This window comes from Chiloscyllium plagiosum, unplaced genomic scaffold (assembly GCF_037043375.1).
Source record: "Chiloscyllium plagiosum isolate Xiang-an unplaced genomic scaffold, Cpla_swu_hap1 HiC_scaffold_1, whole genome shotgun sequence".
Lineage (NCBI taxonomy): Eukaryota > Metazoa > Chordata > Chondrichthyes > Orectolobiformes > Hemiscylliidae > Chiloscyllium > Chiloscyllium plagiosum.
In genome coordinates this window covers 142,127,964-142,235,622 of record NW_028270139.1, presented here as the reverse complement: position 1 = coordinate 142,235,622, position 107,659 = coordinate 142,127,964, and the positions used below count along the sequence as shown (strand labels likewise).

At 42.7% G+C, this 107,659-nt stretch overlaps 1 protein-coding gene across 1 annotated transcript; it reads right to left on the bottom strand.

Moving 5' to 3' along the window:
* Positions 1-1,876: 1,876 nt before the first annotated feature.
* Positions 1,877-88,695, bottom strand: LOC122557137 (lysine-specific demethylase 3A-like). The gene is made up of 25 exons (XM_043704524.2): positions 88,382-88,695; positions 84,940-85,086; positions 81,859-81,972; positions 78,147-78,249; positions 71,890-72,014; positions 70,765-70,855; positions 61,775-62,307; positions 58,259-58,416; positions 54,965-55,680; positions 53,223-53,424; positions 51,345-51,559; positions 49,305-49,457; positions 48,089-48,184; positions 41,582-41,709; positions 38,940-39,123; positions 36,968-37,149; positions 35,795-36,061; positions 24,980-25,151; positions 20,392-20,482; positions 19,639-19,769; positions 19,418-19,537; positions 18,218-18,357; positions 10,928-11,104; positions 10,294-10,428; positions 1,877-3,688 (listed from the first exon to the last, which is right to left on the bottom strand). Exons 1-25 carry the CDS (start codon positions 88,577-88,579, stop codon positions 3,602-3,604), a joined length of 4,665 nt encoding a protein of 1,554 aa, XP_043560459.2. The 5' UTR covers positions 88,580-88,695; the 3' UTR covers positions 1,877-3,601.
* Positions 88,696-107,659: the final 18,964 nt, after the last annotated feature.

Sequence of the window (107,659 nt, the reverse complement as noted above, 5' to 3'; positions counted from 1 at the left end):
CAGAAAAGTGGTAAGGAAAAGCCAGGGAACGATAGACCAGTGAGCCTGACATTGGTGGTGGGCAGTTTGTTGGAGGGAATCCTGAGGGACAGGATTTACATGTATTAGGAAAGACACAGACTTATCAGATAGTCAACATGGCTTTGTGTGTTGGAAATTGTCTCTCACTTCTTCAAAAAACTTCATTCTGCTGGATACTCATCAATACAGGCCCATACCTTCCTCATAAGCTAACCTCCATTCAAGGAATCAAATAGAGTGAACCTTCTTTGTATTTCTAAAGATATTATATCCCTTCAAGTAAAAAGATCGAACTATATAGAGTATTCCAGATGTGGCTTCAATACTATACCATATGCAATTGTAGTAACATCCCTATTCTAATATTCCATTCCACTTGCAATAAACAACATTTCAATCAATCACTTTTTCCCTAATCATGTGTTGTAGTGAATCAGATGTACAGTATGGAAACAGACTCTTAAATAAAACCAGTCCCATTTGCCAGCATTTGTCTTAGACACCTGGAGGGGTATATAAGTGTTGTAATTGTACCAGCTTCCACCACTTCCTCTGGCAGCTCATTCCATATACACACACACACCACCCTCTGTGAAGCAAGATGTAAGCAGCATACAAGATCCTAAAGAACGGGATAGGATGGATGCTAAATAGATGTCTCTTCTGCAAGTGACTAGACCTACAGAATTTACAAATGACTTTCTATTTGAGGTGAAAATGATCATTCTTTCCTCTCCTCCCTCAACACTAAAACAGGGTCACTGCTGCGGTATGGAAAGTGCAATAAATAGAAAAAAAGTAACAGCCATGGCAAAGGGGAGGGATTAATGGGTTGGAAGAACTAGAAATGTCACAGCACAATTACTAGCTTCTGCTTTTCTAAAAAAAACAGTACTTATGATCACAAATAATTGAACTCTATTATAGGGTCCAAAAGGCTTTAAAGCACAAGATCCAGAAACAAGGTCCTGCTATCTTTGACAGCCTCTGATTGGATTGCAGACGTTCCCTGCCACTGCCAGAACTGATAGAATTCCAGAGGATAGAAGTTCCGCTTTGCACTAAATCAGTCTTGTCAGCAGCATTTGGCTCACCATAGGCTTTTTCTTTGTGATGTCATTCACCCTCTGTCTCAGGATGTTAGACTAGTGAAGGTTACAGATTTGGACGGTGGGGATGCTATAGGGAACATGAAGACAAAGGATAACATTAGATCGAAGGCTTTGTATAAGCAGGCAAGCGAGGCGTCAAATCATGTGGGAAAGGATAATGACAGAATTTAGGATTTTTTTAAACTGGAATACAGACCTCAGATGGGTTTGACTGAGACTCCATAAAGCTGAAACAACTTCCAACCTATTGAAATAAGGCCCACGATTGCTAACCTCTTGGATTACTAATAGCTAGCTCGCAGGTACAAGTAGTCGCCTGTGCGCATGGACACCCAAAGCCCTTTGCTTTACCATAGTTTCCAGTCTCATTATTAAGGAAATAATATAATTGTATTGGTTTCCAAGTGGATAGCTGCACATTATACTGAAATCCATTTGTCAGAGTTTAATTTACTAAGCTGGCTGAGCTTTATAATACTGGTGTTTCCAGATCAGCCTCTCAAAAGAAACCAAAAATCACTCACATAGCAGTAGTTTTACACTGCATCAAACACACGACTCGGTCAAGCCCTACCACTACACTGCTAATATGTAGTTACCAGGTAAAATTCAAACCCAACTGGGTCCTTATTAATCAGTGTTTCATGGATGTAAACTGATAGCCAGAAGTGACATTAAGAAGTTGGATCTTAATACAAACATTGAAACCAACTCAGTCATCAAAATAAAGCAAGCTTGCACTGAATTTCAAGAACATTTCCATATATTGCGTAAAAATCACATTATCAGGGTGTACAAGTACCACTGCAGACAATCTGTAAACAATTATACTGATCAACTCGTCACCTTCCAGATCTCAAACTTCAGTCACACGGTATTTAAACTACAAGAGAAGAATGTACAAAACAAACAAATCAACATGATACATTAAACATTCAAGTGTGGGTCCTGAGTAATCCAAAATTCATAATACAGAACAAAGGAAATGTCAAGCATTCTAAAAATTTTTAAAAAGCAGCTCAAAGAATCCCCTCAACTTTCCAGCCACAATTCCATGCTCAAGATAAACTGAAAGCTTTTGCTTGTTGGTACATCGGTTGTATATAAAACTAAGAAAAATCGCTTTCCAGTTAGTATTTTTAATAATCAATTAAGTCAAGATGAAAACCACAACTCAGTACTACCAGCTTCAAACTGAAGAATAGAACCCTTGATTTACTATGAGGTAAATTGAGAAAATAGACATAACTCTTTCATACAGTGCTGATTTCCCCAACAATGCAATTTGCTTATATATAGTGTAATGCACAATATTATTTTGGGAGAACTATTAGAACCTATTCATTACAAATACAGGGCAACATGTGCTGCCTCCATTTAGAATACTCATCTAGGAGATGAGCTTATTTCACGATAAACTTTGAATAGTTTGGCAAAAAAAAAATTAGTAGTCACATCAAAATGAGCGAATCCTATGCTTTGTACGTGTGAAATGGCATCCCCACAAATCAAAAGGTAAGCTGATCTGCTTTATTGATGTATATTTAATTAGCACTGTGTGGAATATCCCTCATGTACTGCACAAGTAAACAATCCCAATACTGTATATCTTTAACTCTTGGCTGACTAGACCCATCCGATTTTTCAAATGGTTTAGCAACATTTAATCAGAAAAGGGCTTCCACCTAAAGTACCTCAAAAAGAATTGATAAATATTTACACAAAGTGGAAGCAGAAGACATGGTAAAGCAATAATTAAAAAAGGCATATTCAGATCTGGGGTGTTGGTGTCAGAACACAGAAACTAAGTACTTGTGGTGAAATTTGTGCATCATAGATTAACCGGATATGAAAGGAGCAGCATCCAGCTGTGACTGAAGCAGCAAAAGAGGATATATTTACAAAGGATTTGGTTAGTTTTTAGCAGTGTCCAATGGTTGAAAATGGAAATTTGACTTCCAAAACAGGATACATACAGGAATAAGATGCAGCTGATTGCTGGGATCACTGGCCATGGCATCCTCAACTAATTTATAAAGCTACGTTGTGTGTGGGTTCGCTTCATTATTTGCTGTTTCTGCAGATGTTGCAGCAACTCAGATTTTAATTCAAAACATTTCTTGAGACAGCTGGATCTCATTAATCTCTCTTTGGGAAAGAGGAGAATAAATTGAATAGTGGGAGGTAGAATACAATTGATTTTGTATTAACCACGAAAAGAGATAAAGGAGGAACTAAAATTTACTGGCTATAAACATACACAGAATTGTACAGACTATTGTAATTTCTTACTGGTACAAAATTAAAACAAGATGAAGTAGAGATCTGTGTTATGTTCCTTTCCCCATTTACTGTCAAAGTTCATTGAAAAAAATATCAGTTTTCCCTCCATGGACAGGGCTTATTCGTTCCTTTAAGATGATGCCACTAACGTTACAGTGCAGATTTTCCAGGAAAACAACTGGGATTCAGATTGAATTCTTGAGAAGGCTGGACTCGTGAGCTTTCAACATTGAAACAGCATCCTTCACTGCATGGTAGATGATATTCTTCACCTAATCAAAATAAAATCATAAAATGTATTATAGAACTCTTAGTACGGTTATTAATTTCAGTACCCAAAGACAGATTGTTAGCTTGTGACCCAACTAATCAGATTTGATTCAAATGCTAAATTTTGATCCCAGTGACTCAGAGGATGGAATCACGGGCTCAACACTTGTTTGGCGAGAAACAGCACATATTGAGGTGATGACAAAATTCCCTTGTTCAGCATCTCAACAAAGTTTACGCTATATCCCCAAATGTTTTATATTGATAAGACGAAACTTGCATTATATACAGCAACATTCATGATCTTAGGATGGCACTTTGGAGTTAATTAATTATTTAAAAATAGTATTAAGACAAAAGACCAGATAATTATGATGTTGGTCACAGAATAGATAATGACAAAGAAGTTGAGGAAAACTTGCCTACTTTTTGTTTTTCACATACAACCCCAGGGAGCAGGGGCCTCTTGTTCTTATATTCCTTACTGGAATGCAGACATAGTTGTGTGGGCCAGCAACTACTATTATCAATCCATCATTGTCCTCGAGGTGGTGATGGTTAGCTGCCTTCTTGAACTACTGTAGTCCACATAATGTAGGCAGACCTTTAATGCTGCGGGGGAAGGAGTTCCAGGAGTTTGATTCCAGTCCAGCAAAGGGATTGTGATATAGTTCCAAGTCAGAACAGTGAGTGACTTGAATGGAAATATACACTTAGTGGCGCTCCCTAGTATCTCCAGCCCTTGACCTTTTAGCTAATAAGAACACAAGACGTAGCAGAAGTAGGCCTTTCAGTTCACGGAGTCTGCTCCACCATTTAATGAGATTATGGCTAAATTTACAACTATTTTCCTACCTGTTCCTCATAATCTGAATTTCCTTACTGATTAAAAAATCTGTCCATCTTTAATAACCGAGCCTCAGCAGCCCTCTGCAGTAAAGAAGTTCACAGACTTATTACTCTCAAAAGCATTTCTCATCTCTGACCTAACTGGGTGAGCATTCATTTTCAGACTCTCCCACAAGGGGAAACAACTGCTCACTATCTACCTGTCAGGCCCCTTAAGAACCTTGTATGTTTCAATAAGTTCACCTCTCATTCTTCTCAACTCCAACCTCTCCTTGTAAGGAAATCTCTCCATACCCAGAATGAACCTTCTCTGGTGCGTTTGAATGCCAGAGTATCTTTCCTTGGATAAAAAAAAACAAAATTGTTTGGTCTTAACTAGTGCACTGCGTAGTTTCAGCAGCACCTAATTTCATTGGTCCCATTGCTTTTGGTGTATCCAGGAGAGATTCTTGAGACAATATGCAGATAGTCCATCTAGGGAAGGAGCCATACTCTACTTCACAGTGGGGAATGAGCCTGGGCAGGTGATCAAAGTTTCAGTGGGGACCATTTTGGGAACAGTGATCATAATTCTGTAAGTTTAAAATTACTTAAGATTGGTCTTCAGGTGGAAGTGCTAAATTGAAAGAAGGCTTGGAGTCAGAGATGTACAGCATGGAAACAGACCCTTTGGTCCAACGCATCCATGCCGACCAGATATCCCAACCCAATCTAGTCCCATCTGCCAGCATCTGGCCCATATCCCTCCAAACCCTTCCTATTCATATATCCATCCAAATGCCTCAAAATATTGCACTTGTACCAGCCTCCACCACATCCTCTGGCAGCTCATTCCATACACGTACCACCTTCTGCGTGAAACAGTTGCCCCTCAAGTCTCTTTTTATATCTTTCCCCTCTCACCCTAAACCTATTTCTCTAGTTCTGGATTCCCCAATCCCAGGGAAAAGACTTTGTCTATTTATCCTATCCATGCCCCTCAATTTTGTAAACCTCTATAAGGTCACCCCCTTATTCCAATAGTATTAAGCAGGAACTGGAGAAATTAGAATGGTGGCCGTTTGAGGGTTAATCCACAGCTGGAAATCTTTTAAAGGCTAGTTGATCGAAGTTCAAGACCAACCTGTTCCTGTGAGGATGACAGAGAAGGAAGGCAACATTCGGGAACCCTTGATGTTGAAAGTTTGGTCAAAAAAGGAGGGAAGCATATGTAGGTTTAGGAAACTGAACTTAAAGAAATCCCACGAGGAATTAAAAAGCAAGGCCATGAGATGTCCTTGGCAAGTTGGATTATTGGATACAGAACTGGCTCAAAGGTAGAAGACAGAGGGTGGTGGTGGAGGGTTGTTTTTCAGACTGGAGGCCTGTGACCAGTGGAGTGCCACAAGGATTGGTGCTGGGCCCTCTACTTTTTGTCATTTACATAAATGATTCGGATGCGAGCATAAGAGGTACAGTTAGTAAGTTTGCAGATGACACCAAAATTGGAGGTGTAGTGGACAGCGAAGAGGGTTACCTCAGATTACAACAGGATCTGGACCACATGGGCCAATGGGCTGAGAAGTGGCAGATGGAGTTTAATTCAGATAAATTCAAGGTGCTGCATTTTGGGAAAACAAATCTTAGCAGGACTTATACACTTAATGGTAAGGCCCTAGGGAGTGCTGCTGAGCAAAGAGACCTTGGAGTGCAGGTTCATAGTTCCTTGAAAGTGGAGTTGCAGGTAGATAGGATAGTGAAGGAGGAGTTTGGTATGCTTTCCTTTATTGGTCAGAGTATTGAATACAGGAGTTGGGAGGTCATGTTGCGGCTGTACAGGACATTGGTTAGGCCACTGTTGGAATATTGCGTGCAATTCTGGTCTCCTTCCTATCGGAAAGATGTTGTGAAACTTGAAAGGGTTCAGAAAAGATTTACAAGGATGTTGCCAGGTTTGCAGGATCTGAGCTACAGGGAGAGGCTGAACAGGCTGGGGCTGTTTTCCCTGGAGGGTCGGAGACTGAGGGGTGACCTTATAGAGATTTACAAAATTGAGGGGCGCAGATAGAATAAATAGACAAAGTCTTTTCCCTGGGGTCAGGGAGTCCAGAACTAGAGGGCATAGGTTTAGGGTGAGAGGGGAAAGATATAAAAGAGACCTAAGGGGCAACATTTTCACAGAGGGTGGTACGTGTATGGAATGAGCTGCCAGAGGATGTGGTGGAGGCTGGTACAATTGCAACATTTAAGACGCATTTGGATGGGTAGATGAATAGGAAGGGTTTGGAGGGATATGGGCCGGATGCTGGCAAATGGGACTAGGTTGGGTTGGGATATCAGGTCGGCATGGACGGGTTGGACCGAAGGGTCTGTTTCCATGCTGTACATCTCTATGACTCCAATTTTGGTATACATATACATATTCGGTGTAATAGGGTAACTAGGAAAAGGGTACATTCATCAGAAAGGAGGGAATTTGTGTGTGGAGCCAGAGGAAGTGGGTGAGGTCTTTAAGGAGTACTTCACAGAGAAGAACATAGATGATGGTAGACTAGGGAGGGTAAGGTGAAACTCTAGGATGTGTCAATATTAAGAAGGTGGTGATATCAGATGTCTTGAAATACCTTCAAAGTGGCTAAGTCCCCAGGATCTGATGGGATCTATCACAGGATAGTGAGGGACACAAGGGAGGAGATTGCTGGAGACTTGACAGAGATCTCCGTATTCCATTTAGCCACAGGTAAGGTACCAGAAGACTGGCGAATAACTAATGTTATTCTTTTGTTTACGAGGGGCAAGAGGCAATTATAGGCCAGTGAGCTTTGTATCAGTGGTTGAGAAATTATTGGAGAAGATTGTTAGGGACAGAATTTACTTGCATTTGGAAAATAATAGATTTATTAGGGATAGTCACCATGGCTTTTTGTGGGGAGGTCTCATCTCAAACTATTGAGTGTTTTTTAAAGCAAGTGACAAAGAAGGTTGATAAGAATAGGCAATGGGTGTTGTCTACATGGATATTACTAAAACATTTGAAAAAGTTTCTCATGATAGGCTGGTCCAGAAAAATCAAACCACATGGGATCCATGCTGAGTTGACAAATTGGGTACAAACTGACTTGGCCATAGGAAAGGGGTGTTATCGAGCAGTAGTTTTCTCACTGGAGGTGTGTGACCTGTGGTGTTCCACAGGGATCAGCGCTCGGACCGGTTATTTGTAATATGTATGGAGATGCAGCTGATCGGATTAGTAATTTTGCAGTTAACACAAAAATTGATCAAGTTGTGGATAGCAATGAAGAATATGAAAGAATGCAGGAGGATATAGATCAGCAGGAAAGCTGGGTGGAGAAATAGCAGATGAGAGTTTAATCTGGACAAGTGTGAGGTGATGCATTTTGGAAGGTCAAATGCAAGATGGAAATATATAACTAATGGCAAGACCTAAATGGAAGTACTAAAACAGCAAGTCTGGCAGCATCTGTGAAGTGAAATCAAAGATAACATTTTGGCTCTAGTGAACCTTCCTCAGGGTCACTGGACCGGAAATGTTAACTCTGATTTCTCCTCAGATGCTGCTAGACCCTTAGGAGTATTGGTGTACAGAGAGAGCTTGGGGTTCGAGTCCATAAAAGTGGCAACACAAGTGGATATTGTGTATTTGCCTTCATTCTTTGGGTTACTGAGTACAAAGGCTGGCAAGCCATGTTGCAACTGTATAAAACTTTAGTTAGGCCACATTTGGTGCACCATGTGCAGTTCTGGTCCCCACACTACAGGAAGGATGTGCAGGCTTTGGAGACGGTGCAGAAGAGGTTTACCTGGATGTTGCTTGGTTGGTGAGTATTAGCTATAAAGGAGACACACTTGGATTGTTTTCACTAGAGTATTAGAGGCTGAGGGGTGATCTAAAGAAGTATTTAAAATTATGAGAGGAATGGAAAGGGTGGATAATCAGTCTTTTTTTTCCAGGATGAAAATGTCAAACAGGGTACTGGTTTAAGATGAGGGGGGAAAGGATTAAAGTGAAAGGGGAAAAGTATAAGGGAGATAGTAGTGTGTCTGATAGTGTGGCCGAACGGTCCAAGGTGCTGGATTAAGATTCCAGTCTCTAAGGAGGCGTGAGTTCGAATCCCACCGCTACCATTTCGAGAGAGTCGCAGGTTGTACTTGTGTGTTAAGCGTTGCTGCATTTAGGGGCAGCACAGTGGCTCAGTGGTTAGCACTGCTGCCTCACAGCACCAGGGTCCCAGGTTTGATTCCAGCCTCAGGTGACTGTGCGTGGAGTTTGCATGTTCTCCCTGTGTCTGCGTGGGTTTCCTCCCACAACCCAAAGATGTGCAGGTCAGGTGAACTGGCCATGCTAAATTGCCCGTAGTGTTAGGTGCATTAGTTAGGGGAAAATAGGTCTGGGTGGGTTACTCTTCGAATGGTCGGTATGGACTTGTTGGGCCGAAGGGCCTGTTTCCACACTGTTGGGAATCTAATCTAATCTTATCTAAATGTGCAAGGGAAGTTTTGTTTTGAAATGACAGAGGGTGGTAGATGCCTGGAACATGCTGCCAGGAAAGGTGGTAGAAGCAGATACGTTAGCAAACTTTAACAGGCATTTAGACAGTCACATGAACAGGCAGAGGACAGAGGGATCTAGACCACGTGCAGACAAATGGGATTAGATTAGAATGGCATCATGCTCAGCATAGACACGGAGGGCTGAACAGCCTGTTTTTGTGCTGTGCTGTTCTATGTTCAATAAAGGCCAACATTCCATTTGCCTTCCTTATTAACTGAACTTGTAGCTTAGCTTTTTGTGATTTGTGCACAAGGACTCCCAAACTGCTCCGTGCTGCACCTTTATCCAAATAATTAATATTCTCCATGGGTATTCTTCTAACACTCCAGGATGTTAACAGTGGAGGATTCAGCAATGGTAATGCTGTTGGATGTCAAGGGACAATGGTTAGATTTTCATGTTGGATTCAGTCATTGCCTGGCACTTGAAAGGCATGCATGTTACTGGTCATGTGTCAGCCCAATCATCTCATTTAAAAGAAACACACCTCCAATAGTGCAGCGCTCAGTCCACATAGTACTGCATTGTCACTGGAGATGTTTGGCCTCAGGTCTCTGGAGCTGGACATGAACTGAAACCCTTTGATTCAGAGGTTTGATTCAAAACCTTCTGTCACTCTATCTGTAGCAATTTTCACTTTAACATTGCTCTCCTCTCCATGTCATGCTGAAGCAGTTTTGGCTCTCCCCTTTTGTACATGCAATGCCTTACATTTTAATTTTGAATGACCTTTACTTGTATTCTAGAGAAGAGAGACTTGCATTTATGTACTGTCTGTTTTTTTTAAACCAGACATCTGAAGCTGCCTTTTGAAGTATGGCCACTGATGTAGGAAACACAGCAGCTAATTTGGACTCATTAAACTTTCACAGAGAGCAATCAGACAATCGGCTTTTTTGTGGATAAATATTGACCGAGATACCAGGGCTAACTTTGTGTCACTGAAATGAAGTACAATGGGATCTTTTACATCTCCATACGCAGGCACTACCTCCGACAGTGCTGTGTTCCCTCAGGTACTGCACTGGGGAAGGGGGGGGGGGGGGGGGGGTGTTTAGCTCAGATTTTTGTGCTCATGCCGAACCTAAATCCTTGTAATTAAAAGTGGAGTGCCACCGCTGAGAAGCTAAGGAATGTGGTTCCCATCAAGGTACTGGCCTGTAAGCGAAACACAACTTATCATACGCAGAGGTTGATTCCAGGTACCTGTAGTTTATCCTCATGGTTTGTATGTGTGTTAGACAGGTGTCGAAATTCTTGTGTAAGCCGGAAGCAGTGTTTGACATGCTCGGTGGAAACAAAATCCTCTGCCACTTTGATGCAACTGTACAAGTTGTGCACCTGTAGCAAATGACAGGATAATACTTCAAGTTAGTTGCAAATTCCACCTCCAGAAATGCAGCAGAACACGAGTCCAGCTTGTCAGTCAAATAAATGCAGAAGACACTTACAAAAGTGCGGTTAGGGATGAGAAGCTTCAGTTATGGGTCTAGATAGAAACTGGGACTGTTCCCCATGAAGGGAATAGATTCTCAACATCACGAGATCTGGATAGAGATAGGGAGGAATCCTCTCTGCCACTGCAAGTGTAGTCGGACAGGACATTTAGGTCCTGTTCTGTTTAGACGCTCAAACAAACTCCAGGCAGATCATAGTTTACATTAAGGGTGCAAATACACCCAGAATGACTGTCCTGCGAGATAGAGACCACTTCAGCGAAACAGTATATTCCCTCCTTTTCATCAGCCCCTTCAACGCAGGCATTCCAGAGTGGTGGACACTTAGCAAATCAAGTAACAAAATGCATTTAAACAGAAGGCAAAGTGAATCCAGTACTGACCTGGTGTGGAGCTCCAGCAGGGATAAAAACCACATCACCGAGGTACTGCACAATGGCCCAACCCTGGACACCATATTCATGGTAAAGTCTCTTGCGTAGTGTACTGTCCAGGTACCAACTCTGGTCATGAATGGGATCGTGGTCTGGCGGGTTTTCTTGATCTTGCTCTTCTGCCACCTGAAACATTGGGCAGCCTTGTTTGCATTGGGTCACATTCTTTGGTGATTTACATCTCCATTTATTTGAGTGATGCAAATAAAATTCTCCTAATTGTTCCAAATAATTACCAGGTAAGACAAGAATAGCAAGCTTACCCTTTCAAATGTTTTAAATCCAACTATTTTATTCTGTTTATTACAAAACAGCAACTTCATCACCAGTGTAGTTGAGTCTCAAGTTCCCTCTGAACTTCTCAGTAGAGCAGTCAGAATGGACCTGAAGTTTGTCAGGAATACCCATGCCTACGAGAAGGATTTTAGGCACATACAAGGGAGTAATCAGGGATTTGGAGTGAAAACCCAAGCGGTATACAGAATACTGCCAAAACTAATCTTGTGATCTTTTGAAAACAAGCTCATCAGAAGGAAACTGGTCAACAATCCAAACACAAACTAGTTACAGAACACCAAGCACCTCAGCTCCAAACACAAAACAGCAAGTGACCAGATTAGAACTTCCAGAAGGTGCAGGGTGACGGGGGAGCTGGGGGGGTGAAGAATAGGGAAAGACAGAAACCATGCAGAATGACCAAGAGAAAAGATAATTAATCTTTTCAATGTGGGAGGTCAGGGAGCTCAGGGATGTGGTTGAAGTCCCTGACTCCTTCATATGCAGGAACTGTGTCCAGCTGCAGCTCTTGTTTGACCACATGATGGCTCTGAAGCTGCAGATGGACTCATTTTGGAGCATCCGTGATGCTGAGGAGGTCGTGGATAGCACGTTCAGTGAATTGGTCACACCACAGTTTAGGATTGCTGAGGGAGAAAGGGAATGGGTGACCAAAAGGCAAAGAAAGAGCAGAAAGGCTGTGCAGGTGTCCCCTGCGGTCATCTCCTTCCAAAACAGCTATTCTGTTTTGGATACAGCTGGGGGAGATGGCTCAGCAGGGGAAGGCAGCAGTAGCCAGGATTATGGCACCATGGCTGACTCTGCTGCACAGAAGGGCAGGAAAAAGAGTGCACGGAATATAGGCATAGGGGATTCAATTGTGAGGGGAATAGATAGGCATTTCTGTTGTTGAAAATGAGACTCCCGGATATTATGTTGCCTTCCAGGTGTTCGGGTCAGGGATGTCTCAGATCAGCTGCAGAATATTCCGAACAGGGAGGGTGAACAGCCAGTTGTCACGGTGCACAGAGACATTAATGATATAGGCTAAAAAAAAAAAAAACAGGATGAGGTCCTATAAGCTGAATTTAGGGAGTTAAGAGCCAAATTAAAAAGTAGGGCCTCAGATGTGGTACCCTCAGGGTTGACTCGCATGTGGCACTGGCAAAGAAGAAATGAAAGAACATACAGGATGAACGCGTGGCTTAAGAGATGGTGCAGGAGAGAAGGGTCGGATTTTTGGGACGTTGGGACCAGTTCTGGGAGAGGTTGGACTATTACAAATTGGACGGTCTACTGGGCCGGACTGGAACCAACGTCCCAGTGGGTGCTTTTGCTAACGCTGTTGGGGAAGGTTTAAACTAATATGGCAGGGGATGGGAACCAAATGAGGAGGCTAGTGGACAGAAAGGAGGTAGTAACTAAAGCCTGTAAGGAACTAGATAATGAAGTCAGTGTGACTAAGGGGAAGAGCAGGCAGGAAGTGGCTGATGAACGCATAGGGACTGGTGGTCTAAGGTGCATTTGTTTTTATGTGAGAAGTGTAGCAGGTAAGGCTGGTGATCTTACGGCTTGGATTAGTACCTGGGAGTATAATGTTATTGCTATTACTCAGACATGGTTGAGGGAAGGGCAGGATTGGCAACTAAATATCCCAGGATATAGATGCTTCAGGGGCGATAGAGGAGGTGGTAAAGTGGGGGGGAAAAGAGTTGCATTACTGTGCTGAAGGACAGCATTGTGGAGGACTCGAGCAGTGAGGCAATATGGGCAGAGCTCAGCAATAGGAAGGGTGTGCTAACAATGTTGGGGTGTACTATAGGCTTCCCAACAGCAAGCAAGAGATAGAGGTAGAAATATGTAAACACATAGATGTAGGAGCAAAAGGATGGTGGTAATACAGATTTTAATTTGCCCAACATTGACTGAGATTCATTTAGTGTTACAGTGTTAGAGGTTCAGATGGAGCAGAATTTGTAGAGTATCCAGGACGGTTTTATACAGCAGTATGTAAATAGTCCAATTCAGGAAGGAGCCATACTGGACCTGGTGTTGGGGAATGAGGCTGACGTTTCAGTAGGGGGTTACTTTGGGAATAGTGATCACAATTCTGTAAGTTTTAGAATATTCATGGACAAAGAAGAGAGTGGTCCTCAAGGAAGTGCTAAATTGGGAGAAGGCCAATTGTAGCAAAATTTGGCAGGAGCTAGGGAATGTGGATTGGGAACTGCTCTTTGAAGTTAAATCCACATTTGATATGTGGGAAGCTTTTAAAGAAAAGTTGATTAGAGTTCAGGACAGATATGTCCCTGTGAAAACGAGGAATAGAAATGGCAAGATTAGATGATGGTGAAATTGTGAGACTAGCTAAGAGGAAAAAGAGAGTATACGTAAGGTCTAGGTGACTGAAAACAGACGAAGCTTTGGAAGAATATTGAGAAAGTAGGACCGATCTGAAACGAGGAATTAAGAGGGCTAAAGGGGGTCATGAAATATCTTTAGCAAACAGGAGGAAAGTTACGCATAAAGTCAGAAAATGGGCGAGATTCTTAATGAGTACTTTGCATCGATATTCATCGAGGAGAGGGACATGACAATGTTGAGATTAGGGATAGATCTTTAATTACTCTAGGTCAAGTCGGCATAAGGAGGCAGGAAGTGTTGGATATTCTAAAAGGTGTCAAGGTGGACAAGTCCCCAGGTCCAGATGGGATCGATCCCAAGTTACTGAGGGAAGCAAGAGGGGAAATCTTTGCAGCATCCTTTGAACACAGGTGGGGTCTTGGAGGACTGGAGAATTGCTAATGCTGTCCCCTTGTTTAAGGAGGATAGCGGGGTGATCCAGGTAAGCCTACCATCAGTGGTAGGGAAGATGCTGGACAAGATATTGAGGAATAGGATCTATTTACATTTGGAAGAAAATGGGCTTATCAGTGATAGGCAACATGGTTTTGTGCAGGCAAGGTCATGTCTTACCAACTTAATAGAATTCTTTGAGGAACTGACAATGTTGATTGATGAGGAAAGGGCTGTATGTGTCATATACGTGAACATCAGTAAGGCTTTTGATAAAGTTCCTCATGGTCGGCTGATGGAACAAGTGAAGTCACATGGGGTCCATGGTGTACTAGCTAGATGGATAGAAAACTGCTGGGCAACAGGAGAGAGGAGTATTGGAAGGGAGTTTCTCAAAATGGAGAACTGTGACCAGTGGTGTTCCACAGGGATCCTTGCTGGGATCACTGTTGTTTGTCATATACATAAAAGATTTGGAGGAAGGTATACTTGGTCTGATTAGCAAGTTTCCAGATGACACTAAGATTGGTGGAGTAACAGTGAAGGGGACTGTCCGAGAATGGAGCCGAATATAGATAGATTGGATAGATGAGCAGAGAAATGGCAGATGGAGTTGAATCCAGGCAAATGCGAGATGATGCATTTTGAAAGATCCAATTCAAGATCAAACTATATGGTAAATGGAAAAACCTTAAGGAAAACTCCGAGGTACAGAGAGATCTGGGTGTTCAGGTCTATTGTACCCTGAAGGTGGCAACGCAAATCGACAGAGTGGTCAAGAAGACATCCTTTCCTTCAATGGACGGGGTACTGAGTACAAGAGTTGTCATGTTACAGTTGTTTAGGACTGTGGTTCGGCCACATTTGGAATAATGCATACAGAAAGACAGAGGTTGAGGGGGGACCTGATTGAAATCTACAAAATCATGAGAGGATTAGACAGGGTGGATAGCAAGAAGCCTTTTCCCCCCCAGAGTAGGGGACTCAATTACCAGGGGGCAGGAGTTCAAGGAGAGAGGTGAAACGTTTGAGGGAGATATGCATGTAAAGTTCTCTACGCAGAGGGTGGTGGATACCTGGAACGCATGCCAGTGGAGGTGGTAGAGGCAGGCACAATAGTGTCATTTAAGATGGATCTGGACAGATACATGATGGGCAGGGAGCAGAGAGATACAGATCCTTAGAAATTAGGCGACAGGTTTAGATGAGGAACTGGATTGGCGCAGTCTTGGAGGGCCAAAGGGCCTGTCCCTGTGCTCTAATTGTTCTTTTCAAACTTCCCCTCACTTGATATCACAACAGATTTTAGATTATCCCTGTTTTGCTTTTTCAATTAAAACAGAGGAAAGCGATTCAATTTGCCAAATCCCTGTAATATTTAACACAGCCACGCTCTTTCCTGGAACACTTCTAGACAATATTGTGTACCATTTCTCCACACCTCCTCACCCATCATGCCTTAATCAGATTATATAAACATATCTGTAATGGGACATTATTTACAATGATGCTATTGCATCGTGTCCTGGTATCATTCAGAGCCATGCAAGGCAATTTCTCTCTTCTGTGTTCAAGCTTGGAGCAGAATTATACAACAAACAGTTCATAACTGGATTTTGGAGAAATGTGACTAAGCAGCCCTCACTATCATCAGTGGTACTGATCAAGTGAAGATCATCGATGACACTTTAGAAAAGAACTGGACACTGACCAGGAACTTGGGTGGAACTGACAGAAGATACAATTGACACAAGTTTAAAAGGAGGGTTTTGTAAGCAAGGACAAATGGAGGGCATTAGGAAAGGCTTCAGCATGTTGTGATGGAGTGACTGTCAGCGTGGCTACCGAAACCTGAAGAAAAACTGAAAGAATGAATAAGGCTGAGAATCAGAGGAGGAGAACAGGGAACGTCAAAGGGCTTCAAACAGAGGAGACAAGACCATAAAGAGAGCAGTTGAACGTTGGAGTGTTGGGGTCAGTTAAGAATAAAGAAAATAGTTGATTGGGATTTAGTGCATGCCAAGACCTAAGTGAAGGAACTTTGGACTCGAAATGGAGTGTGCATAAGGTAGATGAAGAATAGTTGCCAAGGACACAAGGATCGGTGCTGGGCCCTCCACTTTTTGTCATTTACATAAATGATTTGGATGCGAGCATAAGAGGTACAGTTAGTAAGTTTGCAGATGACACCAAAATTGGAGGTGTAGTGGACAGCGAAGAGGGTTACTCAGATTACAGCAGGATCTGGACCAGATGGCCCAATGGGCTGAGAAGTGGTAGATGGAGTTTAATTCAGATAAATGCGAGGTGCTGCATTTTGGGAAAGCAAATCTTAGCAGGACTTATACACTTAATGGTAAGGTCCTAGGGAGTGCTGCTGAACAAAGAGACCTTGGAGTGCATGTTCATATCTCCTTGAAAGTGGAGTCGCAGGTAGATAGGATAGTGAAGAAGGAGTTTGGTATGCTTTCCTTTATTGGTCAGAGTATTGAGTACAGGAGTTGGGAGGTCATGTTGCGGCTGTACAGAGCATTGGTTAGGCCACTGTTGGAATATTGCGTGCAATTCTGGTCTCCTTCCTATCGGAAAGATGTTGTGAAACTTGAAAGGGTTCAGAAAAGATTTACAAAGATGTTGCCAGGGTTGGAGGATCTGAGCTACAGGGAGAGGCTGAACAGGCTGGGGCTGTTTTCCCTGGAGCATCGGAGGATTATAGAGGTTTACAAAATTATGAGGGGCATGGACAGGCTAAATAGACAAAGTCTTTTCTTTGAGGTTGCGGAGTCCAAAACTAGAGGGCATAGGTTTAGGGTGAGAGGGGAAAGATATAAAAGAGACCTAGGGGCAACCTTTTCATACAGAGGGTGGTATGTGTATGGAATGAGCTGCCAGAGGATGTGGTGGAGACTGGTACAATTGCAACATTTAAGAGGCATTTGGATGGGTATATGAATAGGAAGGGTTTGGAGGGATATGGACCGGGTGCTGGCAGGTGGGACTAGATTGGGTTGGGATACCTGGTCGACATGGATGGGTTGGATCGAAGGGTCTGTTTCCATGCTGTACATCTCTATGACTATGACAGAAGTCAAACATAGCAAAGTGCATAGTACCACAATGTAGACCAGATGTGTCAATTCCAGTTTAGACAATTAATGCTTTCATTGTTGGGGTCTATCTAAGCAAGCACTTGGAATCAAGGATTAAGAGTACAAAGTTTCTGCAACAAGATCTATGCATGTGCCAACACTGAGCTGGGCAAAGTATGATTTATCTGAGTTGCCGAGAGATAGGCACTTCAGGCAACAGTTTGAGATGATATGGTAGAGGTGCACATCAACATACACTAAAGTACAGTTGTGGCAATTGTAGACAGGCTGGAAGCCTGGAGAGAGCCTAAATGGAGAGAGAGATGAAAGAAGGCTGTGGTACAAAGGGATCTAGGTGCTTGTGTACATAAATCATAACATTAACATGGAAAAATAATTAGGAAGCAAAGAGAATGATGGCCTTGAATATAAAGTCTACAACAACTGTACAGGGCAGTACTGAGAATGCACCTGTAACACAGTATACAGCGCTCCTTAGTCAGGTGTGGGGAGGATCAAGGGACCAGGAGGAGGACTGAGGTCAAAGGTTTTAGTTGGAAAGGAATTTTGAGCTCTCCTTGAGTAGAAGTGTAGCCATGAGGGAACAGCAGTGCAATCAAGTGACACTGAGGATTGGGGCTGTCAGACTGGGGTTATTGAGGTTGGTTTGGTGATAAAAGGGAAAAAAAAAAACAGCTGGCAAAGAGAAGACAGCTACAATGTAAGCAAGACATTGTTGAAGACAGAAGGATGGATGCCATTTCGCAAACTGAGACAGGTGACAATGTTACTCACATACAGAACCCAGTTAGGGGTTAGGAAGAGTGCTGCTGAAGCAGTTTGCATTAGCTGAAACAGGAAAATGAGGGCCAAAGGAGGCGTGGTAGTTAGGTGATGTAAAAATGATGGTGAAAGAGATGGCCACCTGAAACAGCATCATCTTCCCTATCTCAGCTGACACCACCTCTCTCTTGGAAGATAAGGAAGACGTACAAAAATTCCCCTTCTATGCTAGTGATAGTGATCTCAAAATTCAGACGCATGTTTTCTGCCAAACCCTGAATCTCCCCAGTGTTACCTTTCTCAGCAAGTCTCGGATCTTCTCTGCATCTTTGGCTGAGTAAATATGCCACAAGGCACCGGGCCTTTCACTGGACTCTGTGAAGCGTTTAATTGTTAACTCGTCTGCATCACCATCCTCCATGGTCTTCAGGATTTCTGGTCAACATAAAATTAAATAAATAACCAGTGAATGATTAAATCTTTCTGCAACAACCACTATAGCCAACAACAGTTGTTGGATACATCTTTTAGAAACTACTGTCCCTTCTCGTCCCAAAGGTCTGACCCTGTGCTCAAAAACATCTACACACCCGCACTTGCTGTAACACTCTGAATACCAAATCAGGAACAGAATGCCCTGGTTACTTGATCATCCTCCCCGCTTAGTCATAGACACTTCAAACGTAACCAGTGACCTCAGCAATGGGTCAGTCAAGACCCGTATTTCAACACAAACCATATTCAGATAGTACCAATCTCTGGTTCATTGTCAAACCATCTGGTATCATGATCCACTGGCTCTGTAGGAATGGTTACAATTACAAATAATATGAATCATCTAAAAATATGAATTGCTGGTCTCCATTCCAGATTGGTGCGTCTCACAGCACAGAAACAGACCCTTTAGTTCAACCATAAATTTGCAGTAGAAATTGATGTTTCAATTCTGGTTAAAATTGGCTTTTAAATAAACATTGCTGCTTGGTGCAACAGCAAAGGTTAGAGATGTTCTCATAAAAGGAACTAGGTTTCTAACACAGAAACCAACATTTCACATGAGGGAGTTTAAACAGCAGATATTCCTCAGCATATCTTGACATACTGAAGCCTCAAAAGTGCGCACTGCAGGCTCCTACTCTTGAAAGTCCAGCATCGACTACATGAGGGGTCCCGGCTTTTTAAACAGGCCTCAAACTACAGAATCTTTCGGATTTATAAAGCAAAAAAAAAAGGAGAGGTGCACCTCCCACAACACAGCATTCACCCGGTACTGCACTGGAGCATCAGTTTAGGTATTTGGTGTTTCAAGAATCTGGAGTAGGAGTTAAACCCAAAACCTGTGACTGAGAGGCGTGAGTGCTGTTGCTGAGCTGCGGATGACAACCCACCCCAAAGAATATGCAATCCCACTGAAGTAACAAGACTTGCTGTTTACTGACTTGTTAAAAAGTGATTGACATTTTAGTTTAGAGGGTCAGGGCCATTAAACACTCACCCTCTTCATGGTTGGGCTGGCCACTGGGGATTCCTACATACACCATAACGTTAGCAGCATCTGATACATCTAAGTGAAGGTTTGTTGTTCCAAATTTTCTATCCTCTGCTGATAATAATCCTAAGAAATAAGAGAGAGAGAGAAAAAAGTTAATAATCTACAATAAGAACCACTTTTAAAATCCCTCCAAATATGAGCAGAGGTCAACACTGCTCACTTACCGTAAGCATTATACATTTTTGGACCTAAATCAGGTCTAACAAAAAAATCTGGCAATCTGGAGGCCAGGTTCAGTTTGCCATCTCTCTTGGTATACTCAGGCAGGGGTAGATTATTCATCAGGTCATCGAATCTGTAAGGAAAAGACACAGGACACTAAGGAACTACGTGATCACATGGACCGAAATGACCAATGTTTCATCAGTGCTACAACAAAGAATGGAACTCCTGATCCTGAAGCTCCTGACTTAACAGTGCTATAGGACTACGTTCACTGATTATCAACCCTCAGAGGCAGAAAAAATATGGCAGTATGTCAAGGAGGGAAACCACTCAATACCACCTTCAAGGATAATTGTTCGGAACACCTGTAGCCCCAGGAAGCAAAGGGGTCAATACTAGGGGGCATAGGTTAAAGGTAAACAATAAACATGCTAAATGTTGCGCTCAGGAGAATTCAGAGGGTGGTGGGTGTCTGGAACTCTCTGCCTGAAACGGAGAGTGAGTCAGAAACTATCAAAACATTAAAACAGTATGTAGATATTCACTTGCATTACTGCAGCCTCCAGGGCTATGGGGCAAAAGCTGGAAAGTGGGATTTGTGTAGTCAGTTATTTACCGATCAGTGCAGACATGATGGTCTAAACATCCTCCTCCTGTGCTGTAAAAGGTCTGTAATCTTAAAACATAATTTCCTGCAGTACAGCATAACCTGCTCTTTGACAGTCACACCTTTAGAAAAGTAGATCACCTACCTAGAGAGCATCATGTCTCTGAAATCCTCTCCTGGAGGCCAATCCTTCAGCTTCAAAGCCATAGGCTCCCTCTCTTTTGTGGCAAGGCGTCCTTTAAAAGGAAGAAATTAACGTTGAACCTCAGAAAACAACTACACTATCTTGACTGTGGAAAAGAGTTACCTTTCCTTTCAAAATACTGTTACGGACCAGACCAGATCCCCTCAAAATATTTTAAGAAGGTAGCTGAGACCCTAACATTTCCTTATTTTAAAGGTATATGTAAAGTGCTGTGTTCCAGATGCAATGTGACTGGTTAAACTACTCGACATTTTGTGCAAAACACAATTTTAAATACTATTGTTAAATTACAACAAAAGAAAGAATAGTTTAGAATAACTCAACTCCATTGGAAAACTTAGAATAATAGATATGGTAACTATTACTAATTAACTATTCTACTCTAACAACATCCCATAAACACACCCCTCAGCAACAAGTGCAAATTCAGAAATCAGACTTTCTCACATGCAACACCCACAGAAGCCCCAGCTTCTAGGTGTTAACAGCGAGAGGGGGGATAATACCTCTACTTCTTCAAAACTCCATTAGCTTCTGCCAAATCTAAAACAAAAAAATCAGAAATCCTGGCCTGGGAGAGCTGCCACACCCATCCAGGCGGCTTCTATTGTCCCAACTTTTGAAAAAAAAACCCATGGCCTCACAATCTGATTAAGAATTCTACTTTCCTGTCTACCCACTAGTATAGCTTTGGCACACTTATCACTTAATGTCTCCTATAGCCTTACAGATATTCCATAATCCAGCCTCCACTGTTCTCTGTTGAAGAGAATGATCCTCAGGGGGAAGACAAACATCTCTTGAACACCGTCATTGTGAAACTCTAGTCATTAAAAAAAAACCTTACCACCTCTTGTTCAACCTCTCTCAAATGAAACCAGAACAAGTACCCTCCAATGTTTCCACTTTATTATTTCATAAAATAGAATAGAATCCTGATCCACCCAGTCTACACATTCCTGAACACTATGGGCAAGTTTAACATGGCCAATCCACCTAGACTGCACATCTTTGGACTGTGGGAGGAAACCGGAGCACCTGGAGAAAACCCAAGTGGACACAGAGTACGTGCAAACTCCACACAGACTGCCGTCCAAGGATGGAATCGAACCCAAGTTCCTGGTGCTGTGAGGCAGCAGTGCTAACCACTTAGCCACCATGCCGCTCCATTGGATATGGACACTGCTAAATACGAGTATTTATTCTCCAAAGGACATTTAAGAGTCAACCACATTATGGTGGGTCTAGATTCACACACAGGCCAGATCAGGTAAGGACAATAAGTTTAGAATATAGAACATTGAACATAGAGCAGTACAGCACAGGAACATGTTGCCAAGTTAAATTCATCCTTTCTGACTGCCCTTGTTCCATATTCCTCCATTCCTTGCACTCTCACCTTAAATGCATGTTCCCTCGTTCTAGGCACTTCAACTCTGGCAGAAAGATTCTGACCATCAACCCAATCTATACATTTCATAAGTTTAATAGATTTCTGTCAAGACCCCCCTCAGCCTCCAAAGCTCCAGAGAAAACAACCAGAGTTTTGCTAGCCTCTCCTTATAGCGCATACCCTCTAATCCAGGCAACATCCTGGTAAAGCTCTTCTGCCCTTTCCAAAGACTCCACATTCTTCCTGTAATGTGGTGACCACAGTTGAAAGCAATACAAAGCCTAACCAAAGTCTTATAAAGCTGCAACATGACATCCTGACTCTTGTACTCAATTCCCTTACCAATAAAGGCAAACATGCCATAAGCTTTATTTAACCATCCTATCGACTTGTGTGACCACTTCCAGGGAGCTATGGACTTGAACCCCAAGATCCCTCTGTACCTTAATGCTGCTCAGAGTCCTGCCATTAACTGCACACTTTTCCTTAACATTTGATCTCCCAAAGTGCAGCACCTCACTTCCCCGAATCAAACTCCATCTGCTATTTCACCGTCCATATCTGCAACTGATCTATATATACCCTGCTGTATCCTTTGACAATCTTACACACTACCCACAACTCCACCAATCTTTGTATCACCTGCAAACTTAATAACCCACCTTTCTCCATTTTCACCCAAAACATTTCTATGTATCACAAGCAGAGGTCCCAATAGGGGTCCCTGCAAAACACCATTAGTCACGGAACTCCAGCCTGCAAAACACCCTTTTGCTTTCCTGTGTCTATGGACAAGCCAATTTTGAATCCATGCGGCCAGGTTCCTGTATGTCCCATGCATCTTATTGTTCTGGATGAGCCTATCACAAGGGACTGAAAAAGGGACCTGGGCGACCATGGTTGATTGCTGTAAAACTCAACCGGTTCACAATTAGCAAAGCTTTTAATTCTGGATTCTACAGAATTCAAATTCCGCCACCTGACAGAGTGCAAATCAAACCAAGGTGCCACGGAACTTGGGGTTTTGGAATATTAGTCAATTGACTTACCATTATGCTGCCACACCTCCTTATTATGCAGCTAACATTCTGAAATCTGGCATTTTGTAATGTTTTGAGGAGTAAATTCTTCCCCCTCTTCTGTATTCAAGTACAAAGCGTTACAATTAGAACTACATGACTCAACTAAAGCAAGCACCACCTCTTACAAGACACCAGGTTCCAATTGAGGGTGCAAAAAAATCATTCACCCACTGTTAACATGGACTACATTTCTGAAACAAATAGCAAGACAGAGTTAATCTTGGTGCTGATTTGCTTTGAACCCTGACGGAGTCTCCTTGCTGCATTAGGCTTTATATCACTTTGAAGAGTATCGCCAACTGTGGTTAAGAGACATGCTCTTGCCTCAAAGTGAGAAGGTTTTAGGTTCCAAAATCAAGAGATAAACTCAGAACTGAAATTTGACAATCCAATGCATTGCTTGCGTGCTGCACTGCCATCTTTCAGACAAACCACATCTGCCCAGGCAGACGAACAGAGAAAACCAATATTTATCCCTCAATCAACATAAGAAAACATCACATGAACAGATTAGCCAGTCATGTTGTTGCTGAGTTTGGGAGCTTCTTGTTCATTTCCTACATCATAACAATGCCTGCACTTCAAAAGTATTTCACTGACTGTTAACACTTATGCATATCCTGAGGTGATGCCAGATGCTACATACAAACAGGTGAAGTGAGAGCAGAAATAAACCATTTGGCCTTTCGAGCCTGTTGTGTCATTCAGGAAGGTATTGGTTGAGCTGTTTCTTTCGAATTCCACAATCCCATCTCCTTTGTCCAGTAAGAAATCTGAAATACATTCAATGATCCCATGTCCACTTGATACAGGCACAACCTCAAATAACCTCTCCTCAGCCCCACCCTAAATTTTAAAAACACTGGCCCCATGTTCTTGACTTATTCACAAGAGAAAACACATCCACCTTGACAAGATCATTCAGGATCCAATGCATTTCAATCAAATAACCCCCTCACTCTTCCAAACTCCAGTGAAAACAAGCCCAGACTGTTCAACGTATCCTCATAAATCCATCTGACACAGGAGCAGAGATTAGGCCATTCAGCCCATTGAGTCTGCTCCGCCATTCAATCATGGATGATAAGTTTCTCAACTTCATTCTCCCACTTTTTCCCCACAACCCTTGATCCTCTTGACAATCAAGAACCCATCTATTTCTGACTTAAAACACACTCAATGACCTGGCCTCCAAACCTTCTGTGGCAACAAATTCCATAGATTCACCACTCTCTGGCTGGAGAGGTTTCAACTTATCTCCATTCTAAAAGGTTTTCCCTTTACTCATGGCTGTGCCCTCAGGTTCTAGTCTCTCCTCCCAACAGAAATATCTTCCCAACATCTACTCTGTCCAGGCCATCCAGTAATCTGCATGTTTCAATTGGATCCCATGTCCTTGGAAACTCCATCAAGTATAAACCCAGCGTCCTCAAATATTCCTCATATGGTAAGCTTTTCATTCCTGGGACCATTCTTGTGAACCTCCTCGGAGCACACTCCAGGGCTGGTACATCCTTCCTGAGATATGAGGCCCAAAACTACACATAATACTCCAAATGTGGTCTCACCAGAGCCTTATAGAGCCCCAGAAGTACATCCCTGCTTTTATTTTCAAGTCCTCTCAAAATAAATGCCATCATTGCATTCGCCTTCCTAAGCACTGACTCAACCTGCAAGTTTACTTGGTCAGAATCCTAACCCATTCCAGTTATCAACCTCCTATGAACTTCTTCCAACACATTTACATTCTTCCTTAAATAAGGAGACCAAAACTGCACAGCGTATTTGAGATGTGATCTCAACTGTATAACTAAAGAATAACAGCCCTACTTTCATGTTCAATTCCTCTACTAATAATGGATAACATTCCATTGGTGTTCTCAATCCTTAATTTCCTACGATACCTGATACTAAATTTTGGTGACACGTGAACGAGAACACCCAAATTCCTCTGTACCTTGCATTTCCAGCCATCGTCCATTTAAGTTACACCCTGCTTTTCAATCTTCCTGACAAAGGAAACAACCTCATCAAAGGCAAGTGCACCACTTACGTGAAAGGTCTTCGAATCCATCCCAGAAGTCTCGGATTTTCGCACCAGCAATAATGGTGTTTGTTCTGCAATCAATCAGGTCAGCATCCTGCTCTCCAAACTCTTCCCCAAATGCTTCTGGCTTCCAGAGTTCTTCACGTAACTTTGTGTGAACTCCAGATACAATGACAGGCTAAACAAAATTTGTACAAATTAAACTGTTGTTAAAGGAAGCTGAAGTCAGCAGTAAAGAACAAAGCAGTTAGAGGGAGGAAGCAATGGCAGGCAAGTCTACCGTGATATCTTGTATTTATAGGATAGGAGACAAAATGTTAAAACCTAGCCACATGAGATATTAGAAGGGCCTAACATTTAGTCAAAGGAGGACAACTCAGGAGAAAATGGATTGCACAGTTCACGTCCTCAAACTGTTGAGATCTATGGCAGTAATGTGACGTAATTCGCTGGGGACAAATCAGACTAATAAACTGAAAAAAAAAAATCAGGCAGTGAAAGTTAAAAAGTGATTTTGGGGTTGACAGAGATTACCATTAAATGAAGTATTTGGAGACAAAGAGAAAGCTAATACAACATTTAATGTTATAGTTGAGAGATTAAAAAGGAAAGAAAACTCCATTTTCCTGCCTCTTCCAGCAACCCTAGAACCTATCTTGGTCCTAAATACACTCAATGACTTGGCCTCCTCAGCATCCTGCAGCAATGAGTTCCACAGAGTCACCACCCTCTGGCAAAAGAGATGCCTCATCTCAGTCCCTTCACTCTGATGCTGTGCCCTCAGGTCCTAATCTCTCCGAAAGGAAACATCATCTATCTAACCTCAGTATTCTGTAAGTTTCAATAATCTTGTAATATTCTTTTATATTAGTAGCTAGCTTATTCTCATATTTAATCTTCTCCCTCAGAATTTTTTCTTTAGTTACCCTCTGCTGATTTTTAAAGGGTGTCTAGTTCTCTAGTTTCCCGCTAAGCTTTACCACATTGTCTGATCTCCATAATCATGGTGAGAGTGATGGGAAAAAATACCAGGGCTGAATAATCTACTCCTATTATTGTGTACAACACTAGAAATGCTGATGTGTTAAAGTAAAACGTAGCTGTCTACTTACACTGACTGGTTTCTCAGTGTATTTAATAGGAATATTACCTGTCATAAGACAGTCTTTGCAAAATAAATTGCCAGTTAACAGCTGCATCTCCAAAGGGTATTTGACTTGTGTGACAAGGCCCATGGGGAATCACTAATTAATCTCCTCAAAGAGCTCATGAGTATGAGTTCCCTTGGTAACAAGCAATGGCTTGCCCAGGTGGAACTCGTCACCTGAGCCTTATGGTGCCGTTGTAGTGTCCCTATCTCTGAGCCAGGAGACTGATGTTCAAGTCCCACGTGCTCCAAAAGAGGAGTAATTACATCGCTGAACAGGTCGATTAGATAGTATAAAGCAGACCCAGCCAAAAAGCATGGGTTCAAATCCCACCTGCTCCAGGGGTGTGCAATAACAATCGTTTGAGCGCACTTCCAGATAAAATAAAGCAGACCCAGGGTGGGTCTACTGAAGTATCTGTCCCAGGCTAAGGCTAGCTTATGCATACCAAGAATAGTGGCTCTATTTTAATATTCAACAATAACCGATGTTCCTTCCCAGGCATGTTTTTTTTAAGTTATCACAGCATGTATCAGGTGAAAGGGTCAAGTCCTACAGAATTTGCAACAAGTAGGACCAAGTTTCCACCTAATTGTGGGTAGAAGAGAGGGAGAGGCATGGAAGAAATTCCTGAATTGTTGGAAGGAAGTTCTGGCTGCAGGAGGATGAGCAAACTGAACACAAGTGGCCATTCCTGGAATGTAGTGAAAGAGTGAGTGAGTGAGTGTGTGTGTGTGCGTGTACACGTATGAGTGCGCGTGTACAGTCATCGGCCAATAACACAGCTCTCTGTAGCTGAAAGCAGAAGCCAGGTGGCTGTGTTTGTCCAATGCAAGAGTTTAGAACATCTTTGCTGTGTCGTGAGACAGCATGCAGTGGGGAGGGTCACATGACAACAGTCCACATTGTACCAATGACATACTCAGAATTAGAAAGGATGAACTAGCTATAAGGGAGTATAAGCTGCTGAAGCAAACTTAAAAAGCAAATCTTTAAAAAAGGTAGCAATCTCTTGGGATTATACCCCAGGTGAGCAAATTGACACTGGAAATAAATAAGATTTAAAAATTAAATACATAGATCAACAAATATTGTTCGCAAATGGCTTTTTAGTCCTTAGACATTGACACCAGTGCTGGGGAAATTGAGAACTATTCCACTGGGATGGTCTTTAGCTGAACTATGCTGGAACCATTAAATGGAGGGAGTCAATGATTTCACATCTCCTTTCTTCCAAAATTTAAGAGAAAGGAAAAAACAAGAAAGCAAGGTAAAGGGAAGATGTTGATTACAGCGTGGCAGGAAGGGACAGGGTGAGCAAATCTAAGAATACACCTGATAAGGGTTGAGGTTACAAAAATAGTCAAAAGACAGAATTGAAGGTTTTGTATCTGAATGCATGTAACATTTGTAGCAGATGAATTGACAGCATTAACAGAAAATATGCATGATTCGATCACCACTACAAAGATATGGCTGCAAGATAACAAAAGTTAGAACTTAAATACTCAAGGGTTCATGATATTTCAGAGAGGAAACAAGGGAATAGATGTACGGGTAGCTCATTCAGTTTGAGGGACATAAGTGTGAATCAAAAGCTAGCATTTTAAACTTCTCGGTAGCATGGCCGAGTGGTGTAAGGCACTGGTTTAAGGCTTCAGTCCCTTTGGGGGAGTGGGTTCGCATCCCACCCGCTTTGTACTATTTGAGAGCTCTTGTGGTGTCAGAAAGCCCAGGTTCAAGTCTCACCAGCACCAGAGATGTATCACAACATCTCAGAACTGGCTGATTACAAAATACCTATAATTCTGCAAAGATATTTGGTCGCTCAGAAGAATTAACAGAATATAAAGAATGGCAAAGAGTGGCTAAAATATGAACAAGGAAGAAGCGAGAAAGCTAGCAAAACAGATAGGCAAGGGATTTCTATCAATGAATACTGGCGTCCCTGAAAAACTGAATTTTCCTTGTATTTACTGTGCATGTGATATTTCACTTAATAGCGATTACAACAGAACTCAACTCTCCAAGACTCTCTCATATGGAAATAGAGGGAAGGATTACAAGAAACACAGAAGTCCATGCCCTATTATAGAGTAATAGAGACGTACAACATGGAAACAGACCCTTCGGTCCAACCCATCCATGCCAACCAGATTTCCCAACCCAATCTAGTCCCACCTGCCAGCACCCGGTCCATATCCCTCCAAACACTTCCTATTCATATACCCATCCAAATGTCTTTTAAATGTTGCAATTGTACCAGCCTCCACTACTTCCTCTGGCAACTCATTCCATACACGTACCACCCTCTGCGTGAAATAGTTGCCCCTTGGGTCTCATATCTTTCCCCTCTCACCCTAAACCCATGCCCTCTAGTTCTGGACTCCCCAACCCCAGGAAAAGACTTTGTCTATTTATCCTATCCGTGCCCCTCATAATTTTGTAAACCTCTAAGGTCACCCCTCAGCCTCCAACGCTCCAGGGAAAACAGCCCCAGCCTGTTCAGCCTCTCCCTGTAGCTCAGATCCTCCAACCCGATAGGAAGGAGACCAGAATTGCACACAATATTCCAACAGTGCCCTAACCAATGTCCTGTACAGCCGCAACATGACCTCCCAACTCCTGTACTCAATACTCTGACCAATAAAGGAAAGCATACCAAACTCCTCCTTCACCATCCTGTCTACCTGCAACTCCACTTTCAAGGAGCTATGAACCTGCACTCCAAGGTCTCTTTGTTCAGCAACACTCCCTAGGACCTTACCATTAAGTGTATAAGTCCTGCTGAGATTTGCTTTCCCAAAATGCAGCACCTTGCATTTATCGGAATTAAACTCCATCTGCCACTTCTCAGCCCATTGGCCCAGCTGGTCCAGATCCTGTTATAATCTGAGGTAACCCTCTTCGCTGTCCACTACACCTCCAATTTTGGTGTCATCTGCAAACTTACTAACTGTACCTCTTATGCTCGCTTCCAAATCATTTATGTAAATGACAAAAAGTAGAGGGCCCAGCAACGATCCTTGTGGCACTGCACTGGACACAGGCCTCCAGTCTGAAAAACAACCCTCCACCACCACCCTCTGTCTTCTACCTTTGAGCCAGTTCTGTATCCAAATGGTTAGTTCTCCCTGTATTCCATGAGATCTAACCTTGCTTATCAGTCTCCCATGGGGAACCTTGTCAAACGCCTTACTGAAGTCCATATAGATCACGTCTACTGCTCTGCCCTCATCAATCTTCTTTGTTACTTCTTCAAAAAACTCAATCAAGTTTGTGAGACATGATTTTTGAAAATAAGGTTTTGTTCTAAAAAGGAATAAAAACTAACCTTCAAACAGAAGTGGGCAAAGGGACAACAGTCATCTGACATGAGTAGTGGTTGCATGGCTACTGGTCAAAAGGGTTCAGACATTTGATCAATGCAGAAAATAACAAGCCCCTAGAATTATAACAATAAGCCCCTAGGCCAGAGGAGGATCCTCAGACAGCAGTTCTCAAGCAGACCCTGTAGGCTACAGTTCTCATTGAGCGGGACCTCAGAACAGTCTTCATTGAGCAGATAGCTGACAGAACGGAAGGGGAGGAAGACCCAGGTGCACAGCCTGTGTCTTCTGTTATCAGTCAACTGTCACAGTTCTACACTTTATCTAATTAAAGAATGCATCAAAGCTAAACTGTTGCTTACTTACAAACTCAAACTGTCAGAAAATTGCTATAAAAATCAACAACTTCTTATGTATTAACATGATCACAACAGGAGTGTCTCCACCTCTGCGTTAGGAACCCAGCTTCAGGTCCCACCAGTTCCAGAGGGTGCTTCATAATATCTGAACACATTCGATTTTAAAAAAAAAAATCGACAATTTTATAAAGAATTGTGGTATACCGAATGTATTGACAGAATACAAAGAATGTCAAAGAACCATTAAAATATTAGTGAGAGAGAAATTAGAATACGAGGAAGCCAGCCAACACAGAAAACAAGAGGTTTCTACAGGAACATCTTTTGCGTTACAATAAGTGTTGTGGCCGTACAAGCATTTTTTTCAAAATTCACTATTTTGGGTGTGGCAACGTATACTTCACAACTTTTAAAACTATTCATGGTTTGAAAGAGTCAGCAATAACTCTTTCTGGAATAAACTGTTTCTCAAGATGGAAAGGACAAAGATAAGCTGTTACACAGAGACTGAAAACAAATCAGGCACGCCTTGGTGAGATGACAGGAACAAAATAGCTTCGACACCTGCTTGATAAATTGGATGCTTTACTGCCACAAGGATAACTGATTGCCCTGTAGAAGAATTTAAGGAGTTAAACTGAAGTAAAAACTGTGTTTTAAACAGCGAACCCTGATTGTAATAAGAAACAGGGGAGCTACTTCTGATAAGAAGGCAAGCTGCAGACTTGATGTCTCCAGAAATGTAACCAATGCTAGGGATGAAAGAACATATTAAATTATCAATAATGTCTCACCACAAGCTTGAAAGAGAGAAAATCGTATAAAAATCCAACAATTGGAACAAGTCAGAAGCTGAACTGAACATCGACACTGCACAAGGATTGAACCCTGGACATTTCTACAGACAGACACTGTTGGTGAAATCCTGCTCAGATTCCACCATTAATCTGGTAACTGCCAAGTTGGGTTATAAGATTTAACTTGCTTACTGAGGGGTCTTGTTTTGGTTTCTACATGCAATAAAGTTTAAATCATGGTTTCTGTATTTGATTGTCCGTGAGGTTTCTTAATAAATAGCCAAATTAAAGGTAACTTGTGGTGATTCATCCATAACTGGGAATGTTTCGATCCGATCGGGAAAATCACAAATTCAAAAATGGAGAGACAGAAAGCCACTGGTCAGTAAGCATAACATCAGCCACAAGGGAAATGCTGGAATATATTAAGGAGCTTACAGTGGGGCAGTTATAAAATTTTCAATGTAGCCAAGCACAATCAACATGAAAGAGAAATCCAATTCACTTATTGGTGTTCTTTGAAGTTAACAAGGAATGTAGATGAAGAGGAACCTGTAGGAGGTGCTGTTTTTAAATTTCCAGAATACATGTGACAAGGTGCCACATCAAAAAGCTACTACATATGGTACAGGGTAGGGACAGTTAAGATGAAGAGAACAGGGCTAAAATGTTGGCTGGACAAGAGAAGACAGGCTGATTATGATTGGCAGCTATATTTCTCTTCATAAATGATCTGTAAAACAGGATAAACCTTGGAAATGTCTTTCATATTCATCCGCTATGAAGAACTGGAAAACATACGGGACAGTATACAGGCTTGGGCTGACAAGTGGCAAGTAACATGCATGCTACACAGATGTCAGGCAATGACCATCTCCAATAAGAGACAATCTAATCATTGCCACTAGTCATTCAATTTTGTTACCATCACTATCAACATCCTGGGGGTTACTATCAACCAGAAACTCAACTGGAGTTTTGATATAAATAGAATGGAAACAAGAGCAGGTCATGGGTTAGGAATACCGCAGTGAGTAACTCACCAAAGCCTGCCCACCACCAACAAGACAAGAGTCAGGAGTGTCATGGACTTGCCCTGATGGGTGCAACTACAAAAAAAAAACCACTCAAGGAGCTTGACACCATCCAGGTCAAAGCAGCCACATGATTGACACCACATCCTCAAACATCCATCCCCTCCACCAACAATGCTCAATCGCAGCAGTGTACATCATCTATAAGATGCCAACCATTCTACGTTTCTTGATTTTGTAAGAATGCAGAGCTAAAATTTAACTGAAGCATTCAAATTCATTCTAAAAAGATGGCTTTACAAAATGAAACAAACCTATCTATGATCACTTGAAAAGTAATAACATAATGGCTCCCCACCATGGGTTCTAATAAGATGATTGCTAAATGCTTCAAAGTCACTCAGTATTGATACATCAAGGGAGGTAGTTGAAAAAATTCTACATCAAGTCGTTCAAAATATTGTTGATCCTTAACAAAGCAACTTTATGATTTTTGGTGATGTTTCTGCAGAAGATCAGTGAGTGTGGTAGAGAAAGAGGGGTTGTTTATAATGATCCCATTTTGGAAACAATATGGAATGATATACCATACAGCATTTTTTGTTCATTTTTAAAGTGGAATATATCAAAACTAAATTGTGCTATCCTGTCTTCTGGACAAGATAGAATATAGAAGGCAATGCTACCAAGTAACTGCATCATCATACGATGGATAGAGAACGGATTAGCTAAAACAAATTTGGATCAGATTTCGCTAAAAATGACACAAAGTATCCTTCTGGAAATGCTGGGGACAGAGAGTCAAGCATGAAAAAGAAACTGAAGGAAATCCTTATTATCCAGGAAATGGTATTGGGGAAATTGATAGGATTAAAACCAGACAGGTTCCCAGGGCCTGATGCTCTGCATCCCAGATTACTTAAGGAAGTGGCAGATGCATTGGTGATCATTTTACAACATTCTATAGACTCTGGAAGAGTTCCAATGGACTGGAGAGTAGCTAATGTAACCCCATCTTTTAATAAAAAAGGTGGGAGAGAAAATTGAGAATTATAGTCCAGTTAGCCTGAAATCAGTGGTGGGGGGGCGGGGGGAGAAGATGGAGTCAATTATTAATGATGTAATAACTTAGCATTTGGAAAATGGTGACAGGATTGATTCAGGTCAGCATGGATTCACTGAAGGGAAATCAGGCTTGACAAATCTCCTGGAATTCTTTGAGGATGTGACCAGTAGTGGTCGTGGGTCAAATAGTGGATGTTCTGCATCTGGACTTCCAAAAGGCTTTTGACAAGGTCCCACACAAGAGATTAGTAAATGAAAATTAAAGCTCAAGGTAGGGGAGGTAATGTATTGACATGGGGAGAGAACTAAGTGGAGACAGGAAGTAGAGAGTTGAAATAGTCAGGTGCTTTTCAGAGCGGCAGGCAGTGATGAGTAGGGTACTGCAGGGTTCAGTGCTGGGACCTCAGCTATTCACAACATACGTTTACAATTTGGACGACGAAATTTGCAGACGACGCTAAACTAGGTGGCAGTGTGTACTGTGAGGAGGATGCTAAGAGGCTGTAGGGTGACTTGGATAGGCTGGCGAATTGGGCAAATACTTGTCAAATGCAAATTATGTAGATAAATGGAAGGTTATCTGCTTTGGTAAAAATGGGAAGGCAGCTGATCTGAATGGTGGCAGTTTGGGAAAAAGTGAGGTGCAACAAGACCTGGGTGTCATGGTGAAACAGTCGCTGAAGGCTGGCATGCAGGTGCAGCAGGCAGTGAGGAAAGCTAGGTTCAGTATAAGAGTTGGGATGTTTTGCTGCAGTTATGCCACACCTCGAGTATTGTGTGCAGTTTTGGTCTCCTACTCTGAGGAAGGACATTCTTGTTATTGAGGGAGTCCAACAAAGGTTCACCAGTCTGATTCCTGGGGTGGCAGGGCTGACATGAGGAACAACTGGATCGAAATGGGCTAGATCTCACAGGAATTTAGAAGAATGAGGCGGGGGATATCATAGAAACGTACAAAATCCTGAGGGGACTGAACAGACTAGATGTGGGAAGAAGAATATTTCCAATGTTGGGGGGGGGGGGGGGAGAAAGAGTTCAGAATAAGGGGTAAGCCATTCAGGACTGAGATGAGGAATTATTTCTTCACTCAGAGTTGTGAACCTGTGGAATTTTCTCCGACAGAAAGCTGTTGGAGCCAGTTTTTTTTAAGATTTCTTAAGAGAGAGCAGGTAAAGAGATCAAGGGTGTGGAGAGAAGGCAGGAGAGGGATACTGAAATTGCATGATCAGCCATGAATGGTGGTGGAAGCTCAAAAAAGGGCCAAATGGCCTACTCCTGCACCTATTCTCTACGATTCTATGAAACGAGCAAGTCTGAATAGGTAATTTTCAGCTTGGCAAGTTGTGATAAATTGACTCCCACATGGATCACCATTGAGGTCTCAATTATTCACAATTTCTTTCAATGATTTGCAAGAAGGAATGGAATGAATGGTTGCTAAATTTGTTATGAAACAAATATACGTGGAAAAGCAAGATGTGAAGAGGACAAGAGGATGCTGCAAAGTCTTCCTGCTTGGCAGGAAGAATAGAAAAGCAGTACATTATTTAGATGGAGTGTGTGTGTGCAGGTCTGAGGTGCAGAAGGATGAGAGTGCACAGGTACATGAATCACAAAATGTTAGTCTGCAGATACAGCAAGTCATTAGGAACGCAAACGCAATGCTGGCATTTATTGCAAGGGGAATAATTCATATGCAAGAATGAGTGAGTAAGTGGTTAAGTATAAATAAACTAACTGACCAAAACAATGGAAAAAGTAAAAAATATACAGACACCTAGTCAGGAAACAGGGCAGATGGCAGCAATAGCCTTTTAGAATGTATTTAAGCTGGATCCAACACAGGGTTAATGAGCTTCAGGCAGCAAAAGCTAGATTTTTTTAAAAAAATGAACCAACCAGTTCAGATATATTATCTGAACACAGATGGGACTTGTCTTCTGGCTCAGGTATAGGGAGATGACCACTGCACCACAAAAGTTAGAACTGCCTCACTAAATACTATCTGGTCTGATTAATGACACTGGAACATTCGGAATTAGGAGTGGGAGTAAGCAATTCAGCCCTCTGAGCCTGCTCCACTATTTAACATGATCACCGGTGATTTTGTCCTGGTCTCAACTCCACAACAGTTCCGTAGTCATCAATCTCTTAATTCCAGATTTTTAAAATCGAATTCAAATTCTACCATCAGCAGTGGTAGGAGTGGAACTCCAGTCCCCAGGATATTACCTGGGTCTCTGAATTAACAGCCTTGGGATAATATCAGTAGGCCATCACCTCCCCTAAAATGAAGATGCCCAGTGTGAAACATGGACTCTATTTGGTTGAATTGTGTGGCCTACTGACTCAAGAAGGAACAACAGGTGGTGCGACTAAGGCATTCGGCAGTCCTCAGGAGTCTGAATGATGATAATTAAGTGAATCTGGGTACTATTGAGTAAATGATTTGATATTTGTGACAATATAAGGAGTAGGTTCTGCACCCAAGCCACTGGCTGGGCACACAAGATAAAGAAGAAAGCAGTTAGTGCTAGAGAATCAAAGAAAACAAAATAACAGAAAGGAAGAAAGAAAATTGTAATTCTACCCAAAGGGACAGGAGTTTCTTATTTTCTTACTGCTCTCAACATCAGATTAAAAAGTAATTTTTAGTCACCCTATTGGGATTGGTTATGATACACTAACTTAGAGAGTGGTTCGTGTGTGGAATGAACTTCCAGATAATGTGGTGGATGGGAGTACGGTTACAACATTTAAAATACATTTGGGTAAGTACGTGAATAAGAAAGGTGGAGGGATATGATAGGCAGGTAGGACTTTAGTTTGGGATTATAATCAGCATGGACAGATTAGACCAAAGGGTCTGCTTCCATGTGTACGACTCTGCGACTACCTAGCAGGTCAGACTTGAACCAAGATCTTCTGACCCTGAAGGAGGAATACTACCATTGTACCACAAGACCCTCGAGCATTACTAAAGTAAGGCTATGTTGACTTGATTTCTGCAAGGTCAATAACAATCAATACTGCGTCTCGTGTGAATGATTCCACAACCCTGGTCTTTGCTTTCCAGGTGCCACACTTACATGTCCTTGCTTCCAGCACTCTCGGAAGATATTCCAATTGTTCTTGTTGCTCGGATCCTGTAAGCACAGCAAACGGCCACCGCAGTACCAGGTATGCGGGGTATCAGAGCCAAAAATCAGCACTTTTCCAGGCGCAGCCTTGTGGAACTCTCGGGTATCACCAGTTTTGCTTGCTGCAGTTGATCCATTTCTGGAGGGTTTGTTTTGCACCAGTGAGGCAAAGATGTCATCGAGGAGGTTGGAGGTGGTACTGGATCCTATATCAGGCTAACACAAACATTTAAAGAAAAGAAAACATCAAAATATAAACACTCATCTCCTTTTACAGGAACAGCATTGGTTCAACCAAACTTCTACAAACAACGAGAGACCAACTCAACAAAATTTCTCCATTAACTTCAGACTAATCATTTCAACAGATGCTTCAAAGATGACTGATGCGGAAGCAGCTTCACGTTGGCTTGGCAGATTCTCAATCATGTTTAATGCATTTAATGTCAGGATTTGGCAAGACTACATTTACTGCTGATCCCAAGTTGCCTTGAAAATATCATAATGAGCCACTTTCTTGAAGCAACTGCATTTTAACTCAAATGTTAATATATCAGGTTAGTTGAGGTTAAAAAGGGAACCATGCAATGGGAGTTAATTGATTCCTTGCTTGGATCTATGAAAAAAGGAAACCCACTTAACAATGGTGGAAGTGAGGTGTGGGACTCCTCCATAATCTGTGTCCTTGTTTTTCTTCCTTTCTAATCCATTCACAGGCTCAGATGTAGTGAACTCAACTCACAGGCTTGTGTGACCCTGAGAATATTGAGACTCCAACGTGCAACATAGGTTTGGAGCAACAGGTAAGTAGCAATAATTTGTCAGTCTCCCTATAGAATATTAGTGAACTAGTTTGTGATAGAAGTTAGTGTATTATTTTTCTTTTGGTAATCATGTAATTAAATTCAATTTCAAAATTTACTATGCCAGAGTGTTAAATGGACTGTCGTTAGATTATGAATCCAAAACCATAATTGCCATATCCGAGAAAAAGACATGGTGATGGTTTAGTGTACTTCCATCACACAATTTAAAAGAAAACATGCAACTCTAAAACAAATAGGAAAAGCAGCGGTCAGCCAAACAGACAACAGATACCCAATGCGGAGAAATGAAGCTTACCTTCCCTGAGCTGGTGGAGAGGAGATTTCTCAATGAGCTGGTTGTGTTGCAGCTACTGGGAGAGAGAGTTAACAAGCTGTTGAACGTTTGCAGCGATGCCAAAGGCTTCGACAAAGTGCTGAAGGAGTCAAACAGGCCAACAGGTTTCATCTCTTTATTCTCCGAAGGCTGCTGTAGGTTTCCTGCAGGAAGGGTGCAGAGTTAATGTAACTAACCATGCAAATGTCAGAATTTTAGTTACATGGCCAAACTCTGAATTGATTTAGTTTCTGAAGTTAAGTTTTAAACATTTAATTCCAGCAAACCTAAAATAACTGAGCAAAAGCAAGTTGATTTTTTGGTGTTTGGATATCCAGAATGTTAAAAAAGAATCAAATAGATATTTTGGGAAGCACAGAAAATATACTCTTCTATTTGTTCACGGGACATGGGCATCACTGGTTAGGACAGCATTTATCACCCACCCTCAACTGCCCAGGTGATGCAACTGCATCTGCACCTGTTCTGCTCTACCAACTCCTCAAATTCACCTCCTTAAATGAGAGGTTTAAAGTCCTGGGAAAGAGAATCAGGGTGTCTCCTAGCACTGAACATTAAGTTCTAAAGAAAAGTCCTTGAACTGAAGCATTAGCTTTCTTTGTCTCTCCACAGACTCAGCCAGACCTGCTGAGGATTTGCCATCAATTCCACTTTTTTAACCATTGTAAAAATTTGAAGTCTTTTCAAGAATTACTGCTGCAATATCCCACTCCTACCAGTAGAGGATGCAGGTGAGCAATGAGAATTCCCAATCATCAACGTGCCTGATTTTCCACCTTTCCAAAAATGATCCAAGTCAATATTTGCATACAAACCTCAAACCACTGCAGCAATTGGGAGGCAAGTTTCTAAGTCAAACCATTTACTCAACAGACCATCATTTCCAAAATCAAAGTCAGGTGCAAAGCTCAGGCAATTTATGTAATGAGTGATTACTCTCTCGTAATTCATTCCAGGACTTTAGAAGGTGCTGTAAATTTTATGAGCCGATTGTGTGTTGCTTTTTTTATGTCAGCATTGGTTCTTACTGCTTTCATTGGCTAGATTATTGAACTGGGACAATACTCATACTAAAATATTGTGTTGGGACATTAGTGTAAGCTTATCAAAAATAACTGCAATGATTACAGGAAGTGCATATACTTTTCGCATTCTAATTCCCGTCTTCAACTGACCTCAAACTTTAGTACATGTCTCATATAACCTATGATGTGGGTAGAAAATTCCAGCAATCATTTTGCTACTTCACAGTCATATTCATAGAGTTATACAGCATGGAAACAGACGTTCCGATCCAACATGTTTTTGTCAACCAGACATCCCAATCCAAACTAGTATTATTTGCCAGCATTTGGCCCATGTCCCCCTAAACCCTTCCTATTAATGTACCCATTCAGGTGCCTTTGAAGTGTTATAATTGTACCAGCCTCCACCACTTCCTCTGGCAGCTCATTCCATACATGCACCATCGCAGCATGAAAATCATTACCCCTCAAGTCTCTTTTATATCTTTCCCCATCTCCCTTAAAACCCTATGCCCCCCCAGTTTTAGACTGCCCTACCCTGGAAAAAAGACCTTGGCTATTCACCCTATCCATACTCCACATGATTTTTATAATCATGTTTTGTAAAGAATGAGACAGAGCCTAAGGGAGCACGAGAGGGAGGGAGCACAGCTCTGGTAACCACGTGGTGGGGTGCAAGTGGTTGCACAGGAAAGGAGGCAGAAGTCTGTGGAGAGCATGCTACAGTTCTTGGTAGTGAATTGGATTGACTGGATTTGTAGATCAGAGGGAAGGTGGTGAGGGCTGACGCAACTGAGGCACGTGGAATAGCTATGTGGACAGGAAGGGGAATTTGGGGTGGGAATTAGAGGAGTTAGAGAGAATTGATGCATATTAGAAGGAAAGATTCTATTTATTCTCTTCCTTGCCTTTAACATCACCAATGCCCATCATCCAGTTGAAGGGAGAGTTCTCTTCCTTTCTCAGCAATGGAGAAGAGACAGGAGCTGCACTGCTGCTGCTGTTCGTCGCACTCAGCATGGACTTGCATTCAGAGGCTGGTGGTTTATTACAGGTTGGAGTGTCATTGGAAACCACACTGTTATTTACTTTCTGAAACAAAAAAAAATGACATTTGGAATGATTTTTACTGTATATTCCAAAAGACCACAAAATACAAAAGCAGGCCATTCAGCCCATTAAGTCTGTTCTGCCATTCAATGAGATTGCAGCTGATCTGATCTTCAACTCCACTCACTGACCAAAACCCTGTCTGTCTATTTGAACTTGAATGTATGTGGCCTCACCAGCCTTCTGTGACAAAGAACTCCACACTCACTATCCTCATAAGGAATTCCTCCTCCTCCTCAGTCTTCCATGGTAACACCTTACTACGAGGTTATGACCTCTGGTCCAAGACTCTCCCATGGAAGGAAAACCACCTTTAAATACAGTTTCAAACCATCTAAGAATATTGTATAGTTCAATAAAATCACCTTTCATTCTTCTAAACATGAGTCCACATCCAAATTACTCAACCTCCCCTTATAAGACAGCCCCAAGGGATCAAACCAGTGAACCTTCTCTGAACTGCCTCCAGTGCCAGTAGATCATTCCTTCACCATATTCTAATTGTAGTCTTATTGGTGCAGTGTACAGTTTTAGCAAAACTTCCCAATTTTAATTCAAAGGAAATGGTGTACAAAGGTAAATTTAATTTACCTTCCTGATTACCTGCTGAACTTGGACACCAGTTTTATGTAAAAAGACTTTTAAATCCCTGTGCACCCCCTCTCCATTTAAATAATATTGGTTTCTTCAAGTCTCACAAAACGTGGCTTATCCTCACCACTTGCATTCCGACCGAGTTTTGTATCATCCACAAACTTGGCTACAGTAAATGCACTTTCTTCATCTTATCATTGATATACATTCCAAATAATTGTGGCCCCAGCACTGACCCCTGGGGCATTCCACTAGCTCAGGTCATCACCCTGAAAATACCCCTCTTACCCAATCTGCCTTCTATTAGCTCATCCTCTATTCACAGTGGTATACCACCCTCAACACCATGGGTTTGAATCCTAATTAGTAGCGTTTCATGTGTTACATTATAAATGCCTTCTGGAAGAGGAGGCAATGGCCTAGTGGTATCATCATTGGACTGTTAATCCAGAGACCCAAATAATGTTCGTGGGACCCAGGTTCGAATCCTCCCACAGCAGATGGTGGAATTTGAATTCAATTAAAAATCTGAAATTAAAGAGTCTGATGATGACCATAAATCCATTGTCAGAAAAAACCCATCTGGTTTCACTAATGTCCTTACCTTGTCTGGGTTACATATGACTCCAGGCCCATAATGTGGTTGACTCTTAACTGCCCTCTGGGTAAATACAGACTATCATGCCCTCATCCATGTATGAATAAAAAAAAATTCCAAATGTATTATATCGACTGGTACCCTTTCATCTATCATACTAGATATCTCTTCAGAAGGATTATAATCAAATTTGTCTATTCACAGCTTAACATACATCTAGAAAACCCCTTTAAAGGGACATTAATTGAGGGAATGGGGGGGGTGGGCAGGTTAGGGACTTCAAAACAACAAGGGGAACAGAGGAAAATTCACATTAACAATGAAAAAACTTCAGATTATTTTCATTAGCTGTTTGTCAAACTGGTTTTTAGTACCTCACTCAAAAGCAGCATTTTGTCTTCACTGAGATAGGGACAACTATTGGAAGACAGAGCCCAAGTGAAAGAAGCAGCAAATGAACAATATGCACAATAGGTTCAAACACAGCAGAGTCACTATCCTGTCCCATGCTGCAACAGGTGACTACCTAGTCATCATACCAGGCTGAAGCATGGCTCTATTTTGGCAAACTTCATAAAGCCATTCAACAATACAGAAGAGCAGGCCACACAAAGCTGTCCCCTTCAATCTCAACCGCACAAGTCAATATTAAAGAACTACAGGTTCAAGCATACAGGCCCATGCACAAATTAACAAGAATTCAGACAGTAATCAATTAAGAATAAAAATCGTTGAGGCTGAATTATTGCTCCATCATGAGGTCGGTGTGAATCTCAGTCATGGCGGAAAAAAAAACGATTGTGACTTTTACAATAATAGTTAATTGTATTGTCGTTTCTGAGATCTGATTCGGGAGATTATGGATGCATCCCAGAGTCAAGAGCACACAATGTAGGCTGACATCGCTGTGCAATTCGGAAGGAGTAATGCATACCTGACAGCATCAAGGTTCAGAAAGTATTGTGTATTTTTCTGCTGCAGTCACTGCTGCAACATGGGAAAGATAGCAACCAAGTTAGCACACAGCAAACTCCAACAACTTGCAGCAAGACAACGTGCACAGATGTGAGGGTCATGGTGGACTCCTATCTGTGAAGGCACAGCTGGAGGGTAGATCAAATGAAATGTGGGAAACAGATCTGTCGCCATCTAACATAACAGCCTTAAAGGAAACCCGCACACTGAATTTGCAGAATACTTGCACCTACTGAAATCATAAAACTTCCAATGATTTGTTACATTCTATACCTGATTTTCCTCACTGGTCACAGGAGGCTTAAACAATGGCTTGTTCTTTCTCACAGTACAAGGACAGTTGGCTTTTATGCCCCATCTCCCCCTCGTCGAATGTACAATGTTTCCAATCTGATACAGGGCTGAAACAAAATGGAAAAGACACAAGGATTAAGTAAAGGTCATCTGAATGGATCAACAATATCATCACGAGAACAACCTTAGTTAATCCCTGCATTTAATGCATTCACATAAATTCAGATTGTTGCTAAGCTGCGTCAGGTGTGCATACAATTATTTCTGGAAGTCAGCAAGCAAAGCCAAGTTACATAAACAGGGCTGTGCCCAGCTGGAATCCAAAAAGCAGCACGATGGCTCAGTTCAATCATTGACAGGCAAGGTAAAGCTTTATTCACTGGACATGAGCGAGAGACTTACTCAGAAGATTATCTAAAATCTACTGCCAGTTTGTGCGAATATCAAGGCAACTAAAAATGCTGCATTCAACTGGAACTATGTATGGCATTAGAAATACATACACAGGCTGTATTCTTAAGATCATTTAATATTTCCATTAATTACAGTTTTATATTAGAGCAGAGCTTCTGTCCCTCACAAACTAGAGGCTAAACGTACACTCCAGGAAAGATTAGATTAGATTCCCTACAATGTGGAAACAGTACACACCGACCCTCCGAAGAGCAACCCACCCAGACCCACCTTCCTCCAATCAATGTACCTAGCACTATGGACAATTCACCTGACCTGCACATCTTTGGACTGTGGGAGGAATCCGGAGCACCCGGAGACACTGGGAGAATGTGCAAACTCCACACAGTCAGACAGTCACCCGAGGCTGGAATCGAACCTAGGACCTGGCACTGAGGCAGCAGTGCTAACCACTGAGCCATCGTGCTGCCCCTGACAGCAAAATGATTCTCATAGAAACATAGGACACAGGAGCAGGAGTGACCAAACAGTCTATTGAATCTGTTCCATCATTTAATGGCTGGTCTGGCTGTGGTCACAACCCCCACCTTCCTATCTGACCCCAAAGCCCTCAACTCCCTTGTCTATCAAAAAATACAGTAAACTCTGTCTTAAATAAAGTCAGTCACCCTACCTCCACTATTTTCTCGGCAAGAGCCCAACATCTCAGATGGAGGAAAATAATCACCTCATCTGTCTACCAAGGGAAACAAACTACGTCAGTTCTGGTCTCTCTGGCACCTAACTTATCAAGTTCTCTTGAGATGTTCACATGTACAGCTCTGATTCTTCTAAACTCCGAAGTGTAACCGCTCAAATTTTCTGCATAAGATAAGCCCTTTGCCTCAGGATTGAGTTCCTAGAATCAGGTCAGTGTAGGAAGCAGGCCATTTGGCCCATCCAGAAAGCAACTCAACCAGACCCATACCCTATCCCTGTAACTCCGCATTTCCCATGGCCAATCCACCAAACCTGCACATGCCTGGACTGTGGAAGGAAACTCACACAGACATGGGGAGAACATGCAAACTCCAAACAGACAGTGGCCAGAGGGTGTTATCAAACCCGGGTCCCTGGCACTGAGGCAGCAGTGCTAATCACTGAGTCACCGTGCTGACCCGAATGAACCTTCTCTGAGCGGTTTCTAATGCAATTAAACATCTTTTTTTTTCCCCAAAAAGAACCAAAACTATGCACAACAATCCAGATCTGGACAAATTTAGCATCTGTGGCAGGAAGGAGTGAGGTACAGGGCAAGGACAGAACACTAGTTTCATGCTTTATTCTTTATTATTAAAAACTTCAGACACGTGTTGGATCCCCAAGGTAGATCTTTAAGCCAGCCCCATCCCTACACCCTGCCACTCAATCCCGAAGAACAATCTCTTTCCCAGTTCTACCCTTCCCAGTGGATCACGACCACTGAACCTTCCCACCCAACTGCAGACTGCTGCCCAGACCACAGCATATGTCCAGAACTGTGGCACCAGGCAGGTAATGGCATCTTCTGGACTCACACACTCAGCTCCATACTTGAGAATCCTGGTCAAAATCCAAACAAATGCATCACTTTATGCTGATGGGATTTGGGGGTGAAACAGTAATGAGGTTCAACAAAGATTCTTATAAATTCCACTCTCAATGCGTAGCTAAACATACTGACGTCTGGAATCATAGACGGCCCCTCATTAAGCTGAAGAAGCTACAGCTTTCACAGGCAAGGGGAGGAATGGATTTCCCAGATTTTAGGAAATATCAGTTAAGTTCCCTATTAAGCTACATAGCCGATTGGGTCTTGTCTGACCCGCAATCAATCTGGCTGGACATCGAAGCTTCTCAAGTAAAATGCCCACTTATTAACCTCTTGTTTTCAGACAGGAGGAAAATCAATGTAAAAACCCTATAATATTAAATACAATTAAAGCTTGGAATATAATGCGGCAAAATGAGGGCAACTCACACAAAACATCCCCCTGTACTCCAATAGTGGGAGCATGGGGGTTTCAACCAGGGCTTACAGATGCCACTTTTAAACTCTGGAGATCCAGAGGTATCTCCTGTTTAGGGGATCTGTTTAAAGACGGGGTCCTGATGTCTTTTGAACAGCTGCATCAGAAATTTAGATTACCTAATGGTGATCTCTTTCGATACTTCCAAATTCGAGATTACATACAGAAGGCGACTACGCTATTAGATAGTCTTTATAAATTAGATAGAGAACGTAGAGTGTTATGGCCAATGGGGGTATCTTCGGACAGCACTATTTATCATTTATTACATGATGAAGTAGCGGGAGATATGGACAATCTGCTTAAAACATGGGATCAGGATCGGGACTGGAAATCTCTACAGAAATGTGGAATGACATTTGGGAAAATGCCAGAAAAATCACCATCTGCAACAGAACTCAGGCCATTCAGTTGAAGATACTTCACAGGGCCCATATAGCACCGGACCGATTGGCAAAATTTAAGGCAGGAGCATCTCCAATGTGTCCCAAATGTAAAATAGAGGTGGGCACTCTTGTACATTGCTTATGGACCTGTTAGAAGATCTGTAGATATTGGATTAAAGTAGCAAGTGCTCTGACAGAAATCTTAGGAATGTAAATGAGAGTGGATCCAGTATCTCTCCTTTTGGGCTTTTCGAACTTACCCTCCCTGGATATGCATGGGAAGAGATTATTTTCTATTCTCTTTCTGTGCAAGGAAAAATATTTTGGTGAACTGGGTGGCTGAGGGCCCCCCGGGACTTTTGAATTGGCACAGATTAATTATGGAATGTATTCCCCTTGACTTCCTTACAAATATGGTTTACCGAAAGACAGAATTATTCCATAAAATATGGCAGCCCTTCTTGAATTACACAAATACCGATATTTCGGCCATCCTAACAAGGGCTTTTATTTAATTGAGATGGTGAACCTGGCCGGTCCAGGGCCCCTTGGGAGAGGAATCCCGCACGAATACGGGTTTTGTTATGATTTAATGTTAACACATTCTGAGCATTTATCTCACTACTCAATTCCTGTTTTATCCGTCGTTTTTTTTCCCCCTGAATAATGTAAGAGACTTAATTATACACTCTGGTTAGTTGTAGGTTAGATTAGTAGTTAGTCAAGTTTTGTTTTTTTCTCTCTGTATCTCTTTTTTCTGTTATTATTTATTTAAGATATAATTGTATATTAATGTTTATACTTGTGTTTTTTTTAATTTGTAAGCTTGTAAAAATTTTAAAATTTTCAATAAAAATATCTTTAAAAAAAAAACTTACTGACGGCCTAAGTTATGTTCTGTTGCTGCACACACGAAAACTTAAAAGGGACTAATTTGTGTGAAGCCTGCATGGGCCTTCTGTTTTGTTGCAAATCAAAGGTGTTGGATCCTACCTGACCTTTCATAAGATCATTAGAATCAACTCAACCAAACATTAGAAGGGGCGATGATCAAACCTTCACAATCTACAGTCCAAAGGAGTTGGTTAGCTCAGCTGGTTGGATTGTTGGTTTGTGATGCAGAGTGATACCAACAGCACAGATTCAATTCCTGCACCAGCTGAAGTTACTATGAAGAACCCACCTTTCCAAACACACCATTTACCTGAGGAGTGGTGACCTTCATCTGGTTAAACTCATCTCTAATGGTCAGTGAGGACTATGGTGGATTACCTCTGACTGGGTAACAAGCAGCAAGTGCCTTTCTTCTCCTGATTAGTTTTAGCACTAAAATTCCCAGGACAGCAAACTCATGTGAGGCAGAGGACAATACTTTAAGACCCTGTTGTCTATCACTGATAAATGTCAGATACTAATGTCATTCAAAAGCCCAAAACTCAAATTAACTGAAATATCCCCTTGGTCAGTAAGGAGTGCCCTCTTAAGATTATTGCCCACATAGGTGGCGATGGCGACTGGAAGCCTGTGACCAGTAGTTGGTGCTAGGATCTTTCGACTCCGCCGCATCTGCTCCCAGGAGGACCAGTTCCAAAAACGCACATCCCAGATGGCCTCCTTCTTCAAGGACCGCAATTTCCCCCCCGACGTGATCGACGATGCCCTCCACCGTATCTCTTCCACTTCCCGATCCTCCGCCCTTGAACCCCGCCCTTCCAACCGCCACCAGGACAGAACCCCACTGGTCCTCACCTACCACCCCACTAACCTCCATGTACAGCGCATCATCCGCCGTCATTTCCGCCACCTCCAAACAGACCCCACCACCAAGGATATATTTCCGTCCCCTCCCCTATCAGCATTCCGTAAAGACCACTCCCTCCGTGACTCCCTCGTCAGATCCACACCCCCCACCAACCCAAACTCCACTCCCGGCACCTTCCCCTGCAACCGCAGGAGGTGCAAGACTTGCGCCCACACCTCCCCTCTCACCTCCCTCCAAGGCCCCAAAGGAAACTTCCATATCCGCCACAGATTCACCTGTACCTCCACACATATCATCTATTGCATCCTCTGTACCCGATGTGGCCTCCTCTATATTGGGGAGACAGGCCGCCTACTTGCGGAGCGTTTCAGAGAACACCTCTGGGACACCCGGACCAACCAACCCAACCACCCTGTAGCTCAACATTTCAATTCCCCCTCCCACTCCACCAAGGATATGCAGGTCTTTGGACTCCTCCATCGTCAGACCACAGCGAAACGACGGTTGGAGGAAGAACGCCTCATCTTCCGGCTAGGAACCCTCCAACCACAAGGGATGAACTCGGATTTCACCAGTTTCCTCATTTCCCCTCCCCCCAGCCTGTCTCAGTCAAATCCATCAAATTCAGCACCGCCTCCCTAACCTGCAATCTTCTTCCCGACCTCTCCGCCCCCACCCCAATCTGTCCTATCACCCTCACCTTGACCTTTTTCCACCTATCACATTTCCGACGCCCCTCCCCCAAGTCCCTCCTCCCTATCTTTTATCTGCCTGCTGGACAAACTTTCCTCATTCCTGAAGAAGGGCTAATGCCCGAAACGTCGATTCTCCTGTTCCCTAGATGCTGCCTGACCTGCTGCGCTTCTCCAGCAACACATTTCCATCTCTGATCTCCAGCATCTGCAGACCTCATTTTCTCTCCTTGTTGTTTATGTACATTGATCGATTTGGATGTGATTGTAGACGGTATAATTAGTAAGTTTGCATGAACATTGGCAGTGTTGTTGATAGTGAGGAGGATGGTCCCATGCTTGTCCGATATTGATCAGCTGGCAAACTGGGGAGATGGAACTTAATCCTAATAAGTGCAAGGTGATGCATGATGGGAAGTTTAGTAAGGGAAGGGCATGCTCAATGTATGGTTAGTCCCAGTAGCGCACTGAAAAAGAAAGGGACCTTGGTGTATAAGTCCATAGATCCTTGAAAGTGACAGCACTGATGAACAGGGCGGTGAAGACGGCTTACCAGATGTTTACCTTCATTCGCCCACAGCATAGAGTACAAAGAGGAAGGAAGTCTTGTTACAGCTTTATAAAGCTGTGTTTAGGCCATAAATGGAGTGTATGCAGTTCCATTTGCCATTTTATCAGCAGGACGGGAATGCATGAATAGGGGGCAGAGGAAATTCACCAGGCAGAGATGGAAAGTCTCAATTATAAGGAAAGACTGAATAGTCTAGGTATACAAAATTAAGAGGCATAGATGGAGATAGATCATGAGAGTCTTTTCCCCATGGTAGAGGCAGATGTGTCTGCCATGGGGAAAGACAGAGGACATAATTTTAAAGTGAAGAGTAAGCCTCTTAGATGGGAAGAGAGGAAAAATGTTTTCACCCAGAGGATTTGAGAAATGTGGAGAGTGCCTGTCTGACAGGGTGGAGGAAGTAGGTACTCTAACAACATTCAAGAAGCATCTGGATGAACACAGGTTGTAGTGGGCTTTGGATCAAGTTCAGTTGGTGTTTGGTACAGATATTATGGGCCATAGGGCCTGTTTCTATACTGTATGACAGTCCTGTAAACCCCTCAAAGCTTATACGGACCGAGTGAGTATCCAACAAAACAACCTTCACAATTGTGATTAAACACCCATTTACCTGAACCGGGAATAATCTGCGTTGGCATCAGCTTCTCTGGTTCATGGACGTGGCCATTAGCACATCTCAACCAAGCAAACATCTCCTCTTTGTAATCTGTGCATAGGGAGGGTGGTGAGGGAGCAGGAGGAGGATGGAAAAATGTTTATTTTAAAATAAAGTGTTCTTTTCTCAACCTCTGTAATAAAGACATTATTTTTCCAATACTATTAGATTCAATGCATTCACCTGGTTTATTATTTACCAAATACACATAATGACGTACGTTAAAACAAAAGCTAACGAAAGGCAAGCAGTACGGGCTGTACAAGTGCTTGGACATATTCAGAGGTCTGTAGCACAACAAAAGGCCCTTCAGCCCATCAAGTCTGCCATGGTAAAAAACATGGCTCTAGAGCAGTGACACTCCTAACACAGCCCATTACATCAGCATCAACACTGACTCCAATGATCAAGGAGCATTTTACAACATCTGGGGTCTGCTGCTCCAAGTATCTCCATGATATCCACCCAGTCCACCTGCAAAGAGTGAACAAAGCTGGATTACCTGAGGAAATCCTCGGAGCCATCTCACTGCCAAAACGCTCGGATCATCAGGGAACTGGACTGAACATTCCAGACATTCAATAAATCACTGCAGCTTGGCCATTGACACAATTAAGAATTTGCGCCAATGCAGATATATGTGTACCAGAAGCCTTATCTGATATCACTGAAGATTTTGGTCCAGTTCATTTCTAGTATCATAGTAAAAGCAGGAGGCGGCCATTTGGCCCATTGAACCTGCTTTGCCATTCATTAAGATCATGGCTGATCTATCCATCATCTCAGTTCCTCCTACCTGCATTATCCCCGTAACCTTTAATTCCCCTACCATGCAAAAACCCATCCAACTGTGTCTTGAATATATTGAATGAAGCTGCCTGCACTGCTTCCTTGGGCAGAGAATTTCATAGATTCACGACTGTCTGGGAAAAGCAGTTCCTGCTCATCTGTCCTAAATCTACTCCCTAATCTTGAGGCCACATCCCCTCGTCCAAGTCTCACCCACCTGCGGAAACAACTTGCCTGCTTTTATCTTATCTATCCCTTTCATAATTTTATGCTTTTATAAGATCCCCTCTCATTCTTTTAAATCCTAGCGCATACAATTCCAAGCGGCTCAGCCTCTCCTCAGAGGGTAACTCCCCTCATCATCCTTATTTCCTCAGATTACCTTGCTGTGGATTGGTGGTCTTCATCTTGTAGCAGTCAAGACACACCCCAAAACCACATTTGGGACATACCCAGTGGATGTTGAAGAGGGTGGTCTCGCAGGCATCACACATCTCCCGAATTCCTCGGACCGCACGCTTCCACGCAATTCTTTCTAAAGGAGCAAGGCGGCAGAAGTGAACAAGACCCTTCCCCCTGCCCGAACTTTACACTTTAGTGCAGAGAAATTGGAAAATATTTTTTAAATCTGGAAAACAGGAGGATCATCCAACTCAGTATACTGTATCCACTTTCTCCCTTCGATCCCTTTAGCACCGAGGACTGTATCTAACTCCTCCTTGAAAATATTCAATGCTTTGGCCGCAACCACATCCTATGGCAGAGAATTCCACATGCTCACCACTCCCTGGGTGAAGAAATTTCTCATCTCAGTCCTAAATAACCTACCCCATATCCTTACATTGACCGGTAGTCCAAGCTAGGGGTAACATTAGGGAACATCCTTCCTACATATACCCTGTCTAGCCCTGTCAGAATTTTACAGATTTCTATAAGACTCTCACCACATCCCAAACTCTAGCGAATCAGAGTTGTACAGCACAGAAACACATCCTTTGGTCCAATCAATCCAGGTTGATCATAATCCTAAACTAAACTAGCCCCACCTGTCTGCGCTCGGCCCATATCCCTCCAAACATTTACTGTTCATGTACTTATCTAAAATGTCTTTTAAACGTTGTACTGTACCCACATCTAACACTTCCTCAGGAGCTTCATTTCACACATGAAGCACTGTGTTTAAAACAAAAAAATTGCTCAAGATTTTTAAAAAATCTTTCTCCGCCTGCCTCAAAAATATGTCCCATAGTGTTGAAATTCCCTCATCCTAGAGAGAAGACACCTGCAATTCACCTTATCTATACCCCTCAAGATTTTATAAACCTCTGTAACAGTCACTTCTCAACCACCTATACTCCAGTAAAAAGTCCCAGACTATTTTTATAACTCAAACTCTCCAATCCTGGCAACATTCTGTTAAAGCTCTTCTGAACCCTCTCCAGCTATAATAATATCCTTCCTACAACAGGGCAACATTCTGGTTTAGCAGCATCTTGGTAAAGGTACCAGTATCTAAAATTTTTGCAATCACTAAGAATGTATGGAATCATGCGGAGGACTGAATTAAAAAAGATTTTAAACAAGGGTCACGACTAACTCAATGGAAACTAAGACAGATTTTACAGAGAGGTTGAAAGAGGATGTCATCATCCCACAATGGAATGGAACTTAAACATGTCAATGATTTGGATAATTGGTTAGAGAGTGTAAAAGTTTGTAGTTAAAAGAAAAACTTAATATTTAGGAAACTACAAAAAGGGAAGGAATGATGGAAGTGACAAGCTTAAAAAAAAACTGGCAGATAGAATCAAATGTCAGCACGCATGAGATGATGCTTTTTATAAAAATGTAGAATGTGAGAACAAGTAACAAAGAGTCTATTTAAGTCTTTATGAAATCTCTCAGCATTATATGCAGCAATGAGACTCCACATCATCGACACATCTTGGACATTTAGAGGATGTGCAACCCGCACTGCATACCAGACAGCACCTCAGTCAATACATAGAACAAGAGAAAATTCACACATTCAACTGAGAAGTTGTGGACGGTGACTTGGCTACTGCTTGGTGCAGAAACATTTTAAACATGCAAGATTAGATTGGCTGGGCAGATAAGGAAACAAAGAGGGAGGGTGAAATGAAGGAGTATGGATATAAAAGTATAAGGAGTGCTTGTTTGTGAGAAAGGCAAGCAAGTTTCAATCTTGTAATTCCCACGTAGTTCCACCAGACAAAGTTTCATTCATTAATAACTTTGTCGCATGTAGAAAGTTTGGTGTTTGACCTTCTAAACAGATTTGCAATTGTTACAGGCCAAATGATACAAATTTTAAAAAAAACTTAAAATTTAAAAACAAAACTCCTGGCAGAAAGTTTACAAAATTTAAAAATTATAAAAAGAAAATGTCAGAAATGCTTACTGCAAGGCTCCACCAACTTGAGCGCCTCTTTTTCAGACATGACCAACTGGCAGAAGTGGTCTCCAATATTAGCCAGAATATACTTAGAGGTATCCAGGTCCAAACCGTCAATATTAGCATCAGAGGGCATCCACAAGCGTAATGATTCTGGATCACACTGGTTTGGAGTGAGGAATCCTCCTGCGCGAAGCACTCCATGTTTGTTAAAATGCAACCTAAAATGACAATGTTGTTGAAAAACTTAGAGCTGCCACGTTTCAATGATAGGAAATGGTTTACAATTTGAGCCTGCAAACACAGTCTCTTTGTGGAAAGAATATTATCTTTGAATATTGGTGAAAAGACAGACATGTTGCTGTAGGTTATCCTGTACTGAACAAGACAAATACAAGAAATGCCAAATTTCAAACAATCACATCATTTTATTCCCCAGAGAAAAACAAAAAATGCTGATTCAGATGGCAAGTCAACTTGGAGGACCGGTGCAGAAACTTAAACTAATGTTCAAAAGGGCTCATATGGTACTTTGATGCAATACCCGTGACCAGAAGATCTGTGTTCATACCCTACCTGCTCTAAAGCGGTGTCATAACATGTCTGAACAAGCTGATTAAAAATCTGTGTCTTATTATGAAATTGATCATCTTCAACAGGACTGTTTAGGTCATACTTCCCCATCACAGAGTCACATTCATCACACCTTGGTTAGGTTTTGACTGGTCAAGAACAGTCGGCGCTCTGCCCACTCGGAACAGCTAAAGGAACATGCTCCTTGGATTAGTCAAAGGCTGGGACATATAGTTGATCAGGAGCCTGGGATGAATACAAATCTCTCAAGATTACACCAAGGCAATACCTCATACACAGTCAGTCAATCTTATAACTGAACCAGCACCCTTTCGACCTATAGTATGAATGGTTGTGATCAACATTCTTACAGACAACCTGGTAAATGCAAGCTTTGGCAACACGTCTCATTTCAGCAACAGTTGGATTCAGTATTACCAAGTGACTGTTTGTAATGTCCAAGCATATTTGGAGGAGTCCTCATTGCCCCTTGTGCCATTGTCAGTTCTCTGCAAAGAGCTACTAATTACCTCATCCTCCTACTTTTCCCTCAAATAGATCGCCAACTTCCTTGAAAGTTACCACTTATAACAGCCTTTCTGGCAGTGCATTCCACGCTATAATCAGATCAGCGCACAATTTTAAGGAATGACATAGCAGGCTCAAGGGACTGAATGGCCTCCTCCTGCTCTTAATTCATAGGTTTGTACTTCTGAGTAAAACACTTTCTCATCTACTTGACCCCAAGTGATTTGAGAATCTAATTTTAATATTAAATACTCTAAATGATTAATGATAAAAATTACATTTAATTAGAAGACCAGTGTTCTTAACCTCACATGGAGTAAATAGATGACTTGAGAAGCCAAAGGTGATCATTTTTATAACAAATGTTTGGGTTTTAAAATCTTGATTTCTGCAGACAGGTCTTTGCTTAAAAGAATACTACCTGCCATAGCATGCACTCATTACAAGTTACCCTCCCCATTGGTAACACACCACCAACAACAATCCAGTGGATTTAAATGCACCAAAACTATCATTGAAGCCGTTCCCTTGGAATCGTGAGACCAGGCTTTAGCCCAATGATCATTCTTCATGTGGACTGGTCATTTGGCAAAAATAATTTCCACTGAAATCTTTCTGCTCTAAATGGCTCAATGCAGCACATGACAGCACATGCAGACACCAAATGTCTAGTTGGGCTTGCAGTGAAAAACATGCTCTGACCACGCGAGTACAGCAAAGTGACAGAAAGCAGAGATGTTTTGTGCATCTTTCAATCCATTAGAAAATCCAATGCTCACTCACTTCCTGAAGTGGAAGAACCTGCAGAAGACACTGGAGTCTGCCTCATCTCTGCGTCGGTGGTAAGTGGACAAACGACATTCTCTGCACTTGTGTAGGTGAGGAGCAACTTTAATACAGGAGCCATCTTGCAGAAAGGACTCACCGCTCTGCTGCAAAGCCCGGACTTTCTGAGCATCATTCAGCACAGACTGGGAGGCATCAACTGTAAAATACAGCAACAGCCATGAAAGTAGCAGCTCTATTATACAGCAAACACGCCACTGCACAACCAGAGGTGTTTTATATACCCAAGCAGCCTTTCAGGCGAATAATGAACAGTGCAAACAGCAAGTGATCTATCTGGAACTGCATGGGGTGGCACGGTAGCTCAGTGGTGCCTCACAGCGCCACGAACCCGGGTTCAATTCCCACCTCGAGCAACTATGTGTTGAGTTTGCACATTCTCCCAGTGTCTGTGTGGGTTCCCTCCGGGTGCTCCGGTTTCCTCCCACAGTCCAAACGATGTGCAGAATAGATGAATTGGTCATGCTGAATTGCACATAGTGTTAGGTGCATTAGTCAGGGGTGAACATGGAGGAATGGGGTTCTGGGTGGGTTGCTCTTCGGAGGGTCGGTGTGGACTTGTTGGGCCGCAGGGCCTGTTTCCACACCGTAGGTAATCTAAGTCTGATATATTGCCCCATTCCATGACTGCCTCTACCTCCAGTCAGGAAATGCCAGCTTGTACCTCCCCAAGGAACTGCTGGAGTCTGTCACCCCCATCAACTCACCCCAAACATACCAACAATTCATCAGGAGAATGAATTGTGGAAAATCTAAGTCAACTGCAGATCCCTATTAAACCGTCTGCTGCACAAATGCATAAACACTTAGGGGTGCTACCTGAATGATTTTAAAGATCAAATCAGAACAAGGGTTACAACAGTTGGGATGATAAGCTAATGAGGGCACCAGGTCAGTAATAAAACCTAGCTCTACCTTGCTACAAGCCTGCTGTCACTGCATTGTGGGAGAACACTACCATGGGCCTCAGGAACAGCTGATTACGGGTGACAAGGAAAATAAACAGCAGGCCTTCCAACAGTCACTTTAGGTTCTCAACTGTTTGTCATAAGGGAAATCAGATTTAGCTGTTATACTGCCCCACAAAGTGATAGCTTGTCGCAATCTAGATTGCAAGTTCTAATCTTGTGTATATGGGTAGTCACTTGCAAAATAGACAAGACAAAACAAAGCGACAATGCCAGGATGTTCACATTCTTAAAAGAATGAACCAGCTGCCCAGAATGATGCCTAGGCTCCTAGAGTTACATTACAAGGACTGCTTACGGTGGAGGGGAGGGGCTTTCAGGACTGACCCAACTGAAACTTTCAGGAAATTAAAAGGAAACCAATTGGATAGATAGAGAGAAACTATTTTCTGTCATTGCAGAGTCTAGAGCGAGAGGACATCTGAAAATGACAACCAGTCCTTTCAAGTTAAAATGTTAGTAATTTTTCAAAAATCAGAAGGTGATTAAAAAAACGTTTGGAACACTTCAACAAATGGCAACTGATGCAGAGATTGGCAAATTTGTTATTTGAAAATAATGAAGGATAGACATGGTTGTTCGGCCATGTATCAGCTATCATTCCACTAAATGGCAGATTAGACTTAAGGTACTATTCCATAGAGGCCTCAATGGTGTATCCTGTTCCTACTTATTCAGAGTTGATTTTACCTGACAAAACAAACTACTCACCTCTGCCTCTTCTTTCTTTGAAGACAGTATTTCTCAGCACCTCACCTCTTTCCCTTCTCTGTTTTGGACTAGGAGACCAGGTCTTCTGGAATGATGAGTTCCTCAAACCCTGTGGGGTCGAGGGCTCAAATCCTAGGTCGGAACTCAGTCCTGATGAACAGCTTAAGTCACTTGTTGTACTTTCTGTATCACTTTCACTTCCGTCAACACAGAGTCGGGAATTCACCAATAAAGCTTTGGCATCGTTTGATTCCGAGTGTTCAGAAAGGTCTGAAGGCAGGGCAGCTCGCTGACTACATTTGTTCAATGGAAAACCACCAGTCGGGTTAAACGTTTGTGGCGAATTATTCTGAATACCAACTGCTGCATCTCCCTTAACAGGAAGTGAGGCCTCACATTTAGAAGGATCAGTCATCAGAATGTTTGTCACCTTCTCCTGATGGAGAGATTTCTCTTTCTCACACTTTTCTGGCTGCCCGTTTCCACAAGTCTGAAATAATGTTCCCGACGGAGGACATGCCATGGTGCGGTTACTGGAAATCCCTGGCCGTGGCCTGCTCTCGTCAAATACACCAGCATCTGAATGGGGTCCTGGTGAAGGAGATTTATTCTGACCACCCAAGAATAGCTTTGACAGCCCGGATTCTGAACAGATGGAGTTAGTATAGCTGCTACTTACTGGAGGACTCTGCCTTTCACTCAGCACTTCCACCATCCTAAAAAAAAAGAAAAAAAACGCTCAACCATTCTTCCAAAAAAGAAATACATGCCTGATGAAATGCACACTGCTCCTTACAGCACAATTTTAGTCATGTGGTGTCAATGATTACATTTCAGGTTATTCCACCATGCTAACTAACTCAGAATAGACTGCAGAAATCCACAACAGAAAAACCAGTATCCAAGGTCACCAGGTAACTGAGATATCAATTGAAATAGTAAAAAATAAAGGAAGTTTGGGCCCCTTTATCGAAAGGAAGATAAGAACATAACACCAAAAGAGCAGAGTAGGTCATTCAACTCATTGATTATAGTCCACCAATCAATGAGATCATGGCTCATCTGATAACCTTCAACTCCACTTCCTAGCCTTTTTCCTATAACCTTCAACTCTCTTATTTAATTAAAATCAGTCACTCTTAGCCCTGAATACACAAAGACAAAGCCTAAACTTTGTCTTAAATTTGCAACCCTTTATTCTGACATTGTTCCCTTTAGTCTCAGTCTCCCAGAAGGGAAAATAACCTTTCTGCATCTATCCTGTCAAGTCCTCTATGTTTCAAAAAGGTTCTCTCTTATTCTTTAAATTCCAGAGAGTAGTAAACCTTCTCTGGATTATCTCCAATGCCAGTATAGAGGAACCTCAATTATCTGAATATCAATTGTCCGAATATTGGATTATCCGAAGGAGATCGAGGTCCCGATAGAAACGTTACATTGAAGACGTGTTTCTAACACTGATTGCATCTTTTGTTTACAGTGATTAAACAGGCACCGTCTCCAAATGACTGACTGCCCATCCTCTCTCACTCTCCCCACACTTTCTCTGGAGTTCTGCACAGGGGTGTACCCTAAACACCCCCTTCCCCAGATAATCTCTCTAACACCGTCCTATACAAGGCAAAGGTGGAATCTGTCAAAAAGACGTGTGGGGGGGGGGGGGGGGGGGTGCTCTGGCTGTGTCTGCATGCTATTTGGAGACTTACCTCACAAAGGCAGCAGCAGTCTTATTGTTGGTGTCCAGTCCGGCTGCCCCAGAGAGGGGTCGGGGCTGGGGGAACACGGGGGTAATGTTGGATGAGGTTGGGGGCGGGGGGGGGCAGTGTAAGAGGAGGACAGGGGGGTGTGGTGTAGGATGGGATTGGGGGCTCATGTGCTGCTGCCTCTGAGCTCCAGAGGAAAGGCATTTAATCAATTAAGCAAATAATTGACTATCCAAACAAAATAGTTCCTGCCCATCTAGTTTGGATAATCGAGGTTCCTCTGTACTTTGTCTTCGGTAAGGGCCCCAAAAAAAACTTGTTCAGTATTCCAGTTGTAGTCTGACTAAAACCTTGTATAGTTTTATCAAAACCTCTCTATTTTTATACTCTATTCTCTTTGAAATAAAGGTCAACATTCCATTTGTCTTCCCTATTACCCACAAACCAAAATGTGCAATGGTTGTTTCCCTTTGTGAGTGTGTCTCGGGCCAAGAGTAAGAAGTTGCTCATTGAATACAGATGGAGGAGAATTTTTTTCTCTCAGAGGGCAGTCAATCTGTGGAATTCTTTATCACACAGGACTGGAGAGGCTGGGTGCTTAAGTAGATTCAATTCTGAGATAGATAAGATTTATAATCAGTAAAGGAATCAAGGATTATGGGGAAAAGGCAGGCAAGTAGAGTTGAAGAAGATCATATCAAACATAATCGCACTGAATGGCAGAGCAGTCTTGATGGGACAAATGGCCCATTTCTATTCTATATTTTATGATCTTGGGAGTCACAGATATCAAAGAGCATGGAAACAGGCCCTTCAATCCAACACTTCCATGCCAACCAAATAGCCTAAATAAATCTATCCCATTTGCCAGCATTTGGCCGATATCTTTCCAAACCCTTCCTATTCATATATCCATCCTTTTAAAATGTTGCAATTGTACTAGCCTCCTCCACTTCCTCTGGCAGCTCATTCCATACATGCACCACACTGTGTGAAAAAGTTGCCCCTTAGGTCTCTTCTATATCTTTGCCCTCTCACCTTAAACTTACGCCCTCTGGTTTTGAACTCCAGGGAAAAGACCTTGCCTATTTACCCTATCCATGCCCCTCATGATTTTATAAACCTCAGCCTCAGACACTCCAAGGTACAAAAGCCCCAGTCCATAAGCCTCCCCCCACCTGACACATCCTTGTATCTTATGTTAATTCTCACTTTCTTGGTGGGAATTAAGAGAGTTTAAAGATAGTAATAACCCCAGTGCTGCCAGGTAGAACCCACCTCCATTTGGAATGACCATATCCATACAGAGCCATCTCTGCCCAGCTCCCTGAAGAGGGGGAGTTGTGCTCGTATGTGCCTGGAATCCTGTTTACTCGTATGTCAAAAGAAAAGAACGACTGAAAATGAAACACAGGTCCCTCAAGTTCACGTTAGGGGTTCTTTAGAATGGAATAGGCGAAAGTGAGGACTGCTGATGCTGGAGATCACATTAGAGTAACATTGGAGACTGAACTCAAGACGAATTAGCCTCATGCTAAGCACACGTTATGTCAGGGTGGTAATTCGGAGGTTTAAAACTCAGCTAACTTACCCTTGAGGCACCACTGCAGTGATGGCTGGGGGAGAATTCGCAGGCGGAGGAGTAGTTTGTCTCAAATCTTTCCTTTCAGGCGTTGTAGCAGCACTGCCCAGCAACATGTCACCCAAACTGGAGTGAACAAACTGAGCTGCCCGGATCGTTCGTGAAGCCTACAGCAGGAATAAGGCAATGCATCAGCAATAACCTAGTAGCAGTTCCACGCAAAGATGCTTCTTTCTTCATTTTGATGCTGCACTGAGTATATCAGGATCCTCAATGCCCGAGTAACTGAGCACCCAGAGCAAGTGGAAAACAGTCACGCATCATTCATGGAAGAACTGATACATAAACCTTGAAGTATACACAAGGTCATCTAATCCCATTAGCTTCTCCCTGACTATTTTAATGACATTACACACAGTTTCTTCCCCTAAAGCACATACCTGCTGAACTTCAGAGAAAGTGGGCTGGATTTTTACCTTCTGAAGCAGGTAGCTGGAATTAGGGAAACTGCCAGCTCAAACTGTTCACCTTTCAAGAAAGTGCCTGCATAGTCAAGATTTTCATTGTGGACAGTAGGTGAGAGCATGGGCTGCAGTGAGGCCAGCAACCCCCACTTTGGATGGTGTGGGACTTTGTGCTGGTGACAACAAAAACAGGGAGACCCACAAGTCTCACCACTCTGGCCCTTTTATCATACCACATTTTGTCACCCATGGGTGTTTTGGAGTTAAAGATTAATGCAAAAAAAAAGTGATTCTGAAGCAACAAGGAGGTTTCAGAGCTGAAGGAAGGTTTATTTCAAAGCTTTTTACTGACTGCACAGGACATTGGTTAGGCCACTTTTGAAATATTACGTGCAATTCTGGTCTCCATCCTATCGGAAGAATGTTGTGAAACTTGAAAGGGTTCAGAAAAGATTTACAAGGATGCTGCCAGGGTTGGAGGATCTGAGCTATAGGGAGATGCTGAACAGGCTGGGGCTGTTTTCACAGGCTGAGGGGTGACCTTATAGAGGTTTATAATGGGGTGGGGGGAGTTCACAACCAGAGGGCATAGGTTCAAGGTGAGAGGGGAAAGATATAAAAGGGACCTAAGGGGCAACTTTTTCCACACAGAGGGTGGTGAGTGTATGGAATGAGCTGCCAGAGCAAGTGGTGGAGGCTGGTACAATTACGGCATTTAAAAAGGCATCTGGATGTATATAAGAATAGGAAGGGATGTGCATCAAGGGCTGGCAAATGGGACTAGACTAGGTTAGGATACGTGGTCAGCATGGATGAGTTGAACCAAAGTTGTACAACTCTAAAACTCTATGACTCATCTATTATGGTTTGGGAAAGGTAGGGAACTAGGATGACAGTACAGCCAGCATGGAATTGGCCCAGTTGCCAAAGTTTACCCAACCAAAATATCTAGTCAACCACATGCACAGCATATTTATTTCATACAGATAGGTAAAATGAGCTCCATTCGAGAACGACGACGACGATAATAATAATAATTCAGCCCCACTAGACTCTGATACTCCACATGAACCTCTTTGTGCCTCTCACCCTCTTCAGTCAGAACTCCCACATTTTATAGGGAACGGAAATACACTGGGTCAAAACCAAGCTACCCAACCACACTCTCAGTGCTCTCTGACCTCAATTGGCTCCCAGTCAAACACCATCTTGATTTTAAAATTCCCATCTTAGTTTTCAATTCCCTCCACAGCCTCACACCCTTCCCCTGCTCCGATCCTCAAAAGACACTTACCAGCCTAATTCAGACCTTAAACATTGACAATTTTAATTGCTCCAGCATTTACAGCCATGTCTTCAGCCCCAAGACCTATTTTTCTTCCTTTAACCTCTCCAACTTACTCTGCTCCTTAAAACCTCCCTTCACAGGGGGCTCATTGTCAAATATTCCTTACAATGTTCTCATGAAGCACACTAAAAAGGGAGGATATAAATATAGTGTAGCTGCTGTTATGAACCCTATCTTAGCTACCTTAACCCTCAATTCTCATTTATCCAATTTCCCTGCATGCACGTTTAACTATATTGATCCCAACAATCTGTAGTAATAACAGGTTCCACATGCTGGCCAGCTTTTCTGCAAATATGCTCCTCCTGAATTCACTAGTGGTTCTATTTACAGAAATCTTATATTTACGGCCTCTAGGTTTGTTCTGCTCACGATTGGAAACACATTCTCTAAACTATAAGACAAAGCAATGGAAGCAGACCGTTCTGTCTGTCAGGTCTACTCCGTCATTCAACAAGATTGTGCCTTACTAATCATCCCCAACTCCTCTTTCCTGCCTTCCCCAGTGGTGGATTCCCTATCCTCAGGAAACTCCTCCTCATCTGTATTTTAAATGTGTGACCCCATGTGAGATTGTGTCCTTGGATCCTATAAAGGAAAATAACCTTTCTGCATCTGTCAAGTCCCCTAAGAATCTGTGGGCATGAAACCAAGTGAACGTTTCAGGTCCAGCGACCCTTCTTCAGAACAGAGTTTCCCCAGCAATTTCTGTTTTCAATTTGGATTTACATCATCCACAGTTCTTTAGTCCTCTCTCGTTCCTGAAGAACCCTGTACTTCTGGCCAGCTTTTCTGTCAATTTCAATAAGATCACTTCTCATTCTTCTAAATTCCAATGAAAACATAAAACACGCCCCCTTCATACTCGGGCTCAGCCTATTGAACCTTCTCTAGACCACCTGCAATGCTAGTAGCCAAGTGGGCAATTCCTTAGTCAAGGTGACCAAAACTTTTCACAGTATATTAACTGTGGTCAGACTATAGCCTTGTATAATTTTAGCAAAAATCTTCCTGTTACGGTATTCCATTCCCTACCTTCGATTTGCTTTACCTATTACCTACTGAACTTCGATGCTCATGTTTTGTGATTTATGCACAAGGACTTCCAAATCCTCTGTGCTGTAGCTTTCTGCAGTCTTCCTTCATTTAAATAACATTCAGGTCCTCTACTCTTCCTGAAATGCCTCGCTTTACAGCTTCACACATTATATCCCATCTACCAAATTTTTGCCCACGTGCACAACCTGTCTATATCCCTCTGTAGACTCTGTCACCCTCAACATTTGTCTTGCCACCTATTTTTGTGTCATCCATTAAGCTTACTTATAGAACATTCACTTACTTCATGCAAGTCATTACTACATGTTGTAAATAACTGTGACCCCAGCACTGGTCTATGTATCCTCATCCTATCCAACTCAATGATAATTCTCAGCCTTTTTTCTAGAAAACATCCTCTAGCCTACTAACATATTCTTTTAGGTCAGATATTGGTACGTCATTCTTGTCTGCACCTCTTCAGGGGTTTTGTACATTTAGCATTTATGGTCCATCACTGTATTGCGAATCTGGAGGCACCTGTAGGCTAGATTGGCAAGGATGGTACATTTCCTTCCCTGAAGGACATTAGTGAACCAGTTAGGTTTTTACAACAGTCAACAGTGGTCACAGACAGCTGGTTTAAAAAGTGAAATAAAGAAAAATAAGCCTTACTTCAGAAGAGCAAGTAGCTGTTCCTTTGTTTAACTGCAAAGAATGCTGAGCTTTCAGTGATGGAGCAGAGTCTCGATGGGGTGCTAGAGGTTCAGTCCCTGGCTGGAGTTTATCCTCGACCACCACCGTTCTCCCGTTGTCAGTCGCCCGAGTTGCAAAAATGAGATTAAAACTATTCCAGCTGCCATCAAACCCAAACAAAGACTTTGGCTTTTGAGGATCTGCACTTTTCACATTTTCCATGCCCTCCTTTGTAAGTACTCTGTTCAGACGGCAGGTTCTGGATTCTATGAACTGCTGCATTTGCACATTATCCTGTCCTGTTAATTTTCCGGGATCAGAGTGGAATGACTGTTTGTTACTGCACTGATCTTCACTTCGCTCGGTTGCTTCAGCATTCTGCTCTGCCCTGCAGCTCTTGCTCTCAGCCAACGTATCACACTTTGTTCTTTTTATTTCGCTGTCATCATGCCCTTCCATAGATTTTCGTTTCATGCATTGTATTCTTTTGGAATTACCAACATTTAACATACCTGAAAGCAATTAAGGCAGCAAGATTTTTAATCGATTGTAGATCAAGCATGCAACTTACAATCGATAATTTTCGTAATTCCACATTTTTACATCTATTTCTACTTCACTCATTTGAAGTAAATTTTTAACTTTGATTAGAGTGACTGCATTTTAAGTCAAAATAAATCAATTATGTAATCAGCACAATACTACAAAGGATAGACATGGGCTTCCCCCAGCCAATAAAAAGGACTTGCCTTATGCATCATATTCATCACACACACGCAGACGACAAGCAACATAAATTTGACTGGGACAACACTACCATTATAGGGCAAGCGAAACAAAGAACAGCCAGGGAATTCCTAGAAGCATGGCACTCATCCACAAACTCCATCAACAAACACATCGACCTGGACCCAATATACCGGCCACTACAGCGGACAGCTGAAACTGACAACCGGAAGGGGCAGGGACAGGCCACTATAAATGCCGGAGGAAACACCACAGAAGCGCTTCACAGGAGGCTCCCAAGCACTGAGGATGTCACCTAGACAGGGAACGAAACGTTTGCAACAAAAACTTCCAGCTCGGCGAACAGAACCACAGCATATTCACAACTGTTGTACTGACTGAGTTATTGCTTTTTTTATTGTCCCCCTCCTTCTACCTATATGGTCGAAAAAGTGTCATTGAAAAGTGAAACTGTTCTTACTATATTGACTTCATTGATACACTGGATGATCAATTACATGGAGATGAAGTTGGATGGATGGATGGACAAAATAATACCTGGGAGACACACTATTAACAATGTTTGAACAGCCTGATTTCTACAAAGTATGCAGACCTTGCAAAGAAGAAGAAAGGATTTGATGAAATGCATCCTTCATTTTTTGGGGAAAAAAAACTCAACAGCCCCTTTAAAGACTAGGATGGAGTCAGACATGAAGCTTAAAAAAGGCACAGCTTCCAAAAGCTCTCAGCCAGAAAGTACCCATCAACCACAGGAAGGAACGCAAACAGATTGACGAGGGGATTCCACCCCATTGTAAGATTATACGTACAAATTATAGAATAACACTGATATTTAATTACTATGGATACAAGTTTGCCCACTGAGCTGGAAGGTTTGTTTACAGACGTTTCATCACCATACTAGATAACATTATCAGTGAGCCTCCCATGAAGCACTGATGGTATGGCCCACTTTCTATTTGTGTGTTTAGGTTTCCTTAGTCATTTCCTGTTCTTTTTCTCAGAGGGTGGTAGATGTGTTTGTTGACAGAGTTCAGGTTGGAATGCCATGCTTCTAGGAATTCTTGTGCGTGTCACTGCTCAGCTTGTCCTAGAATGGTTGTGTTGTCCCAGTCAAAGTGCTATCCTTCCTCATCTGTACTAGGATACTAGTAAGAGTGGGTCATTTCTTTTTGTGGCTAGTTGATGTTCATGTATCCTGGTGGCTAGTTTTCTGCTTGTTTGTCCAATGTAGTGTTTGTTACAGTTCTTGCAAGGTATTTTGTAAATGATGTTCGTTTTGCTGGTTGTCTGTATAGGGCGTTTTAAGTTCATTAGCTGCTGTTTTGGTGTGTAGGTGGGTTTGTGGGCTACCATGATGCCAAGGGGTCGGAGTAGTCTGGCAGTCATTTCCACTGTATAGGTGGTTTTCTTCTGATCTTCATAGTTCCTTGATGCTGCAGCGTGTGGTGGCTTATTGAAATAATGTTCTAATGCAGCTTCATTTGAGTGTGTTGGGATGATTGCTTCAGTATTTGGTCTGTGTGTGTTGTTTTCCTGTAGATGCTGGTTTCAAGTGCCCCATTGACTATTCACCCTACTATGACATCTAGGAACGGCAGTTTGCTATTGTTTTCCTCCTTTGTGAATTTTAAGCCTGTAAGATTATTATTGATGGTCTTGTAGATTTCTTCTAATTTGTTTCAAAAATGACTGCCAGACTACTCAGACCTCTTGGCATCATGGTAGCCCATGAACCTACCAACATACTAAAACAGCAGCTAATGAAGTTGAAAGACCCCATACAGACAAGCAAAATAAACGTCACTTACAAAATACCTTGCAAGAACTGTAACGAACACTGCATCGGACAAACAGACAGACAACTAGCCACCAGGATACATGAGCATCAAATAGCCACAAGAAAACATGACCCACTGTCACAAGTATCTTTACATACAGATGAGGAAGGACAGCATTTTGACTGGAACAGCACATCCATTCTAGGACAAGCCAAACAGGGACACACATGAGAATTCCTAGAAGCATGGCATTCCAATTGGAACTCTATCAACAAACACAACAATTTGGATCCCATCTATCACACTCTGAGAAAAAGAACTGGAAATGACATCAACACAGGAAGTGGCATCACCAGCCCAAGGAAAGCTAAACACAAATAGAAAGCAGCATATCAGTGCTTCACTGGAGGCTCACTCATGTTACCTATGGTGACAAAACATCTGAAAACGAGCCTACCAGCTCAGCAAGCAAACTTACATCCAGAACCTCAACCTGAGCTACAAATGTTTTCCAAGCTCGCTAAGTGTTATCTTCTCAATTTTGGACCAGTATTGAACATACCAATTTGAGGTTGTGTGTGCAATAACAAAGTTGTCCTTCTGTCAATACATTATTCCTTTCTTTTCCAATAAAGAAATCTTCCCTTTTCATGTTGAAATCTTGCCACTGGTTTCACCATTTATAATAGTCTTTTAACATATTACTGGGTGTTGTCACTCAAGAGATCAGCATGACTAATAGGACTCGAAATCCAACTGAGACTCTGAGGAGACATTTTCCCCTACAATTAATACAAGCGCGTTTTTGCAATATAATGTAATAATGTAGTGCCAGACCGGTTGAGTGCTTCCAACAGTTTTGGTTTTTGTGGCAATAATGTTGTGCTTGCTGGTGACAGTTAGGAATGAAGGACAGTCTTCACTTTGTTTAATGCAATTTCCCAGCCCAGATTACGTTGGCTGGTTCCATTATTGATGCAGTTGTTGATTTATTTTGGAGAGATTAAGACCAAGTGTAAAATGGAAAGCTGTGTGTGGAATCTGAGGACATGGGGAAGCCCTTAATGAATACTTTTCCTCAGTATTCATATTGGAAAAGGGCAATGTTAGTGACAGTACGGAGATTAGATGGGATTGCTGTTGACAACAAGGAGGTTTTTTTAAAGCAATTTTAGAAGATCTGAAAATCGATACGACCCGGGAGCTGGATGCGATTTATCCTCGAATTCTCTAGAAAGCCAGGGAGGAGATTGCAGAGCCTTTAGCTTCGATCTTTATGTCTTCATTGTCGACAGGAGCAGTGCCAGAAGACTGCAGGACAGTAAATGTTGTTCCCTTGTTTAAGGAGGGGTGTCGAGTCAACCCTGGTAATTATAGGCCAGTGAGCCATACTTTGGTTGTGCGTAAGGTGTTGGAATAGGTTATTAGAGATAGGATTTATAATTATTTGGAAAGGAATAATTGATTAGAGATAGGTCACGTCAAGGGTAGGTCATGTCTAACTAACCTTACTGAGTTCTTCGAGAAGGTGACAAAACAGGTGGATGAAGGTAAAGCGGTTGCTGTGGTGTACATGGACTTCAATAAAGGCGTTTGATAAGGTTCCACACAGTAGGCTATTTCACAAAATACAGGATTGAAGGTGATTTAGCGGTTTGGATCAGACATTGGCTAGCTGAAAGACAACAGAGGGTGGTGGTTGATGGGAAATGTTCATCCTGGAGCTCAGTTACCAGTGGTATGCCGCAAGGATTTGTTTTGGGGCCACTGCTGTTTGTCATTTTTATAAATGATCTTAATGTGGGCGTAGAAAGATGGGTTAGTAAATTTGCGGGTGACACTAAGGTCGGCAGAGTTGTGAATAGCGCTGAAAGATGTTGTGTGTTACATAGGGACATAGATAAGATGCAGAGCTGGGCTGTGAAGTGGCAAACGGGGATTAACGTGGAAAAGTGTGAGGTAGTTCACTTCAAAAGAAATAATGGTAACACTCCTGGCAGTGAAGATGAATGGAGAGACCTCAGTGTCCAGGTGCATAAATCCCTGAAAGTTGCCACCCTGGTTGATAGGGTTAAGAAGGCATATGGTGTGTTGGCACTTATTGGTTGGGGGATTCAGTTTTGGAGCCTCGAGGTTATGCTTCTGCTGGAGTACTGCCTACAGTTCTGGTCACGACATTACAGGAAGGATGTGGCAGCTTTGGAAAAAAAGGTTCAGGAGAGATTTACGAGGACGTTGCCTGGTTTGGAAGGAAGGTCTTACGAGGAAAGGCTGAGGGAGTTGAGGCTGTTTTTGTTCGAGAGAAGGTGGTTGAGAGATGAGTTAAATCAAGACGTATAAGATAATCAGAGGGTTAGGCAGCATGGACAATGAGAGCCTTTTTCCTCGGATGGTGAAGACTAACATGAGGGGACTTAGCTTTAAATTGAGGTGTGTTAGATTTAGAACAGATATCGGGGTAGTTTCTTAACTCAGTAGTAGGGCTGCAACAGTAGTAGACTCACTGACATGAAGGGAATTTAAATGGACATTGGACATACATATGGATAATAATGGAACTGTGTAGATTAGTTGGGTATCAAGTTAATTTCACAAGTCGGTGCAACATTGAGGACCGAAAGGCCTGCGCTGTAACGTTCTATGCTCCATGGAAGACTTTACAACAACTGAAGGTATGTACACCCTGTTCTAATTATACCCCAATGTCTAACACAGCTTTTTATAAAATCTGCACTCAACACTGACTCCCTGGGTCCAATTTTAACTTCGAAGTATAAAAGCAACACTAGAGACCTGAAGGTAGTTACTTATTAGTTTTCAAGTTGTCACTCCAGCTGTTCCCAAAGATAGGGTCTTGAGCATTGTGCACTCCAGTTGCCCTCCACTTCCATTCAGGAAAGCAGATACTTTTAACCACCACCTTCAACTGGCCTTTACTGTTGTAAAGTGCCCTAGGTGCTCCATGGAAACATCAAATACAAAGACATACAAATCTAATGGTTGGACCCAGTGCTGTGTAAAATTGGGAGTTAAAAATGGATGGAGCATGGAAGACCAATATTACACCTGTCATTTTCAGGGTCAGAGCACCCTAACCAACAATTTCTAAAGCAGCACTCGATTAATTGCTCAAACTTAATTTGTATCTTTTGTTTTTAAAGCATTATGGAATCCACGTTACAGGAGGGATGTAATAGCACTGGAGATTTACCTGGATGTTGCCTAGGCTGGACAGTTTCAGTTATTGAAAAACACTGGATAGACAGAGGTTGTTTCCCTTGAGCAGAGGAGACTGAGGGGGACATGACTGCTATGTAAAATATTATTTTTTTTTTAGATTAGATTAGATTACTTACAGTGTGGAAACAGGCCCTTCGGCCCAACAAGTCCACACCGACCCGCCGAAGCGAAACCCACCCATACCCCTACATTTACCCCTTACCTAACACTACGGGCAATTTAGTATAGCCAATTCACCTGGCCCTGCACATCTTTGGACTGTGGGAGGAAACCGGAGCACCCGGAGGAAACCCACGCAGACACGGGGAGAACGTGCAAACTCCACACAGTTAGTCGCCTGAGGCGGGAATTGAACCCGGGTCTCTGGCGCTGTGAGGCAGCAGTGCTAACCACTGTGCCACCGTGCCGCCCACTAATGGTGGCAATTATGTGGGGCATAATTAGTGTAGAAGAAGAAGAAAAAACTTTTCCTCTTGATGATGAGGGCTTAGATTTAAGAAGAAGGAGATTTAAAAGAGGTGTGAGGGAAACCTCTCCAACCAGAAGGTGGTGGAAACCTGGAACACTGCCTTTAAAGGGTGGCAACTGCAGAAACCTCAGAATATTAAAGAATTATTCAGAAGTGCACTTGTTATGCCAAAGCATACAAGGTTTTGGGTCAAGTGCTGAAAAATAGGATTAGAATAGTTAGAGGGCTGTTTTTGACCAGTGTAGACTCAATGGGCTGAATGGTCTTTTTCTGTGCTGTAGTTCTCCACAACTATGTGGGAGGGGAATGGACAACTTCAATGTTGTATCTGGCTCCATAAATACAATTTCTAAATCATTGCTGAGCCTTCCCCATCTCCTTCATTTGCCAACTTTGCTTTAACTTCAACTGGGACGCAGTACATGCTTCTCCCGGCCTGCAACTAACCAAGGACCTGACATCCACACAGCTTGAAGATCAGGTAGGCAGTGGACACATTTAGCCACTTGTTGTATCCTTAAGCTGAAAATACAGATATATAGATGTCACGAAATTAATAAGCTGAAGTGCGATGGATATCTACACATTAATAAAGTCCTTTTATCGACTAAGGTCAGTTCTTTCATTAGATAAATAATGTGATTCTTAATTTAAAGCACCCTCGTTTCGTAATTGTCTTTTCCCTGGGATAGGGAATTTCAAGAGTGGGGGCACATTTTTAAGGTGAGAGGAGAAAAATTTTAAAAAGACAAGGGGCAATTTTTTTTTTTTTACAGAATGGTGTGTGTCTGGAATAAACTATCAGAGGAAATGGTGGATGCGGATACAATTACAATGTTTAAAAGACATTTGGATAAGTACATGAATAAGAAAGGTTTGGAGGGATATGGGACAGGAGCAGGCAGGTGAGACTAGTTTAGTTTGGGATTATGGTAGGACCAAAGGGTCCATGCACTATGACTATAAGAAAAGGGCTGGAACGATGTAGGGAGGGAAATCTAGATATTAGATCCTAGGCAGCTAACAGTGTGGCCAGTAATTGTGCAGTGACTGAAACTGGGGGTGTACCAGAGTGTAGAATTACAGGTGGGAGGGATTGTGGTACTGAGGGAGATTATAGAGTTAGGGAGAGGCAAAGCCACCGAAGTGTCTGAAAACAAGAATGATAATTTTAAAATCAAAATATCAGTTTGTACTAGAAACGTGTGGGTCAGCGAGCACAGGAAATATAGACAAAAAGGTGTGCGCTAAGCTACAAGTAACAGTCCTAGTGCTAAGAGTGTAAGGAACTGGCCAGGGGTGCATTAGAACAGTCAGATTTAGAGAGGTAACAAGAGCATGAATGAGTTTCAGCAGATGAGCAGAGACGGGGTTGTGGTTTTGATGAAATGAGACTGATTTAAGCAACAGTACGACAATGTGGCTCAAAGTTCACTACCAAATATCACACGGAGATTGAGAACCACCTGACTTAGTACAAAACACAGTCACAAGGAAGATGAATGCTATTGGTAGCTAGAGAACGGAGATAAAAGGATGGCTGACATTTTCTCAACATGTAGTTGGGGGAAATGGCTGCTCATCCAGTACTGCATGTGGATAGCTATCTAATAACTTAGCAATAAGGGAGAAGTTAGAAGTGACAGCAAGGTACACTGATGACCAGGTACATCCAGCTGTAGATGTAAAAATTAACACTTCATTTTGGATGACATTGTCAGCAGATAAGAAATGCAACATCTTTTTTTGTGGGAGTGGGGGTGAAAGCAAGATTGATGAGGGAGCAAGAGGAGATTATTTGATTATGATCAGATAGATGCAAATGGATCCAGACAAGTGCAATCCCACCTTGTTGATCAGTAAGAGAGACTTTGGAAGAGATGGTGTGGACAACCATGTTAAAAACTGCAGACTAGTCAAGAAGAATGTGATAGGATAGTTTACATTTACCACAATTACAATGGACATCAATTGTGACTTTGACAATGCAGAGGGTGGAAACCAGATTGCAGGAATACAAGCAGGTGTTCCAGGAAAGATGGACGCAGATTTAGGAAAAGGGGAGGCAATGGCCTAATGGTATTATCGCTAGACTATTAATCCAGAAACTCAGCTCATGTTCTGGGGACCCAGGTTCAAATCCCACCACAGCAGAAGGTGAAATCTGAATTCAATTGAAAACAAAATTTTGGAACTAAGAATCTGCTGAGACCATTGCGGATTGTTGGAGAAACTCATCTGCTTCACTAATGTCGTTCAGGGAAGGAAATCTGCCATCTCACCTGGTTATGGCCTACATGTGACTCCAGACCCACAGCAATGTGGTTGACTCTGAAATGGCCTAGCAAGCCACTCCATTCAAACACAGCTGAGGATGAGCAATGAATAGTGGCCAACCAGCGACGCCCACATCCCCTGAATCAATATGTTCAAGGTCGAAAGGGAAATTGGAGAAGGGGTGGTAGCTTGCAAGGACAATGATTTCAAGAGTTGTTCCTTTTATTTTGAGACAGGATATTTTGGAGAGAAAGTGGATAATTGCCTGGTACCAGAAATTCACAAAAATCTAGCAATCACTTCACAGTGAGAAATTTATATATGACCCTGGAACTGCTCTGCACAGCAGCCCAGAAGAGAAAGGCACATTAACAACGTGGACCCATACTCCACCTAAGTCATAAAGACCATTGACAAGAGACTGGTTAGTAACAACTAGATTTGACACTCACCATCACCATCATTGGCCAATGCTTCAATATCTTCATCATGAAGGAAAGACATGTGAATCAGAGCTGGATCAACTATTTGCTTCTCTGAAAACTGCAACATTGGAAAAAAAATCATTAAAATCCTCTTGAAAACTCTCAAAACATTTTTCAAAATGGACAGGCCCCTGCATAAGTGTGTTAGGGACTCAGAGCCAGCATTGCATTTATAAAATAAAATAAATCTGGGGAGGTTATATAAAATCACGACAGGTGATTAAAAAGTTTGACTTTTGTGTTGAAACTAGTCATTTAGTTTAGCGTATGACGATTGCTTTCTCAACTCTTCAAAGAGTATTTTACCTCAAATTTTAATTGCACACCAACAAAAACCTGTTTGCATTTAAAAAAAAATAAAACTGAAGCAATAAACACAAAAGTTCTGTGGTACAGAGGCCAGGAGCTCCAGAGTCAAGCCCCACTCCAGAATTAGGTGCTGAAGGAAGGTGTATTCATAACACAGATAAACAGGTTGACCATCAACCTCTAAATCTTTCCTAAACACTCCAATGGTATACAATAAGAGTGCAAGAGAGATTTATGCGATGGAAAGACATTGGGGCTTCAGTGTCCAGTATGCAGGCAAAATGTTATGTTGCCACAACATGACTCTTTGCAGGGTCAGTTGGTGGGATGGAGCGAATCAGCACTGGATTTGATCTGAAGTGGACTCAGGTTGTGCTCCTTTGTCAGACATGGGAGTGGAGGTTGCGGCGCTGTGGGTCAGGCCCACTTTCAGGCAAAGAACTCAAGAAGAAAACAAACAAAGTCAGCCATCTGATCAAATACAATCTTCACTCTAGGCAGCGGATGACATTGAAGAACCAAACGTTTTACTACTCAGAGCAGCATGCTTTAACAGGCACTAAGGTTTATCATCAGGGGCTTGTGGCACATTGGTACTGCCTCTACCTCAGGGCCAGGAAATCCAAGTTCAAGCCACACCTGTCCAATAGTACATATGAGCAGATCAAGTGAAAAACCACCAAGCTATTTAATTTTAAATCTTTAAAATCATTTTCAATAGAATGACAAAAGTGTCAGCCTATAACCGTACATTTTCAACTGAAGTCAAAAGGCTTTCTTTACCTGTTCACTTTTGATCTGCATTAATCTGGTTGTTAAATTGTGATGAGTCACTATTGCTGGGCACCAATGAGTAGCAGATTTCAAGTCATACACCTTAACTTTGTAGCCAGCCAAGTTGCAAGTACCTGATAACCAGAAGAACACCGGTAGAAAGTAAACAAACATTAAAGTTTTCAGTCTATGACAATCAATTATTCAGAGGGTCAGACCACTATTTGTAAAGCCACAGATTACGTCGAGTTTACGTCACTTTGTAAAATCATTGTCTCCTCCCTTTTTGAAAATTTTAGACTAGCCAATCAAGATTCCTTCTTTAAAAATTTCATTCACAGGAAGTCTTTGACTAGACTAGTGTTAACTGACCACCCACACCCAGAATTCTTCCTTTGAGAAGGTGGTGGTGAACTGCCTCCTTGAACCACTGCAGTCCAGGTGTTCTCGATCCATCCACCCACAATTATGTTTGGAAAGGAGATCAAGGATTTCGATCCAGCCAGGTAAAGGAACACCCACATAGTTGCAAGTCAGGATATCATGAGGCTTGGAAATGAAATTGGTGGCCATGTAACTGCTGCCCTTGTTCTTCCAGGTAGCAGATGGATTTCAACATTGCCGCTCTATCAGGGTAAAAAGTAAGATGATTTGTCCTGAGTGGTGCCAGGTTATGAGTGCTGTTTGGGCCAGTGTTGAGGGGAGGGAGGAGGGAGGAGAAAGGCAAAGAGGAGATTCTAACACATTCCTGACTTGTTCTTGTAGTTCGCTGCTAGTCTTTGGGGAGTCAGTGGGTGAGTTACACACTGCAGGATTCCTAGCCTCTTGCCTGCTCTTGAGGTCACAGTATTTACATGGCTAGCACAGTTCAGTTTCTAGTCAACAGATATGGATAGTGGGGGACTCAGCAACGGCTGGATTCCCTTGCGTTGGAGCTGGTTATCGTCTGTCACCTCTGTGGCATACATGTTACTTGCCACCCCATGAACACTGTCCATGTTCAAATGCAGCAAGACCTGGGCAGTTAAATTGATGGTTGGGCTGAGGACACTCTCCTGAGGAACTCCTGCAGAGTAACCCTACACCAATAGCTGTTGCTTAGCTGTTAAAATGGCTTGATCAAAAGCAGACACACTATGTATGGGTGTCAGCAGAGCCCGGGAATTTGTCAATAGTCTTAGACTTTAAGTTGTGAAAGGCAGAGGGGAATATATTATGGAAACAAAAAAAAAGCCAAGATGTCAGTTTCAGCTTTCCATTCAGAATCATTTTGACATCTTCTCGACTCAATGGTATTTATCACACCTTAAACAGACAATGGCAGTTCATTCACTCAGACTTATGTTCAGTCATGCGTTAACATAACCCACGATTTCATAAAATTGAGTTCCAACCTAGATAGTCGCATTTTTTGTATGTGCGATTCTTCAAACTGTGCAAAGGCAGAACATGCAAATACTTTGGAGAAACAAAGTTAGATATGAATGAAGAAACAATTTTATTGCATAGCATGCAAAGCAACAGCTGCAGGTGTATTCAGAAAGGAGAACAACATTGTAGCTGGGGGTTTCAATTGGGATGGTGAGGTTCTAGGACATGTTTACAAGGAGGGAGTAGCAGGCATACAGTACATAAATCCTCAGAGCCTGATGAGATGTACCCCAGACTGAGATGGGAGGCAAGGGAGGAGATTACTGGGGCCCTGGCCGGAATGTGTAATATTCTTTAGCCACAGGTGAAGTGTCTGATGACTGGAGGATGGCTAATGTGGTTCCTCTGTTCAAGATGGGGGGCAGGGATAGACCAGGTAATTACAGACCAGTTAGTCTAATGTCAGTGGTACAGAAACTATTGGAAAAGATTCTGAGGTACAGGATTAATCAACACTTGGAAAGGCAGGGATTGATCAGGGATCGTCAGTATGAATTTGTTCGAGTGAGATCCTAACTAATTTAATTAAGTTGTCTGAAAAGCTAACTAAATATATTGATAAGGGTAGTGCAGATGATGTGGCTTACATGGACTTCAGCAAGGCCTTTGACAAGGTTCCTCGTGGAAGGCTGGTCCAAAAGTTAACAGCCCACAGGATCTAAGGCAAATTGGCAAACTGGATCCAAAAAGGATTTGCAAGTGGGAGGCAAAGGATGATGGTGGAGGGATGTTTGTGCAATTGAAAGCTCATGACCAGCAGAGTATCATCAGGACCATTGCTGTTTATCACGTACATTAATGACTTGGATGTGAATGTACAGGATTAAATTAGTAAGTCTGCAGAAGACTTGAAAATTATTGTGTTGTTGATAGCCTGACGCTGTCTTTGTCACTATGTCTGATATTGATCAGTGGTAAACTGGGCAAAGCCATTAGCGGGTTTTGAGAAGATTTGTTGCTCAGGTTGAGGTTCTGGATGTAAGTTTGCTCGCTGAGCTGGAAGATTCATTTTCAGATGTTTTGTTACCATATGAAGTAACATCATCAGTGAGCCTCCAGTGAAGTGCTGGTGTTATGTCCCGTTTCTATGTATGTGTTTCCTTGGGTAGGTGATGTCATTTCTTGTTCTTTTTCTCAGAGTGTGGCAGATGGAGTCCAAATCAATGTGTTTGTTGACAGAGTTCTGGTGGGAATCCAATGCTTCGAGGAATTCTCATGCGTGTCCCTGTTTGGCTTGTCCTAGGATGAATGCGTTGTCCCAGTCAAAGTGCTGTCCTTCCTCATCTGTATGTAAGGATACTAGTGAGAGTGGGTCTTGTTTTTTTGTGGCTAGTTGGTGTTCGTGTATCCTGGTAGCTAGTTTTAGAACATAGAACATAGAAGAATACAGCGCAGTACAGGCCCTTTGGCCCTCGATGTTGCGCCGATCCAAGCCCACCTAACCTATACTAACCCACTATCCTCCATATACCTATCCAATGCCCGCTTAAATGCCCATAAAGAGGGAGAGTCCACCACTGCTGCTGGCAGGGCATTCCATGAACTTACGACTCGCTGAGTGAAGAACCTACCCCTAACTTCAGTCCTATATCTACCCCCCCTTAATTTAAAGCTATGCCCCCTTGTAATACCCGACTCCATACGCGGGAAAAGGTTCACACTGTCAACCCTATCTAACCCCCTAATCATCTTGTACACCTCAATCAAGTCACCCCTAAACCTTCTTTTCTCTAATGAAAACAGCCCCAAGTGTCTCAGTCTATCCTCATACGATCTTCCTTCCATACCAGGCAACATCCTGGTAAACCTCCTCTGCACCCGTTCCAGTGCCTCCACATCCTTCCTATAGTATGGCGACCAAAACTGCACACAATATTCCAGATGTGGCCGCACCAGAGTTTTATACAACTGCATCATGACCTCAGGACTCCGGGACTCAATTCCTCTACCAATAAAAGCCAGTACGCCATATGCCTTCCTCACCGCACTATTTACCTGGGTGGCAACTTTCAGAGATCTGTGTACATGGACACCAAGATCCCTCTGCTCATCCACACTACCAAGTATCCGACCATTAGCCCAGTACCCCATCTTTTTGTTATTCTTCCCAAAGTGAATCACCTCACATTTAGCTACATTGAATTCCATTTGCCACCTTTCTGCCCAGCTCTGCAGCTTCTCTATATCCTGCTGTAACCTGCCACATCCTTCCTCACTGTCAACAACTCCTCCGACTTTCGTATCATCCGCAAACTTGCTCACCCAACCTTCTAACCCCTCTTCCAGGTCATTTATAAAAATGACAAACAGCAATGGTCCCAAAACAGATCCTTGCGGAACACCGCTAGTGACGGCACTCCATGAAGAAACTTTGCCATCAACTACTACCCTCTGTCTTCTTCAATCCAGCCAATTCCTAATCCAAACCTCCAACTCACCCTCAATGCCATATCTCCGTATTTTCTGCAGTAGCCTACCATGGGGAACCTTATCAAACGCCTTACTAAAATCCATATATACCACATCTACCGCTTTCCCCTCATCAACCTCCTTCGTCACCTTTTCAAAGAACTCAATAAGGTTTGTGAGGCACGACCTGCCCTTCACAAAACCATGCTGACTATCCTTGATCACATTATTCCTATCCAGATGTGCATAAATCCTATCCCTTACAATTCTCTCTAAGACTTTGCCCACAACAGAAGTGAGACTCACCGGCCTATAGTTACTAGGGTTATCCCTACTCCCCTTTTTGAACAAGGGAACCACATTTGCTATCCTCCAGTCTTCTGGCACTACTCCTGTAGACAAAGAGGACATAAAAATCAAGGCCAATGGCTTGATTGTCCAATGTAGTGCCTGTTTGTCCAATATAGTGTTCTTGCAAGGTATTTTGTAAATGATGTTCGTGTTGCTTGTCTGTGTAGGGTATTTTAAGTTCATTAGCTGCTGTTTTAGTGCGTTGGTGGGTTTGTGGGCTACCATGATGCCAAGAGGTCTAAGTAGTCTGGCAGTCATTTCGGAGATGCCTTTGATGTGGGGGAGACCGGCTAGTGTTTCTGGGCATATTTTGTCTGCTTGCTTGGGCTTGCTGCTGAGAAATCTGTGGACTGTATTCATTGGGTACCCATTCTTTTTGAATACACTGCATAGGTGATTTTTCTCTGCTCTTCGTAGCTCCTCTGTGCTGCAGCATGTGGTGGCTTGTTGAAATAATGTTATAATGCAGCTTCATTTGAGAGTGTTGGGCAAAACAATGGCAGATGGAGTTTAATCCTGATAAAGTGTGGAGAGAGGCATTTTAGATCTAATAAGGGAACGAAATACACAGTGAATGGCAAGTCCATAGAGAGTAGTGAAGAACAAAGGGACTTAGTGCCTAAGTCCACAGATACCTGAAGGTGTCAGTAAAGGCAGTGAAGGTGCCAAACAGAAAGCATGCCTTCATTAGCTAGGTCACAGAACATAGGAGCAAGGAAGTCTTGTTACAAAACATTGGTCAAGCCACAGATGGAATGCTGTATGCAGTTCACACAGGGTGCAAGGAAATTTACCAGGATGTTGCCTGGGATGGAAATTCTCAGTTATAAGGAAACACTGGATAGACTGGGTTTGTTTTCCTTGGAGCAGGGGTGGGGGATGGAGGTTTACAAAATTATGAAAGGCATACACAGGGTAGATAGTGAGAATCTTTACCCCATGGCAGACATGTATAAGACCAGACAGCACATATTTAAGGAAAAGAGTAAACGGTTTAGCAGAGTTCGGAGAAAAAAAATAACTTATCCAGAGGATGGTAGAAATATGGAACATGATCCCTGCGGGGTGGTGGATTTACTGTTGCTACACTCAAGGTGCATCTGGGTGAGCACTTAAAATGCTAAGGCATATGGACCAAGTTCAGGTAAATGGGTAATTTGGTATTTGTTGGTCAGCACAGACATGGTGGGCCAAAGGGCCGTTTCTATGCTGCATGACTCCATGATTCCATGGAACATAATAATTCAAAGCAATGAACACATCTGAATTTCCCCATGTTATCTTTGCCTTGCAGAAAAGAATTCAGTCAGTGTAATCAGGAAAAATCTTTGCTCCAACAAGTGTTTAAAATTCCACTATTGCCCGTAGCTATATCTCCATGAATTAGACCATCTCTCTTCATAGACCACTGACATTTCCTCTGTCAGCCTAACTCCAGCAGCCACTTAGAGTCAAATTGACTGACTGCCTAGTCAAGAGCAAATTCCGTCAGGTTAAATCATCCACAATCCTATGTTGAGCTCAGAGAGAGATGTCACAGCAGCAAAGTATGATATTAGCAATCAAACCTTCTTTTATTGACATCAGTGCACCATCTCAGAAACCATCTCAATTCTAATTAAATCTTTCAACTGCATGACCTTCAGTTTCACCCTTTGAGAAGTAAGTTTAGGACAAAAGTATTTTGAACACTATATTGTAATAATAATTTCCTGCACCCTATCCCATAACCAGAAATCCTGATAGCTGGAAAGAGATAGATCAGTCACTGTCAGTTCATTTGAGTTTGATTTCACAATTGAAGGAGCATTGAATGATGTTTACCACCAAAAACATAAATATCTTTCTCTTTCCAATGTCAAAAGCTCTGACGTGCCTTTTCAGCCTTTTATTCCTATTTATAGCCATGAACGTTTGATTCAGAAATGTTGCAATTTACAAGGGTAATACTGTCACCTCAATTTCCAAGAAAACTTTAGTTGCAAAGAACACATCAAGAAGAACTAACTAAAATACAGTCTTCAAAATGATCAAAGAATTTTGCGTAACTTTTGGAGAAGTAGTAGGATGCTTACCATAGAGGAGCAGTTCTTGGGTACGTTTGTTAATGAACCACGTCTTAATCTTGGCACAAATCTCATCATCCTGGAATGGTTTTGCCCAGGAATTCATATTCATCTATTAAATTAAGTTACAGTGCAACTTAAGTCCATACAAAAATCCAACTTTACAGATAATTCTGATTTTTAAACAATTGAGAAAAAAAAAGTATGCTATAGAGATAACAAGTGAAAGAACATAAATTGGTGGCCAGTCACTGAATGAATGGCTTTAGCAGGTTATCAAAATCAGTTCAGTAAAGGACAATGTTGTGGATTGATTTCAGAAATTATCACCATTGGGCCCCATCGTCATTGTTACGAATTAAATGACTAACTTCTATCTTAAAAAATACAAGGCATACAAATAATGGTTTGACAGCATTATGTGAAATAGCTATTGGTAGTACAGCATTCGAGTATTAATGAAAGCTTTTCATCTTGCACTCATTAGGACAATTCCCAAGAACACCAATGCAACAGAGGAACTTAATAACATTTGTAGAGAGGTGTTATGAAGTTGAAGGCGTGTACCGTTCCCTAGAGAGAGAGCGCGCGCATCAAGACAGAAACACATGGAGAGCTAATGTCTTTCTCTCCAATAAATTAGGAAACACACTCTATCAAAATTACCTTTACATATGAAACATACTTGCAGTAAAAATACAGATGACGACCTAGGGAGATCCTCAGCAGGAACTGTGCGGTTTTGAAATTAAGTTGATATAATTTTAATAAGTGTCTTATTGGAACAGCTTTTTGTTATAGAGTTAGAGGCAGATAGTAAGCACTTGAGAGAACTGGTGGGGGGTCGGGGTGCGGTGGCTTAGGGCTGTGAACGGGTTCACCTCCGCATCATACCAAAGGACTGTGTCCTGATTGGTAGGAAGCTTGCCAATTGCACCAATTGAATGCACTCTACTTAAGGCCCTTTGAGCCTGTTCCACCATTCAATGAGATCATGGCTGATCATCCGTCTTAGTAACCTATTCCTGCCTTCTCAAAAAACAAAAAACTTACAACCCAGGAACAGGTCCTTCGGCCCTTCAAGCCTGAGCCGATCCAAATGTACTGTCTAAACTGGTCAGTCATTTCCTAAGCATCTGTATCCCTCTGCTCCCCACCTACTCATGCATCTGTCCAGATGCATCTTAAATGAATCTACCATGCCTGCCTCTACCACCTCTGCTGGCAATGCGTTCCAAACGCCCACCACCCTCTGTGTGAAGTATTTACCGAGTGTATCCCCCTGAAACTTCCCACCTCTCACTTTGCAAGCATGACCCCTCGTTATTGAATCCTTCACCCTGGGAAAAAGCTCGTCTCTATCCACCCTGTCTATAACCTTCATGATTTTGTAAACCTCAATCAGGTTCCCCGCTCAATCTCCTTTTTTCTAGTGAAAATAAACCTAACCTACTCAACCTCTCTTTATAGCTAGCACCTTCCATACCAGGCAACATCCTTGTAAACCTTCTCTGCACCCTGTCCAAAGCATCCACATCCTTTTGGTAATGTGGCACCCAGAACTGTACACAGTATTCTAAATGCAGCCGAACCAATGTCTTGCACAAATTTTAACATGACTTGCCAGCTCTTATACTCAATACCTCGTCCGATGAAGGTAAGCATACTATATGGCTTCTTGACCACTCTATCCACTTGTGCAGCAACCTTCAGGGTGCAATAGACCTGCACTCCCAGATCTCTCTGCCCATCAACTTTTCCCAAGGCTCTTCCATTCATTGTATATTCGCACTAGAATTAGACTTGCCCAAATGCATCACCTCACATTTGTCTGGATTGAAAGCCATCTGCCACTTTTCCGCCCAACTCTCCAGTCTATGTATATCCTCCTGTATTCTGACAGTCCCTTGCGCTTTCTGCCACTCCACCAATCTTTGTGTCATTTGCAAACTTGCTGATCATGCCAACAGTGCCCTCTTCTAGATCATTTATCTCCTCAAATATTTTGACCCCTTTCAGTTGTAAAAACAATATCTAACTGCTTCTTGAAAGCATTAGAAGTTGTGACTTCAACTGCTTTCTGTGGCAGAGAATTCTCTACACACCACTCTCTAGGTGAAGAAATTTAATCTCATCTCAGTCCTAAATGGCCGATCCTATATCCTTAGGCTGTGACACCTGATTCTGGGCTTCCTCGTCAATACAAATATTCTTCCAGTATTTACCCTATCTAATCCCATTAGATGTTTTACAGGTTTGAGATTCCTGTTCATTTTTCTAAACTTGAGAGTGGATATAGCGATCCAGTCTCTCTATATATCAGACCTGCCAACCCAGGAATGAGTCCGGTAAACCTTCACTGCACTCCCTCTATAATAAGAACATTCTTCCTTTGGTAAAGAGACCAGGACTACACACAATACTCCAGGTGAGTGGTCTCACCAAGTCCCTGTACAATTGCATCAAAACGTCCCTGTTCCTGCACTCAAATCCTCTCTTTGTGAAGTCCAACATACCATTTGCCTTCTTCAACACCTGCACACTTACTTCAGCAGACCCTCAAAGCAGCCTCACCTACACAGCCAAGAGGGAATGCCGCTTACAAATATAGTGTGCCAAAGTGGAACCGAGTTAGATAATCCCCCATGACTTTATTTAAGGTCAGATAGAGCTCGAGTTTTGAAGCACAGCACAGGAGATCAGTAGTAATGGTGATAGAGTGGGGGGTTAATGGAAAGAGGAGAGATAAAGGAGGAAAGTCACACCCTATCTCCACACAAGGGAGGGCATTAATGGAGCCATGGTAGATAAATTTAGTTCTCATCTATAAAGAAGATTTACACTACATAATTCATCATTCTGTAGCAATAGCTGTATCGCAAAGATCATCATTGCAGCCTCTAAACATAAAGGAGGCTGAGAAGCAGAACCAAAAACTACATGGTTTTTATTATTTCAATATAATCAAGTGAAATGCACAAAATAGTTAGCATTGCCGTATGAAAGATCTCTCATTTGTTTAGTGATAAAACAAACATGGGAGACAGCAGGAAGTGGAAACAAAAAATAGTATGCAGGTGCAGTCAAACACATTGTCTAAAGTATCATAGAAATGTTGTGCAATGTTAACTTATTTCTCTCAAAAACATAGAGATCCTTCTGAAATGGGCAGTGTCAATCCTATCCCTCTAGTATGGCCCCACAGAGGACACTGATCCTATCAAATTGAAATCAGAATCCTATTCAGTCTTGGTAGGTTTTAGGCAGATCTGGCCAAACAGTCAAAATTGAGACTACTTCTTTCCAATTTTAGAGATTTGTAAATGTCTATTCAACTTAACTGAAGTTGACAAACTGAATGCATTATTTTTGGCTTCCAATCGGTTGAAATGTTAACACCCATACTGTAAACAGTCATGCACAAAGTTACAGGAATGAGTAGGAGGGGCAATGCTGCAATCACTGCAACGCTGAAAAATTGGACTTTTGACACATTACTGGGCACAGTTGGAGCTTTAATTGCCAGCTGTCTGACTGAAGAACACTATCAGCTTAGGCATGGCAGGGAAGCAGCAGAAAGTCATGGACAGGAGCTCCAAAATGCCACACTATTACATTAAATGTCTTGACCAAAGGATAAGTGTAACTTCTGCCAGCAATTTGCAAAGTAGATAATTCACTCAAACAAGCCAAAGATCCACCTGAACCTGAAATTTGTTACCTTTAGTGGCTGAAGAGAGACCTTGTTTTGCAGAAACACTCGGTACTTGTCTGCAAGAAATTCCACAGGAGTCACTGATGCAAGACCAACTTTGTCCAGCAAGCATTTAAATGTCTGAAACATAAAATATATTCTATTTTCAGGAAGGGTTACTGGACCTGAAACATTGATTTCTCCCCACAGATGTTGCCAGACTTGCTGAGCTTTTCCAGCAATTTCTATTTTTGTATACGTTATTTTCAGATGGATACATGCAAAACTTGAATGCACTTAAGCCATAGGCAGGAGTGGTTGCTACACTAATTTGGACCTTAGACAGAGAGCTACATTTCTCACTAACAAAGTGGAATTGGAAGACCACCTCTTGATTGCCTTAACAATCTCAAGCTTCCACCAAATAGTGGTGGCAGTGTGCTCTATGGAATAAATCAGAAGATAAGAATGGCTTTTAGCATGTGCACCATAGTTATCATGGGTGATTTTAATCTGCACATTGACTGAGTAAACCAATAGAACATGAAGCTCTCGAGAACAAGTTCCCAAGTGCATTAAAGTTTGCTTTCTAGAGTACGTTGAAGAGTTGACCAGTGGACAGACTGTTTTGGGTCTAGTATACATAATGAAAAGGGCTAATTAATAATCTTACTATAAAAGAACCTTTAGGGATGAGTGACCATAATATGATAGACGTTTATGGTATTTTTGAAAATTAGATAGTTCATTCTGAAGCAAGGAAACATGGGTCATGGGAGAAGGCAGGAAAGTGGATATGAGAGTTATCAGATTGGCCTTTATCCCACTGAATGGCAGATCAGACTCGATGGACTAAATGGCCGACTTCTGCACTTACCTGATGTTCAAAAGGTGTTAAATTTGATTAAGGGAGATTATGAAAGCATGAGAAAAAGTTAGCTCAGCTGTATTGGGCAAGTACATTAAAAGGTGTGACTGTACATGGTCAATGTTAAGTCTTTAATAACTATTATATGACTTACAGTAATTACACATTCCTTCAAGGTGCAAAAATTCAAAGGTTAGTCAATATGGCGAACAAAGTTCAGGGTTGCGCAAGATTAAAAGGAAAGTTTATAAAGTGGTTAGAAATGAACCAGAGGAATGTGAAGTTTTAAGAATATAACAAATGAAGGCAACAAAACTGAAAGGAAAAGAAGAACGGAATAGAATGCAATTTAACAAAAAAACATAAAAATGAATTGTAAAACTTTCTGAAGGAGTCTAAAACCTTCGGCTAAGTCTAATGTCTATTATAGGCAGAGTCAGGAGAATTTATAATGGGAAATACAGAAAAGGCAGAGATGCTAACTGATCACTTTGTGCTTGATTTCAATGAGGAAAATACAAAAAACCTCCCAGAATTAGATATCCAATTGACTAGGGAGAACAAGGAATTGAAGCAAATTAGTATCAGTAAGACATAGTACTGGAGAAATCAATGGGGCTGGAAGTGGCTAAGTGCCCAGACCTGACAATCCAAACCACAGAGTATTGAAGGATATGGCTACGGTATAGTCTATGCATTGGTAACCATTCTCCAAACTTCTAGCGATTCTGGCATTATTCCTGCAGTTGGGAAACTTGCGAATGTAAACCACTAGTTAAAGAAAAGAATAAGGAGGAAAACTAAACAGTCAGACATCAGCAGTAGGGAAAATTCTATGATGTGATAAATGGACACTTGGATAAAAATGATCTGACCAGGCAGAGTCAGCACAGGTTTCCTGATGAAAAGCAGTGTTCCAAAAACTTGCACTATTTTGAGATTATTATTAACAAAATTAATAAAGGGGAGCTAATGGATGTAGCATATTTAGATTTTGTTAAAGTTGACAGAGGAGATAATGTACTGACATGGATTAATGATTGTGAAACTGACAGAAACCAGAGTAGGCTCTGACTAGTGGGATACTGTAAGGATCAACACTCGGGGCCTCAGATATTCACAATACATATCACAAGAGCTTTTGCACTAATTTCAAAAGAGAAATCTTAAGCATGATTCTAAATCTGACATGACTACACAGATCTAAATACCAGTAACAAGCCTGCCACTTTTGAAATTTCTCCTGATATAGTGAAAGAAACCCTCAATAAAATGTTGTTGTTCAAGCTTCCCTCTACATAATGAACCTATAAATCAGACCCGAATTGCAGTGATGATACTGAATACTGTAGGCAATATGTGGAACTGTTTAATGTCCTGTATGATTCATGTATGTCTTTGACTATCTTCTCAGAAAGGAGAAAATAAGGACTGCAAAAATGATGCACTCAGATGTTGGAGATCAGAGTCAATAGTGTGGTGCTGGAAAACTACAGCAGGTCAGGCAGCGTCCAAGGAGCAGATACCTGCCATGCTTTTCCAGCACCACACCATCTTCTGAGAAAGCCAAGCGTTAACTGCTGGGTTATGCTTCAGTGGGAGTTTACTGCTTGCATTGATTAGATGAAGTGTAAACAAGCATGTCATATAATGATTAGGGATTAGAATAAGCTAAGCATTTATACAGGCAGAGTAAAAAATTAAAACAGGAACAAATATAAAATGTCTGAGTCTTTGGAATGTATAAATTACAGAAACAACAGTTAAATGGTTGGGCCACCTGCATACTTCTGATCACATAATTAACATCCACAATTATGATGTCTACATGTTAACTTAGTTAATGATGATGTCTCTGACTAGAGTACAATCTTTTGATGCAGCTGTAAAATGTTTGTTGATAATATTATGAATCCTGCAGGTCAATGCTGGGCTTCTTACCAAATATGGAAGAAAAATCTTCTACTATGGTGTAACCCCTATTACTAATCATTAGATATCCCAAGACCAGGCAAATCAAGGGGGACTGGTGGCAGCAAACTACCGAAAACAATCCTAGTCAGTACTATATACTTGCAGAGGTTGCAAGTGCAACAAGGTAATAGGAGTGATCAGTGTAAAGCTACCACACACTTTAGAATAGCTTAGCTGCCGGTCACATCCTCTGGCCCAAGAGCGTTTGGCCAAACAGACATTAAATACTAACAAAAGAAAAATTGAAGGCATAAAAAGTTCCACACCAGTCCAGGCCACTGCACGTCATCTGCAGATCCTCTCAGAGATTTCCTGTCAGCCAGAACTAACTGATGTTCAATCAGGAAGATCCTGAGCTCCTCATCATGGAGTTTCATCCACCGACACCAGCTTTCGTCGAATTCTAGAAAAACCTGCAGTGGAGTAGCAAACAGAAGAATAAATGAATGTAACCAAACGTTTCTCCTTTATCTAAAACTTTTGGACTTATCTCAAGGTAAAAGTGACAAGATACTACAGCTTTCTATAAATTGGAAGCCTTACCAGTTACCTGAAAATTCTCACTTCCGAGAAGTGTGATGAGACAAAATCTAAAATATAACCTATATATTAATAGCCAACCATCTGCTATGCTGTGTTTACTCAATGTTATCACAAATACAGAGGAAGTGCAGAGTGTCCGTGTGATGTTAGGACTGTCCTTTGAGAAAATATTGGGGAAGATGGGTCTGGTACTTTAGAAGAATGAAGCATGATCTCATTGACGTGTATAAAATTCTTACTGAGCATGTTAGATTAGATGTCAATCAAATGTATTCCCAGGCTGATGAGTCTCAAGGGGAAATGAGTCTCTCAGGATATGGGGCATTCACTCAGAGGGTGTTGAACCTTTTAGAATTATCTACCTCAAGGGTCTGTGGACCTTAAACGGAGCATAATCTGATCTAAATATTAAAATTCATTAACTGATGTCAGAACGAAAGTGTAGTTGATTCGTTGACTCTCTCCCTCTTTTTTTTTAAAAAAAGTTCATTCATGGAATGAGGGCTCTGCTGGCTCGGCCATCAATTATTGTCCATCTCAGGAGAAGTTAAGAGTCAACCACATCACTGGGGGGTCTGGCACCTCATGTAGTCCAGACCAGTTGAGGACGGCAGCTTCCTTCCCTAAAAAGCATTACTGAACCAGATGAACTTTTCCTCGCAATTATTTCATGGGCAACATTAGACTCTCAATTCCACAGACCCTCCAGTCCAAGTCACCCATGCCGACCAGATTTCCTAATCTAAGCTAGTCCCATTTGCCAGCACTTGGCCCATATTCCTCTAAACCCTTCCTATTCCTATACCCTTCCAGATTTTAATGTTGTAATTGTACTTCCTTTGGTAGCACATTCCACATAAGCACTACCCTGTGTGAAAAAGTTGCCCTTAGGTCCCTTTCAAATTTTTCCCCTCTCACCCTAAACCTAGTCCTGGACGGACCCCCCCCCCGCCATCCCAATCCCAGGGAAAAGACTTTGTTACTTCTCTTATCCATGCCCCTTATGATTTTATAAACCTCTATAAGGTTGCCCCTCAGCATCCGACGCTCCAGGGAAAACATTCCCAGCCTATTCAACCTTTCCCTTTAGCGCAAATCCTCCAACCCGGGCAACATCCTTGTAAATCTTTTCTGAACCCTTTCAAATTTCACAACATCCTTCCACTAGGAGAGAGACCAGAATTGCACGCAATATTCCAAAAGTGGCCTAACCAACATACTGTACAGCCGCAACATAACCTTCCAACTCCTATGCCCAATGCTCTGACCAATAAAGGAAAGCATTAGCGAGTTTTGAGAAGATTTGTAGCTCAGGTTGAGGTTCTGGGTGTAGGTTTGCTCGCTCAGTGGAAGGTTCATTTTCAGACATTTCGTCACCATACTAGGTGACATCTTCAGTGAGCCTTCCGACGAAGCACTGCTGGTGTTTTCTGCTTTCTATTTATGTTTGGGTTTCCTTGGATTGGCGATGTCATTTCCTATGGTGACATCATTTCCTGCATCCAAAGGAAAGCATACCACACACCTTCTTCACTATCCTAACTACTTGCGACTTCACTTTCAAGAACTATGAACCTGCACTCCAAAGTCTCTTTGTTCAGCAACACTATATTTTAAGAGGTTCTTGCTGTTGTTACTTGCAAATGTACTCTCAAAGTTGACCTTTGCCCTCATTTTATTTGTTGAAAAAAAACTGACCAAACTTCCCCAGTCCTCGGGCTTAGCCTTAATCTTTGTCATTTCGTCATGGCCATAATAATTTCTTATGTCATTCACACTATGGTCTCGGTGGGGTGGCGAGACAATGATCAATTGTTTGCCTTTCACTTTTTGTGGTGGGCAGGGGAAAAAAAAGCTACTCCTGCCTGGACTGACTGCAATTATGAACTATCAAGACCAAGGATGAACTCAAACCCTGTGTCACTCAAGAGCCCTTGCCTCAAAAGGAAGCAGAATTTTTTTTTTCCTTTTCACATTCATGAAGTTGTTCCCTGCTCAGTTACTCCCAAGCAACGTTTTCTCTCAACAACTATCCAATTATCCCTAACTTTTTGTTTTGGAAAAGGTGCTCCTCAGCACGTTTTCCTCGCTTGGCTTTGCGTTACAAACGTAGAATGATCACTCATAATAATAAGTTGCTAGTTTGCAGCTGCTTTGCTCTAGTTAACACCCCAAAAATCAATACAAAATGCATGGCACTAATCCTCTCGGGGTCAAGACTGGTTCCCTCTGCTGTTGGCTTGATACTACACGAGTTACTGAGATCAGATACATTCACTGAACAATAACTGAACTACTATTAGTTTAGTCTTCTCTTACATGTCTATATCGGTGAAACGTTTAGATGGCTTAAACTAAACTAACGAGGACCTAAGCAAGCTGGGAAATGTGAACAGTGGACCAAATTTCTAACGGGAAGCACAAAACACAGCAATGGATACCAGCCGGAAAAGTGAACAGGTTAAATTATCCGAGGAGCAGCAAAATCGACGTTTCGGGCAAAAGCCCTTCATCAGGAATAATGAGAAAAGTACTTTTTTTAAAAAAAGTTCTATCAATGATCAACTCGATGCACATTAGGGAGACTGGCAAGACGAATTCAATCTGATTTGGTGAAATGCGGTATTTCATTCAATAGGTTGTGACTTTCTTTTGAAGTTTGATCGTTTTAAAGTTCATAGAAATGTCCTGTGTTTGTTGGATAATTTAACCGAGGTAAAAACACTGACTGCAGATGCTGGAAACCAGATTTTGGATTAGTGATGAAGGGCTTTTGGCCGAAACGTCGATTTTGCTGCTCCTCGGATGCTGCCTGAACTACTGTGCTCTTCCAGCACCATTAATCCAAAATCTGGTTTCCAGCATCTGCAGTCATTGTTTTTACCTCGGTTAAATTATCGAACACAGGACATTTCTATGAACTTTAAAACGATCAAACTTCAAAAGAAAGTCACAACCTATTGAATGAAATACCGCATTTCACCAAATCAGACTGAATTCGTCTTGCCAATCTCCCTAATGTGCATCGAGTTGATCATTGATAGAACTTTTTTTAAAAAAGTACTTTTCTCAGTGGACAATTTTCCTACTGAAACTAAAACGTTTGACAATTTAAAACCCTCCTCGCCTACCAGGCGCAAATGGAGCTCCAGATTTCGCACTTACCAATACATTTGGGTGCGATGGATCTTTGTGGGAGACGGCTCTGATAATGCCCGCCTTCCAGTCCCATTCAGACACTCGCCCGAGTTGGAGCTCCTGGCTCAGACCGCCGAGAATGCAAAGAAAGCGCTTTCCCACCAGCTCCGAGGGCGCAGCCTCTTGCTGCTGCATCTCGAGAGGAGACATGTCGCAACGTTCCATCTTCAGAACGTTGGCCCGGACTCCGGACTCCACGCGCCGCCACCCGCTACATCCAAACGCCCGTGCCCCGCCGCGCGTACACAATCTAACAATGTCACGCCTCTCATTGGATACAGTGAGGACGGGAGGGACCTCGAGCGACTGCGCTCCCGGGATTTCCTCCTAACCCCCGCCCCTGGCACATATCAATCACTCGGAGCGAAATAGCTCGCATGACGAGCGGAGGTTCCCCAAGCTAATGTATTTCCCAGCGCCGAACCGAGAAAGTGGAGCCACCGGGCACGCTCGCTGCCGCTGCAAAAAAAAAGAAAAAAAACAGAAGCTGTTGCGTTGCATTTGCGGCCTGTGCATGCTGACGGCGGGAGACATTGTTTTGGTGGGGAGTGAGCAGGTTCACACAGTACGTGCCGATTTGTGCGTAGACTCCTTTTCTGGGGCTGGGGGTGGGTGTGGGGGTGGGGGAAAGAGTACTGAAAACTGAACAGGATCTATCTCCCTCTGCAGTTCAGAGACCACAGTGCACCTGCACATACCATGTATCATTGCAAACTAACCTCCTCGCCTTCTGAGCAGCACACTCGCACAAAACAAGAAAAAAGCAAATTGCTGCGGTAGGTAAAAATCGGAAATAGAAGCATAAAGTGTTAGGGAGTACGCCTCCGCTGAAGTAGCATCTGTGCATTGAGAGAGAGAGGTCAATAATCAGCCATTCCTCATCACAATTGCAAACACACACGCAAGGAGTCTGTGTTGATATTGAAATGCAAAGTGAGTATTTATTATGTGTTTCATTTCTTGTATGAGACTTCCACTGAGTGTTGTTATTTAGGTGCACACTCACCTCCGAGTCACATAAATCTCACGGCAGGACTCGAGTCAAAAGGACCAGCACTAAACTTTTTTCGCGAGGAGAGAGATCAATAACGGGGCACAGACTGTAATCAATGGGAAGTTTAGAAGGAATATAAGGAATTTTTGTTTTTACGCAGTGTCTGGAATACACTACCCGAAAGGGTAGTTTAGACGGGAACCATCATAACAATTAAATAGTATTTGGATGATCACTTGAAATGCCTAGCACACTGCGTTATGGATAAAGTGCTAGCAGATGGGACTGAATACTTGATGATCTTAAGTAAGGGAAGACTTAGGAAGCAGCGATCATAATATGGTAGAGTTCAGTCTGCAGTTTGAAAGAGAGAAGGCAAACTCGGATGTAATGGTGTTACAGTTAAACAAAGGTAATTATGAGGGCATGAGAGAGGAACTGACGAAAATCGACTGGAAGCAGAGCCTAGCGGGGAAGCCAGTAGAGCAAAAATGGTAGGAGTTTGTGGGTATAATTGAGGACACAGTACAGAGGTTCATCCGAAAGAAAAGAAAGATTATCCGGGGAGGGATTAGACAGCCATGGCTGACAAAGGAAGTCAGGAAATGTATCAAAGAGAAAGAGAGATCCTATAAAGTGGCCAAGAGCACTGGGAAATCAGAAGATTGGGAAGGCTACAAAAACAAACAGAGGATAACAAAGAGAGAAATAAGGAAGGAGAGGATCAAATATGAAGGTAGGCTAGCCAGTAATATTAGAAATGATAGTAAAAGTTTCTTTCAATACATAAAAAACAAACGACAGGCAAAAGTAGACATTGGGCCACTTCAAACTGATGCTGGAAGGCTAGTGATGGGAGATAAGGAAATAGCTGGAGAACTTAATAAGTACTTTGCATCAGTCTTCACAGTGGAAGACATGAGTAATATCCCAACAATTAAAGGGAGTCGGGGGCTGAGTTGAGTATGGTTACCATTACAAAAGAGATAGTGCTAGAAAAGCTAAAAGGTCTTAAAATTGACAAATCTCCTGGCCCCAATGGGCTACATCCTAGAGTTCTAAGGGAGTTGGCTGAGGAAATAGCGGAGGCGTTGGTTGAGATCTTTCAAAAGTCACTGGAGTCAGGGAAAGTCCCGGATGATTGGAAGACTGCTGTTGTAACCGCATTGTTTAAGAAAGGATCAAGACAAAAGATGGAAAATTTTAGGCCAATTAGCCTAACCTCAGTTTTTGGTAAAATTCTAGAATCCATCGTTAAAGAAGAGGTTTCTAAATTCTTGGAAGAGCAGGGTCGGATTAGAACAAGTCAACATGGATTTAGTAAGGGGAGGTCGTGCCTGACAAACCTGTTAGAATTCTTTGAAGAGGTGACAAGTAGGTTAGACCAGGGAAACCCAGTGGATGTGGTCTATCTAGACTTCCAAAAGGCCTTTGATAAGATGTCACACGGGAGGCTGCTGAGTAAGGTGAGGGCCCATGGTGGTCGAGGTGAGCTACTGGCATGGATTGAGGATTGGCTGTCTGACAGCAGGCAGAGAGTTGGGAGAAGAGGTTCTTTTTCGGAATGGCAGCCAGTGACAAGCGGTGTCCCACAGGGTTCAGTGTTGGGGCTGCAGCTGTTCATGTTATATACCAATGATCTGGATGAAGGGACTGGGGGCATTCTAGCGAAGTTTGCCGATGATACGAAGATAGGTGGACAGGCAGGTAGTACTGAGGAAGTGGGGAGGCTGCAGAAGGATCTAGACAGTTTGGGAGAGTGGTCCAGGAAATGGCTGATGAAGTTCAATGTGAGCAAATGCGAGGTCTTGCACTTTGGAAAAAAGAATACAAGCATGGACTACTTTCTAAACGGTGAGAAAATTCATAAAACCAAAGTACAAAGGGATCTGGGAGTGCTAGTCGAGGATTCTCTAAAGATAAACATGCAGGTTGAATCCGTGATTAAGAAAGCGAATGCAATGTTGTCATTTATCTCAAGAGGGTTGGAATATAAACGCAGCTACTGAGACTTTATAAAGCTCTGGTTAGGCCCCATTTGGAGAACTGTGTCCAGTTTTGGGCCCCACACCTCAGGAGGGACATACTGGCACTGGCACATGTCCAGCAGAGGTTCACACGGATGATCCCTGGAATGGTAGGTCTAACATACGAGGAACGGCTGAGGATCCTGGGATTGTACTCATTGGAGTTTAGAAGGTTAAGGGGAGATCTAATATAAACTTACAAGATATTACATGGCTTGGAAAGGGTGGACGCTAAGAAATTGTTTCCGTTAGGCGGGGAGACTAGGACCCGTGGGCACAGCCTTAAAATTAGAGGGGGTCAATTCAGAACAGAAATGCGGACACATTTCTTCAGCCAGAGAGTGGTGGGCCTGTGGAATTCATTGCCGCGGAGTGCAGTGGAGGCCAGGACGCTAAATGTCTTCAAGGCAGAGATTGATAAATTATTGATGTCACAAGGAATTAAGGGCTATGGGGAGAATGCGGGTAAGTGGAGTTGAAATGCCCATCAGCTATGATTAAATGGCGGAGTGGACTTGATGGGCCGAATGGCCTTACTTCTACTCCTATGTCTTATGGTCTTATGACTAGCCTACATATGATGGGCTAAAGAGCCTCTTTCCATGTTATCAAATATTTTGACGCCATCACTACAGGAGGTTCTGCCTTTTGGATGACAGGTTAATCCATCTGCCAGGATGGATGTCAGGGAGCCCCTGACACCGCAACCTTAAGTTCACCTGGATCAATTCAGACACCTCCCTCCCCTGGACCTCTCCATCTCCATCAACAGTGACAGACTCAACACTGACATCTTCTACAAACCTATAGCTCCTCCCACCCTGCCTCCTGTAAAAACACTGTCCCTTATTCCCAATTCCTCTGCCTCTGCCGCATCGGCTCTCAGAAGGACCAGTTCCACCACAGAACACTCGAGATGGCCTCCTTCCTTATAGACCGCATTTTCCCCTCCCACATGGTTAATGATGCCCTCCAGCGCATCTCATCCACTTCCCACACCTCCTCCCTCGAACCCCACCCCTCCAACTGCAACAAGTACAGAACCCCCTCCCACCGTCCTCACTTTCCACCCCACCAACCTCTAAATATATCGCATCATCCTCCGCCATTTCCCACCTACAAACGGACCAGACCACTAGAAATACATTTCTTTCCCCACCCTATTTTACTGTAAAGACCATTCCCTCCCGACTCCCTTGTCAGGTCCATGACCCCCCACCAACCCACCCTCCCATCCTGGCAACTTCCATTGCCACTGCAGGAATTACAAAACCTGCGCTCACATTTCGCCCCCCCCCCCACCGTAGCATGTACGAGAGGACATAACTACAAATTGAGGGGTGATAGATTTAAGACAGATGTCAGAGGCAAGTTCTTTATGCAGAGCGTGGGTAAGGGCGTGGAATGCCCTACCTGCTAAAGGTATTCAACTCAGCCACATTAGGGAGATTTAAACAATCCTTAGATAAGCACATGGATGATATTGGGTTAGTGTAAGGGGACGAGCTGAGAATAGTTCACAGGTCGGCGCAACATTGAGGGCCAAAGGGCCTGTTCTGCGCAGTATTGTTCTATGTTCTATAAATGACATCTACTTAGAGAAGGTAACTGCCTTCATTGCTGCCAGTTGTGGGTTAGCTCACTCAGTGTATGTTAACTGATAGTGCGGAAGGATCTCAACTCGTATCAAAGGACTGCATGGCAGTGTCAACATTAGATGGGGCTCTTCAACTTGCCCAGCAATTCATCAAGGAGAGGACAACTCCAAAGTTAAACCTGCGAAACTTCAGTAACTCCATCATGGCCCATATTACACCAGTGTAGTGGCAGCTGCCTTTAGTGAGAGAATGGGAGGAGGCTCTCTCCTTGGCATTCAGTGGCATTACATTCATTGAAACAATCAACATCCTAGGGTCGAGAACTGACTATTAAATTGACTGGGAGAAAGTGAGGACTGCAGATGCTGGAGATCAGAGTCAAGAGTGAGGTGCGAGAAAAGCACAGCAGCTCAGGCAGCATCGAAGGAGCAGGTGAATCAATGTTTTGGGTATCAGCCCGTCATCAGGAAACTGCCTGATTAAACTGACATTAAATTAACTGGACTAGCCATATAAATACAGTGGCTACAAATACAGTGGTTAGAAATAGGAATCCTGCAGCTTGTAACACACATCTTGCAGCTCTTAACACACATCCTGAAGCCCATATACTTGTCCACCATCTATAAGGCAGGAGTGTGATGGAATATTGCCAACTTGCCTGGATGAGTGCAGCTCCAACACAGAACAGTAGAGCATAGGATCAGGCCCTTTGTCCCACCATATATGTGCCAACTATGATGCCATTCTAAACTAATCTTATCTGCCGGCACAATGTCTGTATCCCTCTTCTCTGCCTGCTTAGGTGTCTGTCTAAATGCATCTTAAACATGGCTGTCGTATCTGCTTATGCTATGTCCTCTGCCAGCACATTCCAGGCACTTACCATCCTTTGTGGAAAAACCTTGGCATACACATCATCTTTAAACTTTACCCTCTTCCCTTAAACCTATGATCCCTAGTATTTGACATTTCCACCCTGGGCAAAAGACTCTGACTATCCACCTTAACAATACCTCTCATAATTTTGTGCACTTCTATCAGGTTGCCCCTAAGTCTCCAATGCTCTAGTGAAAACAATCCAAGTTTGTCCAACCTCTTGTTATAGCGAATACACTCCAATCCAGGCAACATCCTAGTAAACCTTTTCTGCACCCTACTCCAAAGTTTTGATATTCCTCCTATTCTGGTGGCAACCAGAATTGCACACAATACTTCAAATGTGGTCTAACTAAAGTTTTATACAGCTGCAACAAGACTTGAAACAATATGATTTTGTAGTGATATACCACTAGACTATTAACTCAGAAACTCAGCTCATGTTTTGTGGACCAGGTTCAAATTCCACCAAGGCTGATGGTGAAATTTGAAATTAATAAAAAGAATCAGGAACGATGACCATGAAACAGTTGCCAATTGTCAGAAAAACCCTTCTGGTTCACTAATGTCCTTTTTGGAAGGAAATCTGTCATCCTTACTTGGACTGGCCTACATATGACTCCAGACCCACAGCAGTGCTTTGGGCAATTAGGGTTGGACAATAACTGCTGGCCTGACTAGAGACGCACTCATCCTTTGAGTGAATTTTAAAAAAACATCCAGGACAAAGCCCACTTGATTAACACTACAACCACAAACGTCCACTCCCTCCACTACCAATGCTCACTAGCAGCAGTGTGTATCATCTACAGACAATACTCAGAGTCATTGAGTCTTCCAGCACAGAAACAGACCCTTCAGCCCAACTTGTCCAGGCTGACCAAGTTTACTAAACTGAACTAGTCATATTTGCCCAATTCTTACAGCTATTCCTCTAAACTTTTCCTAAACAAGTGCCTGTCCAAATGTCTTTAAAATGTTCTAATTGTACTCATTTCAACTATTGCCTCTGGCAGTTCATTCCATGTATGCACCACCCTCTGTATGAAAAAGTTGCCACGAGGTTCCTTTTAAATCTTTCCACTCTCACCTTAAACCTATGACCTCTAGTTTGGACACCCCTATCCTAAGGGGAAAAAACCTATTGCTATGCACCTTATCTATGCCCTTCATGATTTTATAAACCTCTATAAGGTTCCCCCCTCAGCGTCCTACATTCTAGCCTCTCCTTATAACTCAAATCCTGCAATCTCAGTAACATCCTTGTAATCTTTTTTGCACAGTTTCCAGTTTAATAACATCCTTCTAATAGCAGAGCAGCCAGAATTGTATGCAATACTCCAAATGTGGTCTCGCCAATGTCTTGTACAGCTGTAACATGATTTCCCAATTCTGATACTCAATGCTCTGACCAGTGAAAGCACGTAGGCCAAACAACTTCTTCAACACCCTCTGAGACAACACTTTGAACTATATACCTGCATTGCTAGGACTCTCTGTTCAACAACACTCCACAGGGCCCTACCAATAACTTTGTGAGTCCCACTCTTGTTTGTCTTATTAAAATGCAACACCTCACATTTGCCTAAATTAAACTCCATTCCTTGGCCCACTGACCCAGTTGTACCCTTAGATAACCTTCTTCACTGTCCAATTTTGGTGTCATCTACAAACCGAATAATTATGCCCCCTATATTCTCATCCAAATCATCTATATAAATGACGAACAACGGTGGAATCCTTGCAGTGCACTGCTGGTCACAGGCCTTGATAATAAAAGCAACCCTCCACTACCACCTTCTGTCTCCATTCCTGATGAAGGGCTTATGCCTGAAATGTCGATTCTCCTGCTCCTTCGATGCTGCCTGACCTGCTGTGCTTTTCCAGCGCCCAACTCTCGACTTATGCCATCAAGTCAATTTTGTATCCAGTTGGCTACCCCTTTCTAAATCCCATGTGTTCTAACCTTACTAGCCAGACCGCCAATTGGAACCTACTACTCTGCCTTCATCTATCTTCTTGGTCATCTCTTCAAAAAACTCAATCAAGTTTGTGAGACACGATTTCCCACACACAAAGCCATGCTGGCTATCTGTAATCAGTCTTTGGCTTTCCAAATGCATGTAGATCCTGTGTCCCAGAATCCCCTCCAACCACTTGCACCACTGATATCAGGCTCACTGGTCTGTAGTTCCTTGGCTTTTCCTTGCTGCCTTTCTTAAATAATGGCACAACATTAGCCATCCTCCAGTCTACTGGCATCTCACTCATGGCTGTCGATGATACAAATATCTCTGCTTGGGATCCTACAATTTCTTCCCTAGCTTCTCACACTGTACTGTAAAAATTTACCAAGGCTCCTTAGGCAACTAATGATCCAACTAACCTTGAAGTTGCCACTCTTCAGGCGTCTTTTGCTACTGGGCCAATTCGCCTCCATCACCAACTTGTTGTTGCCTGTGCCAGACCAACCAATGTTACAGTGGCATCTCTTGCCTTTGGACCCACTTTGATGTCACTATGATGCCCTTCTGCCACCAGCCAACTAAGGACAAATTCGCTGATCCTCATGCCCCATCTTTCATTGCTGTGCCAAGCTTACCAAATTTACCAAGGCTGCTGAGGCAACACCTTCCAAATCCATAACCACTTCCATCTAGAAGGACAAGGACAGCAAATACATAGGAACACCATCACCTACAAATTCCTCTTTAAGCCAGTCACTGTCCTGACTTGAATTAATGTTTTACCGTGAGAAAACAGTAAAATACAATGAAAAACGTTTTCTCACTGTCACCTCCATCTGGCGCCATTTTGAATAGTTTTAAGAATGACTAACAGCCACTGATGCAGCAGCTGCTGATTCTGACGCAAGGTCAAGTGCTCGCCCGAGAGAAGTAAGTAGAGACTCACTTGCCGTCACCACAAGGTCCGCGCTGGGCCCACTCAAATTCATGAGTGGATTCCTCGCTACCATTGATGCCTCCAAGTTCAGGACAAGAGGTAAGTAGAAAGAAAAACTAAAAAAAAAAGATTAAAAAAAAGAAAAGCAGTTGGATCAGATGAGCCCCTGCTTAGGAGCACTACTTTGCCACAATCTTGATTCCCATTCCTTTAGGATCGTTGGGTAAAAATCTTGGAACCCAAAAACATTGTGTTGTAGCTATGATAAGTGGACTACATTAGTTCATGAAGGCTCTTTACTCCCACTTTTTCAAGGGTAACTAGAGATGTGTAACAAATACTGGCCAACAATCAAAACCCACTCCTCATGAACTATATTCTCTGAAAATACAGAAGCTTGTTTCATGGAATGCTCATTCCTGATGCCCGAAACGTCGTTTTCTCCACTCCTCGGATGCTGCCTGATCTGCTGTGGTTTTCCAGCACCACTCTGATCTAAACTCATGGAATGTCAGACTACTTCTAGATAACAACCCATCCATCTCTCCAAAACTGCCTTAATATGCAATTCATATTTGAAACTGGTGATGTAAAATAGTAAAACATCAACCTCTATTGTTCATAATTTTTTTCCTTTTGTTTTGCAGATTTGCCCATTTATATATGGGCTGAATGGCCTACATCTGCTCCTATGTTTTATTGTTTTATAGAGCGATATGCATGATCAATAGACAGGGCAAAGCACTTTACAACTAATGATGGACTTGTGAAGTGTAGTCACAATTGTAATGTAGAAATAATGGCAATCAATTTGCACACAACAAGCTCCCATAAAGATCAAAGTAATACTGACCAGGCAATCTGTATTGGCAATGAAAAGAGCTAAACGGAAGCTGCTTTTCTTACCAAATTTTAAAACTTAGATTATAGTCAAGATGATCATGAGAAGACAGGCTAGCTATACACCAGGTAAATTGATCAGAAATGTCATATGATTTGTAACTACATGGACTACAAGAACTGAATGCCTGAACATCCCTCACAATTAACATAGGCTGGAGGGAGAGGGTGGGCCTACAATTTGGTAGATTTCTAAATTATACAATAAAACACACAATGCAGACAGAATCTAAAGAGTATAAGCCCACTCAACAAGGCATCAAAATAAAAAAGATCAAACAAAGAATTGGAAAGCTAAAACAGTGAAGGCCAAATAAACAACACAGTCAAATACAAGAAATAAATACATAAGAAAAGGCTTGGGGGGCAGCAAAATGCTGGCAGTAAAACAATGGAATGAGTTGCCAGAGGAAGTGGTGGAGGCTGGTACAATTGCAACATTTAAGAGGCATTTGGATGGGTATATGAATAGGAAGAGTTTGGAGGGATATGGGTCGGGTGCTGGCAGGTGGGACTAGATTGGGTTGGGATATCTGGTTGGCATGGACAGGTTGGATCAAAGGGTCTGTTTCCATGCTGTACATCTCTATGACTCTAAGAGAAAAATCAGAAAAAGGAGAGTGAAGAGAAAAAAGTCAATATAATCAAACTTGAATTAGGGCAAAATTGTTAGATATTTTCAGATGATTGTTTCAAGTAGACAGGAATGTCAGAAGCTAGTGTTGTTGATGAGATCACCCATATAAGCCACCCAGGAAGCAGCCATCAACCTAAGATTTTTTTTCTATTGGAGCCTCATTGCAACAAAAAAAATTTCTTGTTCGAATTTAAATTGGTTGATGTCAAGAGTGGATTAAAAGTTTCGAAAGTTAAAGTTGCCCCTTTTTTTAAGTAAAATAACCCAAGATTTTCCAGTTTGTTTTAGCAAAAGTTTTATCTGTAATATTTTTAATCTCCTATTGCTTCAGCTTTGCTTACATTGTTAGCTTTGCACTGTACACCTGCGTTTGCACAATATAATCCTTCAGAGACTTTACATACCACTGAAGGTTTGGCTGTGATTTTTCTTTTATTTCTGTTCAGCATTACTTAATGGTACATTTTATGGATTGTGGGACAGGTGTAAAAAGGGGATTTAAGGATATGTGCTACATTAGTACATTGTAAAAAATGACATTTTTTTGTAGTATGGGAAATGAGTATTACTGAAAAAAGACATCTTATCAAAACCATTTTGTCTTGGATTCATCAGGACATTTACCAAGGATACAAATTCAAGGGGATAATCATCATTTATACTACATGAGAGAAGAATACTGATAGATTGGTGAATTGGTTCTGATTGTTGAAATTGTTGCACTCATTAATGCAATTATCAGCAGGCTTTGTGAAATTTTAAACCAGGCAGGTCGACTTTGATTGTTACGGGCATTCACCTAAGAAATTATCTACTGCCTGGCTGTCACCTCTTTTGTTGAAACAGGTATTAGATGAGGACAGGAAACATCACAGCAGTAAGGGCTCTGGGCTAAATGTTGGAAAATGGGTTTAAAATAAATAGATGCTTGATGACCATCGCAGACTAGATGGACCAAACAGCCTTTTTTCACGCTGTAAAACTCTTGACTCTTTGACTGTTACCTGGCATGTAATTTCGTACGTGAACTGGCCAGCTTAAAACATGCAGAGTACAACACCTTAGATTCAGCATTCAATTTGCATTATGTTAGCCCTTCTCAACGGAGATTCCTGGTGGCACAAGTGTCCTAAGGAGAATGAAGTTTGGTACTGAGATCTATGTACTTTTGTTAGGTATCAAGGGAGATAGAGCTAAGGCAGTAAACTGGAGTTGAGATACAGATCAGTCATTTCCTAATTGCAATGTGCAGGAAGTTTGTGGGGCTGAATTGCCCTAAACTGGGGTGAATGGAATGAATGTGATGGATGGCAGTTATAGGAAGGGGGGAAAGTCTCAGATACAGTCACATAGATGGGTGAACTCCAGGAAGGGTAAGAGAGGTAGGCAGCTAGTGCAGGAGTCTTTTGTGGATATACCCATTTCAAACAGGTATGCTGTTTTGAAAAATGTATGGGTTGATGGATTCTCAGGGGAACGTAGCACAAACAGCCAGGTTGCTGGTATTGAGACTGGCTCTAATGCAGCAAGGGGTATGTCAGCTTCCGAGGGATCAATTGTGTTAGAGAATTCTGTAGTCTGAGGTACAGACAGATGTTTCTGTGTCCAGCAGAGAAAAAGCAAAATGGTGTGTTGTTTCCCTGGTGCCAGGATCAAGGATGTCTCAAAGAGGGTGCAGAATGTTCTCACGGGGGAGAGGGGCCAGCAGGAGGTCATTGTCCACATTGGAACCAAAGACATAGGAAGGGAAAAGGTTGAGATTCTGAAGAGAGATTATAGAGAGTTAGGAAAAAATTTAAAAAGGAGGTCCTCAAGGGTAGTAATATCTGGATTACTCCCAGTGCTACAAGCTAGTGAGGGCAGGAATAGGAGGATAGAGCAGATGAATGCATGGCTGAGGAGCTGGTGTATGGGAGAAGGATTCACATCTTTGGATCATTGGAATCTCTTTTGGGGTAGAAGTGACCTGTACAAGAAGGACGGATTGTACCTAAATTGGAAGGGGACTAATATACTGGCAGGGATTTTTGCTAGAGCTGCTTGGGAGGATTTAAACTAGTAAGATGGGGAGGTGGGACCCAGGGAGATAGTGAGGAAAGAGATCAATCTGAGACGGGAATAGCTGAGAACAGAAGTGAGTCAAACAGTCAGGGCAGGCAGGGACAAGGTAGGACTAATAAATTAAACTGCATTTATTTCAATGCAAGGGGTCTAACAGGGAAGGCAGATGAACTCAGGGCATGGTTAGGAACATGGGACTGGGATATCATAGCAATTACAGAAACATGGCTCTGGGATGGGCAGGACTGGCAGCTTAGTGTTCCAGGATACAAATGCTACAGGAAGGATAGAAAGGGAGGCAAGAGAGGATGGGGAGTGGCATTTTTGATAAGGGATAGCATTACAGCTGTGCTGAGGGAGGATATTCCCGGAAATACATCCAGGGAAGTTATTTGGGTGGAACTGAGAAATAAGAAAGGGATGATCACCTTATTGGGATTGTATTATAGACCCCCTAACAGTCAGAGGGAAATTGAGAAACAAACTTGTAAGGAGATTTCAGCTATCTGTAAGGATAATAGGGTGATTATGGTGGGGGATTTTAACTTTCCAAACATAGACTGGGACTGCCATAGTGTTAAAAGTTTAGATGGAGAGGAATTTCTTAAGTGTGTACAAGACAATTTTCTGATTCAGTATGTGGATGTACCCACTAGAGAAGGTACAAAACTTGACCTACTCTTGGGAAATAAGGCAGGGCAGGTGACTGAGGTGTCAGTGGAGGAGCACTTTGGAGCCAGCGACCATAATTCTATTCGTTTTAAAATAGACCAGATCTAAAAGTTGAAGATCTAAAATTGGAGAAAGGCCAATTTTGACGGTATGAGGCAAGAACTTTCGAAAGCTGATTGGAGGCAGATGTTTGCATGTAAAGGGACGGCTGGAAAATGGGAAGCTTTCAGAAATGAGATAACAAGAATCCAGAGAAAGTATATTCCTGTCAGGGTGAAATGGAAGGCTGGTAGGTATAGGGAATGCTGGATGACTAAAGAAATTGAGGGTTTGGTTAAGAAAAAGAAGGAAGCATATGTCAGGTATAGACAGGGTAGATCGAGTGAATCCTTAGAAGAGTATAAAGAAAGTAGGAGTATACTTAAGAGGGAAATCAGGAGGGCAAAACGGGGACATGAGATAGCTTTGGCAAATAGAATTAAGGAGAATCGAAAGGATTTTACAAATATATTAAGGACAAGAGGGTAACTAGGAAGAGAATAGGGTCCTGAAGAAGGGCCTGTGCCCGAAACGTCGAATCTCCTGTTCCCTGGATGCTGCCTGACCTGCTGTGCTGTTCCAGCAATAAAGTTTCAACAGAGAATAGGGTCCCTCAAAGATCAGCAAGGTGGCCTTTGTGTGGAGCCACAGAAAACAGGGGAGATACTAAATGAATATTTTGCATCAGTATTTTCTGTGGAAAAGGATATGGAAGATATAGACAGGAGGGAAATAGATGGTGACATCTTACAAAATGCTGAAAAATGTGTTGCTGGAAAAGCGCAGCAAGTCGGGCAGCATCCAAGGAGAAGGAGAATCGAAGGTTCAGGCATAAGCCTTTCTTCTATCATTCCTGAAGAAGGGCTTATGCCCGAAATGTTGATTCTCCTTCTCCTTAGATGCTGCCTGACCTGCTGCGCTTTTCCAGCAATACATTTTTCAGCTCTTCATCAGGAATAAAAGCATTAAATTCATTGATGCGTGGACGGACCATCCCTCCAGACCTCCCCCTCACTGAGGACGAATGATCAGTCCTCAGCAAAGGACTCACCTTCATCCCCCTCCGTTCACGCATCAATGAATTTAATACACGCCGTGACATCGAACACTTCTTCCGTCGCCTCCGCCTCCGAGCTTACTTTCACAATCAGGACTCCCGCCCACCTTCCGAGGACCCCTTCGCCCACCTCCAATACACTGCATCCACTTGGACACCCCGCGCTGGCCTATTACCCGCCCTCGACCTCTTCATTTCCAACTGCCGCCGGGACATTAACCGCCTCAACCTGTCTACCCCCCTCCCCCACTCCAACCTCTCACCCTCACAACACGCAGCCCTCCAATCCCTCTGCTCCAATCCTGACCTCACCATCAAGCCAGCGGACAAAGGGGGCACAGTGGTAGTCTGGCACACTGACCTCTACATCGCTGAAGCCAAACGCCAACTCGAGGACACCTCTTCCTACCGCCTCCTTGACCATGACCCCACCCCCCATCACCAAACCATCATCTCCCAGACCATACAGAACCTCATCACCTCAGGGGATCTCCCAACCACAGCCTCCAACCTCATAGTCCGGGAACCCCGCACTGCCCGGTTCTACCTCCTTCCCAAGATCCACAAGCCTGACCACCCTGGCCGACCCATTGTCTCAGCATGCTCCTGCCCCACTGAACTCATCTCTACCTACCTCGACACCGTCCTATCCCCCCTAGTCCAGGAACTCCCCACATACGTTCGAGATACCACCCACGCCCTCCACCTCCTCCAAGACTTCTGTTTCCCCGGCCCCCAACGCCTCATCTTCACCATGGATATCCAATCCCTCTACACCTCCATCCGCCATGACCAGGGCCTCCAAGTCCTCCGTTTTTTCCTCTCCAGACATTCCCAACAGTACCCCTCCACTGACACTCTCATTCGTTTGGCCGAACTGGTCCTCACCCTTAACAATTTCTCCTTTGAATCCTCCACTTCCTCCAGACCAAAGGGGTAGCCATGGGCACACGTATGGGCCCCAGCTATGCCTGTCTCTTTGTTGGCTATGTAGAGCAGTTGATCTTCCGTAATTACACCGGCACCACTCCCCACCTCTCCCTCCGCTACATTGATGACTGCATTGGCGCCACCTCGTGCTCCCCCGAGGAGGTTGAGCAATTCATCAACTTCACCAACACATTCCACCCTGACCTTAAATTTATCTGGACCATCTCTGACACCTCCCTCCCCTTCCTGGACCTCTCCATCTCCATCAGTGACGACCGACTTGACACTGACATTTTCTACAAACCCACCGACTCCCACAGCTACCTGGATTACACCTCTTCCCACCCTACTTCTTGCAAAAATGCCATCCCGTATTCCCAATTCCTCCACCGTATCTGCTCCCAGGAGGAGCAGTTCCACCATAGAACACACCAGATGGCCTCCTTCTTTAGAGACCGCAATTTCCCTTCCCATGTGGTTAAAGATGCCCTCCAACGCATCTCGTCCACATTCCGCACCTCCGCCCTCAGACCCAACCCCTCCAACCGCAACAAGGACAGAACGCCCCTGGTGCTCACCTTCCACCCTACCAACCTTCGCATAAACCAAATCATCCGCCGACATTTCCGCCACCTCCAAACAGACCCCACCACCAGGGATATATTTCCCTCCCCACCCCTCTCCGCCTTCCGCAAAGACTGTTCCCTCCGTGACTACCTGGTCAGGTCCACGCCCCCCTACGACCCACCCACCCATCCTGGCACTTTCCCCTGCCACCGCAGGAACTGTAAAACCTGTGCCCACACCTCCTCCCTCACCTCCATCCAAGGCCCTAAAGGAGCCTTCCACATCCATCAAAGTTTTACCTGCACATCCACTAATATCATTTATTGTATCCGTTGCTCCCGATGCGGTCTCCTCTACATTGGGGAGACTGGGCGCCTCCTAGCAGAGCGCTTTAGGGAACATCTCCGGGACACCCGCACCAATCAACCACACCGCCCCGTGGCTCAACATTTCAACTCCCCCTCCCACTCTGCCGAGGATATGGAGGTGCTGGGCCTCCTCCACCGCTGCTCCCTCCCCACCAGACGCATGGAAGAAGAACGCCTCATCTTCCGCCTCGGAACACTTCAACCCCAGGGCATCAATGTGGACTTCAACAGTTTCCTCATTTCCCCTTCCCCCACCTCATCCTAGTTTCTCCGGACTTGTCCGACCTGCCCAGCTCCTTTTCCACCTATCCACTCCACCCTCTCCTCCCTGACCTATCACCTTCATCTCCTCCCCCACTGACCTATTGTACTCTATGCTACTCTATCCCTACCCCCACCCTCCTCTCGCTTCTCTCTCTACGCTTCAGGCTCTCTGCCTTTATTCCTGATGAAGGGCTTTTGCCCGAAACGTCGATTTTGCCTGTCCTCGGATGCTGCCTGAATGGATGTTTTTCAGACTGGAGGCCTGTGACCAGTGGAGTGCCACAAGGATCGGTGTGGGTCCTCTACTTTTTGTCATTTACATAAATGATTTGGATGTGAGCATAAGAGGTACAGTTAGTAAGTTTGCAGATGACACTAAAATTGGAGGTGCAGTGGACAGCGAAGAGGGTTACCTCAGATTACAACAGGATCTGGACCAGATGGGCCAATGGGCTGAGAAGTGGCAGATGGAGTTTAATTCAGATAAATGCGAGGTGCTGCATTTTGGGAAAGCAAATCTTAGCAGGACTTATACACTTAATGGTAAGGTCCTAGGGAGTGTTGCTGAACAAAGAGACCTTGGAGTGCAGGTTTATAGCTCTTTGAAAGTGGAGTCGCAGGTAGATAGGATAGTGAAGAAGGCGTTTGGTATGCTTTCCTTTATTGGTCAGAGTATTGAGTACAGGAGTTGGGAAGTCATGTTGCGGCTGTACAGGACATTGGTCAGGCCACTGTTGAATATTGCGTGCAATTCTGGTCTCCTTCCTATCGGAAAGATGTGAAACTTGAAAGGGTTCAGAAAAGATTTACAAGGATGTTGCCAGGGTTGGAGGATCTGAGCTACAGAGAGAGGCTGAACAGGCTGGGGCTATTTTCCCTGGAGCGTCATAGGCTGAGGGGTGACCCTATAGGGGTTTACAAAATTATGAGGGGCATGGATAGGGTAAATAGACAAAGTCTTTTCTCTGGGGTCGGGGAGTCCAGAACTAGAGGGCATAGGTTTAGGGTGAGAGAGGAAAGATATAAAACAGACCTAAGGGGCAACCTTTTCACGCAGAGGGTGGTACGTGTATGGAATGAGCTGCCAGAGGATGTGGTGGAGGCTGGCAACATTTAAGAGGCATTTGGATGAATATATGAATAGGAAGGGTTTGGAGGGATATGGGCCGGGTGCTGGCAGGTGGGACTAGATTGGGTTGGGATACCTGGTCAGCATGGATGGGTTGGATCGAAGGGTCTGTTTCCATGCTGTACATCTCTATGACTCTATGACTCTAAAACCTGTGTCAGTGGTTAGTGAAGTGAAGTTGGGGCAAGGATGTTAGAGGAAGTGCTTAAATAAGTATCTTCACCTACGGCACCCCCTGAAGGGGTGTTACTAGAAGCATCCATCTGCTGCAATTATTGTACATCATCCAAAATGCTTCATTGATAATGCGTTAATTTCCAATATGATTATTTACTTGTAATGCATTATGGCTTGGATATTGCTACAGTTTTTGGTCTTGTATACAATATTAATAAGGCTTCTAAGTTAAGTCATAACTTGTAAAACATTAATCTCATCCTTGACGCTTGAATGACATGAAACTATGAATATATAGCTTCAGTGCTAGGGAAATCAATGAACACACTGCCTCAAGCATGCAGCCGACTGAATGTGATGCAATAATTTGTGTTGCAGACGTTTCGTCCCCTGTCTAGGTGACATCCTCAGTGCTTGGGAGCCTCCTGTGAAGTGCTTCTATGATGTTTCGTCCGGCATTATAGTGATTTACAGCTCGGCGAACAGAACCACGACAACAAGCACCCGAGCTACAAATCTTCTCCCAAACTGTGATGCAATAAATTTAAGGTTATTGTGAAAAGTAACAGTAATAGCTTTGGCAACAATGAACTTTCGAGATGGTAAACAAATTTCTTGTCATTGAGAGTAACTCAAGAATTACCTGCCAAAAAAGTTATGAAGACCAAAGAAAAATTAATCCAAAATAATGCAGATTTTTTACCTCCCATCAGACTGGTCAACCCAAATAAAGAAGAGGTCAGGAAGAGAGGAGGAAAATGAAAATCAATTCTGCATAGAAATGGAGAGAATCTTTCGTTCAACTTGGGTCTTCTTGCTCAGTAGTTAATGGATTTTGAAGTCACTGATGGATGGTCCTCAGAGAAGACAGATCTTCAATGAGACAGACTTCGTGTGGGACAATGTCCTACAATGTCTTGTACTTATAGAATGTTTTTGGTATAAAAGAAGGTACTTTATGCAAGTACTTTGCAAAAAGTACCTTGCAATTCAAATTCAGTTAGTGATCAGGGACAACAGGGTGTGATTGCAAGTGAGGCACATAGGGGGATCCTGAGTTCAGGAGTAGATGATCGTCAGCTTTTGACCTTATCCAACAGGTGTGAGCTTCTTGCTCCCTGTGTGGATGAGGAAAAGGGCTGTGGGGAGGATGAGCCAACTGACCATGGCACCATGGTGCAGAAGGCCATTCAAGAGGGGGGAGCAAAAAGACAAGTAGTAGTTATAGGGGATTCTATAATTAGGGGGACGGATAGTGTCATTTGAAAGCTGGATCGGGAGTCCTGCATGGTTGTGTCACCTGCTTGGTGCCAGGGTGCAGGACATCTTTGACCGGCTGGATAGGATACTGGAGCAAGAAGGGAAGGATCCAGTTGTTGTGGTCCACGTTGGGACTAACAACATAGGCAAGGTTAGGATGGGGGACCTGTTTGGGGATTACTAAGCACTCAGAACAAAATTAAGGAGTAGGTTCTCAAGGGTCATAATCTCTGGATTAGTGCCTGAGCCATGTGCAAACTGGCTTAGGGACAAGAAAATTTGGTAAGTAAACACACGGCCAAGGGAGTGGTGTGGGAAAGAGGAGTTTCATTTCATAGGGCATTGGCATCAGTTTTGGAACCAGGGGGATCTGTACTGATGGGACAGTCTCAACCTGAACTGATCTGGAACCTGTCTTCTAGTGATAAGGATAAGTACGGTGGTCACTAGGACTTTAAACTTGTAAGCAGGGGGAAAGGGAAAGGGAAAGCAACAGGAAGTATGGTGATAAATGACATGGTGAGCAGCAGGTTAGCATGTATGCAGGAGGGTTTAAGTTCAAAGCAGACTATGAAAGAAGCAAAAATGAAGGATAACTCAGGAGATATTAGAGATGTTGTGAATCATGATGGCAAGAAAGCTAGCATAAAGGCACTTTACCTGAATGCTCGTAGCATTCGTAACAATGTTAATGAGTTAACTGCACAAATCATTGTGAATGAATATGTTTTGGTAGCCATCACGGAGACATGGTTGTGGAATGGTCATGACTAGAAATTAAA

Coding starts and splice junctions, on each gene's coding strand:
- LOC122557137 (XM_043704524.2), bottom strand. CDS start 88,579: ATGGAACGTTGCGACATGTCTCCTCTCGAGATGCAGCAGCAAGAGGCT. Junction 25,152..35,794: donor AGTGCTGGAAGCAAGGACAT/GTAAGTGTGGCA, acceptor AATTTTGTTTAG/CCTGTCATTGTATCTGGAGT. Junction 3,689..10,293: donor ACCATGAGGATAAACTACAG/GTACCTGGAATC, acceptor TATTTTGATTAG/GTGAAGAATATCATCTACCA.